General features: G+C 33.0%; 10 protein-coding genes, 3 long non-coding RNA genes, 1 other non-coding gene and 1 pseudogene across 17 annotated transcripts in view; 10 read left to right on the top strand and 5 right to left on the bottom strand.

Annotated features, from left to right (window-relative positions):
* Nucleotides 1-1,099, top strand: part of LOC131655906 (nudix hydrolase 2-like) — a 2,603-nt gene extending 1,504 nt beyond the window's left edge. The window contains exons 4-8 of the mRNA XM_058925700.1: nucleotides 1-22; nucleotides 106-156; nucleotides 247-281; nucleotides 384-492; nucleotides 582-1,099. The exon at nucleotides 1-22 is cut by the window's left edge and continues 56 nt beyond it. Of these exons, the coding sequence (XP_058781683.1) occupies nucleotides 1-22; nucleotides 106-156; nucleotides 247-281; nucleotides 384-492; nucleotides 582-770 (406 nt within the window). The 3' untranslated portion in view covers nucleotides 771-1,099. The remainder of the gene's footprint in view (nucleotides 23-105; nucleotides 157-246; nucleotides 282-383; nucleotides 493-581) is intronic.
* Nucleotides 1,100-27,428: 26,329 nt separating this feature from the next.
* Nucleotides 27,429-28,152, bottom strand: LOC131655905 (uncharacterized). The gene has a single exon (XM_058925699.1). It carries the CDS (start codon nucleotides 28,129-28,131, stop codon nucleotides 27,568-27,570), a length of 564 nt encoding a protein of 187 aa, XP_058781682.1. The 5' UTR covers nucleotides 28,132-28,152; the 3' UTR covers nucleotides 27,429-27,567.
* Nucleotides 28,153-34,483: 6,331 nt separating this feature from the next.
* On the bottom strand, nucleotides 34,484-40,905 carry LOC131661621 (transcriptional adapter ADA2). 2 transcript variants are annotated; one of them, XM_058931222.1, is made up of 13 exons: nucleotides 40,759-40,905; nucleotides 39,960-40,015; nucleotides 39,700-39,878; nucleotides 38,577-38,642; nucleotides 38,334-38,459; nucleotides 38,174-38,246; nucleotides 37,506-37,566; nucleotides 37,372-37,430; nucleotides 37,186-37,278; nucleotides 36,752-36,974; nucleotides 36,206-36,416; nucleotides 35,154-35,411; nucleotides 34,484-35,068 (listed from the first exon to the last, which is right to left on the bottom strand). In XM_058931222.1, exons 1-13 carry the CDS (start codon nucleotides 40,809-40,811, stop codon nucleotides 34,877-34,879), a joined length of 1,650 nt encoding a protein of 549 aa, XP_058787205.1. In that variant the 5' UTR covers nucleotides 40,812-40,905; the 3' UTR covers nucleotides 34,484-34,876. The 2 variants fall into 2 exon arrangements, with proteins under 2 accessions (XP_058787205.1, XP_058787204.1); XM_058931221.1 differs by having other exon boundaries at nucleotides 40,735-40,826.
* A 2,058-nt stretch (nucleotides 40,906-42,963) lies between these two features.
* Nucleotides 42,964-44,568, top strand: LOC131658178 (F-box/LRR-repeat protein 3-like). Its single transcript, XM_058927505.1, has one exon. The coding sequence runs from the start codon at nucleotides 42,964-42,966 to the stop codon at nucleotides 44,566-44,568; it is 1,605 nt and encodes a 534-aa protein (XP_058783488.1).
* A 5,269-nt stretch (nucleotides 44,569-49,837) lies between these two features.
* LOC131655904 (uncharacterized) lies at nucleotides 49,838-50,762 on the top strand. The gene is made up of 3 exons (XM_058925698.1): nucleotides 49,838-50,237; nucleotides 50,322-50,459; nucleotides 50,534-50,762. The coding sequence occupies exons 1-3, from the start codon at nucleotides 49,866-49,868 to the stop codon at nucleotides 50,720-50,722; spliced, it is 699 nt and encodes a 232-aa protein (XP_058781681.1). The 5' UTR covers nucleotides 49,838-49,865; the 3' UTR covers nucleotides 50,723-50,762.
* A 10,591-nt stretch (nucleotides 50,763-61,353) lies between these two features.
* Nucleotides 61,354-62,033, bottom strand: LOC131658177 (protein FAR1-RELATED SEQUENCE 5-like; annotated as a pseudogene).
* A 1,881-nt stretch (nucleotides 62,034-63,914) lies between these two features.
* LOC131661620 (uncharacterized) lies at nucleotides 63,915-67,067 on the top strand. 2 transcript variants are annotated; one of them, XM_058931219.1, is made up of 2 exons: nucleotides 63,915-64,168; nucleotides 64,545-67,067. In XM_058931219.1, exon 2 carries the CDS (start codon nucleotides 64,616-64,618, stop codon nucleotides 66,662-66,664), a length of 2,049 nt encoding a protein of 682 aa, XP_058787202.1. In that variant the 5' UTR covers nucleotides 63,915-64,168; nucleotides 64,545-64,615; the 3' UTR covers nucleotides 66,665-67,067. The 2 variants fall into 2 exon arrangements, with proteins under 2 accessions (XP_058787202.1, XP_058787203.1); XM_058931220.1 differs by having other exon boundaries at nucleotides 64,542-67,067.
* A 468-nt stretch (nucleotides 67,068-67,535) lies between these two features.
* Nucleotides 67,536-69,273, bottom strand: LOC131655903 (GDSL esterase/lipase At2g04570-like). Its single transcript, XM_058925697.1, has 3 exons — nucleotides 68,611-69,273; nucleotides 68,047-68,536; nucleotides 67,536-67,888 (listed from the first exon to the last, which is right to left on the bottom strand). The coding sequence occupies exons 1-3, from the start codon at nucleotides 68,995-68,997 to the stop codon at nucleotides 67,692-67,694; spliced, it is 1,074 nt and encodes a 357-aa protein (XP_058781680.1). The 5' UTR covers nucleotides 68,998-69,273; the 3' UTR covers nucleotides 67,536-67,691.
* Nucleotides 69,274-84,211: 14,938 nt separating this feature from the next.
* Nucleotides 84,212-86,437, bottom strand: LOC131655902 (uncharacterized). Its single transcript, XR_009299920.1, has 4 exons — nucleotides 86,374-86,437; nucleotides 85,131-85,202; nucleotides 84,428-84,530; nucleotides 84,212-84,330 (listed from the first exon to the last, which is right to left on the bottom strand). It is a non-coding gene; the product is annotated as an uncharacterized LOC131655902 (long non-coding RNA).
* Nucleotides 86,438-98,166: 11,729 nt separating this feature from the next.
* LOC131661619 (uncharacterized) lies at nucleotides 98,167-103,616 on the top strand. Of its 2 annotated transcripts, none has more exons than XM_058931218.1 (13): nucleotides 98,167-98,299; nucleotides 98,701-98,955; nucleotides 100,112-100,321; nucleotides 100,650-100,730; nucleotides 100,824-100,910; nucleotides 101,003-101,098; nucleotides 101,234-101,287; nucleotides 101,385-101,814; nucleotides 101,902-102,000; nucleotides 102,473-102,701; nucleotides 102,845-102,893; nucleotides 103,020-103,059; nucleotides 103,244-103,616. In XM_058931218.1, exons 2-13 carry the CDS (start codon nucleotides 98,710-98,712, stop codon nucleotides 103,393-103,395), a joined length of 1,773 nt encoding a protein of 590 aa, XP_058787201.1. In that variant the 5' UTR covers nucleotides 98,167-98,299; nucleotides 98,701-98,709; the 3' UTR covers nucleotides 103,396-103,616. The 2 variants fall into 2 exon arrangements, with proteins under 2 accessions (XP_058787201.1, XP_058787200.1); XM_058931217.1 differs by having other exon boundaries at nucleotides 101,899-102,000.
* Nucleotides 103,617-106,063: 2,447 nt separating this feature from the next.
* Nucleotides 106,064-106,147, top strand: TRNAM-CAU (transfer RNA methionine (anticodon CAU)). Its single transcript is given in 2 exon segments — nucleotides 106,064-106,101; nucleotides 106,112-106,147. It is a non-coding gene; the product is annotated as a tRNA-Met (tRNA).
* A 103-nt stretch (nucleotides 106,148-106,250) lies between these two features.
* On the top strand, nucleotides 106,251-112,958 carry LOC131661618 (uncharacterized). The gene is made up of 11 exons (XM_058931216.1): nucleotides 106,251-106,489; nucleotides 106,596-106,732; nucleotides 107,891-107,969; nucleotides 108,281-108,351; nucleotides 108,466-108,567; nucleotides 108,847-108,936; nucleotides 111,709-111,783; nucleotides 111,896-111,928; nucleotides 112,029-112,109; nucleotides 112,317-112,361; nucleotides 112,448-112,958. The coding sequence occupies exons 1-11, from the start codon at nucleotides 106,435-106,437 to the stop codon at nucleotides 112,616-112,618; spliced, it is 939 nt and encodes a 312-aa protein (XP_058787199.1). The 5' UTR covers nucleotides 106,251-106,434; the 3' UTR covers nucleotides 112,619-112,958.
* Nucleotides 112,959-116,675: 3,717 nt separating this feature from the next.
* Nucleotides 116,676-117,691, top strand: LOC131655901 (uncharacterized). Its single transcript, XR_009299919.1, has 3 exons — nucleotides 116,676-116,787; nucleotides 117,038-117,368; nucleotides 117,458-117,691. It is a non-coding gene; the product is annotated as an uncharacterized LOC131655901 (long non-coding RNA).
* A 1,432-nt stretch (nucleotides 117,692-119,123) lies between these two features.
* LOC131655900 (uncharacterized) lies at nucleotides 119,124-120,418 on the top strand. Its single transcript, XR_009299918.1, has 3 exons — nucleotides 119,124-119,438; nucleotides 119,667-119,735; nucleotides 119,858-120,418. It is a non-coding gene; the product is annotated as an uncharacterized LOC131655900 (long non-coding RNA).
* A 15,801-nt stretch (nucleotides 120,419-136,219) lies between these two features.
* On the top strand, nucleotides 136,220-142,822 carry LOC131661616 (BTB/POZ domain-containing protein At2g04740). The gene is made up of 5 exons (XM_058931213.1): nucleotides 136,220-136,740; nucleotides 140,183-140,942; nucleotides 141,518-141,554; nucleotides 141,639-141,772; nucleotides 142,220-142,822. The coding sequence occupies exons 1-5, from the start codon at nucleotides 136,311-136,313 to the stop codon at nucleotides 142,626-142,628; spliced, it is 1,770 nt and encodes a 589-aa protein (XP_058787196.1). The 5' UTR covers nucleotides 136,220-136,310; the 3' UTR covers nucleotides 142,629-142,822.
* The last annotated feature ends 1,357 nt before the right edge of the window (nucleotides 142,823-144,179 follow it).

Here is a 144,179-nt window from a genome sequence, read left to right as displayed (position 1 = left end):
GCCTACTGGAGCTGTTAATGAGGTATGTTATAAATTTATTATTGATTTTTAAATCTTTGAATTTTTTTGATGTATTTGTTTTAATCTGAATTCTATTATTTGCAGGGTGAAGATGTTTGTGCTGCTGCAATTAGAGAGGTCAAAGAAGAAACAGGAGTAAGTATAAAAAACATATTTAAATTTAATTTAGTTTAATCATATTAAATGTTCTTCAAACTCATTTAAATTGATTTTATTATTTTTCAGATAGAAACTGAATTTGTTCAAGTTTTAGCATTCAGGTAAGATTTCATGAACACATTTTTTCTTATCATTTACTAATATTGGAATATTAAAATGGATACTAAAATTATAATTGTTTATTTTTCTTGTTAATTAATTAGGGAAAGGCATAAATGTTTCTTCCAAAAATCAGAGATACTCTTTATATGCATGTTACAACCTCATTCCTATAACATTGAGAGCCAAGTTTCAGAAATTGAAGCAGCTCAGGTATATTAATGTATTCTTATAAAATTAATATCAATTGTTAGATAACTCAATTTTTCATACTAATTTTATTTATATATTTACTATTTCAGTGGATGCCAATTGATGATTATGTAGCCCAACCTTTTGTTCAAGAAAATGAGTTATTTAATTTTCTAACAAAAGTAGGGTTATCAAAGTTGAATGGAAAGTACCATGGTTTTTCTACCATGCTTACTAGCACTTCATGTAACAAGAAATCTCACGTCTACATCAACACAAAAGATTCTGCTGATTTGTAATAACTTCCAAACTTCACCAACCTTAATTAAGAGTGGCACATATTTAATTACTAAGGGTGTATAGAAATTTCAAACAAATTTCCACATGTGTCTGAAATCAAGTCATTATGTGTTTGTTGTCATTTTTTTATTTGTTCATTTCATTCAAATCTTTGATTATTGTAATAATTCATACAAGTCAAGTGTCAACTATACTATATAGTTGTCCAAGTTCTTTATTTATGTAAATTCCTTACATTCTCACCATATAATAAATAGGTGGAGATTGATATTGTAATATGAGGAGACAGATGTTGGAAAATTATTGAGTAATCTTAGCTTGTTGAATATTGACCATTATTTTAAATTGAATATAATGTATCAAGAAATTTATTTATTTATTTGTTAGATCTTTGGATGAAATGGCCCATTATTATAATTCTGCAGAAATTTCAAAATTCATATATCATGAATTTTTTAAATTATTTTTAATGAATATTCTTAGTATAATTTTTGTCTATCTATTTTTTATGGAATTAATTTTGATTTTAAAATCATTTAATAATGAGTTACTAGACAAATTTCAATTAACATATTATTATTGACAGTAAATTTTATCAAATAAATTTGATGATCAATTATGAGTCAAATTAAATGTTTAGAGGATTCTAAATTGAGAGGTTTGTAGTTTTAAATAAAAAATTTCAAGAGAAGAATTACATGAACATGAACATAAGCATGGGATGTGTTGATGTGCATAAGGTATATCCTTATGCACGGTGCATAAATACTTAAATATTGTTTATATTACTCAAAGTATTATATTTATTACTCAAAATAATATACAAATTACTCAAAATAGTATAAATATTACTCAGAACAATAAATATATTACTCAAAATAGTTAAAATTCGATATTACTCAGAATTGTGTAAATATTACTCAGAATAGTGTACTCATTACTTACAATTAATAATTACTCATAATTAATAGATGTGTACAAATAATGCATATATTATTCATGGTTTATGATATTATTACTCGTTTCTAACTAAAATGTTACTCGGAACAATTTAAATATTACTTGTACGAAACTTATGCACCGTGCATAAGGATATACCTTATGCACATCAACCTGGCCCCATAAGCATGAAGGCAAGAAGTAGATTTTGAAGTGTATAAGTTGTACAAAAGTGCATATATCCAATAGTTTATCCAATAATTGTTATTAAATTCTCACATTCTCATATAACCTACTCATTCTCATTTATATATATATATATATATATATATATATATATATATATATTATATATATATATATATATATATATATATATATATATATATATATATATATATATATATCAAAATTTTGTTTGATTATTATATTCATATTTAATATAGTCAAAATTATACAGAAAGAGCATGCAAACAGACAATAAGTTGCACCGCTATCCCTTTTTAGAAGTAAATTAGAACAAATATAAGAGATGATATATTATTATATATTTTGAGTTATATAAATTATTTGACCACTTTTAAGATTGAGAATTTTTTGGAGCAGATATTGTGAAAACTATTGGTAATTCACCATTGTTAAGAAAACAATCATAGAAAAGAAGAAGATAGAGATACAATGAATTAAGCACAACTCGATCTCAAACACATAAATTTTTTATTGCTCACAAATCTAACCATTACAAATTGATGGATCAACTTTATATACACCCTGTATTAGTAAACAGCCAGCTCATAGTTTCAAACAGAAAACAACTAATAATAGAAACATCTATGACAATTATTGCCTAGGAAGCAAGTAACTTAGTGCAAACTACTCATAACTAATTTTCTTCATCTTTTACACCCCCCTCAAGCAAGAGATCACTCCCAACTTGGCTTGCATAATGTTAAATGGACTTGGACGATGAGGTTTTGTAAGAATATCCGCCACTTGCTCTTTTGATGGAACAAGAAGCAAATGTATGAGACCTGATTGTACTTTGTTCCTGACCACATGGCAATCTATCTCTATATGTTTAGTCCTTTCATAAAATATAGGATTTGCAGCTATATGCAATGTAGATTTATTGTCACAGTAGATGATGATGATGATGATGGGTGATGAATGTGCTATGTGAAAGTCTTGCAGCAATGTGAGCTAAAGCTCTGTATTCAGCCCCTGGTAAGGATCTTGAGACCATAGCTTGCTTCTTACTTTTCCAACTGATTAATGATTTTCCAAGAACGAAACATAAACCTATAGTTGATCTTTTAGAATCAGGACAAGCATCCAAGTCCGAATATGAGGTGAATTAGAGCTATAAAATAAGCCTTGTCCAGGGCATTGTTTGAGGTATTTAAGGACATGTAGGTCTCCTAACATATGCTCAGTGGTAGGTGTGTGAAGGAATTGGCTTCACTTGCTGACAATATAATCAATGTCAGGTCTAGTGTTAGTAAGATACAACAGCCTTCCAATAAGCCTTCTATATATTATAGGGTCAGATATAGCTTCACTAGAAGATTTAAGTAGTTGCTGAAATTATGACACTTAGAACAGATGTCAAGACAGACGTCCTAACAACATACAATATCAAGACAGATGTTATAACATCTGCTGACTTAGAACACAAATATCAAACATAAAACTAAATGCAGAAAGATATAGAACACAGTAATTGGTAATCCAGTTCAGTGCAACAACACCTAATCTGGGGGCTACCAAACCATGAAGGAAATATACTATTAGTAGTATTAATTCAAAGCCTAAACAGTCTCAGTTTACAACTTCTCGCCTAATCACTACCCAATGCTACTTCTGCCTAGAAGTCGACATCTAGACCCGGGAAATCGACATCCCACCTCCAATCACCGCAATGATAAATAACAGTCACACACCATATGACCAAGGGAACCCAAATAAAAATATTACACTTTCCAATAAAAATACTTAGTCAAGCACCTTAAATAAGAACAATTCTTGATCTTGCTTAAAAGATTTGATCATGAACAATATTCAACTCTCTTGCTTAAAAGCTTCAAGAGTGAGAACACATGTCTACCTCGATGTATGAGAAGATACATGAGTGGCACAAAGAAAAGAACACACGAAAAACTTGAGAGACTCCCAAAATAACAACCCTTATTGCACCCACGGTTCCCTTGTATGAATGCTTGCAAAACTAGGTTTCCCAAGTTCCTTTTTATAGACTCTTGCAGTATGGGCTTATACTTTAAAACAAATCCATTCTTCTCCTTTCTGAAAACAACTACAAGATCTTTGCTATGTATTCTTCTCCTAAATAATGGAACATAACATTATTCTATTCCATTCCACTCCTTTCCATTATATTCCATCAATCCAAACATACCCTAAAAGAGAAGACTAACTTTTGGCTTTGTTTGGTAATGATAACATGCATTTTCATAATGTATTTAGCTCGATTTCAGCTGGTTTTAAGGTCATTTTGTGTACATTTACTGTGTTATGATGGTTATTTGCTATGTATTTCCAATACTATTCAAATTGAGACATTTACAAGGAAAAACAACAAAAATGACAAAAAAATAAAAAGTTTCAAACTGTCATGACGGCAGACTGTCATAGTGGTGACTAGGGGTGGACAACATAATATAAATAGAACCTATCCACCCGACCCATTGTTGAGTGCCAGAAATTCGTTATTTTTACTATTGTTTTGTGGCACTTATCAATTCTTTTGTATTATATTCTCTGAATAATTCCCCGCTTTTTGTATAAATATGTATAAATAGGATTTAATTGAGTTTTTATTCATTTATATACCATTTGATAGTTTTCTATTCATTTTGTAGATATCGAGTCGATTTTGGAGCACGAGCAATAAAGTGCCAAAGACACGGCTTCAAAACGCGCAATTTTGAGCGACGGAACCAACGAATCGTCGAATAAATCTCAAAATCAAATAAAAATAAATCATCAACTTAGTTGATATTCATTCATTATTGAATAGAGCATGCAATAAGCTTTCCAACGCTTCAAACCGGGCGCAAATCGGAGTTACGGTTCTCGAGTTATGGCCGAAACAATGCAGAACTTTTTGTTGTACTAGTGTGTCTCGCCGGGCGAAAAAAGGGCTCGTCGGGCGAGCCCAAACGACCCAAAAATGTGTCAACTTGCTGTCTGGAGTCGCCGGGCGAAGCAGTGTCGGCAGAAACGTGTTTTAAGGTAGAAAAATCACATTTTTGGAGGTATGGTTGGATATTTTAGAGCTCCAATCCATGCAATAGCATTTTTTGAGTGGAATGATGCTAGAAAACACATTGGACCTGTCAAATGGATGATACGGGGTTGAATCCTTCATCAATCGGAGCCGACAAACCGGGAGATTTTTGGGTTTTTCTCCATTTCTTCTCTTTGTAGTTTCTTTTGTGAGTTTTGTTATGTATATACTTTGATCTAATGTATATTTGTTGACTATTATGTTATATAAAGCTTGCTTTCATATTTTTATGGATTATTGTCTTAGATTCTTGCTTTATTGCTATGTGTTTGAGTTGCTATAGATATGTAGGGCTCTAATGCTTATCTAGGATGATTTTCTATTAACTTAATTGCAGAGATGAATTAGGTTGATAATCACTTAGTGTCAGTGCTTAATGCGTCTGAGTGGTCGTGTTTGTCTGAGAGATCGACATTTACGGGAATCTCGGATTTCTCATGTGTTGTTTAGGTGTCTGAGAGATCGTCACTTAGATGATGTTGTGGGTTGTGTTGTTGACATGTGGTAATATTGATAGGTTACAAGTTGAGTATATTCGGTCAATAAGTTTAAGTTTGTGAAGAGTAGATTATATGCAATACTTGATAGTTTCTTCTATTTGAAGAATGTATTCTTTTTGTGTTGATATTTACTTTTCCATTTTTTATCTTTAACAAATTCAATCCAAACTCATAACTATGGAAACTGTTGAACGGCAGTTCAATGCACTAGTCCCTGTGGAGACGATAATTCCCAGATAAATATTTCCAAAACTTTTGTTGCTTGCCGCTTTACCGCTCCAACAAAATGGCGCCGTTACCGATTCGTGATTCTTTGCTTGATCGCTTTCGTTTTTTTGAGTTGTTTGTTTCTTGTTTGAGGACAACCAAGTATAAAGTTGGGGAGAGTGTTGAGTGCCAGAAATTCGTTATTTTTACTATTGTTTAGTGGCACTTATCAATTCTTTTGTATTATATTCTCTGAACAATTCCCCGCTTTTTGTATAAATATGTATAAATAGGATTTAATTGAGTTTTTATTCGTTTATATACCATTTGATAGTTTTCTATTCATTTTGTAGATATCGAGTCGATTTTGGAGCACGAGCAATAAAGTGCCAAAGACACGGCTTCAAAACGCGCAATTTTGAGCGACGGAACCAACGAATCGTCGAATAAATCTCAAAATCAAATAAAAATAAATCATCAATTTAGTTGATATTCATTCATTATTGAATAGAGCATGGAATAAGCTTTCCAACGCTTCGAACTGGGCGCAAATCGGAGTTACGGTTATCGAGTTATGGCCGAAACAGTGCAGAACTTTTTGCTGTACTGGTGTGTCTCGCCGGGCGAAAAAAGGGCTTGCCGGGCAAGCCCAACCGACCCAAAAATGTGTCAACTTGCTGTCTGGAGTCGCCGGGCGAACCATTTTAGTCGTCGGGCGAAGCAGTGTCGGCAGAAACGTGTTTTAAGGTAGAAAAATCACATTTTTGGAGGTATGGTTGGATATTTTAGAGCTCCAATCCATCCAATAGCATTTTTTGAGTGGAATGATGCTAGAAAACACATTGGAGCTATCAAATGGATGATACGGGGTTGAATCCTTCATCAATCGGAGCCGACAAACCGGGAGATTTTTGGGTTTTTCTCCATTTCTTCTCTTTGTAGTTTCTTTTGTGAGTTTTGTTATGTATATACTTTGATATAATGTATATTTGTTGACTATTATGTTATATAAAGCTTGCTTTCATATTTTTATGGATTATTGTCTGAGATTCTTGCTTTATTGCTATGTGTTTGAGTTGCTATAGAGATGTAGGGCTCTAATGCTTATCTAGGATGATTTTCTATTAACTTAATTGCAGAGATGGATTAGGTTGATAATCACTTAGTGTCAGTGCTTAATGTGTCTGAGTGGTCGTGTTTGTCTGAGAGATCGACATTTACGGGAAGCTCGGATTTCTCATGTGTTGTTTAGGTATCTGAGAGATCGTCACTTAGATAATGTTGTGGGTTGTGTTGTTGACATGTGGTAATATTGATAGGTTACAAGTTGAGTATATTCGGTCAATAAGTTTAAGTTTGTGAAGAGTAGATTATATGCAATACTTGATAGTTTCTTCTATTTGAAGAATGTATTCTTTTTGTGTTGATATTTACTTTTCCATTTTTTATCTTTAACAAATTCAATCCAAACTCATAACTATGGAAACTGTTAAACGGCATTTCAATGCACTAGTCCCTGTGGAGACGATAATTCCCGGATAAATATTTCCAAAACTTTTGTTGCTTGCCGCTTTACCGCTCCAACACCCATACAAACCGAAGGCAGTTCGTTCGGATCAAATTTGTGTTTCGGGTCTATTGGGTGATCCCCACAGTTTAGACTGGATAACAATGGTTCGGTTCAGTTGGACCAATTCAATCCAACATAAACCGAACCCAACCGCTGTATACATGTTACTCCATTTCCTATGTTTTTCATACTATGCGAGGTTGGATAACTTTTTAAGCCCAATAAAATACCCTATGCAACCAAATATATATTGTAACACCCCATTTCTCCATCGTTATATTAAATAAATAATCAGAGTAATTAAAAACATCAAACAACATCAAATGGGATGCTACACTTATAAATATCATACAAGTTGCTCAAATATTTCAACAAAGATACATAACACATTAGTTCGGATGAACTAATTCCACAATCACCATATTGTTCAAACTTCAATTTATTAACGCAACAGAAATAGTTCATGCATAGTAATCATCATCTTTGAATCAACTTAAAAGAAATACCAACATCACAATAATATCAAAGAGAATTCATAATCTTTTAAAACTTCCAAAACACAATAATAAACAAAAGAATTTCAAAAATAAGCGTTCATTCCCCGGTGTTACGTATCAGAGCAAAACTCGACTCGATCTATGCAATACTAGGCGTCGCTCCATACCTCAGCTACTCTAATCCTTGTCACCTACGCATTACCCATGTAGAGGTAACATTCAAGCAGAAGGGGCGAGATATCATAACAATATAATAAGAAGTATAATAATGAGTAAACAACAATTTCAGCATACATAATTATATTTCCTCAGCGAAAAACATCAAATCATACATGGTGTAATGCAATGGAACAGACAGCGACTCATATACATGTGGTACCATCAGGGCATACACCCTCATCACAAAATTGCCAATAAATAGAGGAATCAACAAGGCATACGCCTTCATCATAATTTGCACTCAATCCACATAGTGGGATTGAGGCCATCTTAGTTTGCCAATCCTGACCATCATAGTTTGCCAATCTTGGCCATCATAGTTTGCCAATCTAGGCCATTGTAGTTTTCTAAACCAGGCCAACGTGTTTTCCAATCCAGGCCATCATAAAAATGCAATGTATGCGACTCAATAATTCGACATCATAAAATGCAACAAAACGACAACAATTATGCAACCACAAGGCATAAGCCTTTATCAAACGCCAATATAGGCCATCACTTCATCGTCACAACAATATCAATTCATCATGTTATTCATACCTCATCACAGACTTCATATCACACACATCATCATAACATCACTAACCCATCATATTCATCATACAACACATCATACAGAACAATTGCATCAATCATACAACATTATTACCATATCATATTACACAAGATACACACAAATAAGCATAAGTTATATCAAATAATTATCTACTGGTTTCCAATTTATTTTTATAAGATAGAAGATAATTTTAGCTTCCCAACGGTCCAAACGACACGTCAAACGAACACCCGAGTCAAACGTTATGGCTTTTTGAAGTTTTAAAAGAAACAAATTCATTTCAACTCAATGGGAACCGGTTCCCCTATTTCGGAATACCGGTTCCCCTGTTAAAAAAAATGATTCATGCGCCTATGTTATGCTAGCAACGTAATTCCCCTATTTGGGAACCCCGGTCCCCTTGTTGAAAAATAATTTTCTGCGATTCTGTTACATAGGAAACTCGGTTCCCCTGAAACAGAGTAAAAAAACGCTATTTTTTCTGTTACGAAATTTTCCTTTAAAACCTCAAAAATCCCAATTTTCATAACAAACCAGTAGCATTTATTTGATAAATTTTACACATGTTTTAACAACCAATTCAACACAATTCACATTAACAAACATTGAGAACTCCAATTACACATGTTTTAACATCAATTTCACACAACAAACATCACAATTTCATCAATTGGGTAAAACTCTATAAAACCAAATAATGTGAACTCAAGACCTACAACTATGGGAACCTAATTACTACCATTCTCCATCATTATACAACCCATTATATAGTTAGAACTCTACCCTTGCCTTAGCAAATTTCTTCAAAGTTTATCTACCAATGGACGTTCTCCCTTTGCCCTAGCTCAACTTCCCTCTGTTTTCACGTTCTTCTCCAACTTCTAAAAATCCCTTCTATTTTTTTAATTTTCCTCTTTTTATTAATCCTTCACTAATTCTTTCTCCTTATCGGACTTAGCACTCACACCCCCCATAATACTTATACTAACACCTTTCATGGTCCAATTACTATTTATTAAATATACTACTAATATTATTATTGTTATTATTATTATTATTATTATTATTATTATTATTATTATTATTATTATTATTATTATTATTATTATTATTATTATTATTATATCTTAATAATAAATTTTATTCTAATCACACTAAATCATTTAATTTTCTAATAAATCAAATCAAATAAATAATTACAACTAATTATATTTATTCGATTCTACAACTTCTAAATCAAAGGAACTACCCTCTATTCTAAGGGTACATATCCTCCGATACCACAATCCTCATACAACCTCAAAGAAAATTCATCCAACAAATAACAAAATATTAAAATAACACCAAATCATTGAATAACGAAAACCGGGTGTTATATATATCATCTTGGTAAAAACCCTAGCCGTATTTCATTTGCAACTCTTCATTCTTTACTTGTTCTCCTTACCTCAGATCTCACCACCCCCATCTTCCTTGCTCCTACGGTATTCCCATCCCTTCATCTCTAATATCACCACCACCACCATCCTTCATCCCTTTTCGTCAACATTTTGCTATCTTCTCATAATATGATGACAAGATGTAAGTGGTTGTTGTTTTTTAAAGAAATTTATTTATGGTTTGTGGTTAGAGTTAAGGATTTAAAAAAAAGATTTAGGTTTGTAACTTGTTAATGTGTTATAATTTTTTATTCCTGATTAGGGTTAAGAATGTTTAAAGAATCTATGAATGATTTCTTATTTTAGTTCGGATCAAAATTTTAATCCCTTGTTTTGATTCCTAATTTTCTCTTTTGTATTTTTTTTGGACTTAGATCCTGTTCAAGAATCTCCTAATATTTTAGGTTTAAAAGATGGAGCGATTTTCTTTCTTCTGTTGAGTTTGAAGAAGATGGTTATTATCCATGTTCCTACAGGTAATTTTGTTTATATATGTTGATCTATTCCCCTATAATGATTTTCTATTTAGCAATCAATGACCTTTTTTTCTGATACGAGGATCCATTGTCTCATCATATGTATCTTTTTATTTTTCTTGTAGAACTATTCATCAACTATTCTATGGAACAATCATTTAAAAATATACAAGTAATGTTCTTCTTCAATGTAATACTCATTCTAATAAAACTGAGCATTGCTTTAGCATAACACTTACCTTTAAGTATGTTTGTGACGTGAGATATATATATATATATATATATATATATATATATATATATATATATATATATATATATATATATATATATATATATATATATATTTTACAAATTTAGTGTTTCTTTACAGGTTCTGCACTTTAGCAATGTTATGCTATTAGGTATATATCTCTTTAGGAGTGTGCATGTATACTCTATGAGAATGAAAATGTTTACTGTATGCTAACTTTGACCATATTATTTGAAGGTTCAATCAATTTTAATGTATTTTACCATTTTTATTACTTTGTTATGAGAGTTTATGAGTTGTGCTCTTTAAATGTTAACTTTGTTATTCTCATTTTTATCACTTCAAGTTGATTATCTTTGATGGCTGCAAATAGGATTAAAAGTTGATTATCTTTGAACATTTCATTTTTATATCAATGGTAGGTATATTTCAGACCAACATTATTCCATTGTAAGTGTTTTGGTTTCTTTGTTTATTATCATGTTCTTAGACTATATGAATGGTTTCTACTTTTTTATTATTCTTATGGACCTTATAGTACTCTTCAGAATAATTTGTTTAAGTTTAGTTAAATATAACCTCAAGAATCATATTCTCAATAAGTAAGGAAATCATGTGATTATGGACCTTACACTACTATTTTAAAGAATCATGTTCTCAAGCTTAGAAAATTATCAAAAACATTACATTTTTCCTGATTATGCTGTTAAGGTAAATATAAAGAATTTATGAGTTTTAATGTTAGGGAGTCAAATCAAATATGGATAATTTATTCAATGTTAATTTATTATCAATAGAATTGTTTTTTCTTACAAAACCATTAATAAAATTGTTATTATTGTTATTAATAATATTGAATTATAAAATTCTTATTATTGTTATTATTAATATTGTTATTCTTATTGTCAAAAGTTAAAATGGTTAAAATTGTTAACATTGATCTATTAATTTATAATTTATATTAAAATTGTTTTTTTTTGTCAAAATCATTTTTACTATTCCACAGTTTTGTTTAACTATCCACATTTTTAGTTAAGTTTTGAAATTTTATTCATTGTTGATTTCTCTTTTGTTAACTATTATCCTTATTTGAAATTTTTATCACATTTTATCTCACAATGACCGATTTTATATTTGAATGTTGCTATAAGTTGTAATAAAATTATAGAATTTGTCTATTATGCTTAATCTAAAATGGCTCAAAATAGCCCTTTGTACCAATAATTAGTACTACTTTTTTATCCAAATAATTAATAATTTTTTATATAAAAAAAATAATTATTTTTCCATTTTCAAAATTAAAATAAAATTCATATTGAAATTTTAATTTAACTTGAAATTTGGGTGGCCCAACTACTAACATGTTAATAAGAATTTAAGAAAAATAGTAGAAAAAAATCTATTAGATTTTTATTTGGACTGGATTTTATATTGGCCCAACTACCAATGATATCCAAAATTAACCGGTCTAGTTATCCGAACCCGTTTTAACTCGAACTCGAAAAAACCGAATGTTAAACTGGTCAAAATTGGGCCTATATATGTTACCCGAGGGTTGGGCCGGATTGAGGTTTTGGGTCCGAACCCGAACCGGCCCAAACCGATGTCCACCCTTAGTAGTGACACCCGTCACACCCCTCAGTAGTCAACCCGTCATGGCTATGACGGACAGACCGTCATAGCCATAACACCCTGTACGATGATGACTCGCAGACCGTTATAGCCATGATGCCCATAGTCGGTTTTCCTGCATTTTCTCAACTGCTACATCCATGAGTCCAGCTTTGTTTTACACGATTATAGCATAATTTTTGGGCATTTTTCAGAACCCATATTTGTTATGAATACCCTTGTAATACATTGTAGATGGGATCCAAGCTTCATTTTTACTATAATTTCTAGATTAGAGCATAAAGATCCCATATTATGATGTTTATGTAAAATTATTTTTCCGCTTTCTTTGAAATTATTACTATTGTATTTTCAATTTCTAGCTTTATTATTTCAATTTCCAGCATTGTTATTTCAGGATTGTCGATGTACTAGATCAAAGTCCTTTCGGATCAACTATTTTATGCAAGAATTCATGTTTCATTCATTTTTCAGGTTCTTTACTTTGCCGAATTTCATTATGTTTTCTTCAAATACATTCTTTCTAGTTGTTTACTTTACCATGTCTAAGTAGTTCAACTGAGTCCGAAACATGATAAGTACTTTACCGATTTATTTTATATGAGTTGCTTAAATATTTAATTCTAACGGAAATAAAACAGTACTTTTTAATTTTTGCTTTTAAAATAGAAAATGTTTGCCACAAAAGTAGAAACACCGAGATATCGATTACGCACTAAAAGGGCTAAATTGGTATATGATATAGAGATTCAAAAAAATATTTTGATGGCATGCAAAAAATTCGAGTTCTGAAGAAGAAGAACCCTACGATGAAGAGGTAATTAATCATGGAAATCGACATAACCATGATTATCGAGTGAAGGCTGATATTTCATTATTCTATGGAACGATGAGAGTGGAGGAAATTTTGGATTGGCATATTAAAATTGACAGGGTCAGTCAGAACTTGGCAAAGAATAAAACACTTGATGCTGAAGTGGTTTCTACCAGAGGATTATGAACAAATTTTTTATAAGATGTTTATTGAATATTTTCAGGGCAAGAGAACCCTCACTTAATACACAACTAAGTTCCTATATTTTTCTAATAGCAATGGATTGGAAGAATCAGAGAGCCAGAGAGTGGCTCGATACATCAGTGGCCTACAAGGATTCTTGCATGATAAGATGGGTTTACAGAATGTATGGACTGTAGCTGAGGCGTCCATTCTAGATTTAAAGGCATAATTAATGGATAAATTGCCTCAAAATTTATCACCTTATAGGTATTCGCCCCAGAATAATTTTGAACTAATAACAACAAGAAAAAGAGTGCAACCATCAGGGATTCTAACCCAGAGAATAAGGGAGCTAGCAACCCTAACATTGTGCAACAAGGTAAGGGACCGTCCCAGAGGCATAATAATCCATATACTAAACTCACTTGAGACACTTGTTATCATTGTAATGGAAGTGGTCATAGATAAAATGTTTGTCCAATAAGGAGAATCATTGTTTTTGTTGAAGAAATGGAAGAGGAAGAGGAAAGAGAAAGGCATGCAGTTGAGAATGATGAATATGCAGGGGTTGAGTTTGCAAATGTAAATTTTATGTTGCGGAGAATTTTAGTAACATTCAAAGATGAAGGGAGGCACAAAAATTTGTTTAAACTACATTGTTCTATCAAGAACAATGTGTGTAATCTGATTATGGATAACGACAACACAGGGAATCTGGTGTTGGAGAAATTGGTAGATAATTTTAAGTTGTCTATGTAATATATTAGGCCGACAAGGATGGGGAGTGGTCACGGTGCCCAAGACATGACAATGAGTGGCTCTTGACAACTTTTAGAAAATGAGAGTGATCCTGAGGATGTGCAGGTATGGGATTGAAGGTTTGAAGGAAGACTTATAAGGATTGATTAATACTAGGTATGGGATTGAAAGTTTGAAGGAAGACTTATAAGGATTGATTAATACTACCTATACCAACAAGATACATTTTCTTCTCAGTAGCCTAACAAATAAGAACTTCATAGTTAAGCGTGCTTGATTTGGAGTAGTATTTGGATGAGTGACCTTCTGTGAAGTTTCCTAGAAAGTGTGTGAGTGGTGATAAAGTCTTGACGCAGTAAAACGGAAAGCAAAAGATTGGAAGTATTCCAGGATTTATCGTGACCAGAAAGAACAGTGTGAGGGAAATAATGATATTCAAGAGTTTCTGCAGTTCTGAGCTTGGGTTAAAATGGTTTAAGCGCAAAAGGTATTAACGAGAAAATAAATACATTTTTCGGAGAGAATAACTTACCAGGCATGAAAATACACTACTCGTCACAAACTTAAACCTATAGATCAGTTGCACTCAACCTACAATACTCGTCAAAATCATCATGTATCTCTCACATCAGTGTCCATTTCTGCAACACCTGCGAGACGAATCACAACCAAGGTTATGTCTAACGCAAAGTTGCGAGAAAAACTGTATTCTCGCATTGGTGATGTCTCACGTGAAACTCAAATACGGAAGAATTAAGCTTCGATACACAAGTGATTGTTAGCTCTAAATCTATCTCTAGAATCTAGAAACTAACAGATTTTCTTCTATAATCAAGACTTGTAATGTCTATTTCTACAATAACACAAATCCAAACATAAATGCAAAAATCTAAAGGAAAGCATCAAGATTGATTTGTAAAGTAAATTTTAAACAATACCATGATCAACAAATATACATAAGTTCAAAGTAAACACACAAACAAAACCCAACAAAAGAGAAATACACAAAGAGGAAGAGAGAAAAACCAAACATCTCACGAGTTGTTAGCTCCGATTGATGAGAAATCTACATCCGATCATCCAATTGCAAGACCCGGTTGTTATTTTCTAAGCTAATCTAACATAAGAATGAAATTGATGGAGTTGGGACAAAAATGACCCAAAATCATTCAACCTAACTATGCTGGAAGTGAAAATTTATAAACAAAATTTACGCAGCCGCACTACGCGAGCTCATCGTGCTTAGCAGGATGGCTTTATTAACTCACTATTCCATCTCTGAGAAAATATCTACCTGTGTAAAAGTGATAGCGCTTACCAGGCTTGGCGCGCTAAGCGGTCTTCAAAAATCAGCTCTGCCTCTTCCAGAAAAGTGGTAGTGCGTTATGGAATGGGCTAAGCAGCCTCAATACGTATTTTCTCCAAAATTTCGTATTTGAAGTCGTGTCTTCGACACTTTATTTCTCCAGGCTCCAATATGCATCAATACCTATAAAACGAATGAAAAACGATCGAATGGTACATAATGAATCAAAAACTCAAATTATACATAATATGTACAAATATAACGAAAAAATGTACGCATTCACGCACAAGTTGAGGAAAAAGAGTCGATAAGTGTCGCAAAACTATATACAAAAATAACTATAATTTGACACTTATGAAAATCTCCCCAACTTAAACTTGTTTGCCCTCAAACAAAAACCAATCAACTCAAAGAATCAAAAGTAATAAACCAAAGAATCATGAATCAACAAGTTTTGAAAAATAAAAACAAATGTATGGTTCATCAAAAAAGCGCACAAACAAAGTAATAATTACCACAATCCTACAACGACAACATAAAAACGTAATGAATCCTAAGTACAAAAATCATACCAAACAATCTAAAACAACACAAGCTCAATCATGAATCACACCTAGGAAAAATTCATCGAGGGATGAAAAACACACACAAAATGAGGGACTCTGACACTCATCCTACAATCTTGCAAACAAAAGACTAAATTATGCATTCATCCAAAAACTCATATTGAAAATAAAAAGGCGAGAGTTACAAGGGCTTTTCAAGGTTGAAATGTGGCTTGGTTAACAAACAAGGGGCAATTCTAAAGCTAATTGAAATAAAAACTTGCCTAAACCTAATAAAGTGATCAATCCACAAAGTTTCAAGCACCAAAATTTTAATCAAACTTCTTCTACATTCCTAAATTGTCCTACCAATCACAATACTTATTTAGCACAATTATTTGATACTTATTTTTTTCTTTTTCAAATTTTTTTTAATTTTTTTCTTTTCTTTTTCACATTTTTTTTCTTTCTTTTTCAACCTCATAGCCACCAACCAAATAAGTAAGCAAATATTTCTCTTCCCAATCTTGAATTCAACCAGCATCAAGGTGTGAATACTCCTTACTTTTTAAGGAAAGATAAGGATTCGAACCAAAAATCATGGTTGAGGGTTCAAGAAAACAAGAAAAATCAACATCCATACAAAAAAGAGAACTAAATACTCATAGACAAACATCAAGTTCAAATGAAACATAGATATTGACAAAAGCTCAAAGGGGTTAACAAATGATCACACACTCACAAGGTGAATTGACTATTTAGTTAGGGTGGTTGTGCTCAAAATGAAATAAATGCCTTGATCTTTTTCATGCTTTCATACAATCAACATAAATAACAAATTAAACATAATAAAATCCTGTTAAAACATAAATTGTGGCCTCTAACATATATAAACGATGGAAAGCTTCCTCACATTTAGGGTTGGGAACTAAAATGATTCAATAAAAACAAGTAGTGCAAAAGAATGAATGACATGGTAATTATACAAATGAAACGTTTCCTAAACATGTTACGCTATAGAAAGCGATAAACAAGTACCTTGAATCGTACAAATTCAAAAATATCATTACCATACATGTGCAAGTTGAAACACTTAAACTTGGAAAATCACCTAAAAAATCCTCAAGTTAACGGGACCCAAATTAGACGGAAAACAACCAACAAAAGAATTATAAAATAATACTATTATATACTATGAAATAGCATTGGTGAAAGTGGGAAAAGAGAACCAAGTGAAGCAAAAATACCACTGACACAAAACAAAGATGACCAAAATTCTTGAGGGCGCTAAGAAGACACATACCGCGCTTAGCGAGCTCAGAAAAACTCAGAAAAATTAGAAAGGGTTATGATCTTTCAGCCTAACCTCCACTCCACCTAAACATCTCATTTACAAAATACACAAAACTTACAACCGTTGGGGTGCTTCCCAACAAGCGCTTGTTTTTCGTCGTTACCTCGACGCCTTTATTGTGCTGGATAGTAACTTCCCCATATCATGCCATGGTGAAGTCTCACCGCGCAAACATAAAGAATGTCATAACCAAACACTTGAACAAATATTACAAAAACAAGAAAATTTATAGCAATACTTGAACACATGACAACACATATATACACACACTTGAACACAATAAGAACACATACATAAAAAGTGTGGAAAAAAACAAACACAACTATAAACATACTAAAAAAACAAGTGAATCTTGGATACGCAAGTTAACAAATGAATATTTGAATTTAGGAACTGGTTCAATTTCAACTTGTTTAGCCAACATTCACCAACAATGTATACTCATGTGTAAACATATACAAGTGAAAATATACAAGTAAGCATATACAATATATACAAAGCTCAAAATGGTAGAAACTATTACGATGCAATTCAATATAAAACACCATTCCTCGATAACGACCTCACTTTGTTGACGCAGTAAAGCGGCAAGCAAAATATTAAAAGTATTTCGGGATTTATCATGTCCACAGAGAATAGTGCAAGGGAAAGAATGTAATTCAACAATTTCCGCGGTTCTGAGCTTGGGTTAAAATGGTTTAAACATAAAAGATATTAACAGGAAAACAAATACATTCTTCGGAGAGAATAACTTATCAGACATGAATATACACTACTCGTATCAAACTAAAACCTATCGATCAGTTGAACTCAACCTACAATACTCTTCAAAATCATCACATATCTCTCACATCAGTGTCCATTTCTGCAACACCTACAATACGTATCACAACCAAGGTTATGTCTAATGCAAAGTTACGAGAACAACCGTATTCTCACGTCGCAGATGTCTCACGCGAAACTCTAACACAGAAGCATTAAGCTTCGATACACAAGTGATTGTTATCTCTAAATGTATCTCTAGAATCTAGAAACTAACATAGTTTCTTCCCTAATCAAGACTTGTGATGTTTATTTCTACAACAACACAAATCCAAACATAAATGCAAAAAAGATCAAGGAAAGCATAAAGATTGATTTGTAAAGCAAATTTTATACAACATCATGATCAACAAATATACATAAGTTCAGAGTAAATATACAAACAAAACCAAACAAAAGAGAAATACACAAAGAGGAAGAGAGGTAAACCAAATATCTCACGGGTTGTCAGCTCCAATTGATGAGAAATCTACCTTCGATCATCCAAATGCAAGACTCGATTGTTATTTTCTAAGCTAATCTAACCTAAGAATGAAATTGATGGAGTTGGGACAAAAATTCCCCAAAACCATTCAACCTAACTATGCTGAAAATGAAAATATATAAACAAAATTTACGCAGCCGCGCTAAGCAGGCTCATCGCGCTTAGACGGCCGGCTTTATTAACTCACTAAATCGCCTTTGAGAAAATATCTGGTTATGTAAAAGTGGCTGCACTTTGTGGACTTAGTGCACTAAGCGGGCTTCGAAAATTAGGTCTATCTCTTCCAGAAAAGTGGTAGCGCGCTAGGGAACGGGCTAAGCGGCCTCATAACTTATTTTCTCCAAAATTGCGTATTTGAAGTCGTGTCTTTGACACTTTATTGCTCGAGGCTCCAATATGCATCACTACCTATAAAACGAATGAAAAAAATCAAACAGTACAAAAACAAATCAAAAACTCAAATTATACACAATATGTACATATATAACGAAATACATATGCATCCACGCACAAGTTGAGGAAAAAAAGTTGATAAGTGTCGCAAAATTATATACAAAAATAACTACAATTTGGAACTTATCATAAAGCATGCTGAAAAAACCTGTGTTAGTTTGTGGGGTCAGTCGGTGATCCTAAAAAGTAGTACGGGGCGTTATAATCCACAGGATCCCATGATAAGCCATACACCCTCGGTTGGGTGAGCAAGGGATCTCAAGTTCGAGTAACACTAGCCTGCAGAGTTCCTATCTCCATTGAAAAACATTATAGACAAAGGGTACTTTGTGATGTTCTTGATATGGATGTTTGCCATATATTACTCGGTAGACCTTGGCAGTTTGATAATGATATCACTTATCGAAGATGGGATAACGCGATGATGTTTACATGAGGCACACATAAAATTTCTATGGTTCATGTTTTGCACTTTGATAAGAATCCAAGAGGAAAGAAATCTAGTGTCTTGGGGATGACACAAAATGAAAAGGAGTTTGATGAGGTTGTTAAAGAAACTGGATTTTTCTGTCAAGTGGTGAGTAAAGGGCTGAGGAGTGTTATAAAGAAGGAAACAATAATTCTAGAAGAAGTGCTAGGGATCCTAGAGAATTTCAAGGAATTCACCTCAGATGAGCAACCAAACGATTTGCCTCTTATGCGAGATAAACGCTCAAAAGCTAAATCTTTTAATATGGGAGACAAAAGCATATGAGACTCTTTTTCAAAAAGAGAACTCGGGATCGATTTCTTCAGAGGTGGAGGAGACTGACGTAGGAAGGCTTTTTAAGTCATCCGAGTTTGTTTCAGACACAAAAACATCATTTTAATATATTATGCAATTTTCTATTTTATTTCTGTTTTGGATTAAAAATTCATTAGAATTTCTTTTTCTATTTTATTTCTGTTTTAGATTAAAAACCCGTTAGAGTTTCTTTGCTTATGTATTTAAACACTTTTGGCGTTAGTTAAAGATAATTTTTTTTGATATAGTAAAATTCAAAAAAAAATTTAACTGCTAAATTCCAAAGTTTATCTAACAAATTTCACGCTTACAATTTTGTATTCACATTTTAAATTTAGCGCTTATTAATAATATATTCTCATTCTAAATTTAGCGTTTTGTTGATCCCTAATGTTTCTGAAGCAGTTACTCTCGCAAGAAATCAGATGTCTATCAACATGTATAAAAGATTAAGCTTATTTGTTAATTAACTTCCAAACTTCACCAACCTTAATAATGCCACCTATTTAATTTGATTTAATGATTAATGGCTGTTAGAACTTTCAAACAAACTTCCACATGTGCCTGAAATCTCATTATTAAATTCCAAAGCATAGGAAGATAGAAATAATGTTGTCGGTTTTATATTTGTTCATTTCATTCAAGTCTTTCAATCTTGTGTAGAGGATAATTTCATAGTGGCAACCATAATTGTTGTCCAAGTTCTTTATTGTAACAAATAATAATAGTTGCCTCATGGGCTATACCATTAATCACCTTTTCTTTTTCTCCTCTCAACCAGGCTTTATTAATATAAAAGCATAAATATGTACAACTTTATTCACCTTACATATAACTTGATGGGTGGAAAGTAATATTAAAATAGATGTTGGAAAATTGTTTAGAAATGTTATCTTGTTGAACTTTGACCATTTTTTTTCTCAAATGGAATGTACTCCACATGATATGAACATCAAGAAAATTATTAATTATTTTTTAGATTTTAGATGGAATGACCTATTACTAATTCGAAAAAAAATTCAATATTCATATATGATTGATTTTTTTTGTTAAATGAATGTTTCATTAATTTTTTTGAAATTATTATTGACTTTTTTGAATTAGATTATTGAATTTCATCTATTAAGATAAATGCATGTAAAACTATTTAACATAATTTAAAAAAATATTTTTTAAAAAATAAAATTAAAAAAAATAGAATTAAGGAGTAACACAAGTAGAGCTGTCAAATGGGCCGACCCGGCCCAGCCCGCTTCGGCCCGGTGGGCCAACGTGTTTTAATGGGAATGGGCCACATAAAATGAGCCCGACCCATTTTTCAAAGGCCCGTGCGGCCCATTGGGCCAGTCCGGCCCGTATTTCAATATTATAATTTTAATTTTATAAAAAGGATGTAATGGATAAATACAATACAACATAAGTAGAGAGTCATCATAAACGTATATAAGTGATGTTTAAAATATTTATCCATAAATATATATGAATACCACAAAATCATCCATGTAAAAGTATAAAGTAACTTAATATTATCACCAATACTTATCAAATTTTCTCTACATCTCACAATCATTTCCTTGATCACATCATTTTGAAAATATATCTTGATCCTCTTTAACTTTTCTTTATGACTTGAGAACACATTTATGAAATCATATCTTATCTCAATCTTTTTTCTCCAAAATTTACCAAAATCTTTTTTTAATGGGCCAGCCCAAAGCCCGCTTGGCACGACCCAGCTCATAAAAAATATAGGCCCGGTGGGCTGGCCCAAAAAGATAGGGTCGTGTTTTTTTAAGGTATTTTACGGTCCGGCCCGCGCTAAATTGTAGGGCTTATGGGCTGGCCCAATGGGCCGAGCCCATTTTGATAGCTCTAAACACAAGAGAAAGAGAAAGAGACTCGTCAGCAATCATCAGACAACAACAAAATTAAAAAAGGATGAAGAGTTGAAAACTCTGCCAAACCAAACTCTCACCTTTGACCGACATTTGCAAGGCAATATGCACAACGATTAGCTTATTGATAAATATGTTCAATCTGACTATTTCAATCTGTTCGATCCATGAGAAATAATGCTTTAAGAAGGAGTGGAAGAAAATTAAGATTATAAGTCTTCAAGAAAATCATATTAACCACAACAAGAGAATCAATCCAGACGAGCAAGAAGGAGAAATCTAAACTATTTGTCATTCTCAAACCATATACTAGGCCCCAGAGCTCAACGCAAATAGAGGTTGATCGATCAAGGTTACAAAAAAAAAACAACTAACATAAATTTCATTAGAGTTCCTAATGAGACCCACACAAGTGGAAATCCTCGTACTATTGAAGTATAATATTCAATATTGAGCTTGAAAATATTAGTAGGAGGAGGCTTCAAGTCCACATTGATTTCCTGCTTCTTTTGCTTGACATAAAATGGTGGATGAAGGAAATATGATGATGAACATAATGTAGTTGGTTTCTATCTTTCCACAACAAAATCCCCCAAGACATATAATTCTCCACTAAGTAAAAATTACTTGTTATAACCCGTCAGATGTGTGAAACTTTAGATCCACATTTAATGAAAGGAACAACTTGTCGCAATTATATTTAGCACGAATGGTTCTGATCCAGAGAGTGTTTGTTTGAACCATCAAATCTGAACCAAGATTCATCATGTAACTCGTTGATCGTGGTCAAGAAATGGTACCATATCATTGCAAGTAATATTATGGTGAGTACCACTGTGTATCATACACAGAGGTTGCAACTAGTATTGAATCGCTGAACAAAAATGTTTAGTTGAGTTGTTTGAGAGTTTGAATTTCAAAAAGTCAAGTTTGTAAAATTAACGATTGAAATATTTTTCAGAGATTAGCCTTACTTTGGTTTTCTCTTATACTACTTATATGAATTTATTATTTAAAAATATTATTCTAACTTATTAATCATTCACAAAATTATTTAACCATAATCTCTTTGTGATTTAATCTTTATCAACTTGCACAAACTTCTTAATCCCTTGGTATGTTATAATATAAGATTAAGAATTCAGATAAAATAAATGTATGAGTTTCAAAGTTCCACCCTTATCCCTAGATGACAATCCACTAGAATACTTAATTCAAAGCATTTACCAATTTCACTTCTATTTCACAAAGTAAATCGTAAATCAATTTATCAATTATTATTCAATAAAAATCATTAAGTGCATCTAATAGATAAATAACATAAGAACAATACATTAACATAGCTATTTCACATAAAGTACAAGGTTATTCCATAAGATCAAAGAACTTATTCATCATAAATGAGGTGTTTAGCTACTCATAATGAAATTAAATATGAAATCAGGTTGGAGAAATATTACGTGAATCATACAAAAGATAAGTGATGTTCAATGCTTAAGATTACCTCATCTTCCTTCAAGAAAACTCTACAAATATCGATATTAAATTCAAATTTATAAACCCTTTTGTTTGGTATAAGTTTTGCCTTTATAATAGGGTTTTTTGCTTGCAAAATTATGATGCGATTGCACACATCGATTCACAATTTTCTAGTGAATATGTTGAACAAGTGTCTCAAAACACTAGGGGCGATTTGTGATATTTGATTTTCAAAAGAAAAATAATTAATTTTAAGAAGAGGGAAGAAACAAATATTAAGTAGCAAAAAACTAAATTCCAGATAAATATAGAGATGAGTAAGAGAGATGAGACTAGATATTTTCCTAGTTTGGCCTTAAACTGCATTGTTTACTCCACTCCCAAAGAGTTTCCTCTTGAAGTTTCCACTATCAATAAGTTGAGCTTTTACTCATGTTCATACCAACAACCTTACACCGAGTTTTTTACAAGTTTGACTTGCAACATTTAAGTTTATTACGACAACACAAGATAACTAAACTCTTGATTACACAAATTCAACACAATAACAGATAAACACAACGCTGATATAAAGTTTTTCAATCTCTCAGAAGTAACACAATTTCTAGTGAATATAATTGATAACATAATGAGAACGAGTGAGATAGAGGAGTAGATGGTTCAAAAAAATTCTGGTTTAATTAGAAGTGAGGATCTCACTCCTTTATATAGAAAATATTTAGCTTAAAAAGGAAACAATCCATGGGTTTGGACGTTCGCCAATCGATTAGAAATGATAGCATAATTACTTAGGCTAAGCCATAAAAGGAAATCATAATATATTGTGTAGCTTAATCGATTAACTAGCTTCTAACCGATTAGGAAGCAAACTCGCACCTTAATCGATTAGATGAAGGGTCTAATTGATTAGATTGTGAGTTTAGCTTCTTTTTTTAATTGATTAGAATTTCTTCTTAATAATTTAAGTACTTGCCAGGATTGGTTTTAAGAAGTTTTGAAAAAAAAGATGAAGAGTTTTAATGTGTGTGTACAACACATTAGTACTACAATAATTACTCTTGCTTCATTTACGTTCAACTAATTTAATACAATATAAAAACCCTAAGCACAAGATTAGACGAGCTTTCAAATCTTCCATTCCTTTTGATTTATTAATTTGATTATTTTTTAGATCTTTAAAAAGGAACTTGGATACTTTACTTTGAGCTTGCTTCTTGCGATTTGACTTTTAATTTCCCTGTTCAATTGTCATCATCTAAACTTTTATAAAAATTTCCCCTCACAACATACAAAACTACAAATTAGACTTCTAAATCTTCATGGAAGTTGCACCCTTGATGTTAGCTTTCATTTTCCATTGAATTTACTTTAATCAGACTTATAAAACAGTAGATATAGTCAAAATATTGCACATATATCATGTAGTTTTTCTCTTAAATTAAGCAACATGTCAAATCAAATAAAATGAAACTACACGAAATCATTCCTAGTTGTGGGGAGATTTTGAAAGGAATTTTAATTCTTCCTATGTTCTTTAAGCTCTTGTGTATAATTATTTATATGTTTCTTTTCACTATAAATTCCACGTGTATAACATATTGCATAATTGTCTGGTTAGAGTAAATTTGAGGTGAAATACAATTTTTTACGATATTTTGAATTATGTTATAACTTTCTCTAATTCATGCAATGTTAGTCACAAATATAATTAAAATGTTGTAAATTTTGATTACATTTCAAAAGTTTTAAATAAATTTAGTTTCAATTTTTACGTGATAAATATGAGAAAATATTTTTTTAAGAATATTATTATTATTATTATTATTATTATTATTATTATTATTATTATTATTATTATTATTATTATTACTATTATTATTATTTAATTTATTTATAATTTATTACAAAATTTAATTTGATCAATAATTATTTTATTCTAATGTTGATTTGACTTAGTCAAAATCATTAAACCAATTTCCTTCTCTTACTTATATAACAACTCTCATATTTTTGGACGAGTAGGAAAATTAAAAACACTTAACGTGTTATTTGGAAAAAACTTCTTTTATACCTTTTTTTTCTTTTTGTTCTTTTGCTTTCTGGTTACATCTTCCATTCATTTAAAAGAATAATTTTTGTTATTCTGATACCACATATTTGTAAAGTTTAGAAAAAATCTTTCCAAACTCAAGATGAATAAGTTTAGAAAAATCTTTCCAACTCTTAGTTCTACTCAATTTTTCTCTCTTTCTCTCCAATCTTTTAAATAAAAATCAAGGTGTTCACTCAATCAACACATCAAACACATATTTTTAAAGCCTTTAGAAGTTGTGACTAATAAGCTTTATAGTTTAAAATAGGCAGAATCATTAATTTCTTTAATATTTATTTTCCTTTTTACCACAAGTTAATAGGGAAATGACACTAGTCTTGGAGGCTTGACTTTTTATTCACAAGTATCTTCATTACTTTCATCTATTTTCTTTTTATAACAAGTACTTTTTCTTTTAGTCTTTCATTTCTTTACAATACAACTCAATATAGTACTAGAATACTGTGTCTCTCAACAGCTAATTGTGTAATGTTGATATGCCATTTCAAACACCAATAAATAAAAATAGAAAAACTGCTATTCATATACCAAATTTATACATTACACCGTACACCTATTATGATTTTTAAATATATTTTTTTTAAAACTATTTTGGTTAGTAAAATATTAAAACTTGATTAATACAGTTTAAAATTTGATTAATATGTATTCTAAAGTAAAAAAAAATTATATATATATATATATATATATATATATATATATATATATATATATATATATATATATATATATATATATATATATATATATATATATGAGTTTGATAGATTAATATTATATATAAAGTTGATTAATACAGTTCATAACTTTGTTAATGAAGTCTCAAACATAAAAAAAATTAATTAAAATAAAGTTGGTTAATAGAGTATAAAAATTGGTTAATACATTTATATTTTAGTGTCAGAATAAGGTTAATAGTATGTATTTTATTGGTTAATCACGTATATTTTTGTAGTTAATATAATTATGAAATTGATTAATGATACAACCTTATATTTGTGCTGTAAAATAAATTTTAAAAATAGATATTTTTTTAAATTAATATTATTTTGATAAAAAAAACACAGGTCACCATACGTATACATGAATAGTGTATATGATGTATGTATTAGGTGTAAAAAATGGTGTACATGCTGATAAATATATCATCAATTAATAGTCATATCTTCAACTCAATAAAAGGAACTTTATTTGAAAAATTAAAATTATGCGCTTGATAGTTGCAATCTTCTTGGTTGCATCTGCCACTACTACCATAGTCTCCACCAAGACATATAAAAAAGAACAAAAAATTTCTCAACAACCTTCTTTAAGTTCATAAAACAACTCTCTAATTACCATATCAATCATAGAAAATCATATGAGAGTAGTCACCATGAAAAAGATAGCACAAAAAAAAAGAAAATGACAAGTTTTATGTCAAAAGAATGTTTAGAAAAATTTAAGCATGTCATCTTTGTTGAGAGTCATTCAATCATAATATAAATAAATCAAGTTATTTTCATACACTTGAGTTGATATAAAATTTAAATTGAAATATTCTCCCAACAAGAGTAAAACTCTTATGCATTGACCTTTAAGAAATCAAATATAAATTCATCATTATGTATCTCTTCCCATTAGTAGCAACAAAACTTTGACAAGAAGGGAAAATCTAAAGAGTTTGATATGTATTTGGTTCCTCAACAAGACAATTGCCAGATGTTGTTGAGATGACAAAGTAAATTCTTGTGTTCTCTGAAGAGAAAAAGAAATAATATTAATGTAATCTGGAAAAATAAACTAAGTCTATATTCGATAACACGGTAAACAATGTCACATGTTTAAGGCATTTCTTATCGTGATTTTGAAAAACCAATATATATAACTTCTCTCCAATCGATTTCAACCGTGATTTTCATATTTCCAAAACACACACTAAACAATGCCTAGTGATTTTCATTTTCATTACTTTAATTTAATAATGAGAATTAACAAGTCAAAAAAAGAGTTATATCATAATAACACAAATCACTTTAATAAGTATCCAAAGTCTGAGTCACATTATATTAACAAAAAAAAGTTTATGAGCAACATCAACTTCATACTTTACAATATTAACAACACCTTATGTTACATACCAAATCCAATCAAATATATAAGAAGGTGGATGAAAAAATTTTGATATAACAAACATTAAACTTTTGAAAAAAGTAGTGCTAGCCATAGTATCATTATGTTGCAATTTCAAACCTTGAACACTTGATTGAACCCATGGATATGTCAATCTCTATTAAATTCTCTTCCTCAAACATTTCATTAAATTCTGCTAACAATTCCATCAAACGTTGTTGGTTGAACTCTTGTTTATGTTTATCCATTAAGTGTCCACTTGGAAGTGAAATTTCAATGAGACTTTCTTCATCAGAAATTGAACCATCTAAGTTAGAATATGAGTCATAATTATCAACAACACCACTATCACTATCTCCCTCTTCTTTTTCTTCCTCTTTCTTTTCCATTGCTTCAATCGTAGATTCATTCATGAGCATTGGAGTTGTTGCTGCAAGATTTTCCCTTCCATTTGAAGTCGAAACATTTTCATCAAGTGAAATTGTTTTGTGTTTCCATATATATAAGAGTATAGTAGACAAAATGAGTGCTAGAGATGAGAAGAAGAGGGAGAGAAAACTAAATCCAACAACTATGTAAGTTGAAAAAAGCATCAAGAAAACAAAAGGAGAAGCCATCCATAAGAATGTAGTTTTGAATAAGAAAAAGCAAAAGCAAGAGAGCATATGATATGTTACTTTGCTTTCCCACCCCATCAATCTCAAAAAGGAAACAATGAAAATGACTTTTGATTTTTGACTTACTATTACTATTTATAGGTTAGTAAGATAAGAGGAAAGGACACTCGACAACATGTACATATGTTAGTATCTATATAATATATGACACTTGAGATTCGAGGTGTGAGGTGTGTCTTGTTTCAATCAATTCCAATTGTAAAAAATATCATCAATATCTATGTATTTGTGTTTATATCCTTTGTTAATAGTTGACATTTTGGTTTAAAGTAATTTAAGATAAGTGATTTTTTTTCCTCCAAACTAAACTTAAGAGCTTATAGAGAAATACAATGAGGTCATTGGTGATTCTATGACTTGAAATGTATATAAAGGTTTTGAAGAGCAAGAATATTCTTTTATGGTGACTTTTAGGGTAAAAGAATATTCTTTTAGCCCATCATTTAAAAATTGAATGGTTTCTATTGAAGTGTAGTTGCACATTCGCTTACTTCACCGATCGTTGTTAGTTTGTTTTGGACCGTGTGTTAGGCTTTAACTAGATGATCTAATATGAGTTTAGTATATATTGTATTTTGTTTTGTAATGGTATAGAGTAGAATCATTCATTGTAACTGTTTTACAATTGAGTAAAAAGTTAGTTATAGTTTCTTTATTTTTATCTCACTTCCATCATTATCTTCTTCATCTACAACCTTGTGCGCTAACAGTTTTTTTGTTGCATTAGAGATTAAAGGAATTTTCTTTTTTATCGTTGTAATATCTTATTGTTTTTCGATTTGTTTCATTTCTTAATATCTTATTGCTCTTTCATTTTATTATAGTCATTTTTCTCAAGATCATAACATAAATTTAATGAAGAAACGTGCATTTTTTCAAGTGATCTCGTAGTATCATCTAAATTTCTTTTGTATAGCCCCATCCACAAGCGAATATTTCTTTGTAATAATTTTATTCTTTCTTTTTTATCAAATGATTAGATTTTACTGGAACATAAAATGTCCTCTTTCTTATCTTTTTCTTCATCGGCTTTGCAATATTTTTTCTCGACAATGTTATAGTGAGTGACAAAAAGACCATAGTGAAGGGAGTTTTTCAAACTCATCATCAACATTAAAATCATAACTTCAACAAGAAGAAAATTGTAGAATAATCATAACAAATCAAGATCCACCAAAATTTTAACATAATATTCAAAAGAAATTAAAATTAGTTGTTTCATAATAGGCTAAATGGACACCAATACCTTTAGGAATTGAAAAAAGAAATTGCGGTCTCCAATATTCAATTGGAATACAATGTATTCTAATCCAATATTATATGTTATTAGTTTTAACTAAATCTAAATTTAAGTCCGGTTCCTGGTAAACACGCGAAGAATACCCACAGACAGAGTCCACGACCCTACTGCCAAAACCTTTTGTTGAGGTTTCAAGTATAAAAGTGTTAAAGTCCCACATCGATTAGGAATAAAGAAAATGTTGGGTTTATAAGAGAGGTGGCACATACTCCTTTGCCTTAAGATTTTGAGTGGATGTGTGATGTCAAGGTCTCTTAGACCCCCAAAGTTTGACCCATTGAAACTTCTGGACCTCGCTCCCTAGACTCCCAACAAGTGATATCTGAGCTCTAGTTTGTTCGGTAGGGGAGCGGAAATGGATCCAAGTGTGAATCAAGGTTAGTGATGTGAGTGACTCACACTTGTGGGAGAGATTGTTGGGTTTCAAGTGTGAAAGTGGTAAAGTCTCATATCGACTAGGAATGAAGGAAATGTTAGTTTTATAAGAGTGGTGACTCATACGCTCATAATCTTAAGGTTTTGGATGCATATGTGGTGTCAGACTCTCTTGGATCTCCAATGGCCCCCCTGGACTCCCCTATAAGTGGTATCAGAGTCCTGATTTGTCTCGATGGAAGAGCGGAATTGGATCCTAGTGTGAATCAAGGCTAGTGATGTGGATGACTCACACTTATGGGGAAGATTGTTGGGTTTCATCCCCTGGACTCCCTGATAAGTGGTATCAGAGTCCTCGTTTGCCTCAGTGGAAGAGCGGAAGTGAATCCTAGTGTATATCAAGGCTAGTGATGTAGATAACTCACACTTGTGGAAGAGATTATTGGATTTCATATGTGAAAATGTTAAAAATTATAGTTAATAGGAGACTTTAGCATTCTCACTTAAAACCAAACACCTTTCTTAAATCCTTAATAGATGAAAATGAAAAAATAAAAACAAAAAAATACTTTTATCAATAAGTGTGAGGGACCATTTCTCCCGAATAATCTAAAGAATAATTAATTTTTCACACAATGGATCAATTCTGGAGAAGATTCTCCTTCTTCAACATTATCCTTCCAAAAAATATTTATAAAATAAATCTTATAAAACTTTTATTTTTAAAATTACATATATTTGTTTATTATTAAAATATATATTTATATTTGAATAATGAGTTAGTGTTTTTTTGTCACCTTTAACCTCATTATTTTCATTTATCTCAAAAAAAATTACTTTTATTTTGTTTTTATGAATTTTAATAATTATTTTTCTTTTATTGGAATTTATCCTACAAATAAAATTACATTTCTTCTTATGAAACTTTTATTTTATTTGCTTGTGTAAATCATATCTAAGTAATATTTATTGATTATTATTAAATTCTTAATAATTTTATTGTCTAATAAAAAATAATGACAACTTTTTTCAAAATGAAGTGTAAAAGAAGAAATAAAAGTACAACTTCTTAAGTCTATTTTAAATTATTTGTGACAAATAAAAGGAAATTTTTTTAATTAAAATAATATTAAAAATTACAAGAAAACAAATTTTTTGGAAGAATTAGGCCCAAATAGAAAAGTTAATAGCTACCCACAACTGCCCCTTTTAAATTTTTATCAAGAATAAAACCTGATATAGGAATAAAACTCAAAGCATATAGTAAAGAATATCATATTAGTTGATAAAAAATATCAATTCCTTATTTAAATATGAGTTTTCAGTTTGTACCCAAAAATCAATTTCTTTTATACTCTTTACTGTTGAACAAAATATGCTGTTGATAATGTACTAGTAGTCCTTTGAATACTTAGAGCGTCTTTAAAATTAAAATAAATAAATTTTTGGAAAATATTAGAAAATTCTTAAAAAATGCTCATAGAATATTCCTTAGCATGACTCTTAATAAATTATTAAACATGCCTATTTATAGAATCCTTCAAGAAAGAACAACAGTTTCCAAGTTAATTAGTGAATAAAAAAATGTGAATTTGTTTATAGTAATGTCAATTAGGTGGCATAAGGTGTAAAATAATCAGCGTGAAAAACTGATTTAAAACCCCTAACTTACCAGCATTTTAGTTAGAAAAAAAGAAAAGCCATGTGCTAGCATATGGCATCAACACATGGCACTTGTACACTTTCGATGCCATAATAGAAAACATTACTATATAAGGATTAATAAACAATATTATTATAAGGATCATTAGATGTTTATAATTGGCTAGTGTTTAACTTAGCCCAATGTTAATGTTAATTTGCTCTTTCTATTACAGGAATTTATTTGTCAAAGGCACCAATAGAACAAGTTTTCTGCAGAAACTAAGCAAAATCGTTTGGCATGTTTGAATCTGCTGTCACTGAATTCAAAATATTGCAATCATGTTATTTTTGAGTAATTATTTCCATGGCACGCGCATATGTTCCCATATCCCCCAATTCCAAACTATAGTCTTCTTTTGAGGAGTGGAGAAATACTGTTAGAATAACAGTTAATAATACAAGAGAAATATTATACCAAAAAATAATAATAAAAGAATAACAATAAAAGAAAAATAAGTATGTTAATGGTAAATAAGGAACAAGATATGTGTTTATACAATTGGTCAAGAACAACCATAAAGTAAGAGAGACATTATATATATTTACCTAAAATTTCAAGACATTAAATATATAAGTCTTATCACTCATAACGACCATGAAAGATATATATTTGCTATAATGTGTGATGAATCAGAATGAATGATTTAAACAGATTTGCACTTGTTTTTTATTGATAGATTGTCAAGAGAAACTTTGTAAAATACATTGAAAAAATAAATGAATTAGGATTGTATATCTGAGTTATGAAAGATATGTGTTAAGGGGTCTTAATCATTCTAAGGACACATGATGGAGACACACGATTTTTTCATAACAATAAGATTATACTAAAGGTTAATCATAAACTCTTATATTTTTATTTTAGATGTAATTTCGAGACACATCAAAGAGTTGAGAATTAGTTATTATATCATACTACAAGTTTAGTGATTTAAATATCATAGATTCACGGTACCAAACATATGAGATATAGAAGAAGATGTAAACCATCAAACTCAAGTTGGATGGTTGAAATGGAGGACGACCTCAAGTATTTTGTGTGATTCGAAAGTACCACACAAACTAAAGAGAATGGAATATTGGATAGTAGTAAAATTGACGGAGAGAGAGAGAGAGAGAGAGAGAGAGAGAGAGAGAGAGAGAGAGAGAGAGAGAGAGAGAGAGAGAGAGAGAGAGAGAGAGAGAGAGAGAGAGAGAGAGAGAGAGAGAGAGAGAGAGAGAGAGAGAGAGAGAGAGAGAGAGAGAGAGAGAGAGAGAGCTACTATATGAAGATAAGGGTGATGCTAAAATCACGTGTTATTCAGATGCATATTGGGCAAGATCACCGTCGGATAGGAGATCCACTTCCGCATATTATGTTCTTATTGGAGAAAATATGATCTCATGGAGGAGCAAAAAACAAAATACAGTTGCATTATCTAGTGTTGAAGTTGAATATCATGCTATGGCAGCAACATCAAAGGAACTTGTGTGGCTTAAGAATTTACTCCCAGAACTTAAATTGAGAGACCTTTAGGACATAAGTAGGGGTGGCAAACGGGCATGCCCACCCCACAAAAGCCCGCAAAAAACGGGGCAAGACGGTCATAGTTAAGAGTGCGGACCTAAAACCTTGGTCCGCCCCACAAAAAAAAGCGAGGGCGGGCGGGCTAAGCCCGCAGGCACTGCACTTTTTAAGCCTAAAAATGTAAAATTTATGGTGGTAAACGTGCCCGCAACAACCCATATAAAAAACGGGGCGGGGAACGATCACACAGAGGGTGAGGGTCTGTCTCGTTTTGCCACCCCTAGACATAATGCGACAATCAAGTGCCACTTCACATTGTATCTAATCTTGTATTCTATAAACGGACCAAGCACATAGAAATAGATTGTCTCTATGTAACGGAAAAAGTACGGTCACGAGAAAAAACCACAGAGTTCGTCAAATCTAAAGATCAATTGGCTTACATGTTTATCAAATCTCTTATTTTTGAGTGAATTATATCTTTAACAAGCTCGGATCATATATTATATACGATCAGCTTGAGAGAAAGTTTTGAGAATCAGTTACAAATCAATCAGTATTGATTTGTATTCAATTAGTCATAAATGTTAATTTTTTTTTTTTTTTTTTTTTTTGAAAATCTTGGTATCCGGCCTTGCGACCGACTAATCCAAGAGGGACCAATCCCACCGTCCACTAGCGGGGGCCCCGTTTAAAGCCAGAACAAAGTTCTGTATGGACTGGCCCACGCAAGAATTGATAGCACCTAACAGGATTCGAACTCAGGACCTTGAGAGGAGCACACTCTCAAGACCCAAGCCTCCACCACTAGGCCAACTCTTGGGGGTTCATAAATAAATGTTAATTATATTATTACAGATTATGTATACCTATTTTGCTTATTAATGAACATGGGTGATCATATTCGACACAAAAATACAACCACAACAAGAATAAAATCAAAACATAATATAATTGCTTAACTAAAATTAGAAAATATATTTAAAGTTAAAGATAAATAAATTGAAAACAATATTATTAATTAAAGAGTATAACTAAAAAATTAATTGATATTTTTAAAAAATTAATATGGATAATTCATTGGATAAGTTTTTTGTCCAAATGGACAGCTCATGCTTATGTTACCACGTGTTCTTTCTTAATCAGGATTATATATGTCATTAGCTTAACTGCAAATATAAGTATGTTTCCTTTTCCTTTGGCATTGGGAAGCATTCAATCAATATAACGAACGAGAAGTGTGCTTTACATATTGCATTGGGTCAGAAGCAGGCACCACCGACCCTATATGAACTGTAACTCAATGGTAACCACTAAACACTGCAGTAACTCCTATACATGTACAAAAAGGTGTGCACTAAAAGAATAAATTACAAAAGGAGAAAGAAAAATGCATGGAATGAAAGAAATAAAAAAAAAATCAATATAACCAACATTATGTAACACAAGTAATAGATACTTGAGTGAAGAAACCTTGATTTACAAAAAGAAAAGAAAAAAAAATCAATTTAGCATAAGAATTTGACAACAGGATTAAGACACATTACAAAATTGCCACCATTCACCATGATTATGGATCTAATCCCAGAGTGCTGAAAATAAAATCAATCTTTCCACTTGATCAAAGTCTATAATGGGGGAGAAGAGAGTAAAAACAAATAGAAAATCCTTCCTCCTAAAACAAGTTCTCTCATACTTATTATCTAGTAGGTGTGCATTAACTATATTTGTTTTCGTATTATTTCTGTACGAGTAAGGAAGATTTCTGTACAGAGTAAAAAAAACCGGTGATGAATAAAATTGTACAAGAATGTCCTTATTACCATTACAGAACATAGAGGATATCATTATGCTTGGCCAGCTCCTTTTTCCATAAGCATATCATAAATCCTATCAATCTTGCTTGAAGAGAACTTGAACAGTGGATATGCATCAGATTTCTTGGTTATACTGCCCTTTGAAATTCCTAATTGCATGGTCTGCTTTATGCGGAGGAAGTGCGGCGGTAGCAATCTGACCTCATTACAAAGCTTTATCTCCTGCACATTAACTAATGTCATAAAGAAATAGCAACATGAAAAGGCAAATAAAGGGCTTAAAGAACAAGGGAGAAAATTTTCTCACAGATTCAGATAGTAATTCAGCCCCTTCAAAATCACTGATATCCCATTCTTCAAGGGTCCTTGTGATGGTTTGTACGGCCGTCGGTGTATCCTTGGAATCGCGTGGGCTACTGCCGAGCTCTACTTTGGGAAAATTTGGCCTCTGTAAAGTCTTTCCACTTGTTCCAATCTGACCACCTTGTTCAGCTTCTTTTGTACTCTTTTGTTCAATAAATTGATAAGCATCAGCAGCAGTTACACAGCCAGAAATTCGAGCTTCCTGCAAAGATATCTCAAATGGAAATTGCATCATATCAACCCACTTTGATTGACGTAAGTCATTTGACTAATTGGTATAATTTGATTAAGGCAAAAAAACTCAAAAGGCCGTCCAACTATGAGTCATGTGCAGAAAGCATCGGTTGCTTTGAAACTCACCGACATACCTCCCTCCTAAACTAAGAAAAACTCGTATACTAACCTCCTAGGCGCAATTTGCAGTTAATGAAACGAAAAAACAGGATCACACAGCCGGCAGAACCCAAACCAGGCTGAGATTGAGAAGCCTCTATTTTGGGGAATCAAGCTATGAGTTGACTATGTGTTAGACCTCTTATTCGAAATGTGTATAAAAAGGAAAGGGAAAACTGATTATATCAGTTATGGGAAGATTAGAGCTAGTTATGGGCAGTTACTAACTTTATGGGATAGTGACGGCTAGTTATGGAGCGTTAGTGCTAGTAGTAATTAATTATGTAATTATTTATGTCTATGCAGTTATGTGTAACAATAAAAAGGAAAGACACTGAACAAGAGGGGAGCTGTAGTAACTCAAGTTTTCTATGGGATACAGTAAGATCGGGCAAAATCCCAGTCAAACATAGCATACTACTTTTCAGTTTTGAGGAAGGGTGCAAAATCTGTTGAACTGGGAGTTGGTGGAAAGAAGGAGCAAATGCCTCTGTTTCAAGTGCAGGCAGCACTATAGCCCCAGTCAACCATTATAAACAAGAGGAAATAACTACAATATATACGGATAAAACATGTTGTCAGCAATATAGTAGAATGTAATACCTGCAAGTCTTGTATTCTTTTGACAAGCCGGTGTTCTTCAATAATAGTTTTTAGCAACTCCTCGTGTTCTTCTTTTGAGTGAAACCGCATGAAGACCTTGTACTTTTGACATATTTTAAGCTCTTCGGGTGAAAGCGATTTCTCAAAAGGATCAGGACAAAGTAAATTCCTGTCAAGTATAAAATTTTTTCTGCGCTTGCGTTCGTCTAACCTGCCAGATATTTTCACTTACATATCATATATGGAAGAAAACAGAATATAAATTGAATCCAAATATATCCTAAAAGAAATAGTACACAGGATTTTGGCAATACAAGGATATGCGTGTTGTTTACAATTCTAAGACATGCTAAGAGACACAGATGTCATGTTAACTCAGAAAAATCAGGTAATCCCAGGAAAAAGCTAAAGAAACTAATTCACATGCAAAAATCTTGAAATTTACATAATTTCTTCCAGGACCGTTTCTAGATGGTTAATTTTGTTTTCTTTTATTGGGAAGAACAATAAGCCTTTTTGTATGACAATAAAGTAAATTACCCATACCTTTTTGAGTAGATACGCAGCACTTGCAGTTTTGTTTCACGTTCAGCTTCAGTATCAGTGTCTTTAAACTCCATTTCTGCTAAAACTTGCTCAGCGTCATTGTCGTATTCAACATCAAATTCACCTCTCTTAGAATTGTATCCGCTCAACGCTTTCATAGAAGGCCTATATTCCCCAGATAATTTAGGCTTCTTTTCACCAATGCTCCGACCTGCTTGAGGTTCTGCTAACAAAAAAATTGCATTTGAACGTACAAATTTTCAAAATTCTCAAAATCACAAATTTCTCAAACTTCTTAGTATGGTTTGAGGTTCTGCTTTAGTTGTTCAAAATTCTCAAACTCACAAATTTTTACATCACTGTTAAAACTCATCATCCTACTTCAGCAAAAAATGAAGGGGCGGCAACTTTCATTCAATACTCAAAAAACATACCTTCCACTTTAACTTCCACCTTAACTCCATCATTATTCTGACTCTTATTGGAAGCCGCCTTCTTGATTGAACTTGAAAGTGCTTTACCACTTGCTGAATTCATATCACCCATATAAATTATACCATGAACATAAAATGTCACTGCAAAATGGTAAAGGAAGACTTTTCTCAAGCTATAGATTGTACCTGAGGTTAGCCTAGACGTCGTTTGATTAGTGGTTGCTGCCTTCGTAGATTCTTCAGAGCTGAGATGTTGCATCAAAGGATTAGCAGTCAAAAAGGAACAAATCTAAATAATCAAGTAAATTGGTGAGGCGCACTTTATTCCATTAGAAAAGAGAGGTTCTTCTTTCAAAGTCAGCTCTGCATTTGGAGAAAACTCTGCATGAAAAACACAGCATGGAACAAAAACTTATGTTATAAAAATAACATCCAGGAAACTTTGACATCACAAAATGCAACCAACAAATTGTGGAGTACAGTATGCGTGCACCCCAACACTTAAATACAAGACAGACGTGGATTACAGATGACCCAGAAAAATGACAAGTAAAACAAGCACAAGTTAGAAAATTTTCCTCAGATTTTAAAAACACCATCAATCCACAAGAGTGGAAAAGTTACAAAGAAGACTCGCATATGTAATAACCGAGCTACCTTACACATTGCCTAGAATTTAGTGTTATGTGAGAAAAATGTACACTAGAGAATTGAGATAGATTTTCATTTTCATCAAATAGATAATATTATCCGGAGACATAACACAAGAGAATTTAGTGTTGTGTAAATTACTCATGTACTCATGTGAGAAGTTTGGTAGACATGATCTATATGCTCCACTTGGTTACACATGGCTATTGTCTCTCTTCCTTCTCAATACAACCACTTGGTTATATAGCACGCATTAGGTTCATTGAATAAAACAACGTAATCAAATGAAGCAAGCAAAATTTCCACAAATTGAGATTTAGATCATTAAGAAGCTAACCTTTCTTGACTTGATATCCTGTAGCCATGGCAAGGAGTTCCTCTTTGTTCTTTCCCATAACATGAGACAAATCCTATGTATACATACAAACAATAACACCATGAATTCAAGCACAGAATGCATGTATGCTATCAATAACAGAGTTATCAAATGGCCTTACAGGTAGAGGAAAACATGGTGAATTCAGATATTCAGCATTATAGTGATCAATACACTGCGATTTGCTTTTCGTTCCAACATTGTCTGCAACTTCATTCCAATTCCCAAATCCATACATGTCAATGGCCTAAAACGAAACAAGTTTGTTATGATGCAGAATTTTTTTAATTAGAACTAAAGTAGAATTGCAGACAACATTTAATATATAGAAGGTAAGAAGATAGCATAGAAGAGGTCCCCATACCTCAAGAAGTAACATCTCTTCATCCGCACTCCAATCTGGACATATAAGTGGAAAAGATAGATTATCCTGAAAGCAAAAAATATTTCATCCCATCCACCATACTGACATCCATTATCATATTAAGATAAACTTAGATACTTAAACAAAAAGTGCAAAAACTTAATACAGCAACAACCAAAGCAGTTTCTTCCTACATGAGAATGTGAGATGGTTATCAAAATCGCAAGTTAACTCCTGGATTTATGCAATTCTACTATTCCAATGGTCCAATATTAGTTGACTCGGTTGTGGAAACTATTTTTCACTGATTAGGATGAAAACATGAGTTAACCGGTGGACTCACATAAACTCGTGACTTGCAAGTTTAGCACCAAGTTTACAAGTTCGGGGTTTTTTAAAATTCAGCCCACTTATAAATCCCTATTTTTTCTTCTCTTGTTTACTAAGTGCAAAGCAGAACGGATGAAAATAGTCTACCAGTATCAAGCAAAGGTAAAAAAGTTGAACGCACTCACAGCGATGCTGATGTTGCAGATCCTTTGTAATCTATATCAAAATTTGACGAAGATGACGATAACGATGATGATGGAGATGACTCATTGAACAAATTAGCGCTTCTCTTAAAATGTTTTAACTTTTGGAATTCATGTTTATTTTTTAAAATTGTGTCATTTGATCATTTATGTAGTTTGATCATATAGAGTATTTTTCTTTATTATGTTGATTTGCTACTTTTTTAGCATGGAGTTGAAATTTTGATTTTTTGTTGTCTGATGATATTGTACAACTATATATGTCATGTATAAAAGCTCTTTAGTATTATTTTAAATATTAAGTACTTGTTGTTTACGATCCAAGTATACCTAAGCAATCCGAGTTTACCTAGAATCTCAAGCTTGACAACCTAAAGGGATAGGCAACATGGATCAAACAACAGTGTATCTAATGATAGAACATTTAAATCAAAACCTTTTTTAACAGTTTGGCCAAAAAAACTTGGTACCCTCCACCCTAGCTATTGGACAATCTTCCAAATTTATCTTCGAAAAATTCAAGATGTGACCATACTATGACAGTAATATTATAATTATAAAACAGAAACAACTCAAAGAAGGTTTCATACCATAACCCGATATGGATGATTGCTTTTATGAGGTGTCAATTCAGCACCAACAGAGAAGCACTCTATGCAGAGATCAAAATCTTGACACACAACACATTTGATGCGAATCTTCCCTGAAATATCTTTGTTGCAGTAATTACAGTGATATAATGATACCTTGCCATCAGTTATTCCTATGCCTACCACAATTAGAAAATGGCGTTACAGAAGATGTTCAGGACTTTTTGATGGAAAACAATAATCTGTTAATGAAAAATCACCTGCTGATGAAGTTTCTACATTCTCAGCATTTAAAGCAGCCTTTTTTCTCTTGGATCTAAAAGCAGAAAGCAAAGAAAGAAACAACATTACAACCTATGCGGCATTCAGCATTAAAGCAGAGTTTCAATTGCATCCAAGTGCGTGCTTCAAAATTAAAATCTACTAAAAATAAAAATCCTAAAACAACACGTAAACATTGGGACTTTCATAAGTCCACTTAAATCCAACTATGATATGATCGATGAAGAATCAACTCGAGTAGAGTCACGATTAAAGCCATGAGTTAGGGAGATTGATGGCAACAAAAGAAAAATGCCCAAACCACAACCTTTGTGTGTTTCATTTGTTCCATTTCGATCATAGCCTCACTTGAGTTGTCAGGCATTCAAGCAAGAAATTATCCTTTCTACAAAACTTCAATTGGGATTTAGACCTTCAATCAATTTTCGATTGAAGCTTCACCCAATCTCAGACCTATGAGCAAAACCTCGGCCCCGCATTAAAACTTCCCCTAGGGTTCCCTTTGCAAACCTTCTAGTGAAGACCTTTGAGTGAAATAACTCTAGCAAAAAAACAGCAGAAAGTGCTGAACATTCTCGGTTGAATAGTGTTGTTTGCTTTTTGCAAAATACATAATCAAATACCTAGGGAAAGACATTCTCCTTTCTTAATCATATCAGAGCATCTATACCTACTGCTACTCTTGTCTTCAAAAAAAAAGGCATAAACATAACAATAACATGAAAGAAACAGATAATTGGTTCCGTAGTATACGAGAATTGTAAAAGTTGATGAAACCTCTGGTTAGGGTCGTCGTCTCCAGAGCGCGCTGCTGTTCGGCACCTACCCATTTCTCAGTGTCTCTTCGTAGCTTTGCACTCTTGCAAGTCAGTCGCACGGCTCAATATGACGTGAAGCCGCTACTTATCTACAATAATAACTCGTGAAACAATCATATTACTAGGGGTGGCAAAACGGGCCGTGGCCCGCGGGGCCGGCCCGCCACCCGCCAAAAAATGGCGGGTTGGGTTTGGATTTTAGGCCCGCCGCTCGCCAAAGCTCGCCCCGCAAAAACCCGCCGCCCGCCATACCCGCCCCGCCAAAACCCGCCTCTCCTCCAAAACTCACTCTTTTTTTAAGTTAATTCTAGTAATTATAATTCTTGATGGTTTATTTTATACATTTATTTATAAATATATGTAATATTTTTTTAAGTAAATTTGTTAAAAAGTTGCTTTTATAAAAAATTGTTTTAAATAATAAGTGAAAAATTTAATTAAAAGGTAAAAAAAGCCTATTAATCTATTAAAAAAATATAAATAAAAATAGGCGGGTAAGCCCGCCGCCCGCCAACCCGTCATCTTGGCGGGGCGGGCATGATTTTTATGCCCATTTTACTTGGCGGGCATGCCCGCCCCGCTCGTTTTTTGGCGGGCATAAGGCGGGGCGGGCGGCGGGCGGGGCGGGCGGCCCGTTTTGCCACCCCTACATATTACTTTTACCTTTAAATAAATATATGATTTTTAGATTTTTTTTGTCTTTTATACTTTCTTTTAAATTTTAAATAAATTAATTATTTATCTACTAACCAATTCTTAATTCTTCTATTTTTTTTCATATACTATGCAATAAATACTCTTATATATTCATTAACTAATTCTTTTTTATAAAAATAAGAGTGAAGGTCCATTTTAGTCCTTCATAAAAATTGCAGAGGTCAGATTAGTCCCTAAGAAAAAAGATCTTTATTAACTCCCTTACAAAATTTAAGAGAGCCATGTTAGTCCCTCTATTAATATTTTTTTCATATCATTAACAACAGAAACAATAACAACACCTAATACACAAGAATCCATCACAAGAAAAACCATAGTCACCCACCCATAAGCCTGATAATAAACCCAACAAAAAAAGAACAGTGTGGTACTGAGATGATTTATCTACAATCCCTTCACAAATAATTTTAAATCAATAGTCGTAAAATAGGAGTGCAGTCACAGTTTAAAAATAGGAAAAATCGTTTGAACAAAAATATTAAAAGAGAGACTAACAAGGCTCAGTTAAATTTGTAAGGAATTAAATAGGATTTTTTTCTGATGGACTAATTTGGATTCTCCTTTTTTGTGAGGGACTAAAATGGGTCTTCACTGGCAGTCTAGTCACGGTTCAAAAGTAAGAAAAAAACTGGTTTGAAAAAAAATATTAGTAGAAGGACTAATATGATTCGGTTAAATTTTATAAGAGATTTAATATGAATTTTTTTCTCAAGAACTAATATAACTTCTGCAGTTTAGTTTTTGTGAGAGATTAAAATGAACTTCCACTCAAAAGATAAATTTGTAAGTAATACAAATTTTCAATCAATTTAATGTCACAACTAAATTTTCTAATTTTCATGATTGATTTAATGAATTTTATATTTAAAGGCAAAGATGGTAAAAGATAGTGATAGATGAGATGATTCAAAGAAATCTTATTCTTTCTTTTCAAAAAAAAAAAAGAAATCTTATCCTTACATATATAGATTATCAAATTCTGGTATATTTACTTTCTTTAAATATCACCTTTGATATTTTTTATTTAAAATGCACCGTTTTTACTAAATTAAATAGTTGAATTTGATCTTAATTTTAAAAGTAAATCAAATCAAATCAAATTTGATCTAATCAAAATTTAAACTTTAAATCAAATCTCACGTAATATTTATATCAAATCGAATAAATTAAATCTAAATAAATCTTAATTGAAATTTAATTTTAAAATATAATAATAAAAATAAGAATATCAATACCGAATAGTAATAAAAAAAATCTTCTTAAAACTCAAACTTTAATTTCATATTAATAGAAATACACTATATTCTTCATTAGAAAAACAAAATAAAATATAATTTAGGATATAGTTTAGTAATCTTTTTTATGTTGGTTATATATAGAGAGAGAGTATCACATCACATTCTTCACTCTTTAATCTTTAACCCGATTACTCTATCAAGCAAACACAATGGTAGTAAGAAGAGTAACATCTTTACCAGAAGATTGTTGGGAACATGTGTTCAAATTATTCTTGAACCAGGAAGGTGACCACCAATTTTTACAATCTCTTTCAATGGTTTCAAAGTTGTTTCTCTCCATGACTAGCCGTTACCGAGTCTCTCTCACAATTTCTAATCAAACCCTCCCTTTTCTTCCTCGCCTCCTCCAAAGATTCACCAACCTCACCTCTCTCAACATCTCATGTTTCTCCGGTGATCGCAACACACTTCTCTATCAAATCTCTTGCTTTCCCTTACAACTCAAATCCCTTAACCTTTCTAACCATCCCACAATTCCCATGAATGGATTGCGAGTCTTCTCTCAAAAGATTACAACTTTGACCTCTCTCATTTGTTCCAACATTGGACATATCCGTAAAACTGATTTATCCTTGATTGCTAATTGTTTTCCTTTACTCGAAGAACTTGACCTTAGAACCCCTAAATTTATTGATCTCTACGAGGATTTTGAAATAAGAGATTTTACATTAGCACTTCCTAAGCTCCGCAAGGTTAATCTCTCTGGTATTTACTACATTAACGACTCATCGATTTTTCATCTTTGCAAGAATTGTAAGCATCTTGAAGAGATTGTAATGATTAAATGTGAATGCTTAACTCATACTGGGATTGCCTTGGCTCTCCGTGAGAGACCAACTTTGAAGTCTTTCGCTATTACTATTTTCGAGAAAGTGGAAGGAATGGTCATTAGTTTGGAGTTGATTAATTCTCTAAGGAGTTTGAAGTGTTTAAGTAATCTTGATTTGTCGTTTTCGCGTATCTCAGATGAATTGCTCTCATCTCTTGCGGCTGAACATCTTCCTTTAAAGAGAATCGTCCTTGGACATTGTAGCAACTATAGTTATGCTGGAATCTTTAACTTGTTATACCAGTCTCAATTTTTGCAACATTTGGATCTTCAAAATGCTACAGTTTTGAACGATTACCGTGCTGCCAAGTTATCTTCGTTTCTCATAAATTTGAAATCTATAAACTTTAGTTATTGTTGGAACCTCACAGAAAAAACATTGTTTGCACTTGTTAAGAGTTGTCCTTTTTTGGATGAGATAAGAATGGAATACACATCTATAGGAAAATTGAATGTAGAAAAGTATAGTTCTTTGATGGATTTTGTTGTAGAGCCTCCATTGAAATCTCTCCATTTATCTACCAATCCATGGTTAAATGATGAAAGCATCAAAACATTTGCTTCCATCTTTCCCAATTTGCAACTACTTGACATCAGCTCTTGTCGAGCCATATCAGACGGTATTGTGGAGGTTTTAAGGAGAAGCAGTAAAATTAAGCATTTGAACTTGACATCTTGTTCAAAAGTAAACCTACATGGGATAAACTTTCAAATTCCTAAATTGGAGGTGTTGAAATTGTCCATGACAAAAATTGATGACGAAACACTCGATGTGATCTCAAGGAGTTGTTGTGGGCTATTACAATTGGATTTGAAACAGTGTCTTAATATCACAAAGAAAGGGGTCAAACAAATAGTAGAAAATTGCAAGCAGCTAAGAGAGATAAATTTGCAGTATTGTAGTAAAATTGATGTTGATTTCTAGATGGTGATGGTGTTTTGAAGGCCATCATTAAAAATTTTAAAACTCTAATGAAGGGACATTGCCTTGGGCCACAAACATTGTTACTAATATAAGTATGTTTGATTAATTAAAAAAAAATTGTTTTTTAGTTTTGACCTTTGGTTAATGGTCTTAGCCAGCACTATATTCTCTGTTTTTTGTTCCTGAAGTGCTGCAACTACCTACTAGAACATGCACTCTTTTGTTTTTAATCGAAAATTTGTTTGCAATTTGCATATAAAAGGCCAAAAATGCTTTAAAATAATGTCCTTCATTTGTGATATAACGACTTGTTTTGGGAAACTCACTGAAACAAGCGTCGAGCATGGCGGGGTGCAAGTGCATAGTGTTGCCATTATCTTCTTCGCATAGCTTGTGTGAGCACGTATAAGTATTTTTTTTTAAATATAATTATACCTATCATAATCACATAAAATTTCTTTTTTTATTACACAAGTCCAACCTCATATTATAAAGTAGTTTTTAATGTTTTTAAATATATATTTTTAAAATTTTTAAAATTATTATATACTATTTTTTACAAGATTTTTTATATGCTATTTAAAAATTTTAAAATATAATTTAAATATATTGCACGTGAACGGGAGAATACAATTAAGTTTTAATTTGACTTGTAATTTCATTTTAAACAAAATAACTAAATTTTGCAGTTTATTTAAATTATAAAGCCGGAGGTGGATTTTTAATAAGTTAAGAAAAGATGTTAAAATAATTTGTTTGAAATAAGTGTTATAACTTATAATTAGAAGATATTTCGGATTTAGATCATACTAAATTATAATCCTACAACTTCTTCCCTCCAAAATTTTCCCGCCAAAAACTATCATAAATTAATTTAATAAATATAAATCATATTATTTAATAAATAAATAACAAATCATAAATAATACTACTTAATAAATTATATAAATTAAGAAATATAATTTATTCAATGGGAAGTTATCCTATTCAATTCTAAACTCCCCACTAATTTAATAAAAAATAAATTATGTTATTTAATAAATAAATAATATAAATAAAACATAAACCATTCACCCACCCACCACTTCATCATATAATTAATTAATTTAATAAAAAAAACATAAACCAAACTAATAACTTTTTAAATAATAATAAATTAACCATTCACTTTCAAAGTTTATAACCCTCGCATCTTCTCTTTTCATGTGGAGCATTTGATCTTTATAATTACTTCATGATCATACTCTTCTTTTCATTGTTTTTAACTTTCTTTTATTTATATTTACTCTTCTTTTCATTGTTTTTACCTTTCTTTTATTTATATTTATTTGCTAATAATTGTATGTTTTATTATTGTTGTGTCAGATGATCATCTATCAACTTCAACCAAAGTCTTTTATGTTAGAAGATTTAAGCATTATGTCTATTATTATACCATCTCTCACATAAAAACTATCACCAATTTAGTTGGTTTTTCCTATTGTTTGTTGCAACGCTAACTATTTTTATGATTTTGTTTTTTATATTTTCAATTTAGAAGGCTATGTGACACTTGAACATAAGGTTGTATTGTAGGATCAAATTTGCGTCCAGTAGCCAATTTAAAAAAGAGAAGCCTTTCTTTAAATTTTAATTTTAGGTTGTACTATTTATGTTGTTTTCATTCTTACATTTTTTTATATATAAATTTCTCTTATAATTATTATTATTATTATAGCATTTGTCTTTCTATAGAACTAACCCCTTATGCATCTATAAACTTGGTCATTGAGTAAATGATAAACATTTACGTCTGGCTTAAGAGGCTTATAATCCTATAACTTCTTCCAATAAAATTTCCCGCCAAAATTTTCCACCCATTTTTCCATCAATTAATAAAAACAAAATTTTATAACCCACCCATCTCTCCAATAAAATTTCCCACTAAATACTATTTTTATTAATCATATTAATTAATATTTATTTAAACTATAATTAGTTCAATAATTATCCACCACAATTAATTTCTCCCACGTATCTATTTTTATAAGAGAAAACGGGTCATGCACTGACAGTGTAAAATATTTTTACACTGTCAAACAATCACCACCATGCATCTAATTAAAACAATCTTTTATTTAAAAAAAACTTTAATGACATGGCACATTCATGACTCTCTATTGGATGACAGTCAGTGCACTACTTTTTAACTCTTTTTATTATTCACCCACCTCTCTAATAAAATTTCCCACCAAATTCTATTTTTATTAATTCATATTAATTAATATTTATTTAAATTAAAATAATATTTCATCATACTTAATTAATATAATAATATTTTATCCTATTAAATTAATTTAATTAATTAATTAATTAAATAAATTAATAAAAAAAATCTCTATGAGCAACCCATAAAACTTAGTGGGAAGTTATAATGCTACTTGGTTGGTGTGAATAGTGTAACTTAAACCATTACCTCACGTTCATCTTAATTCCTGTAACCTATAATATTTAGCACACTATATATACAGTACTTATTACTCAAAATTTATATTACCTACGTTCTAATAATGACAACAAATTTGTTTTCATAATTTTAGTGGATCAAGAGATAGGAAGATTGCAATTGTTCACACTTTGAGAATTCATGTCATTGATCCAAATTTTTATTTTTATTTTTTAATTTTACATTTGTTGTATTTATTATTATTTTTAGTGTTTTCATTTTTGCTCTATATTCTTTTTCTTTCTCATTGAATGTGTTTTATTTTTTTCTTCCTATTATGTAATTTAAATAATTAGACGAAACAAAACAATGTGATTTAATGAATATTTTCTTCTTTCATTTAGGAGGCTAATCATGGTTTCAGATTTGTGATATAATAAATACTTTTTTTCTTTCATTTTGGTGGTCAAATTAGATAATTTCAAGTTTCTGATTATCTACTTTCTTCTTTCATTTTGGATATCAGTTACAGTTTCATGTTTGTGATTTAATACATACTTTATTTTTTTCAGTTCGGAGATCAACAATAATTTTAAGTTTGGGTCTTAATCACTTTTGTTTGGTAAACATCATTGTTTTATTATTTATTGTTTTATTATTTATCCTAACAAATTCTCCTTCTGTAAAATAGGATAAGTTATAATGTATTATATTCATTTTTGTTATGTTATTAAGTTCTTCCACTTAATTAAATAAATTAAATAAATATTCTGATAAATTTTTTAATCCGTTACTTCAATGCTTCCGAAATTTCCTTAGACTCTCTTCCTAACCTAAAAAATTCTATTAATTAATTAGTAATTTAGAAAAGACAATACGTTCCCGCGATTATTAAGCCACTGTATTTAGATAAAATTATATAATTAATCAATAAATTTATTACTTCAATTTTTTTTTAATTTTCATAATTTTTTTATTGGTATATTATATTTAAGGATCATAGATAATATAAAGCGAAACTTTGTTTTTCTATATCCATAAAACCTATCCAACCTCATGCTTCATCCTTATGACTTTATAGTATCAATAAGAATATTATAATTATTCTCTAAATTTATAAATATGAATGTTAAAATCAAACACGAATTTTATGTTGTATAGTTGCCATCCTTTTATTTTTTCATTCTACAATGTTTTTTAAAAATACTTTTGATTTTATTTTTAGCCACTTTCTAGAATAATATTTCATCAAGAAAATTGTTTTTTCATTTATTTAGATAGACAATTTAATTTTCTATAATAATTATTTAAATAAATCCGTGCATTGCACGGGTGTTAGTATGCAAATGGTCTCGAGCTCCTTCAAACCAAATAGAGAAGGTTGAAATTTCTCTTTTCATATATATATTTTGTTTTCATAACTGCGTCAAAAAAATGAAAGGATATTAATATGTAGGAATGTTTTTTTTTCAAATATACTTTATTAGTATTTTGTTCCCATAACTGCATCACAAAAGAAAATATATTATTTATAAGAAATTTAATTTATTTACTCATATTTAAGGAAACAATAACTCAAATTAAGATTTTTATTTTCCTTTTTATTCTACTCCCATTTTGATTTTTTATGTATTATTTATTGTGCTTTATTTTATAATAACTTAGACATTTGTTCTCTTTCCTTCCTCCCTCTCTTTATTCTCCTATAATGTTTTCATTTATTTTCTTATGTATTTTTTTTTTTTAAGGAATTACCATTGTATGAAAGGAGCAACTCATAAAAAAATAAGGAGTTTTCAATTATGTAGGTATTCTTAAATTATTTTGTTCAATAGTATTATTTATTGTTTTTTTTCTAATTTTTTGTTATGTTTACTTTTATAGGGGCAAACTTTAAATCATCACAAAATGCATTTCTTTGATAAAGAAATTGTTCAAAAGTTTGTGTTGCGATAGATTTAGGTTTAAATAGTATGAATTATTTGTTGTCACCTTTAATGATTTCTTAACTTCATTGCTTCATCTATTTTTATTATTCTTATTTTTCTTTCTTATTTTACCATTAATTCAATTCATGTTGATCATTCTATCTCTAATTACTATTATCATCACTAACTCATTTTATATCTAAACCTAACTTCTCATCTTTATTGATCTATTAAACTTTTCATTACATATTTTCAAACATAAAATCTTTTTTTAATCTATTAGTTTTTTCAATAGTTTTTTATATTCATGTTGAAATAATAATAATGTTAATGTTTTTATTAATAAATTTTCCGATGGTCATAATTTATTCTCTAATTTTAGGATCTTAAAAAATAATGTTTTTTTTTTAGTTTTTTAGAAAATAATAATAATAACATTTAGATACACTTGCATTTAAATAAATTTAGGTAATGTTATTATTTTTCATAAAACAAAGTAATATAAATGTTTAAAATCAAATTGTTTTTAGGGAAACAATAATTTATTAAAAAATTATAGGCAGCATAAATAAATAAAACTTTTATTATAAAAGTCATAGTTCATTTTAACAACTAATTTTAGGTTCAACTTTATATTTTGAGTTTTCAAAATCAATTTTTTCTACATTCTCAACTTTGAATTAAACATAATATATTTTATCATTTAATTTATGAGTATATTTCAAAAATAATATTTAAATAATATAATTTATAAAATTAAGCCTATGAAATTAATCCGTGCATCGCACGGGTAGACGTCTAGTTTTAAATAACAATAGAATTTAAAACAATAATAGTGAAAATAAAATAAAATCATGTATTTAGGGTTTGTTATGTTTAGGAGGATAATAATTGTTATTATTATTATAGAGCCGTGAATTGTGATTTTGTGAAACCAAATATCGATGGTTAGGGTTTCGTCGCCGGGAAACAGTGTTGAAAGAGGTAAACGTCTGAAGTCAAAACGGAAACATATTGAAGATGATCGTGTGGATGTAGTTGAAAGAGATACATGCCTGAAATCGGAACGGAAACATGTTGAAGGTGACCTTGCAGATGGTGTTGAAAGAGCTCTGAAATCGGAACGGAAGCATGTTGAAGATGATGGTGTTGAAAGAGGTATGCAGCATAAATCGGAACAGAAATATGTCTCACGCTCTGAGTACAAGAAAAAGGCACAGATTAGAAAAGAACAATTCAGAATCAAGGCACGGATTAGAGAAGAAAAAATCAGAAACGCCATGGCTAACTATAAAAGACGCTCTGAAAACCTAACTGTACGTACATCTCTTTAACTTTGATAATTCAAATTTTATGTTTTTTATAATCTCTATAACTTTGATTCATTCTGCACAACTCAGCCCTTTGATGCAATTGCTTCTCCAGCAATAGCACATTTAGGCGGTGGTGTCAGTCCCATTTCCATAAATGCAAATCGCTCTATTCTCACTAGACTTTCAAAAATTGCTTTGGAAAAGTACAATGCTGACAACAATCAGGTTCTAAACCATTCCAATATTCATTTATCAACTTTATTGGTATTATTATGATTCTAATTTTGTTATTTTTATAGGATCCAAAATTTGTGTTTGATGAGCTTGTCAAGTCCACCCTAGCATGTTGTAGTGGTGGAATGTATTATATTACCTTTAAAGCAAAACAATGTGCTTCCAATAATCCTGCTACAATTTTCCAGGCCAAAGTCTGGAACAAAAGGCCTGGGCCGCCTGAGGTCATGTCCTGTGCCATCAAAACCGACTAACCATGGTAATAATGTTGAATGACTTGTTCTTGGATGTTTGCCATGAATTCAATTGAGAATTTTCTTCCCTTTTTTCTTTTCTCTGATTACTGCGGATTATTAAAGATTGCAAATAATTTTTCTCATTTCTTATCTGTACCAGTTTTCTGCACTTAAAGATTGTAATTAGAAGTCTTAGAAGCTTTTGTGGATTTTCTTCGAAATCTCTAGCTCTCTTGACAACCATTTTCTTACGGATTTAATTGAATGTTCTTACAAACACAAGCAGTTTTTCAAATATATATATATATATATATATATATATATATATATATATATATATATATATATATATATATATATATATATAACCGAACCATTATTTTCCAAACAATTCAATAACCGAATCAAAGCAAAATTAATTGTACCATATTGTAGATAACCAAACTAAATTATTGGTTTAATTTTGAAAAATAAATCTAAAATTCAATCCGTCCAATAGGTCATTTAATAATATTTATATTTTGTATGATTTATTTTTGTTTTGATCAATTTGTCTTTTCAATGCGGAACATTTTAAATTTAAACAAATCTACATTATATTATATAATATCTTTAGCGATAAGAATATTCTTGAATTTGAAATAATCAAGAAACCACCGACAAGATAAGAATGATTCGAGATAAGATGAAGAAAGTCTAAGACTGCCTAGAAAGTTATGCGGATTGACAGAGAAGCCTGTTGGAGTTCGAAGAGGGAGATGATATATTCTTGAAGGTCACCCCAAAGTTAAGGCTAAAGGGATCATTCAAGACAAGAAGGTTGAGCCCAATGTACATTGGACTGTATTAGATCATAAGTCAGATATGTGAAATGGCTTATCAGTTAGCTTTGTTGCCTGCATTATTCAGACTTCATGATGTATCCCATGTTTCTCAACTCAAGAAGTTCGTTCCAGATTCACCTCACCCTGTTGTTGAAGTCAAAGTCGATCTCTCATTTCAACCTCAACTGAACCATATTGTGGATCACACAGTTAAGGCACTAAGAAAGAAAGAAATTCATTTCAACATTTGACACTAATTTATCTCACTAAAAAACTTATTACTTTGAGTCTTCTCATATGCTTCTTGAACAATTAACTAACACACCAACATCTTCATCAAAACTATCTTCATCTTCCTTCACAATGACCTTGAAAGAATAGGTCTTCAAGGAGATTTTTTTTTCTAACAACCCTTTTCTCTTTCTTTTTTGTTGATTAGATTCATATGGTTTAAGCTTCATGAAAACCCACTTTTCCAAACAGAATTGAAATACTTAAAGTCTTCAAGTCATGTGGCTAGGTGGCCATTCCACCACATATACCTTAATATTGTGTCAGCTCAATCTTGGTTAGATAAAGTCACATTGAAATTCTAACTGATAATTATATAAATTGCTAATATATTAGATTGCTTCACATAACTCAAAGTCATTTAATCAACTGATATCAAGTAAGCAATGTGATATTGTCGCTACCTCGCAAAAAATAAACTAACAACTGAGACTGTTTAAAAGAAACAATAGAGTCTCCATCGAATATTTATTTATCCCAAAGAAGGAAAAGAAAAACATCAAAGAAAACCTCAAGAAAAGGGAAAAGAACATGGTCTCGCAACCAAATATTGAGTAAGGGAGACAGTCACGCAAGGGGAAGGTATTATCACCCCTCACATCCGTTGTACTCAACGAGATTCACTCTTGTTGTTCTAATCAATGAGTGTGAATATCTAAATCTTACTTGCTAAAGAGAATGCATGCATAATTCTTTTAAAAAAGGAAACAAAAGTAAAAGAGTTTTATTATTGTGTTCGCCTGAGTTTTGTAACCCCGTGCCTATGTATCCACACGAGAATCAAAACATCGTAGTTCTACTTGAAAAAGTTTTGTTTGTCGGTGTTTTTTATGGACAATGCAAAGTTCGCATTCTAACAGTTAACGTTTGTCGCTCGACCTTAGAAGACTTACACGTTGTTGTATTGGGTAGAATGAAATTCAACATGTCCTTTTTAAGAAGGTTTATTTAGAAAATCCCTAAGGCAAAAAGAGTTTGAGTTTGCTGAGTGTTTTGTTAGGTAATACCTCAAATGGTGCCTTAAGAGTAGGGATATTTAAGTACATTAGCCTTTAGTTTTGAAAGTTTTTAAGATATTTATTAAGTGTTTTTGGATTTGATTAAAAAAAGGTTTTAGTTTTAGATGCAGATGTATAAGAAAGAAACAAAACTTAATGGGAAACTTGATCTTAATTGTTGTGATGCAAATTGGACTTAAAGTTGAGATTTGAAAATTTCTAACCTAATGTTGACACGCCATGATGGACTTAAAATTTGGATTGAAATGGTGAAACCCTAATGATGTTTTCATGCTTGGATAATAGTCCTAATGTCTATCTTAATTCAATCTTAATCAAAGATCAAGTTGAACTAAAACGTCCATTGGTGTTGAACCCATGACCTTAACATATCAAATCAAAGCCTTAACTATTGAGGCAAAATGCCAATTCAAACATATAACGCATTCAATTAAATATATATGAAACAAAATTTTTAAAAATGGAATCCGCGCCAGAACTCCATCTTCTTCATCGTTACTGTAAGAAAAATTCAACAATGGCCAAATTTCATTTTATTTACCAAAACTAGCATGTGAGTATATCATTGTGCTCGAAATTTCATAAGGATTTCAAATATAAGCATAGTTTTCATTTATTTTACTTGTAGCTCACGAATTTAATAAAAAATCTCAAAAAACCTAAAACTTCAAAATGAAATTAAATCACGTAGAAGCAAAACCAATGCCTATTTTCATAGGGTATCAGCTCATGTTATTCAAGGCAATAGTTCTATAAAAAGAATGGATAAAATGATGCTTAAATGAGTAAAAACGAAGTGACTAAAATGTACCGATTGGATAAGGTCCAATGCCTCTTCTAGAGTTGTTACAGATGCGCAAAAACAATATCTTTAGCTTCTTTGCGAAAAAGGAACAGAGTCGCCACTAATATATTTATCCCATAAGGGAAAGGAATATCAGAAAACCTAACAAAAGGAACAGGGTCTTGCGACCAGAGAATCTAGGTACGGGAGTCGGTTACGCAAGGGGAAGGTATTAGCACCCCTCGCGCTCATCGTACTCGATGGTATCCACCTATGTTTGTTTCTATCTAAAGGGTGTGTATCTATGTCTAAGTCTAAATGCGAATGAATGCAGAATGTAGGGAAAATAAAGAATTGTACTCGCACGGGCCCTACCCCGCTGCCTACGTATCCTTTTCAGGAATCAGAGTTACCGTAGCTCGGCTCACGATTTTCTGTTTGTTTTTGTGTTTTTTAGTTGGGCGGAGTTAACGCTCGCGCTCTTGCATAAGGGGACAGCCTAGGATGCAATGGAGCGGAGATAACGGTGCCCTTAGGTGCCAAAGAGGCAAAAGGAAAAGAGATTGGTTTGTGTCTTTTAGGGTAGATGAGTGATGAACAGTTCCCAATACCGGGCCACTCACCACTCTCTCTACTTTGTTTTAATCTGAACCATTGTTAGGTGTTTTAAATGTTTTTGGTTGTGTATTTTTTAAGGGGAATTTGTTTGCGAGTCGAATCACATAAAATGTATAATGATCGAGAAGCAGATTAGGGAATGAATCCCACTCACTTCCATCCCATTATGTAATGTTTGAGAAACAGATTAGGGAATGGATCCCACTCATTTCTCTCCCATTGATTAATGTTTGAGAAACAGATTAGGGAATGAATCCCACTCATTTCTCTCCCATTAAGTAGTGACCGAGAAACAGATTAGGGAATGAATCCCACTCGTTTCTATGCCACTAAGAGGTTGAGAAACAGATTAGGGAATGAATCCCACTCATTTCTCTATCACTTGCTTAATGTGATTCGCATCTTCCTTTTATTAATGTTTTAAAGAGTTGAAAAAGAAAAAGAATGCAATAGGGAACTAGATCTAACATTCTAATCTATGTTATTCTAATCTGCAAATGGTCCTAAGGTCGAGGATAACTATCCTATCTCAATTCCTCTTAACAAAGGAGGAAGAGTCTAAGGGAACATGGCAAGTACATAGCAAGAGATAAACAACATCAAAGCAAGAAATGAGAGGCTAAGCATGGAAACAAGAGAAAGAAGCCCCAAGTCAGTAGCAAAACAAGGGATTGAATGTCCCAAATCAAATACAAAAGCATCACGGTATCGTACAAAAACATCCACAAGAAGTTACCAAAGTATCACATGCGTCTTTACTTACCGATTAGCGGACAAACATCAATTAATCAAAACAAAAACAAGTGAATACATGAACTAGGCTTGAAGTCAGTGGCAAACTAATTCATTTAGTTCCAATATCCTATGTTAATCTATATTAGTCAATTAGCATGAAGCAATACAAAACTCTAACAAAAACTAGACAACACTAGGTTAATTCTAGCTAAACGGTTTCAAATTGTGAATGAAGTTAGAAACATGCAATCAAATGGTACAAGTCAGTAGAAAATAGCCTATACTAGATGCTTAAACAACCACAAAGTCATGCCAAGAAGTTTCACACAAAATTACGGGTCATTTGTACAAGTTACGGTGCAATCGTCAACCAAAAACAAGTTATTTACATGTGATAAAGAAAAATCGGGTAAAATAGGAAAACATGATCTAAAATTTTCAATTCCAGGTTTTAGGACCTCTAGACATACCTAATTATATGTACAAAAAGTAACCAACATTGTTGCATGAATGCATTTCAATTTGAGAGCACAAACGTCACGAACATCTATTAGAAACGCATGTTAATCGAGTCAAACAACACTAACCAAATACCAATCAAAACAAAGAATTAGGAGTTCATTTTTTATACACAACATCATGGGTTAGTCTACAGTATCCATACAAAAATTGGTGATTAAATTTTAATCCTAAGGTATTAAACAAAATTAATTTGCAAAATCTATCAAAACCAAAAGAAACATGAACATACCAAAGTAAATGATTTATTAAAAATAGCCAAGCAAATTCTAAAAATCTACAAAAAATACCAAAAATATATACACACATATATCTATCTAAAACCTATTTTTATTCATTTTTTATTTCATGGAAAAATGATTTATGAAGTAAAAGTCATGGAGGAACAAAATTGAAACAATTTCTAAAAGTCTGCCTGCCAGGGGGTGTGTTAGTGAATTCAAAAGGAACTGAAGCTTAGTTAATACGCATTTGGGCCCAGATTCAGGGGGGTGTGATTAGGAACTCGCATGACCCATGGTTGTTTTTGTTGTTCATTATTTATTTAGTTTTTATTTGTTGATTCAGCATTATCATTATATTTACTATGGCATTGGAACGATATTGTGTACATCAGCATGTCAACTTGGATCAATTGGACAAAGGCTCACTTTAGTCACAAAAAGACAAACGCCAATTTGAGCCAATCAGAATATGACAGCACCATCCCCCAATCATTGAAAATACAAAACTAAAGTAACATAAAAACATCAGCCAATGAACGCATGCCATGTAAGCTAAACGGATATGGATCTTGACTCACACCAGACACCGGAGCTCAACTTCAGCCGTCTTCTCCGGCGAAGTTAACGGCGGAGCTCCACCCAAAATTCCAGAATTCAACCATAACACCACCGTTCGACTCAAAATTTCGTGTAGAGTTCAGATCCACCATTAGATTTTACTAATTCTTCCCCTATCATGTAAACCGATCGCAGTTTTAAAACCCTAACCTAAAAAAATTTCAACAAAACGCTAACTATAGGCATTGCAACATTCACATACATATACTGAGATTGAAAACAGGATCCACGTTCAAGATGATTCCCATTTATCACAAGATCATAAAGATGTATCTCTACGCATACAACATGCAATATGAGCCAGTTTGCATCACTGATATGTTGAGAAGATCTAAGAAGACTTACCTGTTGAATGTTGAATCGAAAGAAAAAGAACTCTTCAGGGCAATGATGCTACCAGCTATGCTCTCCTTGATCCTCGATACGTGAATTCAAGATCAGCGAGCAAGACGAAGATCGTTGTATGCTACAAGCTTCGACTCCAACTCTTGCGTTATGCCATGAACGTTTTGAAGATGATGATGATTCAATGGAGATGATGATGGCTGCGATTGCTTCAATGGTGGTGCTGTGGTGTTGAGGATGGAGGTCGAGGGTGGTTCGTGGTGGTGATAATGGTGGTTGAAGGTGGTTGCAGTAGAGGTAGGCGGTGGTTGAAGAAGGTGGAAGAGTTTGTTACAGTTTGTAACAAACTCTCAGGTAGTGTGTGAGGAATGAGAGAATCGGGGAGAGGAGAGGAGTGATATGGCTGTGAGAAAAAAAATGGAAGGAATGAGAATGTGCCTTAATTCGTGAAGGGTTTTGTTTATATATTGATGGTGCAAGATTGGTTATGGTGTGTGTGGTGTAGAGTATCATTTCCCTCTCAAACTTAGTGAACAAGTTGTCCAATTAAGGCAAGCCTTCTGCATGCTTTCGCGCAACAGCCTTGTGCATGGCTCAATGAAGAAAAGGTTGATTGTAGACATTACGCAATGCGGGTGTGTATGCTGCAGGAGTGCTAAGAGCAGGATGTCCATGGTGCTAACTTTATGCATGCATAACCTTTGCTATAGGTCATTGTTTGACACAAACCTAAGCTCAATGCAAACATGACATGTGATAGAACCAAATTGATGTTGAGGATTTCGTGAAATGATACTTGTAGCTCAATGAAATTGGTATGGGATTTATGCTTCTCAAGACTGATTGCATGCAAGACACGGGCTGGGCATGACTTGACTGTGGCATTGACAAAAATACAGTTTGCGAACAAGTGACTTCAAAACTCCATAACTTGGCAAAAACACGACTAAATTCCCACATATTCTGATCAATGGAGAGAGGACATGGGAGTAAAGGGATTGGAACTCATCGTAGGCCGTTGAGAGGCTTTGAACTCTTTAAAAATGAATTTGAAAGTAGCACGCCATGTGTTTGACATAACGCGTGCGTGTGCCTTAGGAGCCTGGCTCAGCTTGCCATGCAATGGTGATTTGATGAGGGCTCGACTTTAAGGCTTCATAGATGATTTAATATTTGTCCAACTTGCTTGGTTCTTGTTTCACTAGATAGAGAACATGGAGACAAAGAGATCCATACCAAGTTTGTACTTTATAGACCTTCGTATCTCTCTAAAATCAACCACAAAGTAAGCACACCACCTGCTTGCTGAAATGCGTCACGCATGCCTAGCATTGTGCCCAGCCTTATGACTTGAGTGAATGTAATTCTGAAAACTTCAACTCTCAATATCTCTTGATCCAAGCTCCAAATGGAAAAACTCCCAACTAGAGAGTTGTAGAGGGCTATGATTTGAACACTTTTGATGTTGAGCTTGTCTTAAAATCCTGCCGTTTTCAACATGATAATTGAACCTGAAGTCAGTTGCTCAGCCAATTGGAAGTTCACTAAAAAATTCTTTAAGTGTAGAACTTTCCTCTTTTGGCAAGATCCCATTTCAACTAAATTTCCAAATTTGGCAGTTTTGATTATTTCTTGATTTTTCTCATTTCTTTGACTTTCTTTGACCGATTTTCCACCAAAAGTCAATATCTGAATAATTCTTCTGATTTTGACCCAAAAGTCAACTGTTCTGATTTTCTCTGATTATTGATGAAATTCCCGATTAAATTTTCTCCAGTCAAATCCAGTCAAATAAACACATCCACATAGTCAATATGAAAGCTTCTCCCTCATAAGATCTCTTCCTGATTAGATGTTGACCAGAAAGTCAACTGGTTGACTTTGGTCAAAGAAACCCTGATTTGGGAGACCAGGTGATTTGCAAGCCAATATCCTTCAACCAATGCCTTGACCTGAGACAGAGAGAGACCCCAATCTGGGAGAACTTCCTTGAACATAGAACCACCTGATTATACCTCAGTCTCCTTATTCTCTGATCAAAATTCTTTGCAACAGAGCTTTTTCTTGTTAGTCCTTGAATGATATGAGTGCATGAATGTGAGTTATGACCTAAATGATGTATGTACATGAATCATAAGCCACATGCCTAGGGTAGGACAAATTTGGGGTATGACACCATCCATGTAATGAAATGTTATGAATAAACAAATTTTCATTTGGTTTTCATTATAACATACAATGTTAAATTTTACTGTCATATAATTCAAGATCTTTGTTAGTGTTACATACTTTGGCAACTTAATGTTTATGCCACATTTGTACTAAGCAATATCAAAATTCAAAATAGGTTGAAAACTGAATGTCTCAGTGAAATGCTAAATTGAATTCTATTTGGGATATATGCTACACTCAGGGCCGGTCCTTTGAATTTGGGTGCCTTGGACGAATCAAAAGAGTGGTGCCCCTATAAAAAAAATTTAACAATAAATGCATAAGAATAAAAGAAATAATTTAATAAAAAACACATTTTCATTTGACATTGTGCAAGAAGAATACAAGTATGGATCTTTAACTAAATGTTTATACTACATCAAAACATAAACCACTATAAAGACACTTATTTTTCTTCTTCTTCTTCTTCTCCTCAGCATATGCAACACTGATAGGAATAGTTAATATTATTCTATAAGCTATGAATGCATTAGGAAAACAATTATAAGTCTTTAAAGAACTCAATATCATATAGTTTGATTTGATTCAACTGTTAAAACTTCTCTGATAACTTTGAATTCTTCAAACAAAATTTCACCATCAATATCAAGAGAATCGTCATGGTTTAAACAAGTTTCAAGATGTTTACAACATGCTTTCAAGTCCCTATCAGATAATGATCTAAGCCTTTCAATAGTAAACAAGAATCCAAAAATATTTTCATATACTGCTCAAATCTTCTATCAAGTGAGTCAATTATTTGATCTACAATATATAAGAAATAGTGATTTTGAAAAGACTCTTCAGCAGACTCAAGATTCAATTGTGGGGGTTGAGATGGATTTTCATCATAGTGTTGTTTTCTATGAATTTAACGTTTTTGAATAAACACACATTCAATCTCCATTTCATTCTCAATCTTTTCACCACTAGCCTTAGCATTAAAAAAATCCAAATTCTCTAGATTCTTTTATTAATTTTGACTTTGTAGTGCCCCTGTATATTTGTTAGCCAGTATTTTTCAAAAAAAAAATAAATTTTAGCAAATATTTTTATAATAGAAAATTCTCTTTTAATATATATAGGGATAAAACAATTTGGTGCCCCTAAAATTATGGGGCCCTGGATTCCCGCCCCGCGAGCCCGTGCTCAGGGCCACCCCTGGCTACACTTTGCCACAAGTTCTCAATAGAATTTTGTTTACAGCTCACTGTTGTCCATTCTGATTACAAAATTTTGCTTGAAATTATACTATCAAAGCTACATAAGTTATGCTTGATATTATACTATCAAAGCTATAAAAATTATGCTTGACTTATGTTGGTGATTTTAGTATCATCAATGTATTTTGGTAATAATGTGATTTACTGTAGGCAGATGCAATTATGCGTTAAGCTTGAAACGAGTTAGGGTAGTGCGGAGTGCACGCTCGTAGAGCCAAACGTGCAATTGAATACGAATAATAGAAACAGGGTTCCAAGGGGCGGAGCCCCTGGCGGGGTGCGGGGCAGCGCCCCGAACGAAATTTTTGTTTGAATAGTTGCACCCTTTCCCAACCGACATAACCGTTTTACCGAACAGGTGCGTCGTTTCCTAACCAACATAACTGTTTTTACCAAACAGGTGTGTCATTTCGGTTTCTATTGATGATCTCCTATATAAGGAGTCATTTGGCCTCGGTTTCGAATACGAATAAGATACTTCCTCTACATTCTGATCTGTTCTCCATTGTCAGAAACAGATTGTTCTTCGAGAATTATCCCCGCAAAGATTTCGTGAACCCAGACAAGAATAGGGTCGAAATACTTTGTTCGGAAAGTGAACGAACACGATTCTTGAAGATATCCAGGATTATCATACCTATATCTAACAACTTATACTATCAAAGCTATAAAAATTCTGCTTGCACTTATAAAAATTCTGCTTGAACTTACAAAATTCTGCTTGAAATTATACTGTTAAAACTATAAAAAATTTGCTTAAAATTATACTATCAAACCTATAAAAAAATTTCTTGAATTTATACTATAAAAGCTATAAAAATTCTGCTTGAACTTACAATTTCGAATTCATCAAGTATTGTACCAAAAAATAGTAACACCAAAATATCAACTTAATGTATTCTCAATTATTATAACTTAGTGATTAATTAGCTTCGATCGCTATAATGATGTAATATTTGTTTCAATTAGGGGCGCCTACAAATTAACAAAAATTAATTAACATCATGATATGTAAAAATAATGATAATCACTTTTTAAAGGCAAGACAACTTAAATTACCATCAAAAGTGTTGTGAAGCTAAACTGATCCTTTTGTGTTTGAGGGAGTTCATAAAGTGGGGGTGTTGAACAGGATACATCATCAATCAAACCACTTGTTAATGTTTTTTCTTGAGATACTTGGCCGCGTCACTTTCCTCTAGACGTGATACTTATTTTTTAGCAGGTTGTCGTTCAACCTAACTCTTAAGTCGCCTTTGTCTCTTTAAACTCAATTGTTTCTTGAATCTCTTCGGTTGCGTAAGATCGTAACTTGGAAACGATGGATTCTCCAATAATTACCGCTGAAAGTATTGTGAATGACATCCAACATCACCGTACACCATACTTCTTTTTCTTCTTGCATTGAAATAATTTTTTATATCCAAACGTGTATATCCAAGATTAGAACTATGCCCCGCCTGGGTGCACATAAGTTGAAATGTTGACTTTTGTCATAATCCAGAGTCATCAGCTAAATCAATTTCATATGCTTGGACCTCAGTTATCTTTCTATGTGATGCTAGCATGTGTGTGGTCTCTGGTTGTTGCAAAGAATGATTATGATACTCTATGAATTCATGAATAACAAATTTTTCATTCTTCAATACAATAGAAATCCTTGCTTTGCAATCAATTCTTTTTTCAGCTCTATGGTTACTAACAAAAGTATCTCTCTTGTCAATCTGTCGTAGTCCTTCCTTGCAACAAACAAACCTGCACGATGATATAAAACCTGTTTTTTATTCTTGTTCAAATAATGTTTTCTAACGCCAAACCCAACGTGTGCACCATATGCGAGCCAAAACTAAAAAGCTGCCTCTGATGAATCAAATTCCATACCAATCATTGGCTTCCAATCAATATTTGTAGATGTCATTTTTTATCATACTTCCAAGTAAAAGAAACTAAAATTTTGAATCATATAGTTAAACAATATAGCTAAATAACATAATTTACATACACATAATTAGAAATTAAATACAATGAGCTTTGTTTTGTCTAATTGATAAAAGGAGATAAACCACAACAACAATCAAATAAACTTTGATGAAAAAACTGAAACAAAGTCGAGAGATAACAACTTAAAATAATTGTTTCTTGTTGAACAATTTTTTTAATATTACATATTTTCTACATTGAAATTAACAACAATGATAGTTCAGAGAAATAAAAACCTTGAAAAAGTTTATTATTTGACATTAGGATAGATTAGATGAACATGTGTTAAGTTATTTTTCCAATCAACATATAAGAAATGTTAGAAATTAAAATCGTTTTCAGAAAAAATACCTTGTTGAGAGGAAAAGAAAATAGTGTATAGATGGTCGGCGGCAGTTACGGTGATCGACGGAAATACTGTAGTGACGGTGATCCAGTAATAGAAGGTGAAGTGTATTGTTGAAGGAGAAAAGAAGTTATTTGATTGAAGTTTTCTGTTGTTTTTATACTATATTTTTAATATTTTTAATTTATTTGTTAACAAAGCCAAAGCCAGCTGGAAGCATGTGAATGGTTAAAAACATTATGTGGTTAAAAAAATACTGAAAGTCACTTTAACTTTCATCCCACCTCTATATTTTCTTGAAATTTGATTTGATAAGTCCATGATTGACCAAAAATATCGAAAGTCAAACTTTGACTTTTGAGCATTTTGTTGACTTTTTTCAGTTGAATCAAGTAACTTCAAACCAAATGAAATCCCAAGATCATGGGGCAATCCTTAATTAGCAGCTTGAGATGCCCAGAGGAACATAAAATGATGATTTTGATGATCCCTTAAACTTTAATACCCAATTTAAAGCCATAATTCCTGATTTCATATGATGAATGCCAAAACTCTAACCACAATATGTTAATGATTAAGTAACTTAAACAATGAAGATCTTGAGATGTTTGGAAACCCTTACTCCAATTAATGATTAGTTGAAGTGTTGATAGAATCAACCATAATTTCACTCAATCTTCTGATGATCCAATGATGAAACACTAGCACTGAGGAAAGACCATGATGATCATTGTGCTTTGATGAATAAGACCATGATGATGATGAAGCAATCCTTGGAGGGACGAGTGTCTCCCTTTTAATGAGGTAAACCTATTTTATAATAAGTTATCACCATTTTATACTACTCCATAATGTAAACCTTACCATTCCAACTTAATTAATAATAAATTATCACCATTTTTTATGGACAATATTATCATCTTATTATAGATGATTGTAAAAATAATAAAAATTATATGTATATTACACAAATAATTTTAAGTTAAAATAAATAAAATGTAAAATATTTTTCAAGATTTTTGTAAAAGTTTTTGATTAAATATACATAATTAATTTTTTGTAAATCATAAATAATTTTTATAAAAGCAATTGTATTTAAAACAAAAAAAAAACTTTATATATATATATATATATATATATATATATATATATATATATATATATATATATATATATATATATATATATATAATAAAATTGAAAGTGAATGGTTGTTTTTTATAAAAAATAGATTTGAAAAATAATACTAAAAACAACTAGTTTTATTTATAAATAAATAATCCAAAAGTAATTATTTAATATTTTTTTATAAACTTTCACTTATTAACAAAAACATCAATAACTATTATTCTAAAAATAAAAAAATAACCACAAAAATTAGGTGAGAAAGATTATATTTTATAACATTTTTTTATAACCATGTTGATTACATTTTATAATATATAAACAAATAAATAAAAGTAGATTAATATTATTATTGATTATTGATTCTACTGTTACCATTCTCATCTGCCACTGTCAGAAACTTCTATTCATCGAAGAAATCGGACCCATTTCCAAACCCCAACCCGAACCCGATTCCGGTTCCGATTCCGACTCTCACTCCATCTTTCTTTCTTCTTCCGCTTGCTTTTGCACCGTGCTAAGTTCAATTTTGTCGTAGCTTATTCAACGACACGTGGCGATCTGAATCTTCTTCAATTTCCATTTTTAGCTCCAAAATCTCTGTTAGTTTTTTTAGTTTCTTAAATTATTCTAAAATTTATTATATCTGTCAGTTTTATTTTCTTATATTGTTGTTTTTTTTAGGAAAGCATAATTTGAATTTTGGGATTTTTGTTGTTTTTTTTTATATTTTCGATCCCTAATTCCCTTATACTTATTTTGTTTTTTTTATTGAATTTTTATGAATTTGTTTTTGTATTTGAAGTGATTGTTTTTTAATTTTTATTGATCTATAAATTGAAATTGCTTGTTTGGATATTGATGATTGAAGTTTGTATAATTTAGGTTATATGCAAAAAATTGAGCTATGAGTATAGTAAATTTAGTTATTTTATTCATTGTTTTGTTTTTTGTTTTTTTGTTCTATTTTGTTAGCAGGAAATGAAATGAGGTTTGAAGGGTTTTGGTGGTTTTAGTTTTAGTTTCAAGGGTTTTGTGAAGTTGTTTGGATGGAAGCAAAGAAAGGGGAGGCACTTAAAGCGATAGAGAATGCGGAGAAAAGGTTTGCTCATAGAGATTTTGTTGGAGCTAAAAATTACGCTTTAAAAGCGAAAACATTGTGTCCTGGATTGGAGGGTGTATCTCAGTTGGTGACCACTTTTGAAGTTTACATTGCCTCTCAAGTGAGTTGTAATGGTGAACTAGATTGGTATTCGATTATGGGGTTAAAGCCTTCGACGGATATAGAAGCTGTAAAGAAACAGTACAAGAAGATGGCGGGGTTGCTTCATCCGGATAATAATAAGTGTGTTGGAGCGGATGGGGCATTTCATCTTGTTTCTGAGGCGTGGGCCAGGCTGTCTGGTAGTTATGATATGAAGAAGAATGCGCAATTGGGTGCTGGGCATGGAGTTAATCACAATGGTTTGTCGACTGCTCGTGCCTCTGGTGGTAAGCGGGACACTTTCTGGACAATTTGTACTTCCTGCAAGGTTCAGTATGAGTATCTGCGCAAGTATATAAATAAGAAACTTTCTTGTAAAAATTGCCGTGGGGTTTTCATTGCTGTTGAAACAGCCCCGGCAAACGGTTCTTTTCCTTATTGTCCTTGGTCGTATGGGTCTAGCAGTGGATATGGAAGCCATTCCTATGATGGAGCTACATATGCTCCTAGTAATGGCACCTATTTCAACGGTAATGGAGTTGCCGGATACCATTCGCCACGCGGGTATGAGTATGCTTCTAATGTTCCTTGTCAATTGAACTCTGCTGGATATGTCAATCAAAATGGATTATCTACTTCACCTACTTGCCAGGCCAATGGGAATAGAAAGAGGGGAAGACCAAAAGTTAAATCAGAAGCTGATATGAAGCATTGCATGACAGAGACATTGGTTAATATTAATTCAGTTGTATCATTCTCCCAGAATGAACCGCAAGAGGTTAAGCCGAGTAGACCCGAGAAGAAAAGGAAAGTTCTTGGAGCCAGTTTAAGAAATGGCCATGAAGGAAAAGGCTCAAAATGTGCTTCAGAGTCAGCATTGGCTAATGGGAATGGAAGCATTGGGCATGGCCAGAAGCTTTCCAGTACAAGTGAAGTTCCAACCAAACAGTTTTCCATGGCACCAGCTTTTGATGCAAGAAAATTATTGATCGAGAAGGCCAGGACAGAAATAAGGAAAAAACTGGAAGAGATGAAGTTGGCATCAGAAGCTGCGGCTGCTGCTAATGAGAGAAAAAAATCTCAAATTGATGTTGATCAGGTCGAAGGAGGCGCATACATTAAAGCAGCTGTTAATGTTTCTGATAATCAGTTAGAACATAGAAAAACTGTTCCAGTGACAATTACTGTCCCAGATTCCGACTTTCATGATTTCGATAAAGATAGGTCAGAGCCATGCTTCAAACCAAAGCAAATATGGGCCTTGTATGATGAGGAGGACGGGATGCCCCGCTTGTATTGTCTGATCCGCGAGGTTGTCTCTGTCAACCCCTTCAAGATTAACATTAGTTACTTGAGTTCGAAAACTGATAGTGAGTTTGGCTCAGTAAACTGGCTTGTTTCAGGTTTCACTAAATCCTGTGGAAATTTCAGGGCCATGACCTCTGATGTTGTCGACCAAGTTAACATTTTTTCTCATGTTCTAAGCAGGGTGAAGGCCGGTCGAGGCGGTTGTGTTCGCATATATCCCAAATGCGGAGAAATTTGGGCTGTTTACCGAAACTGGTCTACAGATTGGAATCATTCTACACCAGATGAGGTAAGGCATCAGTATGATATGGTGGAGGTACTGGATGATTATTCCGAGGAGCTTGGTCTTTGTGTTAGCCCCCTTATTAAGTTGGACGGATTCAAAACCGTGTACAAGAGGAATGCAGACAAAAGTGCCATTAGATGGATACCAAGAAGAGAAATGTTGCGTTTTTCGCACCAAGTGCCTTTGTGGTTGTTGAAGGGTGAGGAAGCAAGCAATTTGCCCGACAAGTGTTGGGACCTTGATCCAGCTGCAACTCCCGATGAATTCCTTCATGCTGCTATAGAAACAAACGCATTGTAGACAGGCATGATTGAAACAAGTACTATTTGGAAACATATAAGCATTCTTCCAAAAAAATGTATTAGATTTAACTGTACACTATGTCATACATAGTTAGAATCCAATGAGATTTTAACCACTGACATTTTTACAAAGTGAAATCTTATTTAGCAACAGTTCAAGGAACAATTGTTAGAGGTCAAGATAGATTGGCATTGTATTTGCTACTTGTAATTTTATTTCCGGTCAGGATTTACAGGCAAAGAATTAAAATCTGAAAGAAATTTTAAACTTGTAATGTGAAAAAAGAGAAAAGAAACAGTGACTAAAATTATTGCCTTGTATGTGTAAAATTCAACTTCTGTATCCTTTCAAATTTGATACTTTCTATTTCTGCAGTAAATGGATTTGTAAATTGTCACCATAGATTAACTTGTAATGTTGTAGAAACAATACAACATTACTTCTAATCAGATTATCTTTCAAAGCAAAATTCAACACCTTTAAAGATGCAAAACAATTATAATAACCTTTGAAGTATAAATAATAGATCACCTGACCTGTTGAAGAGGTGTATGTATATTTGGCTATATTTGTTTTTAAATGGAAAAAATTATATCTAACTCAATGATCATTAGAGGAGGTGTTTGTGGATTTAATTATATTTGGTTTTAGATGAAATTTTTTATTTAATTCAGTGATTCCATTTTCTTTTCTTTAGAGTTTATACTTTTTTATTTTTTAGATTATTATCTGCACACAACTATAGAATCCTTTGGCTATATTTGGCTATATTGACAATAAAAAAAAAAAAAAAATCTGAATCTATAGAATCCCAAGTCTTCATCAAAATTAACATTAAATATCAAATTAAACCTTAGCTTATGGAATTGCAAACCTTTGTTATTATTGCACATAAATAAGAGCATTTTGTTACATAGTTTTCAAACATTTCTGATGTAGAAAACATGGAAGAAAATCATTTAAAAAAACTCATAATACTCATAATATTATTATTACATGCATAAAACTCATAATAATTCCCTAGCTAGTGTAAAAACTGAGCCAATGCATTCTTCATCAAGTAGTTTGCAACAATGCCATTAGTTCTCTCTGTTGGATGGAATGAGTCCCAAAATACATATCTAGAAGCATCCATACAACTGAAAATACTAGCCCTGCTGCATGCATATCCCATCTCAAACATTCCAGTAGCACAACACGCCATCGAAGTCACTTGAAACCCTGCGCGCATGAACATAACCCGAAATTTCAACTAGTACGTCAAGATCATATATCACAAATACTCATACCAAAATATAACAGTTCCGTTATGCCAATTAAGTTGATAGTTATGCAGGGACATCAGTTACAAAAAATATAACAAATTATCAGTAACTTACCATATTGCGCTGGCTTTTTAACAACACTGAGCAAAATATCATACGGATTCGAAAAAACCAATCTGATCCCAGGAAGGTCCTTCTTCAATTTCGTAGTCAATTTATTAAGTTTATCATTGAACTCCAACGCGATGTTATTGTAATTAGACACGCAATCATTCCCACCAGCAAAATTTGTGGTTCTCTCCAAAGGCAAACATCCCATTGGAGGTAAACCTCCTAAGGATATTTTCTTAGCACCAAGACTATAAAGTTTATGAACAAAATTTTCAGCTATTCCAGCTAGAAAATTCTGATACTCTCTTGGTGTATATTGAGATGCCCTACCAGGAATTGTGTAGTAATTCTCTAGAAAATCGTTTGTGCCTAGACTTATTATGTATACTGATTTGGCAATCGTCTCTTTCGCCTTTTTTTCTCCAAGATAGGCACCTAGCTTTTTTTGGTACTCCTTGTAGTACTCCAATTGCTTCCATAATGGTATAACAGACTGAAACAAAAATTCCAAATTAGTTAATAACGGTCCTTTTGCAGACACATATAATGAAATAAATGTGTATATACCAGGACATCTGAAGTGGCGTTGTCATAACCGGTAGCAGCAGAAGCAAAACTGACACCAGTAGAAAACTGTGAGATGTTATAGCTAGTGTCCAAGTATGCTGGTATGTATGGCTTGATTCCAAATGCTTCTGATATAAAATCAGTTGCGATTCTTCCGTTGCTGAATCTCCCCGTTGGCTTCCCGCCCATGAAATCGCGTCCATACGGCTGGAAGTTGCTGCGAGCAACAGTCGATATGAAGTTGTTGTTTCCTGCATCCACGGACGAGTCACCAAACACTATGATTGCAGGAACCTTAGCACTGATTGTGAGATCAAGGCATTGAAGTAAAAGGATGCAAAGAATGTTGGTCCATAGGAGCTTCTTTCCTTGTCCACCTTTCATCATCACGCGTAGTAACTAACTAACAAACTAACTAACTCTGAAGTGTGACTTGAGTTGTGAGCTTGTGATGGAATAAATATTGATTTGAAATACCAAAAATATCTAGCTGATATGAGCTGTGAGACTACTGCACACCGTATGAAAGTGGTTAGAGTTTAAATTTGACTTGTTTTTGGAGTCTAGCGCAGAAAAAGGGAGAATTTACCTTATATGTTCTACAATTCTGGTAGAAATTAATCACTGCTAAGTCGAAAGGTAAGTAAAGTCTGATTAAGAATTGTTGACGTTGGTATGGAAACTTGGTTTTTTCGAACTATTTGTCATTTATTACATGGAGGTTATTAACCAATGATATGGTTAATAGTTGAAATATTAATGAATTTTGGTTTATAGGTGAGTGAGTTGTTGGGAATCATAACTAATGTTTTTGAGAGCCTATGAGGGGAGAGTAATGTGGTTTTATAGTAGAATGGGCATAGTGCACTTTTTTCTGGTTTGCATATATATGGAATGAGAATGAAGGGTTAAGTTTCTGTGGAAAGTGTTTGCTTGGTAAATTTTCAGCTTTGGAGATGTAGGCTTTTGAAGAGAATTTAAAGCAAAGGCAAGGTGAGTAGATGAGTTTACTATCAATGTCCCAAACACAATGTATCTTACGCATTAGAGGACCACATAGCCTAAGAATTGGTACACTTTGAATTTATTGGTGTGTCAATAAATGGTTCACGCATTTATTGTATGAATAAGGTTCTTATAGCTTTTGAGTGATTTATGAATAATTAAGAGAGATAAAGAAATCGTGAAATGTCTCAACAAAAAAATAGTGAAATGTACAAACAATTTTAGGGCACTACAAAGTGTAATATTGACACGTGTCTAAGAAGCCTAATATAAATGTATCATAAAGATTAGCATCCTATAGGTAAACCAATTGACATATGGATTTGGATCCTCTCATACTTTTTTCCCCATGTTTTTATCATGTTCTAATTCAAACCATTGATTCATCTCTCTCTCTCTCTCTCTCTCTCTCTCTCTCTCTCTCTCTCTCTCTCTCTCTCTCTCTCTCTCTTATTTGTACTATTGTTTTTTCTTTGTGTGACAATCAACCATTAGATTAACAAAAGGAAAGATGATTGGACCAAAAGAGCATGAGAGGATCCAAATCTGAAAACATAAGCTAAAGGGGATGTTGTGGCGAGGAAACTATCATTGACGTCATCCTTAGGATAAGTGTGGTGTCGTTTTTTTACCTTCCCGTTTCACTTGGGAGGACGACACGCTAGACCCTTCACGCGGAATTTGGAAGGAGAATGCGCCCGTGGCCCGTGGCGGGATGAATTTTGTTTCAATTCTTCCTACGATAATACACAAACTTTTTAATTATCCTACGAAAGAGGAAGGGAAAAAAGATCTCAAATAAACCCTAAGAGTTTGCTAAGTATGAGGATTCACCTAGAATAGAAATTCTGGAGTCCGGGAGTTCGGTTATACATAGGGAAGGTTTTAAGCACTCTACATATCCGTAGTACTCTACGGGAACCTTCTCTGTGTCTATGTGTTTGTGTTTGTTGCTTATGATTAGGAAAGTTTCTCCTTTGTGTTAGGAGAGAGAATTGAATTGAATTGAAAAGAAAGACAGACTGGCTATTTTTGGTTTTTGATTAGCTCGCTGAGATTCCTTGTGAACCTCATGCCTACATATCCCTAATGGAAGTCAGAGCTTTTTGTAGTTCGGAGAACTAATTAGGGAAATTAATTATTTTTGGTGCCTTGCTTGAAGCTCAAGGTTGAAGCTTGAATTAAATCTCTGTTTACAGTAAAGAGACATGAAGTCATCTCTACAGAGAGGTATTCCTACTATTCCACCACAAACATTTAAAGTGACAGAAAAGCTGAGTTTGTTTCATTAAGAGAGGGACCCTACTTGGTTGATCAAGTATGACAGTCACGTGTCTCTTGAATGAAAGATTCTCGACCAAATTAGGGAAAGTTGTACAAGTCTGGGATGTAGCCAGAGCATGCCTTTCACGAGTCCTAAATGGGAGAATGTTTGAAATGATTATTTGTTTGAAATGATTGTTTTTGAAATGATTGTTTGTTTGAAATGATTGTTTGTTTGTGGTGAGATGGGAGAAATATCTCCCAATAAAGATAAGCTATGTCTATCTACTGTTTGAAAGATTTGATTTTAGCTGGCTTGAGTGAGGCCCAAGCTTGAGGCTTTTGATTGTTTTTAATGACTCTGGGAGATAAATCCACTGGGAATTGACTTTTGGATGATTTGTGTTCTGTATGAAGCCCAGAATTGAGGCTGACTTTAGTTAGAAAGTGTTTTATTTTGTTTTATGATTGAGAGGTTTATTTAGTGTTTTGTACAAAGCCCAGAATTGTGGCTGACTCTACCTAGGGAGACTCTATTTTGTGCCTTGTATGAAGCCCAAGGTTATGGCTGACTGTTGAGGAAACTGAGTATGGATGACTCTATGGGAAAGATCCTAAAGGTTAAGAATCTTTTGACACAGGAAAATGTGGTTTTATCTGCCTTGTACAAAGTCCAAGGTTGTGGCTACTTGATGGTGAAGGACTCACTGGAGAGACTCTATTATCTGCCTTGTATAAAGCCCAAGGTTGTGACTAACTCTCTAAGGGAATACCTATGAGTAGGATTTTGACTCTAAAGGGAGTATGTGCCTTGTACAAAGCCCAAGGTTGAGGCTGACTGTTTAATGGAGAAAGATCTACCAGTGTAGGATCTTTTGACTCAGAGGGGACTACTCTATTGAGGATTACCCTAAAGATTGACTCTACTGAGGATTGTGCTTTTGTTAAACAGGAATTTATGAATGAAAGACCCAGGTTTGAAGATTAACTCTACTGGGGAATTTGTTTGAGTGGTTGACCTAAAGTAGACTCTACCGGGGAATTGGTTTTTATTGACCTTAAGTGAGATTTATCTTTTAAAAGTTGAATCTTTGGAAGCTAACCCTTTCCAGGGAATTATGACCTTAGAGGATTGATTTTGGAGGCTAACCTTTTCCAGGGGTTTTACTATGCTGGAGAGTTTATCTTTTGAAAGCTTAATTAATTAATTTTTTCTTGGAAGCTAACCCTTTCCAGGGAATTTTGTTAAAAATGTAGGAATGTTGGAGGCTAACCCTTTCCAGGGGATTTGGATTTAAAGGAGTGATTTTGGAGGCTGACCCTTTCCAGGGGATTTTGTTAAAAATGTAGGAATGTTGGAGGCTAACCCTTTCCAGGGGATTTTGTTAAAAATAGAGGAGTGTTGGAGGCTAACCCTTTCCAGGGGATTTAAATGATGGGAGAATGATTAACTAAATGAGACTTCTTGTTTAAAGCCCAAGATTAAGACTGACACTGACTAAAGATAGACAGATATGGAACCTAGACTCTGCTAAGGAGGAAATTATACTGAAGATTGGAAGATAAAGGTGACAGAGACTGTCCATGTCTCTCATTCCAAAAGGTGAACTCAATGTGAGATTGAGACATTCTTAGCTTGTTTAAAGTCTCGGTTTAAGAATAGAGGAAAACTCACCAGGGTAGGCTAAAAGGTGACTAAAGACCTGTTCCTATGTTTATAAGAAACCTGATGGGTCCTTGTATACAAGCTCAAGAGGAAGCTGGGAATGCTTTTAAGAAGCCTGTGGGTCCTTGTACAAAGCCCAAGAGGAGGCTAATCGAGGGTCATCGAGGGTCCTTGTTATAGCACAAGAGAAAGCTATGTAGTTTTGAACTTATTTTGGCTCTAAGCAAATGGGTAAGAGGTTTCACCGGGAATAATTCCTCTTGGGTGGATGTGTCCTAGTTTGGGTTCTAAGGCTTTTTTCAATATGTTTCACTGGGAATAATTCATCTTGAGAATTTGAACTAAAGATCTCTAATTAGGAAAGAGCCTTACCGGGAAGACGTTCTAAATCCTAGGCCATAGTCCTATAATATATATATATATACTCCCTCCGGCCTTATTTATAAGCAAATATTCTCTTTTTAAGTTCATTGAATAATGAATGTATCTTGTCTTTTATATAGACTAGATACATTTATTATTCAATGAACCTAAAAAGAGCATTTTTGCTTATAAATCAGGCCGGAGTAGTATATATAGTTTAACCGTCCTAAGGTTTACACTCAGATGTAGTCCTAAACAATATATAAACAATTTATATTTGACAGTAATTATAAAAACTGTAAATTGAAAGCTTGTAAAGCCTAACCTGGATGGAGTGGAGGCATTTGAAGATGTATGTACAAAACCTTACCAGTAGCTTGGTTGTTTATTGATAACAGTTGAATATTTATTATAAACAGTTAAAGGTTTTTGAAAACAGAAGAAGTGAAGATGGACCTTAGGTCACATAGGTACCTGAAGAGTTTCACCGGGAATAATGCCCTTCAAATACCAGAAGAATATTTTGATAACAGAAAGAAGATTTTGTAAATACAGTATTTGAAATTTGACAGAAAATTTAATTAGAGTAAAGAAAAAGTCCATACCTGGTTAAGACCTAAATGATTAGGGTTTTATCTCAAAAATATTTACAAGAGATTAAGTTTTGAAAATCAAGTGAAAATTATATTTTTTAAAGTATTAAAACATATTTAAAACATATGATTTTAGACCTAATTAAAATATATCAAAATAATATATTTTTTATGATTTTTTGGTATATTCTCAAAATAGATATATTAAATGAGAAGTGTGTGAAAAATCAAGTGAAAATGACTTAATTTGATAGGTGGATTAATTGTGTGAAGTTGTGAAGAAAATGAAAGAAATTAGTGGTAAAAAAAATAGGTTTGTCTCCACCAAGGCTTGAACCCACGCCCTTATGGTCACACATTCAAAATAATACCACTGGGCCAAGCCCCAGTTGGTTACTATAACGTGCGCGCAGTTGGTTTTGTTTCAAAATGAGTTAGAAATGTTTGAAAAATAAAAAGAACCAAAAAGTCTGGGGCGAGGGGGATTCGAACCCCAGACTAGAGGCATGAGGAGACTAAGAGCGCATGTGAGGCCACTAGGGAAAACGATGAATTCGTTTATAAAATACATACCATTCAAAATAAAATAAACTCTTCCCTTAGATTTGAATTTTACGCGCCACAACCATGGCCGTCTTCAACCTCAAGCTTGAAGATTTTGAATTTTCTAACTTGCTCAATTCTCAACCAAACAAGGCGATGTAAACATGGATTTCACTCTAAATTTCCTCACGAACTCAAATATGTAACTAACACAAATTTATATTAACTACATCTAATGAATTAACTATAAAACATGAAGAACCCTAAAATTTGAAAATCAAATTAAATGACTATACTGAAAGATAAATAGATGATGATAGAGGGTTTTTAATCCTTTGATGATGCAGAATGAAATGGTATTGAGTTTTATCACAAAGAGTGCATAAATTAAAGAGGTGGAGTTCAAAAACTTACCTCTGAAACTGAAGGTCGTGATGATGATGGAGAGCTTCTGGCTTTGAGTGAATGATTGCAAAAGCTTCCTGGGACCTTGTTGATGCTATCTGGGCACTTGGATTGCTTTGAAAACCTCTGAACTGATCTACCCGACCCTTCTTGCTTGAGCTTCAAGTAGGAATTGAAGATGATGATTCTGCACCTACAGATGAGCTACGACCATCTGTATAGCTTCACTACACTCCAAGAAAGTGTTTGAATGCTTGGACTTGCTTGACACCCTCTAATTTGTTCTACAGACCTCCAACTGCTCGAGCTCCAAAATGAAAGTGACTATGGTGTTCTTGCACTTACAGAAGTGATCCAGGTGCTTGGATCACCTCTAATGAACCTCCTTGAGGTGTTAGAAAGCTTACTTTCAAAAGAAAAGCTCTGGTTTGAAGAATTCGATTCTTCTTGCCAAAGAACTCTTGAAAACTATAAGAAAGAGGGAGAGAAGGAGAAATCAAGAATTAGAGTTGCTTTGGTGTGTCTAATACTGAGGAATGCTTTTGTATTTATAGGCAAAGATCTATGTACAGATTGAAGAGAGTAAGCTTGCTTAGTGAGGTAGCTTTGGTTTCTTGGCCATGAAGAAATTCAAAGAATCTTGCAAATGTAATGATGGCAAACTCGAGCTAGCTCCCTATCCATTGATCTTATCTGATCTTAGGGGACATTTCTGATGCAGAGGAGTGTTCCAATTGGTTGGTGAGAAGATTCCTTTGGTGATTCATCCATTTGCCATAAATTCCCAAATGTAATCATTACATAATCACGTGTTCTTGTTTTGGGAATATTCTCCAATCCTCATGCCATGGTGAAAATGAATGCATGGCATCTTTACTTATGTGTTATGGGTCGTGTAACATCAATTAGTGGAGTCATTTGCACAAATTTGCAAAGTTTCAAAATGGTACATGACCTATAATTTCACTTCATGAGCCCTACTTTGAATCATCATAACTCTTAGCTCAAAATGAATTTGGAGAATGTTGAGCATAATTTGGAAAGCCCTTAACATGTACTTCAATTCATTAGTTTGGAGTTTCTTCAAAATTATTTGGGAAAATTGTGAAAAACATGCCCAAAGTTTGAAGAAAACTAGGTTAAAACACTTAGAATTTTTCTAAGTTTTTCATGACCTATAACTTCCAAAGTTCATATCTCTTAAATGATTGGTCTCTTGAAAAAATTTCCCTTGTGGGAAGTTGTTTTATTTGATGAGATTTACAACTTTCATGATGAAAGCTTTTTGAGTTGTGTAGGTGAAATTTTGAGAACCATGAACTAGGTCAAAATGCACTAGTTTAACTTTTTGTTGACTTTTTTATCCTTGATGAATTTTCTTGATTTTCTTTGGTCAAATGACTTCAATAATCATATGTTGATGATATTGATCCTTAAAAGTCATGGTTTGACCAATAATCTTAAAAGTCAAAGGTGATCTTGTACAGTTGACTTTTTCCAGATGAAGTGAAATCTTGGACTTTGGTAATGAATCAAGTTCTCCTTCTCAAATGAGTGATATGAATGGATTATATTGAGGTAATAGAATTTATTGAGTCATGTTTTTAGTTTTGGATCCATGTCTTGATTAAAAGTCAACTGCCCAGGTGAATTAGGTCAAAAACCCTAATTGTCGACCAGATGAAATTGATGACTGTAGATCTTGAATTGAGTTACAATGCTTATTGGATATTGTTATATGGATCATTTGAAGATGATTGAATCCTTTGAGTGATGCCCTGGGGCTTTTTAGGGTTTCCCAAATGTGGTCCCTGATCTTAGTCCTTGATGGGCCCAAAAACCCTAGTCTGGTGATTTGAGCAAACCTGAGCCCTGATGACTGATATATGATCAATCATAGGTGGATAAATGAATCATTTGAGTCCCATGATTGTGTTAGAGGTTATTCTCATATTGATTGATCCTTTGCCCGAACTCCTTTGTCCTTGAGCACCCTCGATTGGGTATCAGACAAACAAGTGACTGCCCTGAGTACCTCAGGGGGGGGGTCAAAATTAGGGTATAACAATAAGCATCGTCTTAAGATGATAATTATGGAAGGCTATACACACCTCCTCTGTTATGCATATCGAGAACGTATTTGACTCAGAGGTTAGTATTTACCTATCATTCACATCTCACCAAAATTCTTCTTATACATTGTCTTACTTTGACATCAAAGTGTCTTTATGGATACACCCTCTTATTTGAATAAGGAAGACATACATGAAAAGAAAAAGTAGAAATCATATGAGTGACCTAATTGATCCATTATATCCATGCATGCGCATTAGCTTCCCATGGGGTCAGATAAAATTTGTCTATATCTTAAAATTGTATTATCATGGTGGTCACCCGAAGCAACGCTTCCTTAGAGTCATCCAACAGAGAACCATGTCTTCAAACTTGAAACTTTAATGTCAACAATAAAGGATCTAAACTTCAGGATGCATCACTACCAAGGAGGCACATCAACATATACCTAATACCGAAGAACACTTTTGACAAGATGTACGTGCAATCCAAAACCTCAAAAGAAAGATAACCCATATATAGGAGAGGGATCGCAAATAACAAGACAACTCATCTACCAATGACAATAATGATAGTGTAACCAATCAAAATCTAGTTACAGGGAGACGTCTCGAGAAACCCCTAAGAAGAAGAAATTTAGAGCAACATGACAAAGATGCTTTTCAAAGACAAAATCAATGACGAGCTCATACTAAAACACTTTCTCCGACCTGATATGGATGAATATAATAGCCATTACGAGCGTGATTCTCCCAGGATTTTTAGATGAGAAAAATCATGTTTGACGCGCAACATGGAAGATTAAGGCCTACCCGTAAGGGGCATTACGAATGTGACACAATAACTACATGGCTAGAATAGTAATTACTATTTTAACTTTGGTACATGAGATATCAATGTAGAAGTATGGAATTAGACCAGATAAATTTTCTACAAATATAAAAAGTTTAACTGATACATCATCTATTAGACAAAAATCTTCGATATGGCAAAATTTGCTTATTGGATCTTTAGTACCAAGTCCTAAGGTGCAAATCCAAGCCATGCACTTATTTATCTGAAAAAATAATAAAACAACATGGGGTGGATACTAATCTCAATGGGTTCCTAATCTAAAACTCCGAATCACTCATTATATGTTTATCCAATTCAAGGTTCAAACTGTATAATCCATTAGGGTAACTCACATAACCCAACACATCTGCCAGGATACTCAATAATCCTCCATAAAATCTAAAAGGTGTAAATAACCATATAGCCCTAAGATAACCTACCTGGCCCATGACTCTAGATATCCCTCCCATAATCATAGCCTCTAGATCGTCTTTCCTACTAACACTCTCATAATCTAAACCATGCATAGTCCCATACATCTGAGTATAGAACCATGAATGCAACCATTCCCTATAGCTTGTAGACCATGGACCATACAAGTAGTACTCAACTATCAAGCGGGGCATAAAGATCATTGTCCATACAACTATAACTCATGAGACTCTGGTCCAAGCATGCCCAAGCGCATCATGAGAGGTATACTTTATGACCAGGATAATTAACAACCATTCAAGGTTAACTTTTCAACACACATTCTAAGATCGACAATCCAATACTCATGAACTTGACTTAATTATAGGATAACACCATATCCACCAATTGGAGGAACTTTAAGTATTATTCTTAGTTAAGAGTCTTGGCTAAGTATTTGTTTGTTAAGTGAGTCTTAATCGTGTATGGTTTATAATTGACAATTATGGTCAAGGGATGTCAATATCATTAATGTGGGTCATTAGTGTGAGACATCACTGCGGTGATTGGAAGTGAGAGGGGTTCTCTTATCTAGGAGGTTCTTAGATAGAAGTTTCACTGGGTAGGGATTAAGTGAGGAGTTGTAAACCTGAGGTTGTTTTGCTTCGAATTGATACTACTAATAGTGGATTTCCTTCATGGCTTGGTAGCCTCCATATTAGGTGTTGTTGTACACTTAATTGGATTAATAATTTTGTGTGTTCAATTACTTTTCAGCATTGTTTTAATTCATGAATATATGTCTGTTAAAAATTGTGTCCAATTAGATGTCCCAACAAATCATAGGACTAGGGGTGGCAAACGGGCATGCCCGCCCCGTTTAGGCCCGCCCACAAAAGCCCACGAACAAACGGGGCGGGACGGGGCGAACATATTTAATTGTGCGGGTTTAAAACCTTGTCCCATCCCGCAAAAAAGTGAGGGCGGGTGGGGAAAGCCCGCGGGCATTGAACCTATTAGGCCTAAAAATAGTAAAATTGTATGAAAAAGATAATGCCCGCAATAGCCCGCAAAAAAACGGGGCAGGATGAGGCGGAAACATTAAAGGGAGTGGGCTTAAAACCTTGCTCTGCCCCGCGTAAAAGTGCGGGCAAAACGGGCTTTCCCCGCGGGCCGGGCCCGTTTTTCCACCCCTACATAGGACATCTTGAGTCTGAAGGCCATAATTTCATCATCTAAAATCATTTACTTAGAATCAAGAATCTGTGGAACCATGTTTTGCAAGTTATTTAAAGAAGTGATCAAAGCCACAAGATGACAAATAGGGTTTGCCTTTGGTGATTTGCTTTTGATGATGACAAATTTAAAGACAACTTGAATTACAAATTAAATGATGATAACCTTTACAGCCTATAAGGATTCAAGCATAATAAGCGATTAAAGATACAAGTAGATGAATTAGGGTTTGATGATGATATTTATAAATATTCTTGTAAATATAAGTATTGATTAACCATTACCTTTCTCGAGGTTTCTAAGCCACATTAATTTTTCATATAAAACACGAGGTTTTGTGAAGATTTTCATCATCCCATCCAAAATAAGCAATTCAAGAATGATAATAAGAATTAAAGTTTTATACTCTTTGAGAAAAACAAAGTCTTATTTCCCTTACAATTTCATGAGAGTTGAGAGATATTGTATACCTTTCGAGTCAATGAAATTGAGTGATATCTTCTTGCATTAAGAGATTTAGTAATCCTACTTTTCTATAGTGGAGATTTTTTATTGGATTTGATCCCTTGGTTTTTTCCTTTTAAAAATGAAAAGGTTTTTTAGGTTAAAATTCTTGGTGTGATTTCACTATTTTATTTTCTTTATTTTTGCTTCTTCTTAGTGCAAATTTTGAGTTCATAAAGGAGGAAAATTATGCATATATTTTCCAACAGTGGTATCAAAGCTCTTTGAGCTCTGTGATACTAAGGTGATGTATTCGCAATAAAAATTTCTTAGTATTGCTTCGTGTTTGTAACAATGTTTGATCTTCCACATCAAAAAATAAATATTCTTATTGTTGGAAATAAAATGCCTGTGTGTTTTAATGCATGTCTAGGAAAGTTATGGCTTAAGAAAAACTTGGTATTTTAGCATGTCTAGTGACCCACCTCTCTTTTATGGAAAATTACTTGGTGTAGTATATTCACAATGCAAAATCATTTTATCCTAATATATGATTCTAATTCTATTGGTAGAATAAAATTGTGTCCTGTGTAATTCAAGATGGAGAGTTATATCACTCATGATGGAGATAGGTTCAAGCTAACAATTGACAGTTCCACTTATTAGAATTCAATGATGGAGCACCACTACATTGAAAACACTTGCATGAGCATATGACTTAGAAGGATATACCTGAAGGGAACTCCAACAAAAGCTAGAAGACAGAGAATTTGAAAGCAACATATGTGATTTTAAAATAAATTGATTGAAGCTTGTTCGAACATGTATCAACTTATACCATCAGGATGAATTATAGGAAGAGCTTGAATAATTGATCCTAAAGAAGATGCCAATAAGCACACTTTATTATATGACTAGTGAAATTGAAGTAATCAGACAACCGAAACATGATTGAACATCTAAATACCTTCAAATATATTGAAAATAAGTTGATGAAAATTAAAATGAAGATAGATGACGAGGTGAAAACTCTTTGAGTCCTTAGTTAGTTGCTTATGAGTTGGTACATTCTAGTTTTAACTCTCAACAATTTTGTTTCATACTGAAAGCTTAACAGAGATTATGTTACTGAATGCTTGTAAAATGAAGAGGCAATACGGAAGGAAGGAGGATTGAACAATCAGTTAAAAGTCAATATATTTGAAAATAGAGGATGGGAAAAAATGAGAAAAAGGTGTTGTAAAATCCTCAGGTAGATCCAAGTCTTACACTATATTCAATTGTTATTACTATGGAAAACTCGACCATATAAAATCGGACTGTTGATTCTTAGAGAGAGATCAACAAGTTAGGACTCCTCATCCTGACTAGATTGACCCAAAAAAAGATAAGAAAGATAGAAACATGATTGCAGTGGCCTAAGATGACGAAAATGTATTTTTATCGAAGAAGATAATTATTTAAATGTTGCATATGATGACTAAATTTGGATAATGTACTCAAAAGTTTCTTTCCATGTTACACCTCACCAAAGATTTTTATCATCATTTTAGAACGAAGATTTTTGTACTATGAAGATGGGAAACCATACTGTAATACGGTGGGAGAACTGAGTCCGGCCGAATGAATCATATACTATCCAAATTAAACAACTGACTCAATTCAACACTTGATCCAATCCGAACTGTTTAGACAAAATTATAATAGATCAGTCGGTTTAAACCGGTCGACTGAAATTTGTCCATCCCTAATCTATATACGGATGGAAGTATTACCAAAAGTATCTAGAGGTGATTATAGTTTATTGATGATAAAGTAGAGCACAAAGTGTCTATTTTCCTAGGTGCAATCATTTGGTCATTAATGTTGCTAGAGATAGTAGTACATAAAGTAAATACATCTCCAATAAAGCAACATCTATTAAGATGAAATACATTCATATATGATATATACAGAAAATATGAAATACTTCATCTAATCAAACTCCAGCTCACATATCAACTCTGCATCAAATTGAAGAAGTCACAAGGAGAATATCATAGTATGAGTTCAAGGGCCATATTCAAAAGAAAACTATTGGAACATTTTAAGAATTTCTACGTAATCATATGGAAAGTGAAATTAAGATCACCAGACTTGTTATCTCAAATTTTTGGAAATTTTGTGTAAATTAGTCACAATTTAATTTTAAAAAAAGAAATAAAAATCCAAATTAATTACGATTTAATCATAATAAATATTTTATGAAATCTTGTTTAACTACTGTTTAATTGTAAAAAATTTAGTCATGTGCAACAGTATGCATTATACACTCTTAATCATAAAAATCACTTATCTTAATTATCACTTTTAAGACCGAAAAAAAATAATTCTTTTCCCACATTAAGTGACGACGACTCTTTTATATTAGTTACATCTAAATGACTAAAATCGAGACTATTATTAGTGATGTAAAAGGAAATTCATATCCAAAGTTAAAGTTCATGATAGACGACCAATTGACCATAAGTCTACATGAGACAATTTTGTGGAATGAGAAAAAAAAGTGACCCGATGAATCCAAAAATTATAAGCAGAGCAAAAAAAAATAGAAAAATAAATATTCAAAAATTCCAATTAACAAATGAGCTTTAAGATATAAACTTTCACTTAGATGTGAGTTATAATTCTTGTTGTAAATCAACCAAGTGCTTGATTTACTATCTCTATCACTCTCTTACCTCACTATATATATTTAATAAGGTGAATTCTTATCTATCCAACTCAAAAAGTTGGGTAAGGTTATCTCCTTTGTAAAATGCTTTGAAAACAACAAACATTTGTAGCATTTTAATAAATAATTAAATGTGTTTAATGAGATGGAATCATGTGATTGGTTGGAGGTACACTACCCAACTTTTTGTGATGGGTAGAGAAGTTGTCCCCTATATTTAAATCAAATGTGATCAGTATATTTGTAATTAAAGGTAATTTTCATCAATCCAATGAAATGGTTGAAATTGTTTAACTTGATAATATAGACAAAACACAATTCAAAGTCAAACCTCATTTTTTAAGTTTTTCGGTTCTAAAATATTTATTATATCTTTAGTTCAATACATAAGAATGAGATACAAAAGATTAGTTTATGTTTTTTTTAAATAAATGGATGAGCTTCCATGGATCCTAAGTGGAGATAGAAGATATTGTATTAAATCAACATAAACTTATCTCGCCTCAAATTACTAAATTGTTGGGAGAAAATTTAGGATTTAAAAATTTCTAATAAGATGAAGGTATTCCTATGAAGATCTTAGCAAGTGGTTCTTCAAATCAAATGATACTTTTTCATACCGTTGCATTGCATTGTCCCACATATTGTGTAAGTTGTGCACATTAATGGAAAAATTAATGAGTGAGGTTTTTATAGTGTGGTGCAACAATGTAAGGTTGAAGGGAAGGAGGTGGCACTTTTGCATTAAATACAACATGTTGTTAACATAGTATCATAGGTTTAATGATTGCATATTCAGAATTATGGAAAAGCCCTCAGCCTAGGGAAGGAGGTGGCGCTTTTTCATTAAATACACTATGCTCTTAACATACTCCATTTAGGGTGGAAAAAAAATCAAACCCACTGTAAATGGTGTGACCACCAGGAACAACAACCATTCATCTTCCCCAAAAGGTTATGAGAGTGAGAGAAAGGATTCTTACACGCAACTCCACATAAATCTTTTTTAAATTATTTTACTAATGCAATATTTTTTAAATTTCTTGATGAATCCAAAATCAAAAACCTTGTTGAACCAAAAATCAAAAACTTTGCTTTAACTTGCGAACAAATCTGTACATTCCAAACAAACCTTTGAAGATGAAATAAAGATTTTTTTATTTATTTTAGATAGATGAATTAACTTATTAAAATGAAGAATTTTCTTTTTGATAGATGAATTTTAACATAAAAAGATAAAAGATGATGATGAATATAAAGAAGATGGAAGATTGAAGAAGATGAATAGTTACTTTTGGAGGCTGAATACAAAATCATTAAATATAATATTTATTATTTCATTTTTTTAATTCAATCAACAACAAAAAAAGTCACCAACAAGTTACATGTCAAAGATCTAAACCGTTAGACTCTAGTACAGAAAAGTACTTTTTATATCGGGCAAAAAGTACTTTTTACATCGGGTCCGGGCCCGATGTAAAGCCAGACGATGTAATAAGTCAAAGACATTTTACATCGGACCTTGACCCGATGTGAAAAATTAACATACCACATTGGTTGAATTCAGATGTCTGATGTAAAAAATAATGCAATTTTTTATACAAAAATATATATGTCATATTTTACATCGGTTGTCTTGTCTGCCCGATGTAATAGATAGTTTTTACATCGGTTTTCCAGTTTACCCGATGTAATAGATAAGTTTTTTATATTGATATTTCAGTTTTTACCGATGTAATATGTTTTCAGCTTTTAAGCGTATAATAGCTGTTTTTCCTATTTTAACCTGTAATTTGTTTGTACCTAATTTTCCATATAAGTTTCAAATACCACACAGGCCAAAGTTAGGTCGCTATTTTGCACATTTTTCCCACATCACACAGACCACATTTAGGTCACTATTTTCATATTTTTCTAACCAGTGAAGGATATAATTTCATTACACCAAATAGCTAAGATGCATATATATATTCTTCAAAATTTACAAAAGTAATAATCTATGATACACAAGTGTACAAAATTATAAGAAAGTTTACACACAGTGGACTACAACAAAATAACAAAACAATAAATATCCAAACATTTAAGTCCTTTAGTGCACTTGAAATACCAACATGCATCCACGAGAAGATGAGTTGTAGCTTCTGAAGACAACACCAGAATTACATTTGCTGATAATAAACAATAACACTAATTAACATCAGCAGACAACACCAAAGTCAAGAAACTAGCTTGAATCAGAAATATAGACAATTCCATTTAACTCACCATATAAAGCTTAATCTTTATATAACTCAAAGAAACATTTTGCCCAAAGGAGTTGCAAATCATACAAATCATCTTGTGTTAATTCTTTAGGATCATCAAATACCTACAATACGTAAATAACAATAGAGTTATTCTTTGAAAATTCACATTAAGTTGTCTACGAATAAATGACATAATTAGTGAATAATTATCATAAAATTAAATATAGAATTATAATTTACATCACACTTACATTGGACGGAAGCCATGTAGCTTTTTTTTCTATATATATATATATATATATATATATATATATATATATATATATATATATATATATATATATATATATATATATATATATATATATATATTATAAAAAAATTCACATAAAAGATAAATTTACGTTATAACAATTTTCTTCGTGGCTTTATCAATTTTCTGATGAAGTAAAAAAGAGGACCATAATATTGTCTCGTTGACACATGACTATTAATTATCAATATTGTTTGTACGTGTGTGGAACTTATATCTAAAGTATTTCTACAATATACCAGAAAAATAAATGAAAAAGTTTAATCTTTATCTTTTCTAATCTTTATCTAATAGTTTGATATGAAAGAGATGAAAGAAAATGAAATCACAAATAAATTTGTTTTGTAAACTCGCATTGTTTTTTTCAAAACAAGCAAAATAGATTCATTTCAGAAAGTATAAGAAGAACCTGTAGGAGTTCGGGAGAAAAAACGCGGTCGACGAATGGAAGAATTCGGAGGAAGGCGGTCGGGAGAAGAACCTGTAGAATCTTATTATAGTTATTATATAGTTATAATAATTTAATTTGTAAAACATAATAGATGATAGATTATAACATACTGTTACAATTCATACATTCACTATTTCAAAACTAAGCCAAGAGCTACAGTGTAGAAGATACAACTAAATGAAATAATTTAATAGAAAAATAAATGTGTCTCATATAAGAAAATTGTAATTGAATTGTTTAATAGAAATAGCTAAACAACCTACATCACATTCACATAACACCCTCTTCAAAGAAAATTAAAAATAAAAAAATAAATTGAAAACAAAAATTGTTTCTCAACAACATTGGTGCCAGAAGCTACATTTGGAGAAGAAAAGCATAAAACCACAATCAATATGCACCGCCGATGAGCTTCACCATGTCACTATTCCAAACTCAGATTCGAACCTTCCTTCTCCCAAGGTTCTCAAAGCTCTCAATTTTTGGTATTGAAAATTAAAATAAAAAACTAGTATTTAAAATAAGAAGATAACATGAAAACAATTAATTAAAGCAAAAAATATTTTTTCCCACAAAAATGCAATAAAAATCAAATAAAATTAAGAAACATGTCACAAAATATTAAAATGAGCTAGTATATTTTTTATGGAATTTTTGGATCAAGAACAAGTCATGAAAATAATTCAACAAAATCAATTAAAATGAAAATGAAATAAAATGCAAATGAATTAACCAAGCCAATCAGATTGCAACACATCATCATCTTCAACCTTAGCACAAACCATAGCACGCGCAAAACAGCTCCGTGAACCTATCTTTCAGATCAAATATCTCACTTGTTTCTTACTCAAATTACCTGATTCAAAGCGTAAAAGAAATATCTCGTGGCATACTACAAAATTTGATTCATATAATTTCAAATAGATCCAAGATCAAAGAGAACAAGGCGCGAGAAGTTACGCAGAAACATGAACACACGAATTTGCAAAAGATACAAACAAGCACAAATCAATCATTCAAGCTTTGTAAAGCTCCAGTCCAGATCTACTCTAACAACATTCATAAGCAAGAATATTAACTCAAATCCGTGAATGAACGGCTACATTTCAAGAATCAAAGTTAAGATTCTAACAACATACAAAGTTATTATTTGTATTCATGAATACAAATAATAATATATCAATGGCTAATTAAATCTCACTTCTCCATAGTAGCCAAAAAGCCATTGGTTCATGCTAAATGTCACCAACAGTTCTTCCTTGTCTTTTCATTTTCAAAATACAATTTTCATGTTCATCTTTTTCTTTTATTGACATTTTATTCTCATCTGATATTATTCTCCAAGCTTCATAAAAATGTTGAAAATTAAAAAGTATAATTAATTACAACCAAGTTTTCTTTTATCTTGTATAATTTTAAATCTTTTACTATTAGTAATGGCGGAGCCAGAAAAGTTATAAAGCCTAGGCAACTGGGCAAAATTTTAAAGGCCGCAATTCCAATTTGTATATAATATATAAATAATCATCGATCAAAATAAAAAAGACTCGTCATTTTGTCAATAAAAGTATAGTTAAAGTAAAAGATTAAATATAACCTTACAATAGTATGTTAAATAAAATCACGAGACAAATGTCCTTTTCGAGATTTTTTTGTGGTGAATGTTTGAATAATATCAATATCTTCAAGTGAGTTGAATATCTTTCGCTCGGTGTAACATACCATCAAGTCATTGAACCACACATCGTTGATCTTATTGCGCAATTTAGACTTGATAATCTTCATTGCTGAAAAAGCTCTTCAACGGATGAAGTCGACATCGACAATATCAAAGCTAACTTAATAAGTTTGTAAGCCAATAGAAATACCAAATGTTTTTCAGTTTGAAAAAACTCTTTTTAATTTTAGGGTTAAATATGTTTTTGGTCCCTATAAAAGCAAATGACATATTTTGGTCTCTACTAAATTATTATGTATGTTGTTTTAGTCGCTACTGTTAAACTAATTTGTATTTTTGAATGATTATTTTCTAGACATGTTTAGAGCTTTAAAAAATTTCTTGAAAAAAAATTTTGAAATTTGAAATTTTCATATTTAATTCTTTTGATTTTAAAAAATTTTAAAATTTGATAAATAAATATTCTACAGTATTCTAAACATGTATAAATAAATTATTCAAAAATTTAAAAATTAAAGAGGAATTAAAATATTTTTATGATTTTAGAAAAAATATGACTAAAACTTCACGCATAAAAATTTTAGAAGGACCATAAAAAATTTTTAAAACTAAAATTAAATATTAATTTATTTATAAGGACAAAAAAATATATATGATCTTTAATTTTATTTATTTATCTTTTAAACATGACTATTAAAAAAAAAGCCGGACCGAGCCCGGACAATTGCCCAGCCTGGCTGGACTGGAACCGCCAATGGTTACATACCTTCATCTGCGATAATGAAAATTAATAGTTTTAAAAAGTTTATCTCTGTCGAAATTATTTCTTTTAAACCATAATATTATTTTGGGTGTGAAATTTGTTATTTCTTTCTTGAGCAAGTCATTATACTGAACTCATGAACGGAGAAAGAAGCCAACTGAATAAACCAAACCGTCCAACACGTCGATGTTTCTAATCGAACCTGCATCAACCGATGATTAAAATAGACGAAATTGGATATGAAAATTTTTTCATCGGTTTTTTTCAAATAAACTTTTTTAGACCGAATCTGAATCACGTCCGACTGATGTCTACCCCTAACTCCATTTTTTTTATAAGCAACTTTTACTTTTAAAATTCATTAAATAATTGATGTATTTAGGTTATATATAGTCCAAATACATCATTTATCATAAAAGTTTGAGAGGGTTTCTCTTTCCAACCTTGTGTGGGCATCTCACATCCTCAAAAATTAAAAAATGTCTTTCATGCGTTCGGATATGCATCTCCGGACGCACCCAAAATCACACCAGTGTGCATTATTCTGAGATCGAACCCATATTGCTAAAAATAATATGCTTGGAGATGCACCTTCGGATACGCCGAAAATCACACTAGAATGTGTTATTATGAGATCCATCCCATACTGCTAAAAAATTTATTTGGAGATGTATCTCTGGATATACCCAATTTTTCGCAAAATAAGAGTTGCTCAACAATTTATGCTTAAATGTGTGTAAAAAAGATGCGTTCAAAAATGCATCTCCGAACGCTGGAGACATTAAAGACTTTTCTTGATGGTGTAAGATAACTCATAAGGGCCCGTTTAGTGCGCAGGATAAAAGACAGGATAAGATATCTGTATCATATCCTATCTCAATCCAGTGTTTGTTGACACAACATGATAGGATAAGTTAATCCTGAAACTTATCCTCTCCTGCCTCACTAGGATAAGAAAATGATTTACTAATTTACCCCTATAAAATATAATTTAAAATAAAAATTAAATATGACAAAATATAAATAAAAATTAATTTGATTTTTTTAAGCGAAATATATATTTCAATGAACCAAAAAAAATGAATACAAACGAGGCGATCAACTGATCCAACCAACAAAGAAAAACCTCACTAAACCACTCAAGGCATCACTAAACTAGCTAGGTGATGTCTTAGCTTAGGTCTAGTCCATAATCTATACACAATGTTTTTAATGATAGTATCACCTATGTCTACCATTTGGTGTGTAGTATTAAAGCAAAACTTGTTCCTACAATTCCAACAACCATAAACTGTTTCAGTGAACGCACACTTGAGGAGGAGGGCTCACCAACCTTTTCCTTTGCAATTACGAATAATCCACTGAATTTTCTCGTTCCATCCTTTCGGATTGTGTTAAACTTGAAGTCAATGTAAAACTTTGCTCCATATGTTGTGCATTGCATGACACTCAAACATAAGATGATGCAGAGATTCTTGGCTCGAGTAGAAACAACATATACTAGAATTCGTGATCTTTTTTAAGAAAAATTAAAATTATTTACTCAATAGTGTCAATGAATTTTTTTTAATTATAAAAAAGTATTTTCTTTTACCAATCTATAAATTTTAAAATATTTTACAAAATAACTTTAAAAAAATATAATTGTTTTACAAGGATATTATATATATATATATATATATATATATATATATATATATATATATATATATATATATATATATATATATATATATAATTTGGTATCTGATATCCTGTGTGAACCAAACACATGATGTAACACCCCATTTCTACCCGGCAAATATTCAAGAATCAGAGTTTCAAAATTTCTCGACAAACAAATGAGGCGTCACTTATTCATTTAACAATAAATCACTTCATCGCATTTAGCGGATACATAACACTTCTTAAATTCAATCAAACAATTGCTCAACATGTAATACTTTCAAACAAAATAATTTCTTTTATGAAAACATGGCGGTATCATAGTTCTCAATATTTGAGCCAATAACATATTATTCAGCTAAGATAAAACAATTAACAACAACACGATGAACATCATAAATCATCCCCCCGGATGCTACGTATCAGAGCGACAACCGACTCGATAAACAGCAACTAAAATCTTCTTACTCGAATACCTGCATGTTACCAATATAAAGGCAACGACGAAACAAAGAAAAGGGTGAGATATCAAATCATATAAGTGAGCGTATGATAAATTGTATATTTAGGATTCAGGCATATATAATTATCACATCACCAGTATTAATATTGCCATATACTTCATACTTTCACTAACTCACAAATCTCACATACTTTTCATCGCATCATAAGTCACATTACTTCACATTCGCATCAATTATATATAAACATGTCAGTCATTCACTTGCAAGTCAAATCATGATATATCACGAGTATAAATCATAATTTTAGTCTCAAAACATCACAACATATAAGTCAATCTTCTAGTCACAAAACATCACATATACATTTAATTACAAAACATCATATATACGGCTAATCACAAAACATCACATATAAGTCACACCAGACATATTCAGTTAATCGCATTCACAAATATTGACATCATCATAATATTCATAAAATCATCAATTCACATTTTCACATACTTCCATCATTTAACAAGTCACAATATATAATCACGATATGGTCACAAAACGTCACAACTATGAATCACATAAGACACATGAGACATGACTCATGTATCCGTCACCAATTGCCCGAATTTAAGGCATAAGGCATAAGCCTTCGTCACTAATTTGCCAATCCAGGCCGTCACAGAGTATGCATATGCAATGTAACTCGACAAACAAGACATACACAACATACTTATCACAATCCAACGTCACTGCGAGGCATACGCCTACATCACTGATAATTACCAATTATTAGAGGTAATTCAACGTCACAAATGATCTTTCATCTTTACATAGAAATAAAATCGTCACGATATCATCATGCTTCGGTATAAACACATAACTTCACATATCAATAAACTCATCACAACATCATCATGTTTCGGTATATCACGACAAACATATAACTTCACATATTAACAAAATCATCACAACATCATCATATTTCGATATATCACAACAAACAACACATTAAGTCAATTCACATTAGTCTCATAATCCACTATAATTAGTTGTTTATTTAACTCACTAATCCACCATCAACTAACCAAAATTATTCACCTAATATTCTCTAATCAATGGGATACATCCTGCGTCACTACTGGTTATCTAACTTTCGATTAAATCCTTAATATTCACGACTTTACAAATTTTCGAGTTATCCTCCCAAGTCACTAAGAACACAGCTCAACCGGTTAATTCGGATACAATTCTATTCTTTACCGGTTATTCGATTTGTTTGGTTAAATTCTCAAGATATCGTAATTTACTGATAAACCGAATAGTTAATCTAAGTTCAAGTTTATTCCAATTAAATAGGCTTATTGAAAATTAATTCAACCATTAATTTAATCGACCGATTAACATCACAATTTTGACAAAATAACACCACCACGTTAATGTACTAATTAAACTTAGCTACCACGTCAAATTTCATCAAATTCCAGATAACTAATTATATCGCTTAATTCGGCTATTTCGGTCAAACGAGACTATTCTAAATTACATTTTGTTAAGTGGACTACCTTTCTTTTCTTTTTCGCTACAATACATAAAAAAGTAACACATAGCATCCATACTTAGTTTTCGCTACAGTGATAGAAGGTAGCACCATTCACCCATTTTCTATTTTCTTTTCATTATAAAAGTTGCTACAGTAAGTGCTAGTAGTGAAAAGTGAAAACTAATATATTTCACTCACCCTTTTTTATAGTGTGCCACTGAAAACAAATATAATACACGTTGCAGAATAAAATGTAATTCACGCCACAATGATTAAACAATTACTCCCGCTATAGTGGGCACATGGAAGACGAAACCGAGCACAACATTTCAACATTATTTCCCAATTTTGATTTTCTATGAACAACAATAATCAACACAAGATAATGCAATAAATCTACACACTTAATTTCCCACATACAATTGTTCATGAGCCCCATTATAGGAAAAAAATCTCACTCTTACCTTATCAATTGAAGCAACTCAATGGGTCTCCGATTCACACTTCCGATTGGACACCATGGATGGAAATCTTCAAGCTTTGTTCATCTTCTCTAAAACTTGTCTCTTTCTCTTCTATTCTTGTTTTCTCAAAAAATGACAACTACTCTTTCTCATCTCTAAAACCCTAATTTTATTATTTCAATTGGGCTTAGCATATAACAACTCTTCTTTATTATACTCCACAAACCAATTTAGGCCCAATAAAATAAATAACTCCAATTAAATCAAAATATCACTTTTATTAATATTCCAACAATATAATAAATTCCGACTTGTAAATAATATTATTCTTCGACCGGCCGACTAAAATCCGACTTTTAACTTAAGAAATTCAAACACGCTTCTTAAAATAACACCGACAATCCAAATTCGACCAATATATCATATTTCCGATCTAATCTTAATTACTCAGAAAATTCTCAAAACTTCAAATATTATTCCAATAATATTTCTAATACTTAAACTATAAAAACTCTTGATTAAATATCAATCCGCTATCCCGAACTAATACCGACTAAATCGTCTCAAAATACGAAAACTTCACTAAACACTCCGAACGTCTAGATTAAGAGAATAATCGAATTTCCGGGCGTTACACATGATATGATAAGTTCTATCATGTCTGTATCATATCCTATCTTTATCCTGCTTGATATCATATCATGTCTTTATCATATCCTATCATATCTCTATCATATCCTGCTCACTAAACGGGCCATAAGGATGGAAAGAGTGCACCACCTCAATTTATGAGTTTATTTTATCTTAAATGGTATCAACTACATACCTATTAATAAAACATTCTACCAAAGTCCAAACTCTCTATATTATCCTTAATGTAAAAATTAATTACCTTTACAAAAGTATTTTTTATAATTTGCTAAATCTAAAATTTATTCCAACCAATGACATTATTACATTCTTCCAAATGACACTCTCTTCTCATTTTTCTATTATCCCTTTTTTAACATTTCTATTATCCATTGATTTTTTCCCTCCAATTTAACTTGTATACAAGCTATCTTGATTTTGGTGTTTTTTGTTTTAGTATTTTGGTGTAAACTTTTGATGCATGATATATAACCTTTGGTGTGAACTTATGATTAAAGTTATATTTTTCAAACAGTGACATCCATTTAATTGCTTAAAAATATGTAACATTAGTAAGAATATGAATATGAAAATGTCAAAGGTACTTAAAGTATTGATAATATCATACATGTTCATGAATATTAATTAATTTCTTTTAAACTATATTTTGTCAAACTTTAATTAATTTTTAATTATTTTAATTTGTTATAACGAATATCTTATTTCATCATTTAAAAAAAACATAAATCTACAAATGTTCTAAACCGGGCGGACGATTTAAATATGCTTTTTTAAAAAATAAACACGAATGTACAAATGTTCTACAAATAGATAAAAAAAATTAAAAAATGTACAAAATGCTTTAAAGAACATTAAAATTCTTTTTTTTTTTTTAAATTAAATACATACTAAACTTGGAAGATTTTAAAATTTTTTTTGACAAAAATAATATTTCACTTATGATTCTTTTTATCTTAATTTATATTTTATCTTTAATTAATTAAAAATTTATTTATCTCACGGGTCACTATTACCACAATATCTATTTTATTTTATTCACTTTTCTTATATCATCAACTATTTTCACGGTCACTATTAGGGGTGTTCGCGGTGCGGTTTGGTTCGGTTTTGAGCATAAAAGTCATCCTAACCGCGAGATAAAAATGCATGCGGTTCGATTTGGTTCGGTTAACTTTTAGAAAGTCATCCAAACCAAACCAATGCGGTTAGGATCGGTTTGGTGGGTTGCGGTTTACACCATAAAATAAAAATATACTGAAATAAAAAAATAACAATAATTCATTCTTCCATACATTTATTACATATAAGTGTATCATGTATTTTACAGTATCATACTATGTATTTTACATATACTACATACTAAATTACTAATATAACTTCAGTTATTCATACTACATACTATATACAATTTTTCATACTAATAAACTACATACTAACTAATAAACTACATACTACATATACAAGTATCAGATAACTTCAGTTCTAAATATTAATACAACATTACAACTTCAGGACTAAATATTATCAGTACTACATATACACCAAATGCTTCTCTAAAATGAGAGAGAGAAATCAGATAATGAAGTTGAAATGTTGAATATGAAGGAAGAATGAAGGAATAGTGAGTCACGTGACGTGAGTGTACAATATTGCAATTGGATTGGAAATATAATAAATTAATTATAGAAATTCAAAAGTTTAGTTAAATATGCGGTTCGGTTCGGTTTGGTTCGGTTTTGTGAAATGAAAACCGCAAACAGAACCGAACCGTGCGGTTTGGCCCAAAAATCATCCAAAACCATCCAAACCAAACGCGGTTTTTGCGGTTTTCGGTTTGGATTGGTTTGGTTTGCGGTTTTTCTTTTGGATTGGTTCGGATACGATCACCCCTAGTCACTATCATCACAATACCTTTTTTTATTTTATTTTAACCAACTAAACATTTATAAATATTTATAGTTTTAGAGATATTTGTTATTAAATTATATAATTGCATTTAAATAAATTATATACCAATTAAAATTGAAAAATTATTCAACTAAGAAGTTTTCACGGGACACTATCACCATAATATATGTTTTATTTTAATCAACAAAATATTATAAATATTTTTAATTAGCATAAAGTGACTATTTTCACGGGACACTATCATCACAATATCTTTTTATTTAAACAACAAAATATTATAAATAATTATAATCATTAGTGATATTTGTAAATATTAATAGTAATTAGTCATATTTGTAAATATTTATACTTATTAGACATATTAAATTTATCATGTTGGTGATTTAATAAATATTCCTTTTTAAATATTTCCAGTTATTAGTGATTTTATAATAACAATTGTATATCACTAAGAACCTAACTTTATCGAATTACCTGAGATACGAATGACTATTGCATTTCCATGTTCTTTTTTTACATACCTAATATATATATATATATATATATATATATATATATATATATATATATATATATATATATTTTATATATATATATATATATATATATATATATATATATATATATATATATTCATTTCATCTATATTATGTTTTGTGAATCTTAAATTAACATTCCTCATTCAAATTTTTTTATTTTTTTTTTTTGCATTTGTAATACATTTTATGATAATTTTTTAAATGTATAAACATTAAGAATACTTTAAAAATGTAAAATTAGTTTATATGATAATTTTGTAATTAAAATATTAAATATATATTATAATTTTGTTATTATATATATATATATATATATATATATATATATATATATATATATATATATATATATATATATATATTAAAGAGAAAAGGGTTGATGCACTGACAGTGTAAAAAAGTTTTACACTGTCAACTAAATCACGACCATATATCCTACCAAGTCATACTGTTATTTTTAAATTACTGAGAAGATATGACAGAATGATATATTTTCATTGGATGATAGTGTAAAATTATTTTACATTGTTAGTACATCACCATTAAACACTATATTAAAGTAGATAGTAAATTAAAAATCAAATAGATTTCGGTGTCACTGCCAACCTCATCTCTCTTCAAGTTCAATGAGTAAAGAGTAGTATTAATTATTAGATTTTTTTAAAAATAATATATACGCTAAAGAATAAAGAAATCTAATATGATGGATATTTATTTAAAAGATTTCTTAACCCACCCCATAGGTATGAGGTGCACCACCGAATTGACAAAATTGCCCTCGTGCTTCGGTAGATGCATCTCTAGAAGCATCTTTTTTTGTTTAACGTTGTTTTATTCCGTAGACGCACTTACGGAAGACTTCTGTAGATGCATATACGGAATCAACTCAGACCCAGAAAACTAGAACAATAACATTTTTAACCATAAAACACCCATGCATTGATTCATTGATTAATCGGCATTACAACAAAATTTCCAATAGAAAATTAAGAAAACTAAGAGATCTAAGAAATTACAACGATTAAAACAATGTCATCTAATCCATGCATCATTTGAATGCAATCCATGTCGAATTTCACTTCATCCCACCAACGTTCATTTTCTCTGGTCACAGAAGAGGTCCTTGTTCTAAGCCTCTGGATCCTTCTGATGACTTCATCGGGTTTGTACTCCCCCTCTAAAAAAGACATGATAGTCCTCTTGAGTTAGTCGAAGGAATGGATATTCCAAAACTTAACCGGCATGGAGATTTGACGGGAGAGAAAATGACATGCCCTTCCCTTATGCGATATTCCGGTTCAGGATCGGGACGCTTGGATGATGTTCGCTGCCATGATTATGGCCTTATACGAGACATTTTTATGTTTGTGTTTAGGGTTTGTGTTTGTGTGTAATGCAAACCTATAAACCCCAAATTTATAGAAGCCTTTGGAGATTATGGACCACACAGTCTCTGTCACAGAACGCTCGACGTACAATTCTTTTGTCGACGAACTTGCAATATGGGCCCATGCATCCATTATTTGGTCAACAACCACTTCGGGCTTTACCGATTTTCCACCTTCTGTCCCTACTTGTTCCGTTCCCACGGCAGGTTTAACCTTACTTCTCACATTACATGATATGTGATATCGACAGAGTAATGCATCAGAAGAAAGAAATACCTTTGCAACCGCGTTCATCAAAGAGGGGGCATAGTCCGTAACAATCGCCTTAGGCATCTCGACTTGTTTCTTCAAAAGTGAGCGACACACCTCCAATGCCCACCTAAAATTATCTTCTTTTTCAAACTCCAAAAAAGCAAAACCAACGGCAAATGTCTTCTCGGTAGATGTAACACCGACCATTTCAAATAATGGGAGTCGATACTTGTTAGTCTTGTAAGTAGAATCGAGAAAGAGCACTGTCTAGAAAGTGTTGAACAACTTTGTCGAATCCGGATGAGTCCAAAAAATATCTCAGACCTTAACCTCGTCATCACAATTTCAGTAGCGCGACACGTATTTGTTATCATCCAACATTTTCAACAATTGTTGCATCTCGCTCCTATCTACCCTACTCGCCTTATTATTGCGGTACCGTTGATTATACACTTGCCTTATATTTGATATGTTGTCGGGTTCCTTCCTTTTCAATGTGACAAGTATATTTTTCGGTTGGAAAAAATTCAAGGACGTGTCTTTAATAGATGCCTTCTCAACCGGCAGGATGACCTTGTAATTTTGAGCACAAATCATGGTTATGCAAACCACTAATAACAGATAATCTCCATTTCTTGCTAGCCAACATGTAATAACATATTTTAAATGGACACTCGCATTTTCTAGTTCCCGTGTCGTCTCTTTTAAAATTCTTTAGAGGAGGATGGTATTTCCTGCTTCTTTCGCACAATATTATTACAAACGGGTTTCTTCTCGCCATACCATTATCCGATCTTCCTATCACCACACCAAAACCAAGGTTAGTTGCATTCCTAGGAATCCATGTTAGCATGCTTTCACGATCATCAAAGTCTTGCTTGCTGCTAAAGTCACCTCCGACATCTACTACATTTGCGACTACCCCATCGATGTTCGTACAGACATCAACTAAAGTAGCTAATTCTCCTGAAATATTATCGGGGTGCACCATACCTACTTTGCCAAAATCACACAGAATTGCAAAATGCTGGAAAAAATTGCATGGATTATTCCGTAGATGCACCTACGGAAGTTTTCTTCCTCAACACGTTCGGTAGATGATCTATGGAAGCTACATAACCTTTTTACAGAAAAAATCATTGATAATGTGAATAATGTAGTGGTTGAAAGTGATTATTTACCTGAAATTCAGACTCTTCTTGCTCCCTTTGATTTGTTGCACAAAAAAATTTGAGTCTTGGAGTGAAATAGGATATTGATGATGTAGGGTTTTTAGGGTGTGGAATATGACGAGTTTGAAGAAATGAAACAATTGGGGGAGTGATCATGCTGATTCAAACTATATCAGACACTTCCGTAGATGCACCTACGGAATCGTCCCTGAACTGATTTTATGTGTATTTTTTCCCCATATACACTAGTTTATTACGCTTCTGTAGATGTATCTACGGAAGGAATCAAATTTTTTCAAAATGTGGAATGCTTCCGAATGTATATCTACGAAAACTGAAGACAAAAATGGAATTTCAGTGTGAGATTGGTTGAAAAACTTTGTTTATTTATCTAGTTTTTATTCATCATCATGAGCAATAAAGAATAAAGAAATCTAATAATTTTGTCAAAAAAAAAAAGAGAATTAAAAAGATATTAAAAGTGCTAGAAAATTCGAGGTGGTGTGCGTCAGCGCATACGTCCTCCTCCCGTCCCGTTTTCCCTATTCCCATTTTATTTCTATTTCATTCCCCTTCCTTACATTTCACCTACTTCCGTTTCTTCACCCTTTATCGAATTCTTTTGCTCCATAGCTTCAGCACCCGTAAGGTAATTCAACTCTGTTCTTCATTATCCGATGCTGTTATTTCACTTCTTCTGATCATGACGCAAACAAAATTAAACATTGGATAATTCCCTAATCTTTATTCATTTCTCGTTTTTGCTATTGCTAGAGCTGCGAAATTGTGCTTTTTATTTATCTCTTTGTGGCTTAAGAATGATTCTCAATTCAGGGTTTTTCTAATTTCCAGAAATTGGTTGTTATAGTTGAGAATTTGTAGAATTGTCGAATTACTTGTACTGATTATCACTTTGATTTGTTGATACGTTGACTTTTGTCAAATTTTATGGTATTTGTGATTATATGAAGCTGTCAACTGTTCTATATTAGGGATTGTTCTTGAATTTGGGATAACTTTATTGTATCATGATCTTGTTGAATTCTGTAGAGATTAAATATGCACACTCCATCAAGCCTTGTCAACATCTCTGTTTCATGGAGGGGGAAAAAGTTTGTTGTAGACATGAGTTTGGATGCCACTGTGAAGGATCTAGGGGAGGAATTGCGAAAATTAACTGATATAAGAGAAGATACCATGAAGCTTATTGTTCCACAAGTTGCTGCCGGTAGAACATCTAAACTGCTGGCTCCCTTTTCAACTGAGCATGCAATTTTAACTTTGCGGGAAGCTTCCATTTCCCAGGTATTATCATTTACATATAGTATATCACGTGGATTAATATATTTGTTTTATTGTTCTATAAAACGTTGCACTATGTTAGCGGCCGGGTGGTTTTCCTTATTGTTTGACCTATTTGAACTAAAATATTATTGAGTTTTTCTAAGGTATCCTCTGTTCACATGATATTATTGTTGGCCTCTCATTCTTCAACATCTATTTGAGTAGACACGGTTCTTCTTATATGCTATTATTCCAACTGTATTATGTTTTTTCCTTCCATCTTGGTTTGCAATTGAACTCTAAATTTTAATACTGAAAGAAGAGACTGTATCTTGGTATTTCATGTTAGGTTACTTGCATTCATGATCAAATATCATGCACTTTCTTCAAATTAGATCTTCGGCTCTGGAGTAAAGATTTCTTCATAGATTTCTTCATAGATAAACTGAGCATATATGAATTTGAAAATACATTTAGGCTTTGTTTGGGAGTTTGGAGGGGAAGGGAGGGCTTTGAAAAATGGAAAGGATTTAGTGAAAAGAATAGAACGATTTAGGTGAGGAGGGTTTTGAGGAATTTATTTTTATTCAAAAACCAAAATCCCCCTAAGGGAGCTAAAAGATTGTATTGGAGGAGGGGTTAGGAGGGTTTGGGAGCTTTTAGACAAATTGTTCCAATATAATTTATGTTGGAATAATATTCCAAAAATTCAAAAATGTTAATGATTAACACTCTTTTATCATTCTATACAAAATCTTTTTTTTTTTTCAAAAAATGTTAAAAGATTTTTCTATATTTTAAAAAAAAATCGTTTTTCGAAGCCCTCCCTTCCCCACCTCTCCAAACTCCCTTACAAAGCCTTAATAATGGGAGGACGAGACCTCTGTTACAATCTCAAAGCAGAAAATGTGAAGTAGAAAAAGAAGAAACTCAGACAATGCCTCAGTTACCCAATTGCTAATTCTCATGTACCCCTCACTGATCCCCACCTCTCCACTTATATAGAATTGATTTCATATCTCTCCCATAAGTTGGATCTAAACGTTCTTTCGTTTGCCGTGATTCAGGATAGACCATTATGGTGTCTCTAGATCCATGTAGCAGGCCCCCACTTAGTGGAAAAAGGCTTTGGTTGTTTATTACTTGTTACCCTAAGTTAATTTTGTTTCCTTTCCAGGACAAGTCAATTCTAATGATGGGCGTATCAACAAATGAGGTCGACAAAGTTCTGAAAAATGCCGAAGCAAATTTAAGAATAGCAGGATTTGAGGAGGAGGAAAAGAGACTGAAACAGAAAATTTCACATGGACCCCGTGTTTCATTGAAACTTCCTCAAGGGCCTTATATATTTTGTGAATTTCGCACTCTTGAAATTCCTGGATTGAAGGTATTATTTTACAATATGATTATTGATTATTTATTTTGAGCTCAAGAAGAGAATCATCAAGCATGCAGTTCCTATTTTATCTTCAATAGTTCCTCATGCACCTGCATTTACTTTGTTATTAGTAATTTAGTATAGTGTTTTGGCAAAAAAATCATACATTTGTTTTTGGACTGGGAAAGTGTAGCTTAAGCATATGACATTTTCCCCGTTAAACTTTGTTAATGGTTATTGATTATCCATTTCTTTCTTTGCCTCCCATCATATTTGTAAAATTTAATGAAGGTTTCTCTACTTATCATGAATGGTTTTTGCTTTTGGCTACCTTCAGTTGAATCCCCCTCCATCTGAGGCACTGAAAAGAATGCATATGCTTGCTGCTGATCCTGGAATTGTTGCAGTCATGAACAAGGTACCCAAATACATTTTGACATAGTTATATATATTTGTATCATAATGACAGTATGGTGCATATCCTGACAAATGTTTGGTTTGCATCTTGTAGCATCGTTGGCGTGTAGGAATCATGACTGAGATGGCTCCCATTGGTTATGTTGGTGTGAGCCCAAAATGCATTCTTGGTTTTAACAAGGTATTGGAATCTTCAAGATGAGAAAGAATGGTATCTTAAGTATCCACTTGTATTCTCTTGTTAATTTCTCTTATTTTTATTCTTATTTCCAGAATCATGGAGAGGAAATATCATTGCGACTTCGAACCGATGACCTCAAAGGTTTCAGGAAATACGAAAGCATCAAGAAAACTCTTCTACATGAACTTGTAAGCTATATCATGCACCACGAGTATCATTTTTTTTCTCTTGATCCTAAGCATTTTAAGTAACAGAAAAAATATAAGGCGCAAATGTCTATTTGTTACTTGAAAGTTATTAAAGTAACCCGTGTTTCATTTCAGGCTCACATGATATACTCTGAACATGATGCAAACTTTTATGCTCTGGATAAGCAGGTGCATGCACTTTCTTGAGTGTTTGTTTGGCTATCAGTCTATTATTACATTTTGATTTATTGCCTTGCTGATTTAATTTTTTTCTTTTTCTTTGCAGTTAAACCAAGAAGCTGCTAGTTTAGATTGGACCAGATCTGCAGGCCACACTTTGAGTGGAGTGAGGAGTTCTGAAACCTATGAAGATGATTTTGTAGCTGACGACAATAGTAATATTCCTCAGAAGCTTGGAGGTAATAGGTCAGACCAGCTAATGAGTGCTCGCGAATCTTCAGTTACTGCTGCTTACCATAGGATGGCTAGTGTTATCTCTAACAAGCTGGAAGAGTCCGAAGTAAATCAAGAACCGGACCATGATCATTCCGGTGCTGATATCAGAGAAAACCCCGATCATATGGAATCTTCCTCCGAAGAAATTAAATATAGTGACACACCTATCATTATTGACGAAGGACTTAATGAGCCCGACCCCGATGATCAAATTAAAAATGGAATGAAACATGAACCTGATCCCGATGATTCTTATCATGGTAAAGCTACTCTCTTTTACGTTTGTCCAGAAACTACTGATAGCTGGATTGTATTTGACCAAAAGCCTTTTGATTTTGATGTAGCAGAGCCTTTGCATTCTCAGATAGGTACAGTGAATATGGATGCAAGTTATCCTGATGCAAATGATTCAGAAACATCGTTAAAGTCTATTGCTCCAGAAATTGGTAAGTGTTCTCAAAAAATAGGTTTTAGATAGACACATTGTCACTCATAAACTTCACAAAAATGAATTGGTGGAAAAAATAAACAGTTCATAATAGTATGCATCTGTCAGGGGAAATAAACAAAAGAAATAAATAAAAGAAATAAATAAAAGAAATAAAAATAATTTCATTGCTTGATTAAAAATTGTGGGTATTGGGAGAAGTATCTCTCCTCCATGGATTTCCCCTTTCACATCTGGAAGCTTGTTAGGTCTACTCAAAATATAATTATCAGATTTACCAATATTTCCACTATAATTTATAACATAATTTCCGTTGACCAACTATTTTGCTGTCCAAACCAACTACTTTCTCCTCTTTTTTCTTCAAAGCAGCTATCCTTCTCTCTTAATAATTTCTTGATTCAATTGGTTTCTTATTGCCTCTAAATGTCAATTGTAAATGACGGTTGCTCATGATGAATTTGATGTAGAAATAAATATGATAGCAGAACCTGATCCTGATGACAGCATGGTTCCCACACCAAAATTATCTACATTGCAGACTGATGAGCCAGATCCAGATGACCAAGAACTCCAGAGGATAAATGGTGCCATGACTGCTGTATGTAATCGATTGCAGAAGGCCTTGGAGATGCTAAAAAGTGAAGTTAGTCCAATGCAAAGTACTTCAGTTCTCCAAACTCTCTTTAAAATAATTAGGTATGCTTATGCACAATTATACAGAAAAATCATTGATACCATTTTGTCATCCACTTGTTAGGTTTTAGCTTCAAAAAAATTTAGAAAATACTTCTAGTAATTCTTTGTTCAGTACTGACAAAGCATTCCTTTTTCTATTGCAGTAATGTGATCGAACATCCAGAAATGGAAAAATACAAAAGATTGCGGAAGGTATATAATCTATTCTACCCCTTGCAAGTTGGAATGCTGCCTGCGGCATTGCTTTATCCTGACATTTCCATTAGTTCTATTTATATTATTGATTTAAAAAATTAATAACGAACACTGATTTTTCAGGCTAATCCTGTCATTGAGAGGAATATCCTTACTAATAAAGGTTTGCATCTTCTGACCATTGAATTTTAATTTCAGTCGTTCTGGTTGTATAGAACTGCCATCTTCACAGAACATGTTTCCTGTGTGCGAATTTTTTGCAATCATATGTCATACTGGCATGTTATTTCTTCTGTACATGCTGAAAATTGGGTTAACATCTTTCTCTTTTTTTTTTTCTGCTACAGCTGCCTTGGAAATTCTCTCGTTAGTTGGTTTTAGAGACGATGTTATATTTGACAATTTTGGGAAGGAAGATGCATACTTGGTGTTGAAGCGGAATGATCCTGGCCTATTGTGGCTAGCTAAGTCAATGATTGAGTCAAGTAGTGCTTGCTAGCTCTAAAAGCAATTCTTAAAGACAAAAAGTAGTGGCATGTAGAAATGTACTATATAAAAGATATCATTTGAATATGTAAATGAGTTAAAATTGTCACTTTATATTGTCATTACGTGTCAAATAGTGTGATATATTATTCAACACATAGAAATGCGGTGGAAAGAAAAAAACTGTATATAGGAATATTGGAAGGGCTAATAAAAACATGGGATTCTATCAAATGATAGCTGTTTTTGTTCATTGTGCATTTGTTGCATTTTGGTGATTATTGTTTATGGACTACAATTTGCCTTTGAGTGAAAAAATATAGTTGCCTTTGAGTGAAAAAATAGAGTTAAGTGTATGGAAAATGGTATTGCGGGTACATCGCAACATTACTAGTTGGCAAATTTTCCATTCTTTACTTGGCAATGCCAAATGATGTTGAAGGTGCCAACAATTGAGGCAATCATAAATAATGGTCCTTGAAGGGATCAATGTCTAAAGCAGTGTTTGAAGCATCAAACAATCAAAACATCAAATGGACATTGACAAAACTACTGATGTTTTGAACAGGATCAGAAAATAAAGAGTAAGCATCTTTGAAAGATATGCTACCAGCAGAAAAGTGGAGTCAAGTGTCTTATATTCTGTCTTCCAAGGGAATATGGATCTGTTGCAGCAAGGAAAACATGTTGGATAAGTTTGAAGTAAGTTTGAAGGGGATATGTTTAGGCTTTTCACCAATGAATTACCTATTCAACTATCATTCTAAAAGTTGATTTTGAATCCCTCGACAATCAAGTAATAAACTTCATTTTTAATTTATGAGAAATTCGAATTAATTTTGCTACAAATAGAAGAGAAAATGTGGTAGGAATGTGAGAACTGGATCTGATCACCTTGCTCCTTAAAAAAGTAGTCCAGTGAGTATTTGAGATTAGGAGTTCCCGACATATCTTTAGGTTTGCAGCATCGTTAATTTGAACTAAGGATATGATGACTAAGACACCTTATATGCAAGGAATGCAAAGCTAATGCTAGGCTACCGTAATAATCTTCCTTTGATGTATGTCACCACTCCAAATAAATTTCAACATCCATCTATCAATTTCCCTAGGTAACAGTCAAGGTCAAGCATAAAATGAAGACAAAGCAAACAAGCGTGCTCTGGATAACACTTTTACTATTTGGACTCTACCAGCAAGGGACAATAGGGAAGAATCCAAGTTGATAGTTTAGCTCTGATCTTGTTATAGCTATAGGGACCCTAAGTACAACAAAGGAACCCAACTAATGTTGATTCCAAGTAAATTAGCTATATTTTGAACTCTATGATGAGGGATGGATCTAGAAAACATGGAAGATTTAGCGTGTGTTTGGACCAGCTTCTCTTCACCGCCACCGCACGTTTGGATAGCAGTTTGCCGTGAAAACGAGAAGCCACAAAGTGTAGCTTCTGTGCTACCGTGACTTTTCACTGCGATTATGCGTATTCTGCCGTCAAACCAAACATAGCATTAGTGCGGTTGACCACCTGTCCGACCATCTTACCATATCTATAAAAAAGGTTGGACAAAGCTTCATTGTTGCCAAATTTTCCTTTACAAAATGTATTATGCATAGAGGATATCATGAGAAGGTACGTTGTGATTTCTTGGACCATTAGTAAGATGAAGATAACCTTAATCCACTAGCATGTTGATAGTATTCCATTAGTTTTGAAACAAATAGACCTCAAAAGCCATCAAGATATAGGGCTCCCTCATTGTTCATGGAAAATACAACATTGTGGATTCTTATGCAATAAGAATCAGGTAAGAAGGTTATTCATATTAACATTAACTAGTTTTGGAATCACTTCCTCAATGATACCATTATCATGGAATTGATTACCAACAATGAATAAAGAAGTGAAATGATCTACAAAATGATTTGCAATGTCATTAGGATCAGTTAAAAGATTATCATTAAGTTAAATGAAAGAGATCAGCTTGTTAGCATTTTTAATCTCGTGTTCCTGTCTCCTTTAGAGTTTAGAGTGCCACTTAACTTTGAATTTCTCATGCCACCAAATTTCTTCTAAGTTAAGGTCCACATATAAATCCAATTAAGCTTCTTTTTTTCAGGTTGAAAGTATTATCACTAAATGCCTATGTTTGTAATCTGACATAAGATCTAATTTATCAACAACATTTTTAACTTGTTGTGGACATTACCAAAAATCTCCTTATTCCAAATTTTCAAATTGTCTTTGAGGAGCTTAAGATTTTTGGTCAGAATAAACATGAAGCAACCAATGATATTAATGTTCCATGATGTTGATGTAATCATTATGACTAGACCACATCCTCACAAATTTAAACTGAGATAAATATGTTGTGATGATGGTGTTGGAATTACACTCGGAGAGGATAATCATCAAGTAATTGATAGAAGCATAATGACAAAGATATCAAAAATACTTCCCACCATCTTTAACCATAAATGAAAAATGTTGGGTATCATATGAAACAATTGTAGGGTCTAGATTTTTGAGCATAATCCTCAAATATTAAAAAGGATACTGCCTCTATCGTTAATTGCAAAAAACATAAGGTTAAGCATGTTCTGCCAAATTTTATTACTTTTGTTAACATATTTAATTACAAAAGTGATAGATATCTAATGTATTCTCGAGTAGCACAACGGGGTGGTGGCGCAGTTGGCTAGCGCGTAGGTCTCATAGCTGAGAGTAATCCTGAGGTCGAGAGTTCGAGCCTCTCTCACCCCAAAATCTTTTTTCAATTTAACTTTTTCTTACACTAATTCCCTTTCTTCAGTTAACTTTTTTATTTTATTTTTTTTAATGCAAAATAATTTCAATTGAATATAAACCGCATGAAATCAAATGGTGATAAAAAGACCAAGTGCACGGAAAGTTGACTGCACCTGATCCCGGTCATCCCCAGTCACCGTTACTTCCTCTCTAATTCCTTTATCGATAACCTAGAACGGTAATTATACAGCACCGTGTTCTCTCCGCGACGGTAACGTAACAAACTTTTCAACTGAATAACCATGGCGTTACAAATGGCACCTAGCTCCTCCAAGGTTCTCATCCTCGTTGGAGCTGGTACGCTATCGTTTCTCTCCTTTTCCTTTCTATAATTCCGATTACATTCTTCTCTGATTTTATTTTGGATCATCGATTTTTCATTGTTGGTGAATTCCGATTATAGGTTTGGCTAGTTCGATTGTTTTGAATGGTGGACAATTGTCTGCTGTTATTGCACAGCTTCAGGAAGTGCTCAAGGGAGTTGATGATCAGGTTAAGATTTCAACTGCTGGATATGACTCCGCCGCTATTGCTGCTCAGGTATTGTAGAATTGTTTATTGTTGAATATTTTTCCACTGCGTAGCATATGGATTGAGAATTAACGAGTTTTAGGGCCTGCTTGGCAGCACAAGTGCTTATCTAAATAAGCACTTATGAAAAAACTTGCATAAGCTATTTTTCTAACAAAAGATGAAATAAGCTATAATTGTTTTCATTAGTTATCTTTGAGAACATATAAAAATTAGCTCAAAAAAGTTTATGAATAGTGCTATTATAAGTTGTTTTGATAAGCTCTTTTAAACTGTATCACAAAATTTATGGCATAAGATAGGCTCAAATAAGCTAATCCAAACAGGCCCTTGGTGATGTGAGTGACTACATGTCCGTGATGTTATGCAGGAAGCTTGGTGTATATTTGTATATATTTTTGTTTTATTTTGTTTATGTTTTATGTGGGTTAAACTGTTAGTTATAGGCTATTGCTCAGTAGATTGGCCCTATTGAGATAACTTGCTTGAGAAAAGGAACCCGGACAAAGAAAAAACAGAACCAAGATGGGGATTTATCTGTGGGAAAGGAAAAATACTTCAGTTAGGCTATTGTTTATTTTTGAAGTTTCAATTTGATATCAGCTATGATATGTTAGTAAGTCCATAGCTATGGCTACAATTACTAAAGTGTATTGAAGATGGAAATAGATGAATGTAGAGAGTTTGAGCGATGGGGGCTCTTGATGAGAATATGGGAGTGCGGAAGAGTTTGGACTGCTATCCGCCATTAACAACACTGGAAAGGATCCAAGTAGCTAGATGAACAGGAAAATTACTTCTATTTAGCATGGCAGGCAGGAAAGGATCCAGATAATTGGTGGATGGATACTGAAACGAAGGAAAAGAGGGGAGGAAGAGTTTGGAATGGTGCAAGAGAGAATCAGCTTGCTGAAATTGCTTAGATATTCTTTTTGGCAGTGAGAGTGAGTTGGGCGGAGAGTTTCTATTATATTTGGACAAACTTACTACTCTTCTTATGTTGATATCATACTGTTTTTCGTAGTAGAATTTCAGAAATAAACCAATATTATTCAACTGTTTCTTGTTCAGTTCTATCTTTTATAATATTTGATGTTGATGGTAAAGCAATTTCTTCACAATGAACTTATTGGTTTTCATGCTGCATATGCATATTTTTAACTTCAGGTTCGGCAACTAGCTCAAGAAATTAGGGAGTTGACCTTGTCTAGGCCTATGACTATCTATAATGAAAATTCTTCTAGAGGTATATTGATTCAATTATATCACAACTTCTACTTCTGCAAACTTGAGCTATACTTAATGAAAGTACTTTTTTTATATATATTAAACTTGCTAAGGTGTGTTGGGTACTTGTGTTATACTATTTTAAAATTGGAGTATAGACATATATATCGTTCAACTGGTTCAACTAATGAGTAATGACCCAGTAATCGGATAACTTACTGAGTAAAATTTAATAACACAGTTTCCAAGTGTTGATAGATCTATCATCTAATGTATACAAGAGAATCTTATTCGCTATATAAATATATTAATGTTGACATTTGGGTGCAGGGGGTCTCGCTTCTTACTTACTACCTGCTGCTGCAATAGGAGCTATGGGATATTGTTACATGCGGTGGAAGGTGAGACTATAACCCAACTTCTTTTCTTCACCAATGTAGTTGTGTATGAACCAGAATACGATGTGAGATGTGACATGACGATGCTTAACACATAATCTTACCACTGTTGTGCAGGATTTGTCATTTTCTGATGTAATGTTTGCGACAAAAAAGAATATGGCTAATGCTGTTGCAAGTGTGTCAAAGCAACTAGAGAATGTACATGAAACATTGGCAGTAAGTAGCTTTTATTAGTTGTTGATATTTCTTTTCTTTCTATTTGAACGTCTTTTCTTTGGATTTGGATCCTCTCCAATTTTCTCTCCTTACTCTCTATCTCTCTCTTAATTTCACTCTCTTCATTAAAAAATAATAAGAGAATCAAGAGAGAGAAAGAGAGTAAGATTAAAAGAGAGATAGGAAAGAAATGAAAAGAAAATTGAAGGAGAAGAACCAATTTCCTTTTCTCTTTGAATGTTGCTGATCTTTTGTGTTTATTTAATTTAATTTGAACAGTCAACAAAAAGACATCTAACAAAGAGGTTGGAAGGTCTTGACTTGAAGGTTGAAGAGCAGAAAGAGTTAGGCCAACATATTTCAAATGACGTAAGCAAAATTAATTTTCTTTTAGTCTAGTTTAAGACATTAATGTAATTTACATTGACTATGTTGTCTAGAGAGTTTGAATATTGTTGCCCTGTTATTCTGAATAATAGATGATTTAGCAATTAGCAAGGTAGATAGGGTCTGTGCAACATTATTTAAAATCAATCACATGCTTTCACTTAAAAACTCAGGGCTTTTGGGATAGTTTTTCACGATACATTGATTTCTTCAATCTACAATCCCTATTACCACTTTTCCCTTGATCAACGAACCTTGAGTTAGGTTGGCTCTCTAGGTACATCTCTTCTTGCTAAGGTCCTTGATGAACGGCATGCTTGACATCCAATGATAGCTAGATTCAAAAGAGATAAATAATCAATCAGTTGCAAGACTAGCAGGTAGAGAAAAATTGTGTCAGAATAATCAACACCTTAGCACCAAAACAAGCTTATAAGCTTATAAGATAGTAGCTGTTCAACATTTTCAATCAATGACGTTTAACACTTTGTACTTCATTGTGTTAAATACCAATTCTTTAAAAAGTTCTAGCTGGTAGTTGAAGCCCAATAATGATTTTATATTTCTAGCACACCCTCTCAAGAATGAGCTTTGGGGCTTGAAGTGTTGACAATGCAAAACCATATTACCGTATGCTCAAATTTAGTTACGAAGAATGTGGATGTTAAGGGTTGAACTCTTTATGCATGCTCGCTCATATTGGTCATTTACATGCCAAAAACCTGTAGTTGATGTCCCAAGAAGGTTTTTTTGCATGCTTGATGTAGGATAAGTAACCTAGGAGTACAAATTGCTCCTTCAGCTCAAACTTAGAAGCTATGAAAAGAAAACTATAATTAATCATCAAAAAGTCATCTAAGTATTACGTTTGAAGGCCTAGTTGTAGATATAACAAAGGCAAACAACCTAAGAATTGTACAATTTTAAGAGGGAATATGATAATTCAAAATTAGAATAATGTCCTGAATACTAAATAACAGTAAAATAATCCCAAATAGATAGCCCTAATTAAGATATTTAAAAGCTAAGTTCATTTATTAAAAAAATTAAAACTTAAATTCATTATAAAAGAACATCCCAATCTACATTATTTCCCCCAGGGGAGAGTTCTCCTCCCAAGAGTCAGAAAAATCAAATGGAGTTGAATCCTGTGAGTGAAAAGCATTAATTGTGCGAAGATTGTTGGAATAGGAACTGTCCCTCCATTTTGCAAGTTAATGGAAAGAGGGGCAGAATAACCATTATACCCTACATCCAAGTAAATTTCAAACTCCTTTTGCTGCTGACTAACAAGAGCTGCTTCTCTTTAAATGATCACCCACACACTGTCACTTCCCTTGGACTTGGATGTTTCAACTCTTCATAAGGCTATATAGACGAGGCAGATATCTTCTTTCAAAAAGGATATTAGTTTATCCCACTTTTCCAAAATATTATAAATTGATCACCTCTTTTGAGGATGAATGTAAACTTCACAAGCAGTCAACATCGGGTTCCGCTAACATAGTAGTTTACTATGCAATGTGTTACGACCTCAAGTGATAATGCAGACCTAAATGGAGAACTAATTAATTGGTTGCACACGCTTATTATGTGCAGAATGGTGTTATCCAAATATAGGAAATGGGAGGTAAAGAGTGTAATGTGGCCGAGTGTGGGAGGCTAGCAAATTGTGTGACTCATGTTATAAGAGATGAAAGAGAGAGGAGGGGGGATCATTGAGGATTTTCGGTTAGAAACCATTTGGTTTGGTTTGGAGTGAGAGTCATCTCTTTTCTGAGAGGAGCGTAGCTCTGGACAGTTGGAGTACCAATTCTACTGTAATTTTCCTTTTCAATCAATAATACTGTTTTTCAGTTCTCTCAGTTTGGGTTCCTATCACAATGGAATCACTTGAATTGCTATTTAGAATTTTAAATTTTTTTTCTTAACATAAACACATGTTCATGACTGCTTGCAAATGCTTCAGGTAGCAAGCACATGGGGGCATATACCAGCTCCATTGGTCATGGAATTTCATGGTTCTGTGGACCAGGCTGTCTGGAGTCCATTGATGTGGTCAGTTTTTTTATCTAATGTTTCAAAGTGGGGGTCTGGGGTTGGCAGCGATGTTGTTGGGAACCTTTCTGGCAACTTTCTGCCGATTTGTTGCCACGAGGGACATTAGAATTAATGGGTCTACTTGACAGTGAACCTGAATATCTGATAGTGTCCTCAAAGTGCCGAAGTCGTAGAATTTAGAAAGAACACAAGATAATGATAGAGTATGAAAGTAGTGTTCATACAGGAATATAAATACCAAATTGATGAGTGACAGAGGTACTCCCACAATAAACATATCCTTTTGGCGTGGAGTGCTCCGTTGCTTCTTTGACTCAAACCCATATACTCATTGAATAGAAATTACTATTGTAATTAATCATTCAAAAGCTATCCAAATGCTTAAACTGAATTTTGATAGACCTAATATATAAAGCTAGCAACCTAACAGGTCCTATTTTAAGCTTGCAAACCCTAAATACTAAATAACAATAAAATAATACCAAATCGGAAACCCTTATTATGTACTGAAATTATAAATATGTAATAAAAAATAAACAATCTTATCTAGTTCAATTATTTAACTTGAATTTGATTTGGTCCTCAATAATGGAGTATGTTTTGTGAACTAAATTTGCAGTGTGCATAGATCTAAGTGCTTTGGCAAAATGAATTCTTACACTGATCATCGCGGGCTTATAAATTTTCTTGCAGGTGAATGCAGTAAAGTCAGACCTTTCTCAGATTGGGTGTGATGTTGAACTTATACATCAAATGATGTCCGGGCTGGTAAATTGCAGAACTTTCTCGTTGCTCTTTTCTGCTCTCTCTTTAGCATATAACCAAATTTAACAATCATTTTTTTGATGTTCTAACTCGAATCAAACGCTTAACTTGATAGGAAGAGAAGCTCAAGCTTATCGAAGGCAATCAGGTTATAAGTTTAACTTAACAGACATGCGCTATACACTCTAGCATTAGTTTTTCAAAGTTATTAGATATTTTCCTGATTTTTCTTGTTAAATATCATGTAGGATGTTACCAACTCAGGTATCTGGTATATGTGCAAACTTGCTGACAATCTCAACAATGAGCCAAATGGTAGAGTTTACAAGGTTAGATGTTTCAGCTTTGTATGTATTTTCCTCTACTCTAGTTGGGTATATAAGTAGTCACAAAAAGGGAATCTGGGTTTTCTTATTTTAAGACTATTCTATATTGAAATCCATTTATTGTGAATAATACTGCTCTAGATTATCATGGAAATTTCTCATTTTTCTTATGCAAATACCAAGCCTTAGTTTTATGGGAATTATCGACAGGGACTTGCAGAACTTACATCGACACTTGAGGAGAAAGCCCCTAAGGTTTTGTCTTCTCTGTCTAATGTCTTTCAATTAAGTTGTTCTCGAACTCCTATCCAGAGGTGACATATTTCATTAATGCATTTCAGGGGCTTCAATTCATCGCTGAAACACCCGACACCATTGAGAACTCAGCCATAATAACAAAGAAAGTTGGTCTCAACTTTTCAGACGAGAAACAATCTTTTTCTAAATCAAGAGTACACAGGGCATATCCTGTTGGCATTTCGGTGAGCAAGGGCATTTCTGATTTGGTTTGATTAGCCTTTTGCTTAAATTGCAGTGATCACCCTATCAGCCTGCATGATCACATTCGATTCAATAACAGTACTATTCTTATGGACAGTAGAAGTGATTAAAAGACATTTGTTAAAACAACCAAAAAAACCGCACACACAAAAGGGAGAGCCTTCATCCCCGTGTTATTGAATTTTTGTCTCTTGTATATGCCTTTGAGACTAAATTATACTTGATTCTTTGTATATTTTACTGTAAATTTTGTTTAAATTGGATTTCCAATTTTCCTTCAGATGTAATGAAGCTCTGGGACAGTATCTTATAAGTGTCTGTATGCCAAAAATAATTCAAGTTTATTAGCAACGTCTGGAACTATAAATAAGCTATGTGGATATATAGTTGATAAAAAACTATGAGGTGTACCTTACTTACAACCACCAGAAAAGAATTTAAATATTCGGACATGAACAAAAATATGGTGAAATCAATTCAAACTTGGTTAGGCACAAACTTTCAAGTCATCTAACAAAATATTATTTGGCCTCTTCTGTTAAGAACGCACACCTTTTATTTTCTTTAGAAGACAGCTATGTTGGTTGAGTTGACAAGATTTAACAGATATTTTTGGTCATTATAATGAGGAAAAGTTTTTCCTAAAAATTATGGGTTTGGGAAAAAAAAATGAACACAACAAAATAATTGAAAGGGAAATTTGATATGTGCTGCAAGAGGATATCTCAATCCACCTCTATTATTTTTTGAAGATCTCTTAAATTGTCAATTTTGACCATTTCTTACGGAATCTATCCGGACGAGATATATAGTTTTGGAAGGATACTTTTTTTTCTTCTCAATTCTAACCATTCAAGTTTAAGTATTTTAAAATCTAAAGGTGTGATTGTTTCAAATATTAAAATTATAATTCTGAAAATATTATACCAAGAAACTTTATTCTTCTTGCGACCGCCTAGTTGTAAGGTTTTGGGAGTACAAAACAATTGAAAAAAAAAAAAAGCACATTAAAAGAAGAGAATCTCCTAAAATGAGAATTAACATGCATAAAAAATAAAAAAAAATAAGATATATGTATATGCTATCATTGGTTTAATTGTAACATCTTTGCTTAAAATTTCTAAATGTAGCAACAATAATGCTACTAAATCAACTACCAATCTAAGAACTATGGATGCCCCATTCTCGTTAAAATACCCTTTTCAAAATTGAAATTTATTTTACCAAATCTCACAATGATGTTTTAAGGTATTTGATGTTATATGATAAGTAGTGAGTGAATCTTTGTTTTATGATAACTTTTCTATATTAAAAGTTTTAGGGTTAAATATACAAATTTTCTATAATGTTAGTAAGTTTTGTTTTTAATCTCTGGTAATTTTTTTTTGCAACTCCCCTTGCAATATTTAGATTCCTTCAAATATTCTCTGACTGTCACATGCAGCAAAGATTCTCTCTGGCTGCAGTGGCGAAGCCAGAAAAATTATAAAGCCCGGGCAAAAATTTAAAGACTATAAAATCGTAAAGTTCCAAACAAAAAAGAAGGATTTGGTTCAAAATAACAAAGAAATAGATTGTTCTGTCAACTAGTATTTCTAAGTCCCCCTTATTATATAGAAAAAGTATTACCTTGCAACATCTTTTCTTTACATGGTAATTAAGGTTAAAGCATTCTACAAAGGTTTCATTGGAGATGTTGGTAGTGAATCAAGAATGGTGGGAATTGAAGCACCTGTGGCAGAAGCATATTTCTCAGTTCCAGTTCTACCAAATTAAGATAGAACTAATAATAGAAGTAATATCATGTTTGTAATGTCTAGTATATCTACAATATAAGAAAGTTAGATGCTCTGGAAAAGACCTAACTGCCCCTTTGCTTTGTTAGAGAGCCACGTGGCTACCTCCTTTGCATTTCTTTGCTTCTTGCTTTTGCTATCTGTCTCTCATTTCTTTTCCTATCTATCTCTCCCTCTTTCTCTCATTTTTGTTATCTCTTTCTCTCTCTCACGTCTCTGTTTTTCTTCCCCCTCTTTCTCTTCTTCTTCATTCACTATCTTCTCCCTCTTTCTCTTCTTCCTCGAAACGAAAGGCTACAGTGGTGCGAACAGAGGAGAAGATGACGAAAGACTAATCTGGCGACGATGTCAGATTCGTAACGAACATGTGGTGGTCTGCCACTGTTTATGCAATTTGAAGGTAATGTTTTATACCTTCACTCCAAGTTGCTTCTGATATATTATGCTCTTCCTCTTCATCCTTTTTTTCCAGATCCAACACTTTTGTGGCTTAGGTTTTCTAGATCCAACACTTTCGTGGCTTAGGGTTTCCAGATCCAACTCTTTCATGACTTAGGGTTTGCGGATCCAACGCTTTCTGTTTCTTCTGTATAGGATGCAATAAGTGGTGGTGGTGGTGGTTGCGTGCCTTCTCATGTCGACATATTTTTTTAGGTTTGATATTTCTGGCCTTTGTTACTCTGAAACGGGATATTTATTTTTGGTGTTGTTCTCACATTCTCTTACCCTTATGCAACCTATTATTGTTACAAGGTGAAAGGACATTCTCTTACTCTTATGCAATTCCGTGTTCGACAACGAGAAGGTAAGAGCTTAAGCGATTCCATGTTCGACAGCTACTCCATATTAGACCGTTCATGTTTCTGATGCTTTAGAGTTACATATCTGAATTGTTAAATACCTTCTGTTTCAGGTGTTTGTTTGTCAGCTATCAACAAAATTTTGGTCCTGATCGATCCATGATGTGTCAAAGAAGTTCAACCAGGAGGTTTCGTTGTCGGGGAAGATTCCAACGGGCCATTTCAATTCAGCATTTCAGTTTTCAAGAGTTTGGCAAAGAGATGCTGCTAATACCAAGAGTCTGAGTCAATTGTTTGCGTGTTTGGTAGGGACCATTTTGACTGAAATGTACATGTGGAATGGTTTGAATGAATGGTATGGTTCTGTTATGAATTTGGATTGAATTCCTTTATAATTAGTGTGGTGATGATAATGCTTTATTTTTTGTGTGAATGTTGTAGGATTGTATTGGTGTATGTGCTGAACGGTTTTGGAATGTGTAGTATGCTTATGTTTAGTTTTGACTGTACCGATGAATGTTTCTAAACGGAAGCAATGTATTGTTTTGTTGCACTGCAGAGCTTGACGTAGCCTAAAAAAATGCAATTCAAATGATACTTCAAAGGTGAAAATCAAGTGTCTTCTCAAGGATTCGTTGATACTATCATCAACAGAGAATTCAAAATAGTTGGAAAAGAGTATTTTGTTGTAGTTCAGGTTGGAAAATCTGTTTGCAGTCTGAGTTATTTTCTTTCTGCTGTCGTGCCCCCTTCATGAGTTTTCATTGAATGTTTTTTCTCCATTTGTTTTGTATGCGACAACTATTAACTTTGGGTTTATTACTTGGTTTTTCTCATTGACCAGGTTCTTTGTGTAACAAGTTTGTGTGACTCATAAATGTCACAGATCAAATTTGATTCTAACACTTGCACATTTTGGTTCAGCATCTATGACATTTGGTACAACCACTATGCACTTCAGTTCCGCATATGGACAATATTTTATTGTACTTTTGTTTTTGATGAGGTGTGTAGTGAATCCTGTTAACTCAAAGTTACTAATGCATGCTTTTGTTTTCAATGGACACACAAATATCAATGCCAAATAATTGATTTGAATCGGATTGTGAAAGTTGAAATTAGCTTATTTCCTAACCATGTGAATACAGTGCTATTTGAATGCCATGAAAGAATTTTAAAATTGTCGTCTTCAATGTATGTTCGATTATGCATCAACCATTGGAACACATTAAGTGTATATTTGGATTTACCACTTAACCATTATTGATTTGTGTGTAATTTTTTAATGAATATACTAATATGTGTAGGTTTTGAAAAGATAAATTGATATCAACGAAAATGGCACTGAAGTTCTCACTGCGCAGGTATTTTGATCGTCCACTTTGACCATTTTTCGAGTTAAATTCTTTTGGTAACTACCTTACATTTATGCCTGGCAATTTGGTATGTCGAAACTCAAATGCTGTCTGCAATATGGTCAATTTGAACATGTCCATATGTTAAAAATCAGAAAAATGCTACTGTGATGTTTGATGAAATAACCATGAAAGGAAAATCCAAGTTCACTTTGACTACAATTCTAAGGTGCTTGCCGACCATACAAACTAAAGACACTGTTTTCATTCCACTCATGTATTATTGAACTTTAAACTCCATTTCAACCTTGGGTTCCACTATGGTTTAGTAGTCTTTTATTATTTTTAAAACATGTTTGTACTTCTGTTCTTAGAATAGAAATAGCATCTGTACTTAAATGTGATAGTTTCATTTTGATCATTGCATCTGTACTTAGATCAGTTTCCATTCGACATTTGATATATGAATGGTGATGCAGTTCCTATCTTCGCAAGAATGGTGATGCCTGAGAAGAATTACAAGCCTTGACCCTTTTATTTAGGAAAGGCAAGAAGAACAATATGTTTGGTACCATTTCTATTATTTCCTGCTAAAGCTCCTGCACATGCCCCGGTTTCGAAAGGAGGTTCATCTAAGACTGATGATGGAAGCAAGTCATCGTCGTCGAAGGATGATGATGATGAAAACAAATACTTGCCTTCTGTAATTTTATGAAATTGCTAATTTGTTTGTTGTTGTGGAATTTGGCAGTCAAAAATTGATGGATGAAATCAAGGATTTGGTTACATCGTCATCCGGATAAGCTCTCTGTGAGTAGTTAATGATGTATTTAGATTTTCCTATCGTGTGTTTTGGTATTTGAGTATACATAGTTCTTATCTTCGATGTTTTAATGTAGATGGAGACAATTAAAGTTGAAAACAAAGACTATGATCAATAACAGTGCAACAAGCAATGGTGTCTCTCTCACACTTGGCCCACATCAAAAGAAATATGAAAGACATGACTTTTATAGTAATAAAGCTTCTACTTGATCTCTATTGGATGTATAATTCTCTTTAACTCAGACAATCAATTTATTATGAGCAGCTAGAATTTTCACATTAAGACTAGATGAGCTTTTTAGATCTACTTAAACAATATAATTTATGATTTGACTTCCATGATTTTAATAGATTGTTGAGTATGTATATGCTTCAAATTTATTTTTATAGGTCTTTGGTGATTGATTATCATGTCTGGCTTCCTTTCAGACAGTAAATTAAAGGAGTTTGGAAATTTTGGACCATCCATTCACTTAGGTAAATTTGTAAAGTTTGATTCAATGTCGATACAAAGAATGCTGTTGGAAGAAGGTTTGAAGAAATAACATACACTTACGTACGAGGTTGTTTTCTTACTAATGGGAAGAGTCAGGGTTCATGTCTTTTTAAGCAGCAGGGTCGCAATGGAATTAATATACTTGCTGCACTGAGACTTTTGGTGTGTCAGCAGAAGAAGTAGTGGATATATGTACTGTTGATGGTTTAGAGGTAAACTTGCTTAATGTTAATTATATGGTTGAATCGGATGGAATCTACCCTGTCAATTATTGAATAGTGTAATCTACGGTCTTTGGATTGGTGGCGACTTTCACAGAGGCACGGTGTCCCCGAGATTTTTTTAAATTCATTGTGATTCCAAATATGTACATAACTATTTCTCACACCCTTAAGTTTCCACCACACTCATTGACTATCACCATGTTTTTTCACACGCACGCATTTATATGTTGCAGTATGTGGCATATATGGTTTGATGGATTCATGGAATTGTTCTTAACTGCCAAACTATGTGGTGCAGTATGAAGGCAAGCCTTGGAACCTGAGACGGCGGACGGTGAGAGGATATTGTTCTTAACTGCCAACAATATTGTTCAATTACAAGAAGTCATCGAATATTTGATTTCAATAGAGTTTTATAGTTAGTTTATTGAGTGATGCTTTGCTGCCCCGTCTGGTTCTTCTGTTTCGATAGTTAGTTTATTGAGTGATGTTATTGAATCACTCCTATCGCTGTTTGTTTTTACTTTGTCTACTTCTTCTTTGGTCCGTGTGTATTTCTATATGTTTTCTCATTAGAATTTTTATCTTTCTTTGATACAGATGGTTTGATATGGGTGAGCGAATGGAACGCTTTGCAGCAGCCTGTTGCATCGACATTCTTAACTACTGTTTATAGTGACTATATTTTAAATTATCTCGGAGTGCATAAGCGTGGTTTGCGGGTAAAGGTGAGTAAGATGTTTTCAATATCTGGCTCCAGTTGGCTTAATACTTTGGGTGGTATATTGGAATCTATGGGACAAATTGCTAGGAGCTTGAATCCTCAATGGAAGTTTGGTATTTCTGCTACTGAGTATGTTGGGGTCGCAGCTACACTGGCAAGTTCATTATATTTAGAAGTATTTTACTTTTACCCCATCTAAATCGCGCGCGTGTGTGTATGCTACATTATCACTAAAAACATTATTTATTTGCATATCATTCCTCTCAGGGGTTGGGTGTTCCCACTGGCAAGTTCATTATATTTATTTGTATAACCTGTTTTGTGCAGGTAGCACGTCCTGATTCTGTGCAGGTTTGTTGTAATGGATTATCGACTGAAATGGTACCGTCCTGATTTGTTTCGCAACTTTCTAGGTATTGCGAAAAAAGTATCCTCAATTGGTCAGCTGCATAATGGAGTGTTCATGCAACAGGTTCATAAATTTCATGCCTTTTTTGGAATTACGTTCATTGCTCTATTGCATCGATATTTAACTTTTCATGTCTAACAGGATGCTGAAGAATGCTGGAAACAAATTCTATACACACTTTCACAATCTCTAACTTTCAAAGGTCATTCACATTGCCTATTTTGAGTCATTGTTGTTGTACTCAATCATCGTCATTAGCCAAACGTGCAATTGTCACGACCTCGACGCGCATATTTACTAAATAAAATTAAAATGTTATTATTGGTTGCATTTAAAACATAATCACCTGTAGTCATTTAATTGTGTCAATTTAGCATCAAAGCATAATAGTTTTGGGGATGATGTAACTTGAGTAATGTATTCACCACAGATTCAAAAGATAAACGAGGAACAGAAGAAGCAAATCCGCAAAAATGAACGTGTTCTTAAAGTTGCTGAGGTATGTGAGACTACAGCTACCTAAATTGTGTGAACATTTTTCGTGTTTAAATTATATTGTATCTACGCGGCATTGATGAATTGTGTTTATGTGGTTTTGTTTGGGAAAAATTGGATTTGAAGAACAAGCCAAACATGAAGGCCTCAATTGATGGAGTAAGGTTTGTTTCAACTTGACACTATAATAGATTCAGAGACCTTTTTTAAAGTATTCATAATCTCAGGGACTGATTTGAGAGCGTCCTACAAAGTCGGACTAATTTGGTGGTTTACTCAATACGTTTAAAAGCTGAAACATTAACTGCTGATGTCAGTGATATCAGTTCAGTTGTCAGCATAAGTGATAGGATAGTAAGATCAGCTCCAGGTAATGGATCCAGATTAACTGTTGGTTGTCCCTGATGAGCAAGTTCAGCTTAAAAAAGTCAAGGGAAGTTCGGATACCCCTGCTGAGCAAATTCAGCTTGAAAAAGTCGAGGGTGGTTCGACAATCGTGAAGCTTATTGCTTCTGCGCAGCAAACCAACCCCAAACAGTGTTGCTGGAAGACTTAGGTCTAGGACAAAAAATCCTTGATGAGGAAAATTTCCTTAATCCAACCCAGGGTATGTTGAAGAGAACATTCAACATTGCATTTTGATGTTATCAAAGTTGATAATTTGGTAAGAAAACCTGTTTTGGCATAGTAATAGTTTTGTATCAGTATGTGAAACACGTTAAGTATCATAGTTAATTTTAATTAAAAGGTGTAGTATTTATTTTGTGCATTGTCTTAGAAAAATTAAGAACAAGAAACTTTAAGATTATCCAATGTATCCTCGCATGAGCTAAGTACCTGTGATGCAACTTCTTGTAGGCTAATGTTTAGACATGTTTCACCGGTGAAAATGACAGCCAAATGGAGTCCAAATGAAACATGACAGTGAAAAAATATATAAAATACTATGTCTTTAATTAAAAAAATATGATCTCAATATACATGTTTTTCTTAATATGGATATAACATAAACTATTTACTTTGTTTTTCTTAATACTTAGATAACTACACATGTTATAAGATAAATTCAAATAAACTGTACATATAAGCTCTTTCAGTTTCACCTTAAACTGAATCTAAATTGTTAGCGCAGTTGCTAAAAATTTAATCAAAAATCTTAATTGTTGAAAATGCAGCAATCCTCATGCTTGGATCAGGGAAAAATATTCTATAAAATGTGATTCATGTTTATCTCTGAAATTATTTGAGTTAGTTGAGGCTCAACTTCTTAAATGTAACATTGTTGATATGAGTTAGTTAGCCGCGATTCCGAGAATTTTCTCTTTGATGCTGCTGCTATTATGAGTTTCTTTGAGTATTTAAATTTGGCATGGAAGATAGTTTTCCAATCAGCAGTGTCTAAGAAAAGCTCCAATGCTAGGATTGCCAAACTACGTTTGAAAATGATTTTGTTCTCCTGAGCAAAAAATCATTAACAACATAGTGCACACTCTATCAGATTTTGTGGAAATTGAGTCACAGGATAAAGTTCAATTGAGTGTCTCTGCATATTCAGATATTGGAACCATTTACTCTATTACAGTGGTGGGTGGTTAGATTTTGATGAGAAATTTTATACCACCTTTTATCTATTAGTTTGGTTTGATGCACTGTAAACTTTACGATAGGATTTTATAGTTTTTTGAATGAATCATTATTATAGATGGAGTTTTTGGCCTACACGAGAGAGCCGGTAATTTAAGACTGGGCTTATATTTTATAGTTATAAATGAGCCAAAATAATCAAATTTCTCCCAAGCGAGCAAAAAGTAATTGATTCTCCACTTAATCCATGAAGAATCTATATGATTGAGACATCGACGTTTCCTAAGTGGCATTAGTTAACCAATAAATAATTTTTCATTGTATAGATAAATAATAAGACTGCAATGAATGTGTAAAATTATTCATTTGAGATTATAATACAATATTTTTATAGAAAATATTAATACATCATTCAAAATAAAAAATAAACACTATATTATTATTTTATTTTGACGAAATACTAATGCATAGTTTTTATTAGCCTGTTTTAAATTAATGTTATTATTATTTTTAATGATTTTGATTTTTAATATACTTATTATCGTGTGAACTCATTGATATTCAAGCCAAAATCCATACAAACACATGGGTTCCAATATTTTATGTATATTTAAAAAAAATAAAAAAAATAAAATTAAATATATTTAAAATTATATAAGAATCTAAACACGGAAAAAATAAATTATTTTTTAATTATTTATGTTAGTAATGTTGTTATTTTAAAATTATTTTTGATTTAAATTTAAATACTTTTTAAGGTCATATATAGAAAATTAAAATGTATTTGATAAAATAATTTTACTTCTATTTTAAAAATATGTCTTTCTTTTAAAAATAATGAACTCTTTTAGTAATTTTTTTTTTCATTTTTTCATTTTTATTCTATTTTAAAAACAAAATAATATATAAGAAAATTTATGCTTCTAAAATGAAATTAATAATATTTTTTAAGTTAATTTTAGTGTATAATTAAAATGTGATGCAAAAATAATATTATGTTTTACTAAACCTTTTGTACACGGGAACATATATGAAGTTATTGATCAAAATATTGATTATTAACGGGACATGAAGTTACTGATCAAAATATTGATTATTAACGGGACATGAAGATATTGATCAAAATATTTTTTAAGGTACACAAAGACATGGAGTTATTGATCAAACTAATATTTGTACACGGGAACCTGAAGTTATTGATCAAAATATTGATTATTGTCGGGACATGAAGTTACTGATCAAAATATTTTCTTATTAATTATACATTCAATTATTATTTTTTCACGGATAACCAGATACTTTTCTATTAATATTTTTTTATTAAAAAATATACATCTGAAATAAAAATGCGCGTCCCGTACCAAAACCCGTGCGAACGCACGGGTTTGTTACTAGTTAGTCCCAAAAAGTATATATATTATAGTTATAATGATGTTTATATACTATATTAGTAGTATCAAATAACTCCTCATAGCCACTACAACAATTTCCAATTAAAGTAACACCAAACAATCACAACATAGTTAAAGAGTCTGCGGCAGTGAAGCTCTCACTGTGAATATTTTGCCGCGTCAACAGCAGAAACATAAAGGAACAATAAGTAAAGCAGTAGTGGTTTCATCAAGTATTGGAGTTCTATGGAAGAATCACAGAAGCTCGAGTTCAATCCATATCTCAAAAGCAATGAACTGGATGTAATTTCAGCTACTTCCAACACATAATAGAACATATTTCATCAGTAAACACTGTAAAACTACTCATCAGTATACATTTATCTCTATCACTTTCTTACTTTTTTATTTTTGCATTTTATACACATTTCAAAAAAATCAAATAACACCATGTTATGGTTTTAAACAATAGCAGCAATAAAATAGTGAAGGATCCGCTACCACCTACTCATGTGGAATAATCAACTTTGTCATTTTCTGCATTTTTATTTGTAGACGGTGCCATTTTTATACTATTTTTCCATTAAAATTAACCTTATCCTCAAAGTTAAGAGAAGGAGAATCTACAGATAAATGTTTTGATACTATTCTATCAAGCAAAAAACCAAGATAAAGGAAGAAGAATATCGGTTCATAACTTTTACCGAACAGTTGGTGGGCATAGCGCGAAACGACAAATTCGGCACAAATTCTTCGTCAATTCGTCAACCCATCCTGCAACAACAACAAATAACAACACAACAACAATGTTGTAGCAAAAATTAAACTGAAACAGAAGAAAAAAGAAGAAAGAGTGAAGTAGCGGTGTGCGTCTGTTTACGGTATGATGTGGCGGAGAATGGTCATGACAGATCTCCGATGCAGGATAGCGAAGCATGTATAGGCGGGATAGTGAAGCATGGACAGGCAGAGCCTGGGCAGCTGCCCTACCTGGCCGGGCGCTGGCTCCGCCACTGTCTGGCTGCCTATGTGGATTTTTCTTTTAATTTTAATTATTTTATAATTCCACGTGCAATATATGTTTTTTAATAATTTTGTTACTGTTTTTATTATGAGGGGTTAACTAAAAATTCGCTAATATTACATGGAGTGTTCATAATAAAAACAGTAATAAAATTATAAAAAAACAAAATAATTTTCTTTAAAAAAAAGTAAATATTTTCACGTGAACTTAAAAAATAATTAAAAATTAAAAAAAAATCATGTGGACTGCCACGTAGGCAACAAGAGAGAATCTTTGCTGCAATGTGGCAGTCAGGGGGTCTTTGAAGGAATCTGGAAATTACAAGGGGGAGATTGCAAAAAAAACTTTACTAGGGGCTAAAAACAAAGCTCACTAACATTACAGGGGAAGTTTATATATTTAACCCAAAGTTTTACTATTTCATTATATCTGCTACCTTGAGATCATGTTTGTTCCTCTACCTCAACTCAGAAGCACACTTTGCAGCAACCACCATTCTAAAGTTTGACAGCGACTACGATCACTGGAGTGTGGTCATGGAGAATCTCCTTCGATCCAAAGAGTATTGGGTAACTGTCGAATCCGGTTACATAAAGCTGAAGAGTATGGATGGGATGACGGCAGCACAAATAAAGAACTTGGAGGAGTTAAAGCTGAAGGATTTGAAGACGAGTCAAATCTGAAGACGATCACTCAGAAGGAGACATCTAAGTAACTTTGACATTTCATGAAGTTAAAGTGTCAAAGAAATACTCGAGTGAAGAGAGCTCAACTCAAATGTCTACGTTAAGACCCTGAGGTCTTAGCAATGAAGCAGGGTAAATCGATCACTTATTATTTGGGTTGAGTAATGACGATTGCAAACGACATGAGGAGTTGTGGGGAAGATGTGGATGATGTTAAGATCATTGAGAAGATTTTGAGAACCCTAGCTGATAAGTGGAACTACATTGTTTGCTTCATTGAGGAAGCCAAAGACATAGATCAACTATTTGTGGATGCCTTGCAAAGTTCTCTGATCGTTCATGAGCAAAAGTTCAAAGTAAGTGGAGAAAATGAACATGCCTGAAGAGAGATATGGTGGAAGAGGACGAGGAAGATATGCTTTTCGAGGAGGTTGGGGACAATGCAGAGGCAGGGGTAGCCAACCAAGGAGTAAGGAAACAATTGAGTGTTTCAAGTGTCATAAGCTTGGACACTTCCTGTATGAGTGTGAAGCAAATTATACAGATTTTGAGGAATTAGAAGAGTTGGTGCTAATGGCATATGTCGAGACACTTGGAGGTGACCGAGGTATTGTGTGGTATATTTACTCTGGGTGCAACAATCACTTGTGTGGTGATTCATCACTTTTTTGTGAGTTAGAAGAAGGGTTCAACAAGGTGGTTAGATTGGGAAAATATGCAAGCATGAACGTTGTTAGAAAAGGAAGTGTTCAATTAACGGTTAAAGGAGTGAATCCCCTTATACGAGATGTGTATTATGTGCCCGGTTTGAGAATAATCTTCTTAGTGTTAAACGTTGTTAGAAAAGGAAGTGTTTAATTAATGATTAAAGGAGTGAATCCCCTTATACGAGATGTGTATTATGTGCCCGGTTTGAGAATAATCATCTTAGTGTTGGGCAATTGCAAGAAAGTTGGTTGGTTGTACTAATGTAGTCAAATGAGTGTCGGATTTATCATTGCACAAAGAGGGGGTAATCCAAACCTACACAATAGCAAAACAAATGTTTGTGTTGCTATCGATCACTCAATTAATCAAAAGGGAAATCAAGGAAGAGTGTTTCCAAGCAACCACTAAAGACGTGGCTCACCTTTGGCACCAAAGATTCGGTCATCTCAACTACAAAAGGTTGAAGATTTTGTAAATAAAAGGCATGGTAACTGGCTTTCCAGGTCTCTCTGAGGGTGAAATTGTGTGCACTAATTGCTTGAAAGGGAAGAAACATGGAGATGTAATCCCAAGGAGAAGTACATGGAGATCTTCGACAAAGTTAGAGCTGGTTCACGCTGATATTTGTGGCGTGATTTCTCCAATTTTGGAGGGAAATATGAGGTGTTTCATTTTCGTCATTGATGATTATAGTAGGAAGGGGTGGGTGTATTTTCTTGCTAATAAGTCAGATGCATTCACTTCTTTTAAGCTATTTAAAGCTTTTGTTGAAAAAGAAATGGGCCTACCCATTAAATGTCTACAAATAGATCTTGGAGGTGAATTCACATCAGATGAGTTCAATGAATATTGTAAATGAATGGGATTATGAGGCAATTAACTGCTGCATATACATTGCAAGAGAAAAGAGTCGGCGAGCGAAAGAATAGAACAATGATGAATATGGCGAGGATCTTATTGGTTGAGAAAAATGTTCCCAGAAAATTTTGGGCAGAGGCTGTAAACTGGGCATTCTATGTTCTTAATAGATGCCCAACATCATCGATGAAGCAAACGACACCAGAGGAAGCTTGGTGTGGGGTGAAGCATTCGGTCGGGCATTTGAGAGTCTTTGGTTGTGTAACATATGCTCATGTACCGGATGGTCAACGAAAAAATCTTGAAGATAAGATTCGTTGTTGTGTCTTTTTTGGTGTAAGTGAAGAATCAAAGGCATATCGACTATATGATCCTACCTCCAAAAGGATCATTATCATTCGGGATGTTGTCTTTAAAGAAGACGAACAACATAATTGGGAGAAGAGCTCTAAAGAAGATAAAACGTTTGATTTGGAATGGGAAGAAGATAAAAGTGACTAAAGGGAGGAATTGAGTGATGGCAATGAAGAAGAAAATGCAGCTTATGGTAATGAAGAAGAAAATGAAGTTTTTCCAATGATAGGACCTCGAAATAGAAGAGCACCGAGGTGGATGAATGATTATGTCTTTAGTAAAGGTCTTTCCGATGAAGAGGAAGAGGTGCTAACTCACTGAGTGTTGTTTGCTCATGCTGTTCATTTTGATCCTATTTCATTTGACAAAGCTGTAAAGGAGAAATGAAGGGTGTCCATGGATGTAGAAATAAGATTGACTGAGAAGAGTGAAATGTGGGATCTCATGAATATGCTGAAAGAAGCGAAAAAAATATGAGTAAAATGGGTGTACAAAACAAAGTTGAATGAGCTTGGAGAAGTAGAAAAATACAAGGCTCGCTTGGTCGCCAAAGGGTATGTTGTAACGCTCCAATTTATTCAAATTATTTTTCATAATTTGATTATGTGATGTTGTGCATTTATATGCTTTGATGGGTGTTTTGATGTGTTGTGAGGCCCTTGGAATGGGGTAGTTGCCTTAGAAATATAGAAATTAAGGTGTTGGAGGTGTGAGAGCAATAATGTAGAGATGAGGGGTGTTGTGAGTAACTAATTAGTAATATTAGTTGGTAATTATTTTATTTAAATAATTTATTTGAGATTATTTAGATTTAAAATGATTATTTAGAATTTTATTAATAATTAAGTGGAATGATATATGTAGAGATATTGAGGGCAAGATAGTAAATTGCATGAGGAATAGTGAGGGTAAAGAAGGAAGACCATATTAGGGGTCTAAGGGTTATTTGAGTAAAAAGAAAGAAGTGAGAAAGTAAAATCGTAGTTTTAGAACGATCGTGAAACAGAGAGGGAGACAAAAAGAAAAGAGTGAGAAGAGAAGCTATGACTTGGGGAAGATTTCCATGGAATAAGAGGAGAAAAGTTTAAGCTTGGGAACCATCAATCTAAGGTAAGCGTGGGGTTCCAACTTTCTAAGGGTTGTATAATGATTAGGCATGTGGGATTTTATTTCCATGGATATTGTATGATTCTACTCATGAAATTGATTTTCTTGTGTGTGAACCTATATGATGAATTGATGATGTAATTATGGTTGAATTAATGCAATTGTTGGTGAAAATATGTAGAAACATTGAGTAATATGTATGTTTGATGGTTGGTAATGAGAAACATGGTTTTGGTTGCATTTTGGGGTTTTGGGATTGAGAGGGGAATGCTTGTTTGTTTTTGAAAATGTTGCAGAAAAATGCGTATGTCAATTATGTAACCATTTACATGGTTGAGGTAACCGGTTACATTGAAAACGTGTTTTTGAGCATTTTTTGGCGATGTAACCGATTACATGGATGATGTAACCAGTTACATCAAAGAAAAATGGATGTTTATGCTTCTGGAACTGATGTAGCCGGTTATATGAATGATGTAACCCATTACATCGTTGTGTCGACAATTATGTAAAAACTTTAAAAATCCATAACTTTTTACTCGGGTGTCCATTTGACGCTCCGTTTGAACCTACAGGAAGCTAAAAAAATTTATATCATATAAAAATAATTTCGAACACAATGGGTGATTAATTATTGGAAACTGACGCTTTTATGTGTGAGACTTTGTTTGTTATACTGAGATATGTGTATGCTGTTATATTTGATGATGCTACATGATGTTATGTTGTTGTAAAGTTGTTGTTATTGAATATAACATGATGAATTGATAACATGCTTAGTGGATTGTATGTTGTATGTATGGAAAGCAGGTGGCCTGTATTAGCGTGTCGCATTGATGGATGTATATATCAATGTGTTGTGTTTGTTGTATGGTTGTATCGCATGTATTTCGTGTTGTGACTTTAGTCCGGTTGTTGGCTCTGATCCTAGATGGCGTGGATCGGGAGCGACGTGAATCATATTATTCACGGTGTTGGTTGGATCTGATCCTAGATGGCATGGATCAGGAGCATTGTGAACCAAATTGTTCACGATTGGTGGCTCTGGTCCTTTATGGCATGGATTCGGGAGAGCTATTGGTGCCACATGCATTTAGTATGTGGGTTAGTCTTATTTCATTGTAGTCTAACATGATAAATAAGTTATGTGGTTGATGTGTGTATTATAAGATAATTGTTATGCACGGGTGATTGTGTGTGATTGTATAATCCGTATGTGGTATAATTGTTGTAGATGGTGTTGATGTGTGAGATGTGGAATGTATGACTATGCATGATTATATTGCTATATACTTATTTTTATATATTCTCTTATATTTTTGTGATACCTCACCTTTTTGTTAGAATGATGCTTTATACGATATCGTGCAGATAGTCAGGAGTAGTTCCGAGGCTGCGGAGTTTGGAAAAGGTTGCTCTTTATTTTATTTGAGTTGGCGTTATTTCTCTGATAAGTAACACTGGGGGATGAATGCTTTGTTGTTTTGTTGTTTTGATGATTTATTTGGAGTCTTATGAACTCCTTGCTATTTGAATAAATATTGTTTTATGTTGGATGCAAATTGTTTTGATAATAAGTATGATTCTTTTCCATTGCGTAATAAAATTGAAGTTGAGGATTACGAAGTTTGGTTTTGGTTCATCCGTAAATTATGTTATGTATCGATAAATATTTTGAGCAGGTTTAATGTGTTTTGAAAGTGACATCCTAATTGCGTGTTTTATTATTTTAAAAATTTTACTCTGATTTTATAGTAATATTCTTCGGGGAAATTAAGGTATTACATATGCTCAGGAATACAAAGTTGATTATGAAGAAATATACATCCATGTAGCTCGTATGGACATGATTTGAATGATTTTTGTACTTGCTTCACAAAGAGGTTGATGTGTGTTTCAGCTGGATGTGAAGTCAACCTTTCTTCATGGGAAGTTAGTTGAGACAACGTATTTGGATCAACCAAGGGGTTATGAAATAAAGAATGAGAAGCAGAAGGTATATAAGCTTAACAAAGCTTTGTACGAACTCAAGAAGGCATTGCAAGCATGGTTCATCCGAATTGAATCTTACTTCAGAAAGAAAAGCTTTAAGATGGAGGATAGTGAGCAAACTTTGTTTACTAGAGTTAAACAAGTATTTGACCATTAGCTTGTATGTTGATGATTTAATTTATATTGGAGATGATGAAAAAATGATATATGAATTCAAAGAGTCCATGATGAAGGAATTTGATATGTCAGGCTTGGGAAATATGAGGTATTTGCTTGGTATTAAGGTAGTTTAGTTTGATGGAGGTATATTTATCAGTCAAACAAAATATGTGATAGAAGTTTTGAGAAGATTTGAAATGGAACATAGAAATCCTATTGAAAATCCAATGGTTCTTGGATTTAAAATCTCCAAATATGAAAATGGTGTTGAGATGGAGAATTCATTTTTCTACCAATAGCTTGGAAGCTTGATGTAATTTACCACTACGAGGTCGAACATAATGTATGCGGTTAGCTTATTGAGCAGGTATATGTGAAGGCCAACAAAAGTTCATTATTATGCGGCTAAAAAAATTCTACATTACTTGCAAGGTACGACAAAGTTTGACATTCTCTACAATGTGGAAGAAAAATTGGAATTTAGTGACTTTACTAATAGTGATTATGTTGGATCGGTGGAGGATAGAAAAATTATTTTAGGTAATGTTTTAATGCTAAGTGGAGCTACAGTAGCTTGGTTTTCTCGAAAACAATCAATAGTAACGTTAAGTACGACGGAAGCCGAATTTATAGTAGTTGCGGGAAGCAGTTGTCAAGTGTGAGAATTGGATGGAACTCTAGTGTGTTGAAGGGTAGCTTCTGGTTCGACAGAGATTGTGTCGAAGACCTAAATACTGTAGTCGAAGTGTGGTCTAGTATGTGGGTGTTGAAATGTTAGGGTTGCTAGTATTTCGAATTGGGCCGGTTTGTTATGTCCAATTGTTTAAGTTAGCTTTTACCCTAAGTTAGCTTGTAATGAGTATTTGTGAAAAAGCTCATTAGTTTAGTATGTTAGGTTTTATTATAAATAGAATACTAGTCTCTCATTATTGCATACTGTAAATACTAATTTAGAGTGAGAGGGTTATTTGTTATTCTTGTAACACTTGTAATCTTGTTTGAAGAGAAAGTAAAAGAATAGTAGTTATAACCAATCCTTGTTGTTTTTCTTGTCTTTCCTAATTCCCTATTATACTTTGTTCATGACATCGTTTTTCACAACAAATTGGTACGGTAAGCATGGAGAAGATGCCTTCAACAAAGTATGAGATTGAAAAATTCACCGGAGTGAACAATTTCAGTCTGTGGCGTTTGAAGATGAAAGCCTTATTGGTTCGGCAGGGTTGTTTGGAAGCGTTGAAGAGAGCGGCGGCTGTGGACATTGCGTTAACGGAAAGAGAGAAGACAACCGTGATTGAGAAAGCACACAACACAATTTTGTTGAGCCTTGGTCATAAGGTTCTTCGACAGGTATCAAAGGAGACGACGACATCAGGGTTATGAGTGAAACTTGAAAGTTTGTACATGACCAAATTAATGGTAAATCGACTCTACCTGAAGCAAGCTTCGTATTCATTCAAGATGATTGAAGACAAATTATTGGCTGAGCAGTTGGATATGTTCAAAAAGATGATTCTTGATCTTGAAAATATTGATGTGAAGATCGATGATGAAGATCAAGTGTTATTACTATTGTGTGCTTTGCCTCGATCACATGCTCACTTCAAAGAAACTCTCCTGTATGGAAGGGAGTCCCTGGCCTTTGAAGAAGTTCAATCAGCCCTTTATTCGAAGGACTTGAACGAACGAAAGGAGCATAAAACTTCGATTGTTGGTGAAGGTTTTGCCATTAAGGGCAAATTCTAGTGAAAGGATGGTAAGTTCGACAAGAAGAAAGGCAAAAGTCAATTGAAATCTTATAATGGCGAAGCATATGGTATTCGATGCTATCATTGTAAGAAGGAGGGTCGCACAAGAAAGGTATGCCCTGAACTCCTGAAAGATCATGGAGGTAAGGATAATGGCAACGCTGCCATTGTTCAAGATGATTTTGAATCATCTGATGTTCTTGAGGTTTCAAGTGGTGACTTGAGTAAGGAGTGGATTATGGATTCATGTTGTACTTGGCACATGACCCCAAACAAAGACTTGTTCGAGGAATTATGTGATCAAGATGGTGGATCTGTATTGATGGGAAATAACAAAGCTTGCAAGATTGAAGGTGTTGGATCTGTGAGATTCAAACTCCATGATGAGTCAATAAGGTTGTTGACTGAAGTCAGATATGTTCCTGATTTGAAGAGAAACATGATTTCTATTGGTGAATTCGACAAGAAATGATATGTTTTCTAAGGAGAGAAAACTATCCTAAGAGTCATGAAGGGATCAAAGGAAGTCTTGAGAGGCGTGAGGAAACAAGGCTTGTATACCTTTGAAGCTGAAGTTGTAAGTGGTTTGACAAATGTTGCATCCATGAAACCTTTGTCGAAAACGGAAATTTGGCACATGAGATTGGGTCATGCCAATGAAAGGGGTCTGGTCGAATTAGGGAAACAATATCTGCATGGTGGAGATAAAGTCGAAAAGCTGAAGTTTTGTGAACCCTGTGTACTTGGAAAATCTTACAGAGTGAAGTTCAACAAAGGCAAACAAAGAACACATGGATCCCTTGATTATATCCATGCTGGTCTTTGGGGGTCTGCAAGGTGTCAATCACATTCAGGAGCAAGGTATTTTCTATCCATAGTAGATGATTATTCCAAAAAATTATGGGTATTCATCCAGAAGACTAAGGATGAAACTTTTGAGAATTTCAAAAGTTGGAAGACTCTGGTCGAAAATTAGACTGGCAGAAAGGTCAAGAGGTTGAGAACCGACAATGGCCTTGAATTTTGAAATGAGGCGTTCGACAGATTTTGTGCTGCCTCTGGTATTGCAAGGCACAAAACTACTGTAGGTACTCCATAGCAAAATGGTTTAGCTGAAAGGTTTAATCAAACTATTTTGGAGAGAGTTAGATGCATGTTGACTAGTGCTGGGTTAAAGAAGGTGTTCTGGGATGAGGCTGTTTCGACAACAACATATCTGATAAATAGATGTCTTTCGATAACATTTGATATGAAGACACCTGAAGAAGTTTGGTCAGGACATCCGCAAAATCTCGGAAAACTTAGAGTATTTGGCTACGTATCCTATGCTCACATTAGGCAAGACAAGGTCGAACCTAGAGCTCTGAAATGCATGTTCAGGGGATACCCTGAAGAAGTCAAAGCTTATAGGCTATGGTGCTTAGAGCCATGTCACAAGAAGAGTATTACCAGTCGAGATGTAGTTTTCAATAAAGCTTAAATGGCTTTTAAGAAAATTGATGATGTTGGTCGAAATATAGAAACATCTAACGAAGATTTGGAACAGGTACATATTCCTGTTGAGGTGGAGCATGTTGATGCTGAATTTCATATCCCTAATGAAGTCGAAGAAGATGCTGAGGAAATTGAGGAAACTCGACTACCTATTGTCAAGAGATAGGTCGAAAAGAGTCATCAAGCCACCCCAGAGACTTGGGTATGCAGATCTTAAAGCTTATGCCTTAATCTTTACAAGTGAGGTTCTAGACGAAGAACCTAGAGACTACAAGGAAGTTATGAGGAGTCGAAATAAGACTGAATGGCTGAAGGCCATGAATGATGAGATGAAATCTCTTCATGATAATCACACTTGGGACCTGATCAAGAAACCTGCCGGGGCAAGGTTAGTCAGGTGTAAATGGATTTTCAAAGTTAAGGAAGGAATCGAAGGAGTTGCGTCAAAAAGATACAAGGTAAGGTTGGTCACAAGGGGTTTCACTCAGAAAGAAGGTGTCAACTTCAATGATGTGTTTTCTCCAGTTGTGAAACATAGGTCCATTCGAATGTTTCTTAACACGGTGGCACAGTTTGATCTTGAACTAGAACAAATGGATGTGAAGATTGCGTTCTTGTATGGTGATCTAGATGAAATGATCCTGATGAGGCAACTTGAAAGGTATGTCGAAAAGGGAAGGACAATTATGTGTGCAAACTAAAGAGATCTTTATAGGGGCTGAAACAATCTCCTCGACAGTGGAATAGGAGATTCGACAAGTTCATGTCACGCATAAGTTTCGTTAGAAGCCAGTTCGAGCACTGTGTTTACTTTCGATTTCGACTTGGTAATTCATTTGTTATTTCGTTGCTTTATGTGGATGATATTCTCATAGCAAGCAACAATGTCGAAGATGTAATGAGGGTGAAGGCTGAACTCATAAGGAGTTTGATATGAAAGATCTGGGAGCTGCATCCAGGATTCTTGGAATTGACATTCGAAGAGATAGAAAGTAGTTGAAATTATGCTTATCACAAGAGGCATTCCTACGGAAGATTCTCGACAAGTTTGGTATGTCGAATTCAAAGCCTATTGTGACTCTAACAAACCCTCAATTTAAGCTAAGTGTAGATCACTGTCCCAATACTGATGTCGAAAGAGCCTATATGAATAGCATCCCATATGCTAATATAGTTGGTTCTTTGATGCATGCTATGGCCTGTATTAGACCCGATATAACATATGCAGTAAGTCTTGTAAGCAGGTACATGGGGAATCCTAGAAAGGCTCACTGGCAAGTATTGAAGTTGATTTTAAGGTACATAAATGAGTCTCTGAATAGGGTCCTAATTTATGGTGGAGCCTTGAGTGAAGATAATAAAGCAGTAATCGAAGGATATGTCGACTCTGATTATGCAGGTTGTATGGATTCTAGAGAATCTATTTCTGGATATGTTTTCACTATGTTTGGCACAACAATTAGTTGGAAAACAACACTTTAGAAGGTTGTTGCTCTATCAACCATTGAAGTGGAGTATATTGCCCTAACTGAAGCTGTGAAAGAAGCATTGTGGTTGAAGGTTTTGCAAAGGAGCTGAAACTTCAAGGTCGAGGTATCATTGTTATATGTGATAGTCAAAGTGCAGTACACCTGTCGAAGAACTCAGCATATCATGAGCGAACTAAGCACATCAATGTGAGGTTTCATTTTGTCAGAGGAGTAATCGAGCATGGAGAAGTTCAAGTGCTGAAGGTTTCGACAGATCACAATGCTGCTGATATGATCACCATGTCATTGCCGAGTTGCAAGTTTTTCCACTATATGCAGTTGATAAAGTTGCATGGAAAAAGCTAGTTTGTTCTTTGATGTTACAGAGTTTGTTCCAAGGTGGAGATTTGTGAGAATTGGATCGAACTCTAGTGTGTCGAAGGGTAGCTTCTGGTTCGACAGAGATTGTGTCGAAGACCTACATACTATAGTCGAAGTGTGTTCTAGTATGTGGGTGTTCAAATGTTAGGGTTGTTAGTATTTCGAATTTGGGCCTGTTTGTTATGTCCAATTGTTTAAGTTAGCTTGTAATGGGTTTTTGTGAAAAAACACATTAGTTTAGTATGTTAGGTTTTATTATAAATAGCATACTAGTCTCTCATCATTGCATACTGCAAATCCTAATTTAGGGTGAGATGGTTATTTGTTATTCTTGTAACACTTGTAATCTTGTTTGGAGAGAAAGTAAAAGAATAACAGTTATAACCAATCCTTGTTGTTCTTCTTGTTTCCCCTAATTTCCTATTATACTTTGTTCTTGACATCATTTTTCACAACATCAACAAATATGAATGGAAAGGGTGCTGAAGAAGATAGGCTACACGGGCTGTGGAAGTACTGTCATTTTTTGTGACAAAAACTCAACAATGGAACTTGGTGATGCATGACAGAAGCAAGCACATTGATGTCCGCTACCATTTCTTAAGGGAGATGTGAATGAAGGAGTTGTGCATCTTCAGTTTTATGGTACAAGACATCAATTAGCGGACATCCTCACAAAAGTATTGATAAATTGAACTATATCACTGGGAATTAGGGATGACAACGAGGCGGGTCGGGACATTTATTACCTCCTAAAATCTAAATTCGAATTTCAAACAATCTCCGTTTCTCGTCCCAAACTCAAATGGGGATGGAGAATTAAAACCCAAATTCGACCCAAACGAGTTCGGGTTGAGTTCGAGTATCCCCGTCACGCCACCATCCATTTAATGAAATCAATTTTTTTAATAAAATTTTTTTTCCAAAATTAAATTACTTTATAAATAATAAAATGAAATAGTTTCAAAAGAAATTCACACATACATTTCAAATATTTGAAATAATAAATATAAATCAAAATATCAAAACTTTGACTATATATATAATATTATAAATGATCAAATATATATAATAATATACATAATGAAATAAGCAGGGCTAGTTCGGAGATGGGTACTAGTGTCCCTACCCGACCCGTCTCCATATTTTGTAATCGGGAAAAACTCAAACCTGATGTGAGTTTGAGGTGGATACCCGCATATATGGATTTTGTTGCCATGCCTATTGCACTAGGAATTGATCTATCGATCTCACACGTGTAAGTAGGAAATTTTAACTGATGTTACCATTTTGTCTATGTATAAATAAAAGCAATTGTAGACCATAATTACGAGACAAGATCTTCTCCATTTCCTTCTTTCTCTATTTTGTGCATTAATAAAGTTTTAAAAATATTAATATAGTAATGTGACATATAATATATATATATTTATTTTTTATGCCCTACATATATCTCTAAAATTATAGTAACGGAGAAAAAAAAAGAAAAAAAAGAAAAGAAAGGATCCTATATCCATAATTACACATAAATCTATACATTAAATTCAGCGTGCAACCAACCAGTAACACAACACTCATTTGCAGTCACTGAAACCAACCAAAACACCAAATCCTAACCGCAACAATGAGCTTCATCGACGACGGCATCGACTTAGACCCCTCCGATTTCGGCACATCAGTCCCTTTAAAGAAAGTCCCTAACGGCGACGTATTCCAAGCCTCCCGCGCCGGCGACGTCGACCGTCTCCGGTACCTTCTAGAATGCGGCGTTAACGTCAACGCACGTGATCAATGGGACTCCGTCGCACTCTACTACGCTTGCCTCGCCGGTCACCTCGACGCCGCTCGTATGCTTCTCGAAAGCGGCGCTATTTGCTCCGAACATACCTTTGACGGTGACCGCTGTCATTACTCCGCTCTTAATTTGAAGGTTCGGAAATTGCTCAAAGCGTTTGAAGCTCGGCCTCCGCCGCTGAATCCCTTGCAGTCTTCTCTGAGGGATACTTTCTTTGCTTGCCCGGCTAATTCGCAGTCTGGTGGCTTTCAGTTTTCCGGTATGAAATGTGAATTCTATTCTACCTTGTTTTTTTTTTTTTTTCTACTAGTTTGATTAATTAGTATATGAGAATGTTAAGCTGCGGAATCTCTTTTTTAATTTAGGAATTTTTTGTTGCAATTTTCAATATATTTTTTTGATCAAGTTGCAATTTTTGTTTTGATGTAAGAAGGATGCACTTGAAATTAAAGGGGAATGCAACAAAAATATGTGCCTGTGAGAATTTTGTTTTGCTTATGATAATGGAGGAATTTGATTTATAGGTTGTGAGAATGTATGAGAGAGCTTAAGAAAAATTGGAGCTTTATAAGCTCACTTTAGGGTATGTTTGGATTGAGGATTTTAGAGGGTTTTAAGAGCTAAGTCTTTATTTTTGTATATATTTTCCAGACTTAATATTTTTTTTTTAAAGAATAACATGATAGATGATCTTATAACATTTCAACTAATCTTAATATGTATCCAGAGACATTTTATAGCTTCCTCAATTTAAATATGAAAAATAAGTTCCCCTCCCATTTCACCCGCTTTCCTTCAAAATCCTCTATCCAGGCATACCCTTAATTTAGGAGTTTCACAGTTTTTGTTAGATTATATAAAGTGTTTAGTCACCGGTTGTGGTTGTTTCGGAAGTATGCTTGCTGAAATTGTTTTTGCTTTGGGGAAGGGTGTGCTTTCAGTGGTTGGTGCGGCTTTTTCGGTCGCCGTTTAGGATGTCATTCTGGTTAGATCCTTTTTCTGCAGTGTAGGGTCTGTTCTCTCTATTACGGTAGCACATGTCCGGTTTGGGAATTTATTCTAGGGTGGTTTGTTTTGGCATTCAGCTAGTATTGAATTTTTAATTGACCGGAGGTTTTGGTAAATCTGCAAACCATTCTCAGAGCATTGAAGGTGCAAAAGTAAGTGAATTAGTTTTCCTTTTCTTTCTCTACTGATAGGCTTTGCTTTAGTCTTCTTTGCTGCTAATTTTTATTAGGTGGTGGTCTTTGGTTTAAAGTGCCTTTTAGTTGGAACCTTGTTAGTATTGTTTGACTCACTTTCATTTGTTTTCCGTCTGTGTGGCATTATGCTGAAATTCTACTATTTTCATCTTACACAACTTGTGATAGAATGGAACAATTTTAATATACTTTGAATGTAAAAATAAATTAATTTCTTTCATAGTACTTGTTAAAAAATTTACCCAATGAGCTCAGATTTGTAGTGTTTATAGTTTTAGCGGTCAGGGGTGAAACAAGTGATGAAGGAGTCGGGAAGACAGCTGTGAACAATAGGGGCATATTGTGATAGATAGGTGTATATTGGGAGTTTTTGTTGCTAATTTCAATACAAAATATACATAGGAAATTGAAGGGGAATACAACAAAGAACCGAATTGCTCTTTGTTGCCACATATTAATTGAGATGACAAATCATCATGTCTTAGCCGCTACATGTTACACTGACTGTTACTAGGGCTTATTCTGAGCAGAACACAACAACTACACAAGTTAAGCCAGGTGACACGGCACACTAACACAATACAAAAGTGCATAACTGTTGACAAACTATTTTGCTTTTCCTCTCCATTTCAAAATCTACAGCAGTGTCGGCATAAGTTTAGCTTCATAGTCAGTGTGCTCAATCTTCCCCTGCTTGGAATTTGTTGAAGGACATGGGGGCGGGGAGATACTGTTTGCACAGTGTTAAGGTGAAAACGATTAGAAGATATTTGATAATAAGCTGCAGCCTGTTAGCTCTGGTTTTTCTTAGTTTAACAAAATTCAGGTTGCATAAATGTTATCAATGGAAGACTATGAAGCACGGACACTGGTAATAATTTTGAGAAAATGAATAAATTGAATGTAATTACAAGTGTCGGTGTTGGTGTCCGACACGGTTACGGACATGGACACACATTTTTTTAGAGTTGTCGGTGCTATAGAGATGGTAGAAGGCGGTTCAAGGCAGCAAGCCAAAAATCCACCAAAACCATATGGTGGATGGCATTGCGGCCTATTAAAGAAGCACGCCGGCTATAAATTATACCAAAAAAACTGAATAATATAATAATAAAAAAAACTGATAAGCATCAGACATAGTTCAACCCCGCAACTCAATTGTCTGCCACAGTTGAATCCATGCATGAACTCGGGATAACAAATTGAAGCTACATCAGGCACATATTATTTCACTAGATTTTAGGTCGGTTTTGTTTTATTTCTCGTAAAAAGGGTTGCTTCATGGCTTTAGTGATGGCTCTCCTAGATCACAAATGTTGGTCAATTTCATTGATTAGACAAGCGTGTCTGGTAAATTGATATAGATATAGTAACCTTTACCCTCCACTTATTAGTGTCATAACATTTGGATCACTTAATCATCTACTTCCAATCTTGAGATGTTTCATTGGTGATCTATTTGAGTGTGCTTGCTTTTCTTCTTGGCTTTTTCTTGTTTGTCATTTTATATTCTTAATTTTGTGTCTGAATTTTCCTTCTTGAAACTCTTGTGTTGATGGCTTTGATAGATTTCTTGCACTGTGTTTGGATTTATTGATAACTGCCAATCAGGGTTCCAATCCAAGAACCAAAGAGGAGACATTGCTCACTCGCCTTTCTCATTAGAATTTTTTCTTATTTCATTTGTAGGAAAAGTGCTCCTATGCCTAAAATGCATTAAACAAAAGGGTTACACCACTTATTAAAATAAAACAAAAACTATTACATTTCAATTTAAACACAAATGCAATTAAAATTATTCTAAAGTCATACCATACCATAAATATTTCCTTGTTTTCCTTCTTATTAGCTCCTTTTGGGTCCTCATCACAATTCTTACCACAATCTTACCAAATATGGTTAGTGTGTTATGAAGACTTAAGTTCCAACAAAAATAAAAAATCTGAATAATCCTCTGAGGTACACCAAGAATGACAAAAGGGTTTGCATGGGAAGAGTCCTCCACCTCAAATAGGAATCTGATATCAGATTTCTTATGATAATTTGAAGAGAAACACCGACAATATATCTGAATACTGTTTTACTGAATTCTCAACTCTGTTGAAAATTACATGTGGAATTGCTTATTTTAGCCGCATGTATCTTGAACTGACTGAATGCTGAAGTGGTTTAATCAATGACACTACACTGACTTTTTCTCTAATTTGATTATTTAAACCCCTTATTATGGTATTGGACTTTCCTAGACATGATTAACTGATCAAATACGTAGACTAATGATTTTTGAGCAGGTAAGATAATATTCTTACACAACACGTAATTAAGGCTCAACTACTGAGACTATCAAATGATAAAAGAAGGCCTGTTTATTCTTTATCTTCTCTCTCCTATTTCTCTCATGTGAGACGGGGATGTCTTTGTTTGTGATAATTAATTTTCCAAATAAGAATGTTGTATTTATACATGGCCTGGGACTCAATATTTATCATATTTGAATAGGTATTCCAACCACTCAAGGGTTAAGTTCCAATTACTTTCCTCCAGATGTAGTTTTTACTGTACAAGGAAGACCTATTGAAGCTCACAGGGTCATATTAAGTGCAAGGTCACCATTTTTCAAGAAAAAATTTGAGACTGATTGGAAAGAGCGCAGTGAAGTAAGACTTTCACGGGAAAAACTGTCATATCCCGCACTTTATAGCCTTATAAATTTCTTTTATTCAGACAGATTAGAGATTGCTGTGGATGACATGGATGGTCTTGTGAGAATTTGCAAAGTATGCAAATGTGAATCTCTACAGAAAATTCTCGAGAAAGAATTGGCTCATCAAAAATATGCACTGTATAAAGCTTTGAGTGATGTAGACAATTCTCAGAAACGGTTTATTTTACAAGGTCTATCCCTTCCTGAAGAAGACAGGCTTCCCGCTGCCTTGCGCAGAATCCTTCTGACAGCCCTTTCAAATTCCATTCATGAGAATGGTCAAGATAATGGAATCGATAAATTGGTATCTAAGATGGATTCCATGCAGATAGATAAACCTCTAAATGATCTTGCTGATGTTTGCATAAGAGTTGATAAAAAAAATTTCCGCTGCCATAAAGTTATTTTAGCATCAAGGTCAGAATATTTCAAAGCTAGACTATCACGTATGAAGGATTTCCATGAAGGGAAAGATGAATTGTATATGGACTCCCTTCCTTGTCTTGAAGAACATGACATGAGTGTGGAAGCATTTGAGAAAATGATTGAATATATGTAAGTCTCTTCCTTTTACTGTGAAATTTGGAAATTGAATATCTTGGAGGGATCTAGTTTGGAAATAATTAAATCGTTAACTTGAGAGATCATTTTGTGAATCAGTATCCGTGACTTTGTTTTATTCTATAGATTCTGATTTACAGTTAAGTGCTTTGCAATGTGGATATTCTTTCTCACATGCCAGATTATTTGTATTTATATTTGGGAGAAAAGCTTCACCTATTTTTTTATATGTCATTCTGGAATATGTAACAAGTTGACCCAACATAACCAATTTCATTTAATTTTGTAGCTTAAGTACTTATGGCTGTGCTTCCACCCAGTTTGTCAAAGATCTAAAACCTATTCAGTTGCCTTAGTTTGATGCATGTTTGTTTTAGTACCATGTCATTTTTGGGTTGCTATATATTAGCTTCTGTAGCATGCTCCTGCAACTGTCCCTTTTGCTTAAAGTTTCTGAAAACTTTAATGTAATATTTGTACTCTTTTTTTACGTTAAGTAACTATACATTAATTTTCTGCTGCAAGTATGATTTTTTGTGAATTTTATCCGGCTCTCTATGTTGGTTCAGGTACACCGATCGTTTGCAGGAGATAAATCCAGATCAGGTTTTTGGACATCCATATAGATTTCTGTTAAAAGTTTGTCTTTTTTATCTTCAAATATTCATATTATGTTTTGATTTTTAACAGGCTGAGGAAATGTTTGATATTGCTTCTAGATACTTGATGTTTCCTCTTAAGCGTGCAGTGGCTGATGTCTTGGTGCCACACTTGGAAATGGCGTCACCTGAAGAACTTTGCCAGTGGTTAATGCTAGCTGACATGTATTTTTCTTTTCTGCCTGTCTCTCTCCTTCATCTTTCTCTGATGGCTGCAATTGTTGTCATTTTTGTTTCTTTATTAGGATTATATAATTGTTTCAATATATTTTGATACTTGTGCTTTATTACCTTTTCGTTTCTACTTGTTTTAGACCTCACTATGTTACCATTTCCCTCTTATTTCATTCGCCACTGCTCAAATTGACCTTAGGATTGTGTTGTAAGAGGAAACTATGTTTTTGTTCGCTGATTTATACGACTTCTAACTGAAGAGTATTGTAGCCTGTTGTGGTGAATTACATATGTTATGTTCCTTTTTTCTTTCTTCTTATGATAATTGATCTTTGTCCTCATTATTTTGTGAAATACTATTGTTGGAACTTGGAAGTATATTTAGATCTATAATATTGAATCTGTATATATATCTATTGAATATTTGTTCATTTCCAGGTATGGTGTTTTGAAGATTCGGGAATTCTGCCTAGATACCATTGCCTGTAATTTTGAATTATTTGCGGATACTAAAGAATTCAGGGCCATGCTGCTGACTTTGCCTGCACCATCTGGAGACTCATCTCTTCGTACCACTGTCCCAAGCATGCCTGGATCTACCCTAAATAACGATCAAGGAAATCTTCTCGATGATTTACGTGATAAATGGCTTGAAATTGAAGCTGCTGAACTCGACGAGAGAGATGATAGTGCTTTGCAATTTGACAAGCGCCTAGAGATGCTTATGCTTGTTGCAGAGCATGAAAAGTCATCAGGAGATGTTGATTCAAATTGTGCTAATGATGTTCCATCCTTGGCTTTCTCTTCAATCACTCCTGTAATTTCAGGCGAACAAAGAGAACCGTAGCTTTCCGAATACAGTTTTTTGGAATGTATAGATTTTTAGATTATCACGGTGGTAGTTTTTAGAGAGCAGGGTACTAAGTTAGGTTGCTTGGAGTACTTAAGTTGAGTTTTAGTAACTGAAGTTGCTCGAGCATTCATTGGTTCTTAAAGTTTTATTTATTATATTCTTACTATTATTACACGGTAGTTTTGACATTTTGGTTGTGTCTTGCATGGTTGTGTGCTTATTCAAACCAGCTTTTTACAACTTAGTCTGAGGGAAACTCTTTAAACCAGCTAGAAAAGACCTCATAATATTATTTCTGCGTTCTAGATTATTTGGGTTATCTATTACTAAAAAAAAAAGAAATAAAAATACTTAAGAGTATCTCAGGAAGTCTTTCCATACATCTCATTTCATTTATGTTCTTATTTGATTGTAATAATGACATGGATAAAGTTGTGCATAACCGGTATAAACAGATGTTAGTTTCTATATCATTTCTTTCATGCCAATACAGGTGATATTATTATTATTGTAATATGTGCCAAGTCTCTTACTATCTGACTAATCAAAGATAAAGATTCTAATTGGCATTCAAGGATATCATTTGTACCATGATGAGTGAATGCATATTGAATTAGGCATTGAGACCAACATCACTTTTTTAATGAAATATTTAGGATGTTGGAAAAACTTAAAAGTTTAGAGAACAGTTGCACAAGGGTTTGTCTTCGTAAGGCAGGGAAAACTTAAAAGTTTAGAGAACAGTTGCACAAGGGTTTATATTTATCTCAATTTCAAGGTGGCAAGGCTGGAAGAAACATGGTATTCATAGGAAATCCTTCCACGGGAGCCTAAACATAGTAATCCTAACATGGTATTCATAGGATATCCTTTCACGGGAGCCAATTACAATCCTGTGCGTAAAAGGGTGCACATCAACATAGGCAAAAAGGGTGCACATCAACATAGGCGTGATTTCCAATGAATCAAAGACATGAAAGTGAGACATGGAAATGCTAGGATACACCAGAGAAAGGAAGTGGTATCAATCATATTTTTGCAAAACCTATTCAAAGTGAAGGTTCAGATTAAGAGATTAATGTTGAAGACACTTGAGGAAATGATGGATCAATAGAGACTCAAACACATGTGAGCAAGTTCTTAATAGATTTGCATATTGTGAACTATCATCTAACAATGCAGTCAGTAATAAACGCAAACTTATACATTTTGCTTTGCTAGCTGATGCTTAATCAACCATGATGAGACAATGACTACATTTTGCTTTGCTAGCTGATGCTTAATCAACCATGATGAGACAATGAAGAGTCAGATATGGAAGGAGACCATGATTGAAGAACTCAAGTCAATTGAAAATAATCACACTTGAGAGCTGGTAACACTACTTGAAAGAAAGAAGACTATTGATGTGAAATGGATATTCAAGGCAAAATTGAATTCATATGGCTCATTCTCTAGGCATAAGAAAAGGTTAGTAGCTAGAGGCTTCATGTAGAAGTATGGTATGACTATAATTAGGTGAATGGAAGGAGGCCATGATTGAGG

The sequence above is a fragment of the Vicia villosa genome, linkage group LG3 (assembly GCF_029867415.1).
Source record: "Vicia villosa cultivar HV-30 ecotype Madison, WI linkage group LG3, Vvil1.0, whole genome shotgun sequence".
Lineage (NCBI taxonomy): Eukaryota > Viridiplantae > Streptophyta > Magnoliopsida > Fabales > Fabaceae > Vicia > Vicia villosa.
Note: the sequence above shows the minus strand (reverse complement) of the source record. Positions and strands in the feature narration are given on the sequence as shown.

Excerpts from the sequence above, each read along its gene's own strand:
- LOC131661616 (XM_058931213.1), top strand. The coding sequence starts at position 136,311 with ATGAGCTTCATCGACGACGGCATCGACTTAGACCCCTCCGATTTCGGC. Across the intron at positions 136,741-140,182 it reads TGGTGGCTTTCAGTTTTCCG|GTATTCCAACCACTCAAGGG; the intron begins GTATGAAATGTG and ends ATATTTGAATAG. Across the intron at positions 141,555-141,638 it reads AGGAGATAAATCCAGATCAG|GCTGAGGAAATGTTTGATAT; the intron begins GTTTTTGGACAT and ends GATTTTTAACAG.
- LOC131661621 (XM_058931221.1), bottom strand. The coding sequence starts at position 40,811 with ATGGGTAGGTGCCGAACAGCAGCGCGCTCTGGAGACGACGACCCTAAC. Across the intron at positions 38,247-38,333 it reads CACCATGTTTTCCTCTACCT|GATTTGTCTCATGTTATGGG; the intron begins GTAAGGCCATTT and ends ATGTATACATAG. Across the intron at positions 35,412-36,205 it reads AAAGAATACAAGACTTGCAG|GAAGCTCGAATTTCTGGCTG; the intron begins GTATTACATTCT and ends ATATCTTTGCAG.
- LOC131661620 (XM_058931219.1), top strand. The coding sequence starts at position 64,616 with ATGGAAGCAAAGAAAGGGGAGGCACTTAAAGCGATAGAGAATGCGGAG.
- LOC131658178 (XM_058927505.1), top strand. The coding sequence starts at position 42,964 with ATGGTAGTAAGAAGAGTAACATCTTTACCAGAAGATTGTTGGGAACAT.
- LOC131661619 (XM_058931217.1), top strand. The coding sequence starts at position 98,710 with ATGCACACTCCATCAAGCCTTGTCAACATCTCTGTTTCATGGAGGGGG. Across the intron at positions 100,731-100,823 it reads TTGTTGCAGTCATGAACAAG|CATCGTTGGCGTGTAGGAAT; the intron begins GTACCCAAATAC and ends TGCATCTTGTAG. Across the intron at positions 100,911-101,002 it reads GCATTCTTGGTTTTAACAAG|AATCATGGAGAGGAAATATC; the intron begins GTATTGGAATCT and ends TCTTATTTCCAG.
- LOC131661618 (XM_058931216.1), top strand. The coding sequence starts at position 106,435 with ATGGCGTTACAAATGGCACCTAGCTCCTCCAAGGTTCTCATCCTCGTT. Across the intron at positions 106,490-106,595 it reads TCTCATCCTCGTTGGAGCTG|GTTTGGCTAGTTCGATTGTT; the intron begins GTACGCTATCGT and ends TTCCGATTATAG. Across the intron at positions 112,110-112,316 it reads CAAATGGTAGAGTTTACAAG|GGACTTGCAGAACTTACATC; the intron begins GTTAGATGTTTC and ends AATTATCGACAG.
- LOC131655903 (XM_058925697.1), bottom strand. The coding sequence starts at position 68,997 with ATGATGAAAGGTGGACAAGGAAAGAAGCTCCTATGGACCAACATTCTT. Across the intron at positions 68,537-68,610 it reads ACGCCACTTCAGATGTCCTG|TCTGTTATACCATTATGGAA; the intron begins GTATATACACAT and ends TTTTTGTTTCAG. Across the intron at positions 67,889-68,046 it reads TAAAAAGCCAGCGCAATATG|GGTTTCAAGTGACTTCGATG; the intron begins GTAAGTTACTGA and ends TCATGCGCGCAG.
- LOC131655905 (XM_058925699.1), bottom strand. The coding sequence starts at position 28,131 with ATGCTCTCTTGCTTTTGCTTTTTCTTATTCAAAACTACATTCTTATGG.
- LOC131655904 (XM_058925698.1), top strand. The coding sequence starts at position 49,866 with ATGGTTAGGGTTTCGTCGCCGGGAAACAGTGTTGAAAGAGGTAAACGT. Across the intron at positions 50,238-50,321 it reads GACGCTCTGAAAACCTAACT|CCCTTTGATGCAATTGCTTC; the intron begins GTACGTACATCT and ends TGCACAACTCAG. Across the intron at positions 50,460-50,533 it reads ACAATGCTGACAACAATCAG|GATCCAAAATTTGTGTTTGA; the intron begins GTTCTAAACCAT and ends TTATTTTTATAG.